The 144,179-nt window shown below is 41.9% G+C and overlaps 1 protein-coding gene and 1 non-coding gene across 12 annotated transcripts; one reads left to right on the forward strand and one right to left on the reverse strand.

Annotated features, from left to right (window-relative positions):
* Positions 1-2,280: 2,280 nt before the first annotated feature.
* LOC144255370 (uncharacterized) lies at positions 2,281-98,711 on the forward strand. Of its 11 annotated transcripts, none has more exons than XM_077799908.1 (8): positions 2,281-2,404; positions 4,632-4,808; positions 9,633-9,732; positions 41,571-41,626; positions 78,346-78,410; positions 87,587-87,638; positions 89,135-89,344; positions 98,004-98,711. In XM_077799908.1, exons 2-7 carry the CDS (start codon positions 4,754-4,756, stop codon positions 89,332-89,334), a joined length of 528 nt encoding a protein of 175 aa, XP_077656034.1. In that variant the 5' UTR covers positions 2,281-2,404; positions 4,632-4,753; the 3' UTR covers positions 89,335-89,344; positions 98,004-98,711. The 11 variants fall into 11 exon arrangements, 8 of the variants coding, with proteins under 8 accessions (XP_077656034.1, XP_077656035.1, XP_077656036.1 ...); XM_077799909.1 differs by lacking the exon at positions 98,004-98,711 and adding an exon at positions 90,423-90,536; XR_013343731.1 differs by lacking the exon at positions 4,632-4,808 and having other exon boundaries at positions 78,351-78,410.
* On the reverse strand, positions 2,745-2,958 carry LOC113179017 (small nucleolar RNA U3). Its single transcript, XR_003300311.2, has one exon. It is a non-coding gene; the product is annotated as a small nucleolar RNA U3 (small nucleolar RNA).
* Positions 98,712-144,179: the final 45,468 nt, after the last annotated feature.

The raw sequence follows: 144,179 nt of genomic DNA on the forward strand, positions 1-144,179 counted from the left end.
GAATGGGGCCTCACTGTGGTTCAGGGGACAGTAAAATGGCTTTATTATAGCTGTCCCTTTCCTTACAGGATTCGATCAGGGCAGGGAATCCTCTTGTCCACTTAGCATTTGAGACATCCTCCCCGAGGGTGCTGCCCAATCAGAAAGAGCCTGGGAGAGCAGCTGACGTGCAAGGAGAAGCTGGATCCTCCGAACCCAGCAATTCCACAGCCACAAATTCTAGCTGCAGCCCTGTTCTCGGTCTGCCCCACCTGCCCGCCTATAATTAAGGTCGTGTCTACAGTCATACAGATTATAAGGAAAGAGGAGAAGAATGTCATCAAGTCATAATTTCCAGAATCAAAGCTCCTTTCATTCCCCATGTTCCCCTCCTTCTCCATTTGGACTTGGCAGCAGGTTTCCTAAAAAGTAGGCCACGGTGTCCTTTCCTACAGCTCATTACAAGTGGGCAAGGAGGGCCTGCTGCGGCTGCCAGGCCTCCGTCCCCGTCCCCTCCACAGTGGAAGGCGGCGCTTCCTGGATGTACACCTCCGGCCAGGAGGCAAACATTTGTCATGGAAGCATTTTTTTGCTTCTTTCTAAACAAGAGGTTATAATAAAATAAAGAATTGTTTGCAAATGTTTGCAGATCCAACCCAATTTTATTCTTAATTGTACAGTGCGTGTGTGCTGATGCAGTTTGGGTGTAGGAAATTGTTGCAGATGTCAAATTGGAAAAAATTCTTTTATTTTGGGGTCTTGGGAGTTTGAACATGGCATTGGAACTGTCAGTCTCAGCCTTTTTGTTACAGAGTTCATGAAAGGAGAATGTTGGAGAGGGGGAGAGAGAGAGAGAGAGAAATACCACTTAAAAGTAGTTGGTGTAGATGGCGATTCCATTGTTAACATTATTTTGATTGAAATTGTCAGAGGCCCAACCTGGCAGTCTGTGAAGGTACAACCGTTTCCTTGGGGGAGGACACTCCAGTCAAGGGAGAGATGGGCAGTGGGTCAAGAAAGTAGTCACTCGGGGGGTCCTGGGGCTGGCCAGACACCTCACTGACCAACGAGGGATTTTGTTGTGTGGTCACTAAACTTGAGATGCATTTTTTTTGGAAATAGTTTGGATAAAGGCTCAGGCTTAAAAGTTATAGAGCAAATTTTAGAGAAATCTGGATGGCGAGTAGATATTACCAGAATTGGGAAAGGTTCATTACTGAATTGTTCAGCCAGCCCCAGAATTGTTGGCCGGCGTCTAGCCATGTCCACTCTGGATGGTTGCTAGAGGTTTCCCAAAGGAGAGAACTCAAGGGTGTCTGCTTTGGAGATAAGCAAGGACCGAAATGGCTCCTGTATTGCATGGCCCAAACCAAGGGTCCCCAAGAGCTGGCCGGCATGCTTCCTGTGTTTTGTGGGGTCCCCAGTCCCACCTGAGGAGAGCTTTCCTGTTGCTGGCTCTTGGACATCATCTCCTTTTCTCCTCCTCCTCCTCCTCCTCCTCTTCCTTCTGCTGACTCTCCTTTGCCTTCTCTTCCTCCTCCTCCTCCTCTCTTCTACTTGTCCTAAAAAAGATACTCACTTTGTGATTAATTCCTGCTAAGCCCTCTTACATGTATCATCTTATTTTATCCCCCCAAAGCCTTCACCCTCACCCTCCCATTTTTGGAGATTAGAGAACCTCAAAGGGACCTGCCAAGGGGACCTAACCAGGGAAAGTACCCAGGGCTCTGAAGCTGAAGCTTTTGCTTCATGACGTCGGTAGCCCTGCCAGCTGTCCTTCCCGCCCCCAGGGCTCTTCCTGTCCTGCTGCCCCACAGCTGTCAGCAGTGGGTTTGGGTCCTGAATGCCTTGGCTGGTCATCAGACACGGAGCTGGCTCACGAGTTCTGTGGGAGAGGAGGTTTATTTATTGATTTTTAAAATTAGGATAAAGTTCTCTTGTGTCCTCTTTATTTCTATCTAAACAGTCCTGTGAAAGGTACAGTTTTGAGCTAATTAGTCCTCTGGTGGGAGCTCCCAAGGAGAATATTCTGGAGCAGCATCTGAGCCTCTGATGATTCCCTGGTCAGCACAGCTGGGCTGTGATGTTAACCAGAACCACCAGAGCTCAGATTCTCCCCACCTAACCCATAGGGGAAGGTTGGGGAGGTGCCTGGGACAGAGCCCACATTTGAGCTGATCTCTTCCAGGCCTTGCTGGGGGGCGGGTAGAGAGTTGCCCTTACATAAGCTTTCTCAGTATCAGGGTGTATTTTAGGCCAGGGGTTGGCAGGCTGAGGATTCTGCCTGCCAGGAAGGAGAAGGGCAGATTGGCTGAGCTAGGTTCTGTAGAGGTCTTATGGCAAGAATGGTCCTACGACCCCAGGTTCTGCATGGGCCCATGGCCTTGCCCCTCTTGCCCAACAGCATGATTTCCAGCCACCCCAGGTAGAGCTAAGTTGCTGCATGATTTTCCTTCATGAGTGGAGAGAACACATGGGTTCTCCTTTATTTTTTCCAGTGCTCTGATTTGCAAGCATTTGAGCCATGTGCTGTGGTACAAATATGTGCATGTGCATGTGCATGTGTCCATCTCTATTTGCTCAGTGGACAGGACGGCAAAGTTTCTTCCCAGAAGTTGGAGTAAAATGGGAAGAAGCTGTAAGACAAAGGGACAGGAAGGATGTGGGGTGGCTTATCAAGATATACATGTAAGAGTTTTGTTATTTATTTTCTTCTTTGTATATTTTGTATTTATGTTTTGATTTTTCCCCCCTTAATAATGGAGACCACTCAGACTGTGTTCTCTCGCTCTTAATCTCTAAAGAGAATTAAGAATGATCATCAATGGCAAAAGGCAGTTGTAGAAATGCAACACCTAGGACCAACTTCATGCTCAGGAGAGAACACTCAAATCCTCCTCGTGGTTTCTGGTACTTGACACGATCAGAGAAACTTCTCTAGTAACATACTGTAGAAAGGACCCCTGAAAATATAGTCTTTGTTGTTTTGATTTTTTTTTTTTAACCACGAATAAGTGATTCTTTTGCCAACACACTAGCACCAAAAAGGTTGACTAATAGTGAAGAAAATGTTGAGATACCAGTTTCCTGACTCTATTCCAAGCGTTTCTCAATCTTAGATGCATATTAGAATTACCCAGAGAGCTTTAAAAATATCGATGAAGGGGCCCCATCCCTAGAGACCCTGTTTCTTTGCCTAGGTTGTAGACCACACATGATATTTAAAAGCTACACAGATGGTGCCAAGGTTCAGCTACGTTTGAGAAATGTTGGTGTATATGACTTGATATTTGGGTGCTGGCAGAAAGATCGAAGGCCAAGTTCAGATGATGCCATCTGTAATTATCACAATAACCTAAATGGCTCATCCTTGAGTACTCTTGTGCCTGGTGCCATGTGAGGTGCTTTGCCTCCATCATCTCATCCAAACCTTAAACAAGGTGTATCTGAATCACCTGAAGGGTTGTTGAAACACAGGCAGCTAGTACCCACCTCCAGAGTTTCAAATGCAGTGGTGTGGTTCACAGTCTCTAAGATGGTCCTCCATAAGTTGGTCCCCTTGTGTAATCCCCTCCCTGTGGGTGTCCACTGGCTTTTTGATGTGTTTCTAAAGAACACAGCAAACAGGATGGGATGTCACTTCAGAAACTAAGATAAAAAAATGCTTGACTTCTCTCCTGGGCCCATTCTCTTGCTCTCCATTGGAACACTTGCCCTGGGAGAAGCCCTTGCTCTGTTCTGAGGCAGCCCCACGGAGAGGCCCACATGGCCAGGAATGGAGGTAAGCCCCTGGCCCCAGGAGTGAGCTTGGTGGCAGACCCATCCCCAGCTGGGTCTTCACAGGAGCCCACAGCCCCTTCTGACAACTTGACTGCAATCTCACCAGACACCCGGGGCCAGAGGCATGGAGATACATGGTGTCTGCATTTCTGACACAGAAACTGCGAGATGTTACCTGTTCCTTGTTTATAGTTGCTTAGATTGGGATTCTTTTGTTACAAAACCATAGATACTACAGTTGATCAGGGGTAGGGCCTGAGAATCTGAATCCTAACAGGCTTCTGGGTGGTGCTCATGAGCCTGCTCAAAACCATGCCTTAGCTCAGCACTAAGAAGCTGAAATCTTGTTACTTTAACAAGTTTTAAGTAACTTTCTCAAGGTCACCTGCAGGAGGGTAGTGCTGGGATTCAAACACAGGCAATCTGGGCCCCAGAGGGCAGGCTCATAACCACGTGGCCCTGCTGCGTCTCCTCACTGTGGCGCGTGTCCCTTGCCTCCTGTGTCAAATTATACTGATTGAATTTGCTGGTGAAGTTGGCCAGGGAGGGATTTTGATCTCAAACTTTATTGGGGGACTATAATTAAAGTGACTTTCCTCCATGAAATAAGTGCTCCCTCCACAGTGGAATGAACCCCAGGGACTGTTTACCTTTGGGTTACTGTGGTTCTGAAACCTCAGCAGGCATCGGGATTACTTGGAAGACTTGTTAAAATGCAGATGGATGGGTCCATCTTCAGTGCTGCCGATGGAGCAGGTCTGGGGTAGAATCTGAGAATTTGTGTTTTTTTATAATTTCCAAGTCAAGGCTCTTGTTTTGGGTCCAGGGACCACACTTAGAGCACTGCTTGTGTGATGCTTACTGTATTTCAGGAGTGCTGTTTTGGGTGAATCCTCCAGAGTTGATTAGTGTGGAGTGAATCACAGGCAAATGGAAGAGACTGGTGCTCTCCCCCAGTGCACATTTCCACCCGCCTGCCTTTCTTCTGGGACATATGGTTGGAGGACCCATGCGGCTGGGCTCTTTCTGCACGTCCCATGCATTCCAGGGTGAGCTCAGATTCCATTCTAATTACGGAGGGCAGAGTGTGGTCACAAGCAGCCCACAGCGCTGCTTTGTGGGAGGTGTTGCTGTTTGGGTTAGGTCTTGAGAAACTGACATGGGCACACTGACAAGCAGCTGCTTGGGCATGTCTAGCCATATTATCTGTTGCTGAGCAGAACAAAGCCGGGGCAGAGACTGGCCAGGTAGAGGTGGTGAATGGCTGCACGTTAAGCCAAGACTCACTTTTCTTTTTTTTTAATAAGAAAGCCAAGCCAAACTATGAGAGGACTGTTTTGCATTTGGAAGGCCAAGCAGAATTTCCCTTGCCAATGGGATATGCATGTATGCTGTTGTTGTTGTTTCTCTTCTCTCCTATTTTCTTCCTCTTTTATTATCCCCTTCACTTAACTGGCAGCTCAGTAGCCAAATCCAGCCAGGGCCAGGATGGGGGCCAGGGTACTGGAAGGTGGTGCCAGAGCCTTGGACACACTGGAGTTTGGAGTAGTTCAAGGCCTGGGGTGAGGAAGATCTCTACCTTCATTTGCACCAGAAATGAATGTGTCCAGAACCTCAGCCCCTGGACTAACCGGGAGCTATCAACAGGTCGTTTGCCCATTTGCAGTATATCCACATCTCCAGGAGACCCACAGTGCATAGTAAGCTCTAAGTGGACAGTTTTGGAATGATCTTTCCCAAATACCTATCTGAACGTCTGTGGCTCTTAACAGACCCTCTGTCATGTGGTTTGGGAGAGAGATTTATTTACAACTTTTCATCCTCTTTGTGCCCTGCTATTCTTCCCAGAAGGCAAAAATAGTTTTCCTGCCTCTTTAATGGTAGAGCTATCATGTGACTTGCTTGAAACTTATAGAGACATTATAAGTTTCTTTCATCTCTCTTATTTTGTCCCTCTACCATGATATCTGGACGTTCCAACCAGATACAGTTTGCACCTTCAGCCCGGTCCCCATAATAAGTAGATCCACGATTCCCTCACAGCTTGGGGCAGAGTCTTGGAGCCACAGGCTACTTGCAGCTGCTGTGAATGACAAATAAAGATTTGTTCTGCCAACTAAGATCTGAGGGTTATTTATTACACAGCAGGCCCTACAAGCTGACTATCAGAGGCAGAGCCAAATCCTTGTCTAAATCTATTCCCTGATTTCCCAAAGAGCAAGTTCTTTGTTTCCTTAATTCAGAAACATTAACCAGAATGACCACTGACAAATGTGACCTAAATATAAAAAAAATAAATATTTAAAGAGAAAATATAGGAGAATATATACAGGATCTAGCAGTAGGAAAAGTTTTCATGAATAAAACAATGTTGATAAACTGAGTCCAGTGAAATTAGAACTTTGGTATAACAAAGGTCATATAAGTACAAAAAGGAGGAGGCTTATTGAGGGTGAAAAGGTTTCTTGTGTTCAGAGCAGCAGAGGATTTTATATAATGAAATCAGAATTCACAATGAGTTCCTGCAAATCAGTAAGAAGAAGACAGATAAGGCAAGAGGAAAAAGGATGAGGCTATTGTCAGAAGTTCATGAAAGAGGTAACAAGAATAGGAAAATAACATGTTTAACATCTCAAGTAAATACATGCATATGCACCAAATGACAACTGTTGGAACTGCAAAATCTAAAAAGTCTTACATACTGAGTATTGGTGAGAATGTTCTCTGGGCCACTGTAAGAATGCCCATGACCCAAATCTTGATCTTGAGGGATTTTCCATCCAGTGGAGAAAGCAGATTTGTGAAGATATGATTGCAAATCTCATGATCATGTAGCAATGGAGCATCTTCAGAGTAAGTGGATCTGAAGAGGAATCTTGACTCACTAAGCCTAAGGAAGTCAAAGAAGGCTTCACAGAGGAGAAACACAAATAGGGTAAAGGTAATTTCAGAAAGAGGGAGACCTGGGCAAAAGCACTGGGGATCAGAATAGATGGGTTAGATTAGGGAAAATGGCATGATATTGAAAAAATGCATAATAATGGCATTGACACAAAATAACTGATCCTATAGCATGGAGAAGTGAGTCAGTAATAGAGAGGACTGGTGGTAAATGTCTTCCATAATTTGGGGCCAAAAGACAAAAGAGATAAACATCCTCTGAGAGAAGATCATAACCAGGGAGGAAATCTAACAATCTGTAACAGACAGTGGGGGAAAAGAGATCAGAATGTGTGCAATAGAAATGAGAATCAAGTGGTTTGATTTAGCCACTCCACACTGTAGACATACCTCAAAATATCATGCTGCACGTTGCAAATATATGCAGTGTTTGCATGACCTTGAATTGCCTCTCCGAGCCTCCTTACGTGGAGATGGGGATCATATGGTCGTTCTTGCAGCAGGCTTGAGAAGGACTGTGGAGAGAGCCTTGGCGATAGGGATCTATCCTTAAGATATCCCAGGCGAGGGAGTTAAGGACACAGGCTACTCCCCTCTCAGGCCTCCTGGAGGATGCTCAAGGATCTTAGTACGGGGACAAAGTTGGAGCTCTATTGACCAGCTCTAGCACCTCCCAGGGGATGGAGCTGACCCCCCATTAAAATAAATTTAAAAAGATAAAATGAAAGAAATATTGAGGTGAAACAATATTAGAAAGCTTCTAATTTGCAAATACCAGAGAACAATAGTAAAAAACAAAAAACAAACAAACAAACAAAAAACCCCATGATACTAAAACCCCAAAACCAACCAACCAACGAAACCAAGGAAAACAACTAAAACTTGGGCATATGTTGCTATTTCAACAAAGATTCAAGACTCTTCTTCTAATTAGTAAATTTATTTTTACTTTTTTGAATTATAAAGTTAATGTATATTTATTCATGAAAATTAGGGAAATGTACAATAAAAATAAATTACATGGTACTGGTAATATTACTAACAAGAAGTAGAAGTACTATTTTTTGCTATGTTCTTTCAGTATTTCTCTATGTTATTTTCCCATATAAAATAGAGATTATATTGTGTGCATGTATATATGTACATACATGTTCAAGGAGGTCTATATGCATGCACATGTGCATATGCAAGTGTATAATGCACATGTAAATATGTACTTGTATAAATAGTTCATTTTTTTACTTCATTTTTAGATGTGTATAGAAAGACAGACCAAAGGAACAGCATAGAAAAATAGGCATTTGAAGACAGAACATCTTTATTTTTGCAAGCTTTATTATGCTATTTTTATTACAACAATCCTCAAAACACACTGCATTTGCAGATTTGATTTCTAATTCAACTTAATCATTATCTGGAGAGGTTTCGTGTATTTCATATTCTCCTATGTTTTTTCCTGAAAGTGTTTACATTCTGCTTTTCATATTTAGGTCACATTTCCAAGTGGCTGTTTTCTTGGTACACATTCTAGAAATGAATCCTGGCTTTCCTCTGCCGTGGTCAGAGAATAGTCTTTAAGAGACTTTTCCCCTTTAGAACGTTTTGAGGTTTTCATCAGACCTAATCATGTAATCATATTTTCATACATGCTCAAGGGCCCTGGAAAAGAAAGCACTTTTTCTGGCTTTATTTTTGAAGTATCCTATTTTTTCTAACAATTGGTATTGTCAGACTCTTTTAATATTTGCAAATCTTATAGTAAAAAAAAAAAAAAAGCAACCACAACAACTCTTGTGATCTCGTGTTTCTTTAATTGTTGGAGGAGATGATCATCTTCACCATTGTTGTTTAGCTATTCTTGCTTTCTCTTCCATAAATCTCTGATTATAGCCATTGCCCATTTTCTATTGGTTTGTCTTTTTTTTTTCTTTTTGCTTCATAGGGATTCGTTATGTTCTGAATTTATATACTTTTCCTATTATATGACTGTAAACATCTGAACCTTCTCTTTTTACTTTTTTGTTTCTTATCTTTTGCCACAAAGAGACTTTTCCTTCCTACAGTTAGGTTTTTAATCCATATAGAATTTGAGCTGTTGTATGGTGTGAAGTAGGGATTCTCTTTGCTCATTTTGTTTATTTTGTCCATTAAATTCTAATGTCCAGTGGCTGCAACATCATGAAGTAAATCCTTTCTTGTCCAATTTTTTTAAAGCCCCCACATATTAGTAGGCCTGTCTTGGAACAGCCATTTTACTCAGATCTGCAGGTGAATTTCTCTTTACTGTATCAATACCACACTGTTTTAGTGACTGTGGCTTTGCAATCAGGTAGATAGTAGGGCAAATCAACTGTCTTCAGTCTTCAAAAATTTGACACTGTGTTCTCTTATAGAAATTTTAAGATTAGCTTGTCAATTACTATGGAAAAACCCTCTTATAAGTTTTACTAGAAATACCTAGAAGTTACTTACTTCCTTATTTATACTGCAGGGGTCTTTTATATAATGGTGGGATATATTTATTGCTGTATACAGAATTCTTTTTGTGCTCTTAGATGCAATTTCATAATTTTTTTTCATAAACTCCTTGCTTTTTGGATTTTCCTTGTTGCATTCATTCTTAAATATCTTATATTTTGTGTGGTTTCCAATTATTTATAGGAATGATATTATTTTTAACATAATCTCTTACACCTAGTGATACTCCTAAACATTTTTAGTAGTTCTAATAATTTTATATATTATCTCATATTTTCAATGTTGCAATTGTGACTAACAGTGATGTCTTTTTTTTTTCTAATCCTTTATATTTCTTCTAACTTGTCTGCACGGACTAGAACCTTCTATATAATGCAGAGTAGGTACAATGATAATGCTATTCCTCTCCTTGTCCTGAATTTTGCTTAAATATTTAAAAAAAATTTAAATTCTTTTTAGATGTTGATGGACCTTTATTTTATTCATTTATTTAGATGTGGTGCTGAGAATTGAACCCAGAGCCTCACACATGCTAGGCAAGTGCTCTACCACTGAGCCACAACTCCAGCCCCTTCTTGTCCTGAATTTAAAAAGGTATTGCAAAACTCTCACCATTCTATATTATGTGTACTGGACCTTTTAGCTCAATGTGCTATATATGCTGTATCAGAAGCTCCCCCTCCCACCCCCAGTTTGCTAAGACCATTGTCTTTTTAAAAATCAAGAAAGATTATTACATTTCATCAAATGCTTTTTTGTTTTTTGGCATCTTTTAAGATGCTCATATGATTTTTTTCTCTTTTAATATGTTAATGAGGTGAATTTCATTAATAGATTTTTCTAATGTTTAATCATGCTGACATCCCTGGCACAAGTCCAACCTGACATTTTATATTCATGCACGCATATACACATTGTTCCATGTGGTTTTTCTAGTTTTCATTAAAAGGCTACTGTATGATCCACTGTTGACATTTTTAGATCTAGAAGTTATTTTGGAAGATAATACGCTAACTGAAATCAACTGGGCACAGAAAGACAAATACTGCATAATCCCACTTATTTGTGGCATCTTAAAAGGTGAACTCAAAGAAGCAGAGAGGACAAGGGTGGTTGCCAGGGCCAGGGCTGGGGAGTGGAAGAACGGAGAGATTTTGTTCAAAGGGTACCGAATTTCAATGATGCAGAATGAATCATTTCTGGAGGTCTCTTGTACAACATGATGAACACGTATGTACTGTATACTTGAAAATTCCTGTGAGTAAAGGCTTAAATGTTCTCACTATAATGATAAGTATGTGAGGTGAGGGATATATTAATTATCCTGACTTAAGCATTTCATAACATAAATATCAAAACATCACATTGTACACTATAAATGTAAACAACTTTTTTTTAAAGATTTTTTTTTTAAAGATAATGCTTGGAAAAATAGAGAAAATATTCTAAAAGTTAGTCTGTTAAGTCTGTCTTTTTCAAATGATTTTTTTCATCCTCAGCTTTTTTAGTTGCAATTTTCTTTCATCTTTTATATGTTTTATCCCCTGAGATAATAAGTCATAACTGGTTCATTTTCCTATCTGTCCTATTTGATGGCCACCCATACTTGTGGTCCTTTCTTTCCGTTTGGTTTGTGGGTTTTGATCGTGAACTCAACTTCGGTCATGATTGATTGTTCTGCCAGCTGCTGGGTCTGTGATGTGGAAGCCTCCTTTCTGAGTCTTCGCGCTGACGTCTGGAGCTTTTCTGGTGCCCCTTCTGAGTCTGAACAGTTCTTTGAGGATATTGACTTTGTGTACGTTGCTAATCCCATCTCTGCCTTTACAGCCTAGTGTTGTATATTCCCATTCTCCTGTGGACAATGACATCTGTATCTGACACTGAAAGCTTCCGGGGCCATTGTGGTGCCAACTCATACATTTCCTTCTTTTATCTTAGAACCCTAGGATTTATTTTCCTTTCTTTCAAGAACGTAAATGCATTAAAAATTACATAATTTATCCAGGATTTCCATCACCACGTGATGGGAGGGAGAACCTTTTTAGAATTCTTAGTTTGTCATTTTTCCAAAAGTTCAGAATCTCTTAGTTTTGTTTTTTAACTTTTATAATTATGTTGTTTATCTCTGCATTTTTTTTCCTGATCTCAAATTATCTTTGTATCTGACTGCAGTAATTTCATAAATATAATGTTCTTTTGATTCTTCTTATAAACAAGAACAACACTTTTTTGGGGGGGGCGGTCTTGTCTTTTGTTTAATTCAGTTCTTCTGAATGTCCATCATTTTAAAAATTGAAGTATCTTTACTTAGATTCATGGTCTTTTTATTCTTTATAAAACACTTCAGCGAGGTGCTTCTCAACCTTGGCAGGCATCTACTGAGTCAGGAAGGAGGTAGAGGAAGAAACATGAGTCTGGCAGTGGTACAGCAGAGGACTTCATTGGTGGGACATGCTAGATTTGTGTCAGAAATTGCTAGATCAGTGTCCTGCTCTCTGGACTCACACGCCAGGCAGGTCCTCTACACCTGCTGGAGGATGGGTCCTGGAGAGGTGGGGGCCACCAAGTGGCACAATGGTGTGATATATTTATTGCTGCTGACCCCTAGTGGTAGGATGGACTCCAAATGGAGTGCATTCTCTGTACTTTGGCTTGCTTTGCTTGCCCATCTCAACCCTAAGAGTGGATGTTTTTGAACATCCTCTATTCTCCTTCTAGCCTTGTATCATTTGATAGAGGAAACCGGAGCCTGCCATCTTTCTTTATCTCCCCTCCCTTCTAGAATATTTCTGGGGTGGATGCAGACTTTGGTTCTCATGGTCTTTGGTGCATTTCAGTGGGAATCTAAGAAGGCAGAGGTTTTATCAGAAGCCTTTATGTATGTTAAATGTTACTAGGTATGTTTTATGGCATGAGGGGAGGGTGTACCATCAGAATTTTTGATGTGAAGGTGAGTGAATTTCCAGTTGAGTCTGACAGCAATTATAGAGATTGTTCTTAATTCCCATGTTTTTTGGCCTTTTAGGTATTAGTAAATCTAAAGCATTCATTCCTTCACATGTCTGCAAAGCATAACTTGATGGGTATAGCAATTTAAAATCTTTACAAATACATTCAGTCAGTACATTCATACTTATTTTCTAGGTAAAATAGTAAATGTTAATATTCTGGGATCAAAATATAAATTTTCACATTGTTTCACTTCTGTTGAAATGAAGAATATTAGACTTTCAAGAGACTGAAGACAATTTCATCCACAGACAGGGATCTTGCATTGATTTTAATTTCTCAATGTATTTTTATTTCTTCTTTTTTCTTAGCATCAACATTTCTGGACCTTTCGCTGCTAGTTGCCCAAAAAGCCATTTGGCCTTTCAGCTCCAATCACAGACCCCAAACTCTCACACTTCCCTTGGGTTGCAACTTGAGCACCTGCAGATGAGGCCAAGTTGAAGCCAGAGTGAAAAAGTTTTTTTCTTTCATCCCTTTTGACAGCATCCCAAGTAACACCCTTGCAAGAGGGGAAATGTCAAATTGAGGTGAACGCCCGGCTCAGGTCTGATCTCTGAGCTATACTCCCTGGTACGAAGAGGGAAACTTGGAAAGGAGGGGTGATAACTCAGCCATTTCTAAAAAAGGAAAATGATAACAACCTCAGGAGGGCCAGCCATGGAAAACAGCCCTCTGGTGCACGGCAAAGCCGTCAATCTGTTTCTGCTTAAGGGGGTGCCGCGGGCCTGGCTCTGCGCTCTGTGCCATGTGCCTGTGAAAGAGAAGGTGGGTGGAAACCGGAGCCTGGGTTCAGTCCTCAGTGTTTACTTAGCAGGAGAGCGGCCTCCCAGAGAAATGGCACAAGGGCCCGGCGCCACACCAGAGAGAGCCCTGTGGGCTGAGGTTCACTCAGTGTGGCCGGGCAGCTCCTCTCTCTGTCCAGGGACTTTGGCTCACTTGGTGACCACGGCAGGACTCCCTGAGACCACCCAGAGTTCCCCAAGCTCACTCTGCCTCACTGTTCCATGCTGCCTATGCACTTTCTGATCGGGCTGCTTCATGAGGCCTGGAGATGGGGATGACCATGCCCATTTTAGACAGGAAGAAAGGTAGGCCCAGTCAGGGAAGGCCTAAGGCACAAAGCTGTGAATCCTGGGTCTAGATTCAAATTCAGGCCTGACTGATGCTAAATAGCATGACCTTGAACAAACACCTAACTCACTCAGATCTTTCCCTTTCTCACAGACATGGGTTATTTTTGCAGCCAAATAGTTTTGTTCATTCATTCATTCATTCAACTAATATCGATTGTGTGTCGTCAGAAAATCTCCCGGGTGCTGCACATGTACTAGCAAACAACCCTGCTTCATGGAAGCTATTTGGTGGAGGGAAGACAGATAACACAATAAAAGTTGTGTGCAGTATTCAGATGGTGGCAAGTGCCAAGTAGGAGGTAGGTAGGGTTGGGGGTAGGCAGAGAATGCTGAGCAGAAGCATGGAAATATTCGTTGGGGGTTTTGTGGGTAAAGTGGCATTTGAGCAAGAAGGCGGGGGGAGTGAGCCACGTGGATAACTAAATGAAAAGTATCCCTGGCAGGGGGAATGTGTGGACATCTCTGGAGCATGAGAGAGTCTGGCATATACAAAGGAAAGCAAGGATCTTCTGTAGCTGCAGTGGATTGAGAGAGACTCTGTCTTGGTTCACTCAGGCTGCGCTAATAAAATAAGTTGGCAGCAGATTCAGGGTATGGCGAGGACGCTCTCTGGGTCATAGATGTGCCTTCTTGCTGTACCCTTTGTGGCAAGAGGGCTGGGGTAGCTCTCTGGGGCCTGTTTTATATGAGAGCTCTGCCATTCTGACCTAATCATTTATCTCCCAGTGGTCCAACCTCCCAACACCATTGCATTGGAGGTGAGGATTTCAACTTATGAAATATTTTTTGGGAGAGGCACAAGATATTCAGACCAGCAGAGGGAAAGTTGAAGCAAATGGCATCATGGTAGGAAGCATGAGAGGTTGTCAGAGCACAGAGATCTGTAGGCCTTTAGAGGAAATGATGTTCCTAAAAGCACATTTTGATGGGCAAAGGGACGCAAAAAGGTGTAATGTGTGTTTGCCTGATGACACGGGTGTGTGTCATCAGGCAAACACACATAACACCTTTCCTGGGATTTTGCTTCTAAACTCAGTCCACCTTATAGATTTCAGGGCCTCCATCTTGGTTATGTAGTCCTTTTGTAGAGTCATGGTTCTTAAAAGAAAAGCCATGGTTCGTGGGTGTCATTCACCACATGGCCAGCACGTGGCTGACTTCGTCATCAACACCTACCTTACATTTCAGCTACTGTAGAGTTTGCAGCTATTGTGGCTGGGCATGAGTTGTTACATTGAGCAGGGGTCTTATGAGCAAGGGACAGGAGTTACAGCTTGAAGCCAAACCAGTGCCAGGGTCAGACCTAGTTCTCTTGGAATGCACACAGAAGTCACTGAGAGACCGCATCTGGGCATGGATTGTGAGCTGCGTATTCCAGTGGTGTCACAGTAATGAGGGGACAGCAAACGTAATCCAGGGGCTGCAGGTGCTTTTATAGGCACTGTAAGACATTGTTATAATGTACCAGGCAGGGATTGAGCTGCTGCTGTTATTGTTGACTCATTAAATCTACTATTCGGAAGTTTTAACGGGTGCTAAAATTTACAATAATCAAAAACAACTATTAGAGAGGGTTGGGAACCTCAATTTGACAACTTAGAGAACTGTACCCGGTGATCATATTGTGAGTGGGTCACTTTTGGCTAACTATGCAGTTTAAACACAAGCCCCGAACAGTTGGATTAGACTCTCGCATTAAGTAGATCATTTCCATATAACTTTAGTTGGACATCCACTTTAAAAATACTTGGTCCTTCATTATTTCATTTTATTGTCAAAAAAAAAGAAAGAAAAAGAAAAAAAAGGAAGGGAATAAAAGAAAAAGTATGGAGAAGGTGGTAATATGGGACTGTCACCTTCATATCCATGACTTACCCAGGTCACACTTCTATTCAGTGACAGCACAAATGGAACATAAGTCCAAAGGATCACTACACCTACTCTTTGCTTCTGTTCTAGATTGACTTGTAAATAGAGAAGGACAGTTGGGGCAAGCCAATTATTTGTTGTCATGTAAGAAAGTAGTGTTCCACAAAAGCAAAAACTTTCCATTTTAGCCCATTATTTTGGGTGATGTGTAAAAAGAGCTCCGTGTCTATGCAGGAGAGACCCCAAGCAGCTCCCAAAATGTATTCCCTTCATGCATATAAGATTCCAACTGATTGTGTAGCCATGTGGTATGATTATCAACACAGTGGTAACTTCTGTGTGCCTTTGTGATTCTGAACTACAAAGGCCTGATCAAGTAGGGGTGGGGTAGGATGGGAATTGTGGGCAACATCAATCCATTATCTAAGTAAGGGTTATTGTTATTTCTGCTTTGTGGCTTAATTCTCCCAGCTGGATTGACCTCTCAGAGGGCCATGTGCACTTTTGCTTTATTTTAGGTATTTCTCCACTTCCTACATTTGTAGAATGGTAGAATGTTCTATATTGGCACTAATATGATAGCCACCAGCCTCATGTGACCTCTGAATATTGGAAATGCGGTTGGCTCATTTTGAAATTTTATTAAATTTTAATTAATTTAAATTTAAGTGCAAACTGTGGCTGGTAGTGACCATGTGGAGAGTGTGGCTCTAGAAATGCTAGGATGCTTATGTCTCATCCTTAGAGCTGCTGGTGGCCATTTCTGTAAAAGAAAGCCTCCTGATCTGGGGTCACACCACTTTCTGGAGCAGCCCACATCCAAGGACAGGTCAGTGCAGTATAGGTCAGTAGTGGTCTGGCCCTCTCAGTCTAATTTTGGAAAGCTCTGATGGGCTGTTGGGCTTCCGAACTCCTTATCGGACAGGTCAGGGCTTCTGTCGTAACTGTATTCCAGTCATCTTCTCCCCTGCCTCCCAGCCATTCTTCCCATAGCCCTTGTAGATGTTGCCCCCAAGAGCCCACCTCAATAAGCCCCTACACATGATTGTCTGTCTCTGAGTTGGTATCTTAGGAGGTTGATCTAGGGCATGTCCCCAGTTCTGCACATCTCAGAAAGAAAGTGTTAACAAGAAGCATTTGTATTGTGATTCTTTTTTTTTTTATAGCTTGCATTTTATGTCTATGGGGACCCATATAACACCAGGAAGAATAAGCAAAGCCATCTGAATAAAGGATAGAATTTTACAAGACGTTCTCTGTCCATGGAGTCACTTTATGAATGACCCTGCAGTCTGAATTTTGTTACCATCACTTTGCCCAAGTCCTGCAAGTCCATTCCTTCATTCACCTTCATTCAATAAACCTTAACTGTGGATCTTTTGTGCTCTAGACTCAGTTTAGAGTCTAGGTGCCTGGAGATGACAAATGCAATCTGGTTCTTATCCTCCATGGCTCATTGCATGCTGGCAAAGTGAGATACTCAGGCGTTAAATATTCCAAACATCCACACTTAAGGTACTATGGGACAGTAAGAAAATGCAGAGAAAGGAGAAACTAATTGTTTTGTGCAGGGGTGCAGAAACCATGCCCTTCAGGCCAGTGTTGTGTGGTACATACATAAGCTAAAAATGTTTTCTAAATTTTGTATTGTTGAAAAGTACTCCAAAATGGAATGACATTCCCTGACACATGAAAATTATATGAAATTAACATCTCAGTGTCCACACATAAATCCTCAGTGGAGCACAGACGTGTCTATTGCTTTACATGTCAGCTGTGGCTGCTGTCACTCTGTCAGAGCAGAGAGGAGTCATTGCCACACAGACAGGTGTGGTCCACAAGGCCTAAAATATTTCCTTGCTGGCCATTTGTGGGAAAACTTGCCCAGCGGTGCCGAGTGCCATTGAGGAGGCCTTCCTATAAGGAGTTGGCTTTGCAGTGGGGCCCAAAGCATGAACAGGAGTTTGCCAGACAGAAAAATATCTAGAAAAGGATTCACCTGTCAGAAGAAATAGCATGTGCCAAGGTATGGATCAAGGTGGGACACTGGAAGGGGACAGTGTGCATAAGCAGTATGAATTTTAGCATGTTTGGGACAGTGAGGGAGTGGCTAGATAAGGTTATCGATATCAGCAGGACCCAAGTAGGAAAGACTTGGTTTTCATATGAAATGATCTGTTCAGTATTCTGAGGAGTCACAGAAGGCTGTCCATGACCAGGGGTGGTCACCTGGTCAGCTTTGAGTCTTAGGAAGCTCCTTCAATAGCCCCCGAGGAGGAAGTCCTGAGGGAGCTGAGGCCAGCACAGGACAGGCCAAGCCCCGTCATGAGGTGGTTGTGGTGGGATTCCAGCTGCTAGGTGAGCTCACAGGAGGGCCAGGAGCTTATAGGAAGTTCCTTCGGACAGACTGGTGGGGGTGAAGCGAGGACTCAGGCCAGGAAGAGGCTGAGAGGGAAAGAGTGAATCAGAGGCGGAGGCTGTGTGTGTGGACAGGAAGCCAGACAGGCTGCAGCAAGAGTAGATGAGGGACATGGGTCAGAGGATGGCTTAGGGTCTTTGGGTGACACCACGGGCTTGGTACGGGATGTGTGCGTGTCGAGGGGAAGTGGCTACACCAGAGGAGTGACCGTGGACACTGCAGACAATGGGGAGTGGGGAAGGCAGAGCTGGGAGGCAGGGCGGGAACAGGATGATAATAATGATAAGAGTAATGATGATAATAGCAATAATAACAGTGTGGGGTCAAAGGGCGCTTTCTCCAAGCTGGAAGACAGGGAGGGGCTGGTGTCCTCTGGCTCTCACCCTGCTGGGCTGTCAGTGGGGGAAAGCCAGCCCTGTTTGGTAGAAGCAGAGGTCAGCGGTTGCCAGAGTGGAAAGGAAGGTGGAGGCTGAGGTGTGGGATCTTTTCCAAACACAGGAACCAAGGTAAATATAGGAAATGGAATCTTTACTGCTATTTGAGCTCAAACAAAAGGACGCTGCAAGGACTCTAGTGAAACTCCAGTGGCCCCTCAGCTCGCCAGGAAGCATGGAGAGGCCTTCCAGCCCTGGGTCTCTCCTCGGAGCCTGGGCCTGAGAAACAGCGGAGATTTGAATGAGGCCTTTGTCCTGAGAGCTCAGAGGGCCCCCTGTGGCACTCCTACCAAATTTGTGCCTCAGTTTGTGGACACAGACCCAGGGAAGATCGTCACCATATTCATGAAGGGGACATGGATGTACAGAGCAATTCTATCAGAATCTCCCCAAAGCTGCAAACATACTTCAGGCCACCAAAATAATTTCTGTATTTTTTGGGGGGTCACTTAGTTAAGAATGTTCAAGGGTGGACAAAAGCCCAGTGTAAAAGGAAGTCTACGCAGGAGCTTGTGTGGGGATCTGAGGCCTCCTTAGCCTTCTGCATGCTGAGAAACGTGATATTCTTCAATGATAATGGGTAACATTATCTAGTTAAGCCTCCTTGGCAATAACTGTCCTTGATAAAAGAACAAATATTAGCACCATAGTAAGGATGGAGAAACTGATACGAAGAGGAAATCAAGATGGCTTGTCCAAGTCTCCAAGTAAGTGGGAAAGCCAGATCCAAGCTGGAGTGTTGGGACTTAGAGTGACCTTGCACTTGAATGTCACTGGAGGAGCTTTGGGTGTTGGAAGAACATCTTTCAGGGGACGTCTCTGGGAACTGGAGTACTTTTCTTTTCTGCCCTTCTCCTGGTTCTTCCCTGTTCATCCTTCATCTCTCTGCCCCAGGGTAGTCTTCCCAGACCACTCAAGCTTTGGCTCAGTGTTCTGTTTGGTTCTTTCTGCACTGATTACAGTTGTACCTGCTCACCCTCCTCCTCTTTATATTTTCAGTTGGATGGAAATTTTGTATAGTCAAGGGCTGAATCTGTATTGCTTATCCCTAGATCCTGATCCATGGTGCATAGTATGAGTGATAGGAAGTACATAGCGCATAGTATGAATGCTGGATATTTTGTTAAATGAATGACCATCTCAGCTCTCCAGAAATGGACCCTGACCAGAAGGCTGTGGCTCTTCAGGAAGGAGAGGTAGACAGAAAGACTTCAGTACACTAGTTTGAAGGGCAGTGGGGGTGGAAATGACAGCTGGACTTGTGAAAGTGGAGAAGAAAACATCCCCCATTTCTATGTGCTTTCTGTAATCACTGTGGAGGAACATAACTAGAGATGAGTTGGCTCAGGCACAAGAGAAACTAATAGCTCTTGCAGCAGTGAGGGACAGAGTGGGGTGGTGGGGGACAAATGCTTGCTGTGCATTAATAGTTGTGACGGACACTAGCTTTTTAGCCTGGTTTTATTTGCTTCTCATAATGATGCTCCAAGGTAAGGGTTTCTATTAGCATTTCCATTTTACAGGTGATGAAACAATGGTTGAACTTTATTCAGATAGATGGTGAAATTGGGATTCTAATCAGAAGCATGATGTTCCATACCTTTTCCTTGGGGATCACAAGTACAGATTATGAGGCTGATTACCTGAGCTTGTGTCCCTGATCCATCAACTTCTAGGTGTGTGATGTTTTGAAAACTGCTTAACTTTTTGTGCATTGAAAAAAATATGATAATATTAGTACCTATGTTATAAAGGTTATAAAGTCTAAATAGGTCAGTACCATTCAGGCAAAGAACCAGAGTAGTGTCCAGAGCTGCTGTATATTATTTTATCATCATCATCGTTTTATTGTTCTCAGTACTTCCTACCTATGCCTTCTTATGTGTGATGGTTAATTTTATGTGTCAAATAGACTTGGGCTAAGGGGTACCCAGAAAGCTGGTAAAACATTATTTTGAGTGTGGCCATAAGGGTTTTTCTGGAAGAGAATAAAGAAGATCATCTCCACCAATGCAGTTGGGCACCACCTGGATATTTTGTTAAATGAATGACCATCTCAGCTCTCCAGAAAAATCTGTTGAGCCCAGAGTGGGGAAAAAAGCAGAAGAAGGGTAAAAATGCTCTTTGCTGGATATGGGAAACCATATTTTCTTGACCTCAGACCATGATACTTTTGGTTCTTGAGACATTGTTCTTGCAGTAGGCTGTACCTCATTGACTCCCCTCGTTCTTAGACCTTCAAGTTTAAGCTGGAACAACCTCAATGGCTTTTAACCAAGCTTTTAACCTATGAGCCTTGGGGGACAATCCAGATCCAAGCCATGACAAATCTTTCGATATCTATATATATCTTATTGATTCGGTCTCTCTGGAGAACCCTGGAGAAAACACTGAGGTTTTGCAGAGACTCTGAGTGAGAGGAAGGGGAACCATCTAGAAGGTATGAGGGAAGTTTCCAAATTAGGGGAGGCTGGAAGCAGCAAGAAATAGATCATATCTGGTTCTTATGATAGTTATCTCTTTCCTATGCTGCTGTTTTCAAAGGCTAAGAGGTTCCATTTCAGGTTTCCTGAGTTTCTGTGCAGTAATTGTGACCTTTCTTTCCTCTCATCTTTCACTTCTGGTGGAGAGGGAAAGTAAGGCGAGGAAGACTTCATCAGGAAATGAGCACATCAAAGTGACACTATTTGGCTACTTGAGATAGCGCGTCAGCAAGATGTTTAGGGATTCCGCTAGGGAAGGAAAGTGAAAGGCCAGGCTTTGGGGGGGGGGGAGGTTGGGGCACTTTCCTTTGATTTTGTCCCAAAGAAGAGTGTCACTTCATTCATTTCTGCCAGCTCTTTCTGTTCTAGTCCTCTGTTGTGACATGCACTGGGGCTGGGGCCCTGCACATTCACGATGGACAGAGTTGAGTCTCCACTAGGCTGCATGGGCTATGATCAAAAGAGTCACCCACAACTCCTTATCTGGTCAAAGAGTGGCTTGTAAGTTTAGTTTTCTCCTGGCTTTCTTAGCTTCACAGTTGGACTTTGCATTTCTCTCATCTTGAGACGTTATCTTAAACCCACCTTTTCTGGAGAACCCAGGTAGGCAAGTGAGGAGATCTCTGGTCTCCCTAACAGTTGGCCTGACCTCTTCCTGAGTCTTCAAGACTCTTGAATCTGAGTTCTACCATTAATGTGTCAGTACAGAAAAGAATGTGTTGGTTTGTTTCAGCAGAAATACACCAAATATGGAAGCACACATCTTCTGGGATTTTGGAGGATTTGCTCTGATCAGTCCAGAAAGTCAGGCAATGAAAACTATGTCTGTTTATAGGTGGCAGTGCCCAGGTGAATCATGCAAAACAGAGAATGGGGTGAAGTTCTGAATTGGGCAGCAAGTCAATAGAAATTCTGAACCTAGACTCTGATCTCTAAAAAATTTCCCCCTCCTTTGATTTTGACACCTTTGTCCCTATTGGTGACAAGAGAAATGAAAATCCTCAGGAAAATAGAAGAAATACAGGCACTCTATTCTAGTATAAATGGTTAATTTTATGAACTTTAAGAGGTTGGTTAAAGATCAGACAGGAAAGAGGATTTATGCTTCATAACTGACCTTTTTTTTAAAAAAAAACACTTTTGAAAAGAATATGTGCTCAGGTCAGAGGAATAAACATTCAATCTCCAGCATCACAAACAACAAATAAAAACAAGTCACAAAACACAAAACAGAAACAAAAAAGAGGAATAACAAGAGATTCTCAGCACTCATTTTGAGTTTGGTGTCTTTATCTGAAAGGTCATTATTTCCTATTGCCTCTTGGTTTTGTTTGGCCAAAAGTAAGTTGATGGTTTAATATGATTTGCAGTCTTTAGAAACTGATTACAAAAAAGAAGGAAGTGGACATTTATTGAATAGTTACTATGTTCCCAGCACGTTCTAGTCTAATAAATATGGATGGATGCTGTTATATTGAGTGAAGAAATGGGATCCAGCCCTGAAACTGTGAACTACACAGTCAGGTTTACTACAACCCTTGATTTTTGCATTCCTAAAATCAGCACTCCATGCAAAATCCTGCAGTCAAACTCATAGGGCTCATAGCCGTAAAGGTGTTAGGGTTACAACACTCAAAACCTTAATTGGCAACCAACAAAAGGAGCCTAATAACAACAGTAGTGTAGTTTTTCAAGTTAAATGGTTAGACATATGCAAACACTACCACAAATATTACAATTTTGCTTTTAAAAAGACCCAAAGGTTGCTGAAGAAAGGGAGCATAGGATTGCAGCTTAGAAGTCATTCGAAAGGAGAGTCATTTGAAATTGCATGGAACCAGGTGCCACCGGATGTGGCTCAGAACACAAGCAGTGAACTAAGGGGCAGGTAGATGTTTGAAGCATGTGTGTGCAGTTTTCTGTATTCATCTAGTGTTTTTGTGTAGAGAAAATTGAATAAAAGCAGACACAGAATTCTCATTACACTCAAATTGTTCCCTAATATATCAATCCCTTTGGAACAAATTCCACTTTCAAAATAAATGTAAGAGCAGCCCTAATTGCACTTGCATTATCTATGCAAAGCCCACGACCACTCAATAGGCCAGCACCATTTTTATTCTCATTATGGATAAATTCTGACTCATGGTTTTATATTTAAATTTTCCACTATCACAGACAGTCAGGAGCAAAGTGTGTATCTCATATAATCTTTTAACTTTAGATACAGTTCATATTGTCACTGGTCCCGGCAAGGGATTAATTCTTTAATTAATCCTTTTTCGTCTCCAGTTCCCAATCTATAGGCAATCATTCAGAGGTGTTCATTATGGAAACTTCATAACAACTCTAAATATTTTTCAATGCTAGGAAGAGCTTTGTGCTCCGGCAGTACATTTGATTCTGTAGATGGGCCCAGAGGACCAAGACCAGAATCCAAGACTTTCTGAAGCAGACCTTCTCTCTGGACTCAGGGGTGAAACTCTTGGAGTCCCCAGACAGGCCACCAAATTATCTGGGCTAGTGGTTCTCCCACTTCAAGGTATGGCGGATTCACCTGCAATGCTTGTTAAAGCACAGACTCCCAGACTTCTTCTACAGAGCTACTCAGTCCGTAGGTCTAATTTGGGGCCTGGAGGTTTGCATTTCTAATAAGCTTCCAGATGATACTGCTGTTCCCTGGGCATCACTTCTTTTCTTCCAACGAAGGTTTACATTTTTATTTATTTTTAAATTTTTTCCCCATCTTTTGTGCATTATAGTTGTACATATTGATGGGATTTGTAGTTATATGTGCACACCACATAACCACATAATTTGGTCAATACATTGCCCTCTCCCTCTCTCCCTCTCTCCTCTATTGTATGGATCTCCCTTCCAATTTTCATGAGACTCCCCTTCCCACACACCTTTCTTTTCCTTTTTCCTCTCTAATTTCCACACGTGAGAGAAAACATATAACCCTTCACCTTCTGAGTTTGGCTTATTTTGCTGAACATCATGATCTCAAGCTTCATCCATTTTCCTGCAAATGACATAATTTCATTTTTCTTTATGGCTGAGTAAAAAAAACTCAGTTGTGTATATATACCAGGTTTTCTTCGTCCACTCATCTGTCGATGGACATCTAGGCTGGTTTCATAGTTTGGTTATTGTGAATTGCGGGCACCGTAATTTGAACAGCACTTTGATTGAGGCAGATTCTACAGAGAGCCATGTAGACAAAGTGTGCATGTGCAATAGTCAAAGATAGTCCAATAAAAGGGCAGCTCAGAGTATTTAAAGGGAATTTTTATTTAGACTCCTTTTTCTTAAGGAATATTAAAAGAAATTAGTTACAAAAGCCAGAGCAAGGTTCTCAAAAGCTTTTAGGTGCCTTTCCAGTTCTCCTGACCCCTGGGATAGAGTGGCTACTTTTCATTCAAGTCCCAAGTCCTTCCCCTTAGCCCGTTAGCCTGCCCTCTTTTTCTTCCTCTTTTTCTTCTTGAGTCCTTTGACTCTGATTCTCTAAATCGTAGGATCTGGGATGTTAAAGGGAAAATTCTCCCAGAAGGTGGAATGGACAAGGCAGATAAATCTCCCGAGTTGATAAATCTTGTCTCTCTCAGACCTATTAATATTTCACATCTAAACTCCAAAGGGAAACCTCGCTGATCCAAAGTGACCTGCTACCACTCAAGAGAATGTTTCTTTTTTAAATAATTTAACTGTTTTATGGTAGAAAAGCAAGGGGAAAGGGTTCCTGACTAGGTCCATTAACCTATAATTTTCCTTACAATGTTACTGAAATTAGAAGTGTGGTTACTTTTTAAAGTACCCAAGACAAAGGTTTTATTTGAGCCTGTTTATACAGTTCTGATTTTTAGTCTTAAACAGAGAGAGAGAAGTATATTAAATTCTTCCATTATAATTGTGCTCCAATCATGTTCTCTTTGTACATTTAGAGTTACTTCCCTTATATAACAGGATACTATGTTGTTTGGAGCATAAATGTTTAGGGCTGCTAAGAGAGATGGATTTGTACTTATCATTCTCATCTATCATTTATATGAGACATCAGTCTATAAATATTATTTTTAAGTTCATAAAAACCTTTTCCCAAAGTGCATCTTAAGCAAAATCCTAATATATAAAACATAAGCTGCCTGGACCTAGAGGAGAGGCCTGCTCCAGCCTTTCTCAACCAGGTTATGCAAAGGAAATAAACCTCACAGATCATGGTTTGAGCAGATATTTTTTAAGGTCTCCTTAGGATGGGCCACAGTGAATACCTTAGGGCCTTAGGCTCTCCTGGAACTTAGGTCAAGAAGGGCCGGCCATTTGGTGGACTGACAGAACACACGGATCTCCAGCAATGTTGCTTTATTTCGACTCCTCCACCTCTGCATAGTGGTCACTCCCAGATGTATGACTTTTTAAAAAAATTTTATTTATTTTTTAGCTGTAAATGAACATAACACAATGCCTTTATTTTTATGTGGTACTGAGGGTGGAAACCCAGGTCCCGCCCATGCTAGGCGAGAGCTCTACCACTGAGCCACAATCCCAGTCCAAATGCATGATATTACGACCTCTACTTTGCTACCAATTAGAGGACTGTTCCATCCAATATAGGTGTAGTGATGACGTGACCTTCAAGTAGAAGTGGATGGGGAGAAAGTCATCAGGTCAGAGAAACTCATGAGGTGAAGCGTGGAGTAATTATGAGGGTGTTTCTCTCATGTTTCATATCTCTTCTCATGTCTTCCCTATTGCTGTCCTTTGATGGGACAGACTAGATGTGTCTTGGTGGGCTCTGTTAAGGCCCGAAGGCATTCACGGGGCCCATCCTAGCACTGACCAGTCCCCCTCTTCCCCATTCCCAACTCCCCCCAACCACCCGAAAAGAGAAAGGAGACACTTAAATGAGCAAATTTATCTCATCAGTTACAAAAGAGGATGAACACAGACTAAGTACTGGCAGGAAAGTAGCTTGTAATATTAATGTTTGTTTATGTTTAAGAAGCACTCTGCCAAGCGTCATTTAAGGTGCTTTGATAGCTCCATCTCATTCCTTATTTAAACCCCTTGTCTTCACATTGTGCTCATGCTGTATGAAGAAACAGGCGTGGTGATCTGGAGCAACTTGCCTGTGTGCCCCTTGCTAACTGAGCACCCTGTGTGAACTTTTCAAGAAGATAAATGGTAACACCAATTTGTGGTTTTCCCAAAAAGGATTGAATAGAAAGAGTTTGCTTCAAAACTATTCCCTTAATGGGAGTGAGGGAAAAGTACTTCAGTGGGAAACTGGGCCTGGGGTGAGACTCAGAGCTAGAGGTTGTCTGTCCAGCATAAGCCTTGGTGTCTGTGCAGCTGGAATTTAGCCCTGGGAGGACGGTGACTCCTCTGGCCTGTTCTGCTGCGTCCTAAGCACCTGGGAGTATTTCTTGGTTAATTAATGAGCAAATAAAGTGAATGTGAGAGTGAGTGGAGTAACTGGTCCGTGACAGGGGCTATCACAGACTCACTGGAGAGACAGATGTGTCAACAAATAATTTGGGGACGATGTGATAAATGATGACACAGATATACCCAAACTCCAAGGAAACACAAGAGAAGGATGAATGAATCCTGCCTGAGAGGACCAGGGAAAGTGTCACAGGTGTTATCACACAGGATCCTCAGCCCATCTCGGAGGTGGTGATGCCCAGAGATGGATGGAACAGTTGGGTGCTCCAACAGGTGCAGCAAGACTAACTTAGAGATGCACCAGGTTGTGAAATGCTCCGGCTCCTGATCTTAGGATCAGGTTTAGTCGTGATACATGTGACACAGGTATGATGCTTGCCTTTGTTACTGGCTAAATAATTGATAGGGCTGAACAGTACATTCATCTTAGATCCTTGGGGTCAGTGGTCTAATGGGTTGCTGTTTTTTTTTGTTGTTGTTGTTGTTTGTTTGTTTTTGCTGATCCTTGAAGGCAGAGTTGTCAAGGATGTTTCAATGAAAGGGGGAATACAGTGGGAGAAAGAGAATGGAGGAAGCCATGCCTGCTTTGTTCAAAAGCATAAGTATTATGCTGTCTTATGTGTATGAGATATGATGTATACATGCACACACATGTACTGAAGTGGACCAAGACACACAAGGCACGTGTTGATCTCCTTACCCAAGGACTTTCTTGGGCTACATACAATCTGAGATTTAAAAAATTCATCCTGTGGGAGTTTTAAAACCAGTGATGGACAAGCATTTTTAGACTGCTGTTTTGGGGTGAATTCTAACAAAGATCATCCACCATACACTGTCCTCATACATACCTTCTAAATTTGGCAAAAATACTTCCAAGAATTTTTATTTTAATGATGCAGTTCAGAGAGATGCTTTCATTTCTTTCTCTAGATTGAACCTTGACATTTATGTGTTATTAGATTTACCTGTATCTCTAGTAAATGTTCTTGCAACAAAAAATTAAAAGAAAATAATTTTTATGCTCAGTATCTATTTTCAACATTCAGGGGAACTTTTTGAGTCCAATAGATTTTGAATCCTTTTGTTGCAAAATTTCACCTTTATTTTTCCGTTAAAATTTTATTTGGCATAAGACTCTGCCTGTCCCATATGGTGATTACATGCATAGTCCCCTTGGTGAGAAGTGATTCTTTTCATTTGAGTTGTTTTCCTGATAATTTATTGTCAGGACATTACTTTGGAGGATGTGTAATTCCTCTGGGGGGTTAAGTGTGGGTGGTGAGGTGTTCAGAAAACTACTACTTGTGGCCCATCCTGAGCTATGATATTCTCTTGCATATTTAGTCTGGCTTTGAGTACATAGTTGATGCTAAACAAATGCTAATTAATAATAACCTAATAAAAATGGATTTAGGGCAAACAAATGCAAAGCATAATGACATCTTAGATTTTTCAAATAACATTCATCACATCTATTTTAGTCCTCTCAAATTCAAGTCAATTTTTCAAATCATTTCTGTAGCAAAGAGGAGGTTAGATTTGGGTTTGTTGTTGTTTTCTTCTAGAATGCTCCGTTCCATAGATGCTTATAGCTCCTTGGCTGAGGTGAGGTGGCCAGGACACTCACTGGGATCTAGTGTACCATCCAAGAAATTGGGTCATTCCAGGAAAAGACAAAGATTTTATTTAATTAATAGCATCATTGAAACCACACCCTCTCCCATTTGTAACCTGGATCTTGGTTAAAATCAGGGTCGATAAGAAGACAGATGTGGTATTGACAACACCTTCTCCTCCAACAACCGCTACTTGCTACTTTTCTATGTAGACCAATTGGAATTGGTCGTCTCATGTTTAGCACCCAATTCCCTTCCAGCCTTTCTTCTTGGTCCTGGACCCTCCCTGTCTTCCAGCCACTGTGTTTCCAGGAGGAACAGACACAGTGTGGCATATACGCACAGTGGAATAGTATTCAACCTTAAAAAAGAAGAGAATCCCATTACAAGTGACAACATGGACAGACTGGCAGGACACTATGCTAAATGAAATACGTTAGGAACAGAAGGACAAATACCACATGATGCCACTTCTATGAAGTTCACAGGATAGTTAAACACATAGAAGCTGGGGAGAATGGTGGTGGGCGTTCATAATTCAATAGGTAGAAAGCTTCTGTTCTGCAGGAGGAGTAAGTTCTAGGAATCTGTTTCACTGCCCTGCCTAGAGGGAATCATGCATTGTGTGCTGAAGTGATAAAAAGTGGGCATACTCCAAACCTCACTCGGTTCTTCTCTGAGCTTCATTTCACTTCTCTGGAAATAGGGATAATGCCAACTTAGTGTCCCTGTGAGAACCAAATGCAATCCTGCTTATTGGATGTCTGGCACATCTCTGGTAGCAAATGAATATCAATTTTGTGTCCACCCGGGAGGTGTGCAGGGCTTGGTGGTGGGCCTTGTTTGTAGAGCCAATCTATGAGTCTGAATTCTGTCTTTGCTACTTGCTGGTTGTAGGGTTTGGAGAAGTTATTTAGTCTTTCTTTCTTGACCTCAGTTTCTCAATCAGCTAAATGGGATCCATAATATGGTCTAATATTCAGGGTTTCTGTGAGAATTGAAGAGGCAGTACATGCAAAGTGCCTCCTAGATATTAGCTGCATTATTATTACTAGTTTCCTAGGAAAACGAGTAGCCCTTTTTCATTATTTCTTAATTCCGTTTTATTATGCTATTATCCTTCCTTCCCAGGTGGGAAAAATGGGTCCCCATTGCTAAAGTTACTGAGGAAAACGCTGATCTCCCAAAATAGCTATTGAGCAGTAATTTTCAAAATACATAGTAAACCCAAGCTGTACATGAAAGGCTGTTAAAGTAGGTCATTGCCATAGGGCTGCTTAGAGAGGGTGCCGCTGGGGTGATTTATGTCTGGGGGGATTATTAATTAAACAAAAGAGGGTCTGTGTTTTTGAAAAATGCCTCTGCCCAGAAGAACCGTGCATGAAGAGACACAAAGGAATAGATGTGATTAAAGAGTGTGTCTCTATCTATCTATATATTCAAAAGATTATGCATTAAACAGGTTTTGTTTCTGTATGTAATGCTTGGGAAGTTTTCACAGATCTCTGTGTGGAGCTTGGACCACTTTGGTAAGTTCACTGCAAAGGAAATGGTTTGTGCATGTGAAATTGATGCATCAGTAAGGAATGGGCTCTTGATCCAAGGGAAGGGCACACTAAGGGTGTCGGTTTGTGGGTGAATATCCGAGTGAGTTCCAGATGTGTGACCACTGGATGTTTTTCCCCAAAGGATTTCTTTCGGGGGATTTTGACAAGAATAGGGACTTAGAGGTGTACCCTTAGGAGAGGAAAGCCTCGTGTAAGAATTCCAAACATAAACAATCGCTCTCGGGGCTTCTCCCTCTATCCCTCTCCTCTTCTTCCTCACATCAGTGAAAACATTCTCAGGTTTTCTTCTTCTTTGGAATTCCCAACCCTCCCACAACATTCTTCTTAATTTTTTTCCTCTATTGAGTGAAAATATCTTTACTGATTTTTTCCTGGTTATTGAAATAAGGCAATTTGTAAAATTATAAATTTTTTTTTGTAAAACATTTATTTCATAATAAGTGTTGAAATAAATTATGAAATAAATGTTTTAAGTTAATTTACTTATTTTAATTAGGTATATATAACAGCAGAATACACTTTGATCCATTGTACAGAATTGCAGTACAAGTTTACATTTCTAGGGTTGTACACGATGTAGCATCACACCCTATGTGCAGTCATACATGTACCTAGGGTAATGATGTCCATCTCATTCCACCATCTTTCCTGCCCCCATGCTCCCTCCCTCCCTCCCTCCCCTTTGCCCAATGTTTCTCCATTTTCCCCATGCATTCCCCCTCCTCATCATAATAAAATTTTATAAAAATGTAAAAAATACAGATATGCAAAAAAGTCATGAGATCTAACAAAAATAAGCACTATCAATATTTTGGGCCATAGCTTTCCAGATTTTTCCTGGGTATGCATTTGTATGCTAGTGTACAAACACGTACCAAGTGTTTTGTAAACTGCTTATATCATTTCATAGTATAGTATTTAATACATCTCCACGTCTGTTTCTTTTTAAACTAGCTTTATTACATATGTCTAAAAAGACGCAGAATATTTCAGATGCAATAATTTATTTATCAGTCCTACAAATAGCCCTCCAAGAATTTTTCCAGGTTTGCTATTATAAACAACTCTGATAGGAAAGTCTGTGTCCATACATCTTTGTATAATTGCCTGGTCATTTCCTTAGAATGAAGTCCTAGAAAGTTAATGGCTGCAGTTAGGTCCTGAGCTAGTCTGGATTCATATTAGTAAATTGCCTTCCAGAAAGTCTGTTTCAGGAAAAAGTCTCACAGTGGTTTGAAGGCGCTTCTCCCCACATCCTCAACAACAGGGGATAACATTGATCATTTTACTCTTTGACAATTTGATGGTCACAAAAAGATGTGCCCTTGTTTAAGTTTGCATTTCTTGTCTATTTGTGAGGTCAAACATTGTGTCTCAACTGTTTATGTTCTTTCTCATGTTATTATGAATTGGAATATTCATATAAAATTGCTTTGTATATCTATTGATAAAGAATATCAGCCACGTTAATGTCATACATAGTAAACATTTCCCAAAGTTTTAATATTTTATCTTTGGTTTCAGTGCCTTTGTTCATATAACATTTTATCCATTTTATGAACAAATTTGATAATTTTTTAATTTTACCAAGAGTGGCCAACCCCACTGCACATGTATAAAATTAAATAGACATAGATCTAATATTTTACACATAGGGCAAATATAAAGTTCATGATCACAAAGAAAGTTGTGAGGAAGAAGTCACTTGACTTCATCAGATGGGAAGATATTGCATGGTTGGGTGACAGGTGTCAATCATCCCTGTAACTTCAGAAAAAGTGCTCTCAACCCCAGCCTGCTCTAGGGAAGTATTGAGGCTGGTGATAAAGAAGAGTCCATGTCCTTTCTGGTGTCTTGGGACATCTTTATCTCCAGAAGCCTGTGTCCAGATGTAGTGAAGAGCCCCCAAAACTTCATCACGTGAGATTTGATTGGAAGAGGCAGAAGGGCTTTTCCAGAAGATGATTCTTTGGGAGCATAATCATTACATCTAAGTTTTTGAAAAATCCTTGTGCGGAACCCAGATTAGATTGCTCCAAAATTTACTCCATGGATACAATCAATGGGTAAAAGATACAAAGAGACTTCTATTTTCAATATGAGGTAGACCTCTATAACAGCCAGAAGTACCCCTGAACTGGGTGGGGTAGTGTCCGTCCTTTGGCATCGGAGGTATTTCAGCAAAGGCTGAAATTGTCTCTAAGGGAATGTGAGACTTTATTATCTTTCATTTAATTAGATGGAAATGTATTTCAATGGGACTCCTTTTCCCCAGTTTACTCCTCTTCAAAGCTACCCTTCTTACAGCTATCAGAGCAATCCATTAAAAAGCAAAACTGTCCCTCCTACTTGTCTTCTTGAAATAACCAAGAGTTTTCCATCAGCTTTAGTCTGAGCATCTTAATCAGGTCTCCCAAGTGCCTTCCTGCTGTCTTCCCTCGCTCCCCCAGTTCACGGTTCAAATTCTTGCAACAACACACCCTCTGTAGCTCCTCCTATCCACCACGCCCTTTCTTTCCCCATACTGTCATTGATGTCCCTTCTTTCTGGAATGCACCGCTCTGCTTCTTTTTCTGGGTAACTTCTCTTTTTCATTTAAGCCTTGACTCAGGTTCCACCTCCCCCCAGAAGTTCTCATTAACCACCTCCCCTTGACTGAATGTGGGTTAATATCAGCATCTTCAGGGTGGGAGGATTTTGAGAAGAACATTCTCTATACCTATCACTTCATCGTACCTAATACAAACAATGGTAAGAGAAAACACCGATTGATTGATGCATCTACTCAATATATACTTATTGAGAACCTGTGAAATGCTCTGTTCTGTATGGAATGCATTTCATATGTTTCACGAGTTTTCCAACAGTCCTATGGGATGTGCATTTTTAATATCCATATTTTATAGGTGAGGAGATAAGAAGATTAGTGAAAAATAAGAAATCTGTCCAATTAGGACCAGCCAGCTAGTAAGTGGAGGATACAGGATTCAAACCCGACTGTGTCTGATTTCCAGGATCCAAGCTCCTTACCACTGCATAGGCTAAAACTCCACAAAGAATTCTTGGCTGAGAGATTGACATAGAAGGTCAATCAGAAAGAATGGTGAATAGCACAGGTTAAAATAGTGACAGAAAAATGTACCTGATGAGTGGATTTTTTTCTTTTATTTATTTTTCTTTTCTTTTCTTTTATTTTTTTGAGAATTCACCATCTCTTGTAACTATGAGGCTCATGAATGAGCCACGGTATCCTGCACAGAAGCCTGGCTCTGCTCCCCTGGGTTTTTTTCTCTGGACACCTTCATGGTTCCTGCTTCTCTCTCCCTCCTTTCTCTCTCTGCCCCCTTCCTTTCATCCTTCTTTCCTTCCCCTCCCTCCCTCCCTCCTTCCTTCCTTCCTTCCTTCCTTCCTTCCTTCCTTCCTTCCTTCCTTCCTTCCTTCCTTCCCTATACTGGGGATCGAACCCAGGACCACTTTACCACTAAGCCACATCCCCAGCCTTTTTTATTTTATTTAAAAAAATTTAAGACAGGGTCTCTCTAAGTGACCCAAGCTGACCTGGAACTTGAATCCTCCTGCTTCAGCATCCCAAGTCACTGGGATCACAGGATCCGTACCACCCTGACTGGCAGGGCTCCTGCTTTTCTATTGATGTAGCTGGTGGCACCCTTTCTTCTGGTTCTTTCCAGAGATACACTTCTTCCTGACTTCATGGGGAGGTCTCTATCTCATTCTGGTCATTCTTCAGCAAACCATTTTCTTTTCCTTTCCCTGTGTGTCATCATCACAGTCCTTTCTTCTGCTGACCATGGCATCCTGACCCTATCTGCAAATCTCCATTCCTGATGTCCCCTCCTTCTTTAGAATCAACCTCCTTCATCAATCTGCCCTGGAAGTTTTGTTAACTTTTTCCCATCAACACAACTTATTTTTCTCCTGGGAAGCTATGGTAGATGCTCGAGGGACTGCAGCCTCTCAGTCATCTTCACATACAATTTACTCATATGCATAAACTTCTCTAGCTCATTCCACTGAATCTGGAATGGAATTCCTACAAATTACTATAGAATGCATATTCAATGCAAGTGAGTATATGTTTTTCTCAGGGACTGTGCCACCCACAGGGACTCTGCCACCAACAACACAGAATTATTGAATGCCCTGTGATTCTTCATATGGCAAATGGATACTTCTGCTCCTACCAACGTATTCATCTCTGTCTATTACTCCACTCTTCTACCCCTAATCTGAAGCAACATAGAATAATGCAAGCTTTGATGCTCAAACACTGTGTGGGTGTATAATTCTAAGAACTATTTGCAAGTCAACACCTGTCAAAATACAAAAATGCACCTGCCCTTTGACCTAGGAATTTACCCCATGGATGTACTTGTATTAGTATACCATGATGCCTGGGTGGTCTGCCATTAGTTTTTAGAAAAATACTAGAGAAAAATCTAAACATTCATTGATATAAGATTGACTCAATTTTTTAAGGTACACCTATGTCATGGGCTATCACAGAGTTGTGAAGGAGGGAATTTGCTCTATATCATGGAAAAGCAACATGAAAAAATATGTAACCATTTATATAAATGAAAAGAATATGAGTATTCATCTTGGAACATTTCTGCAAAGAAGCACATAAAAACTGCTAGATTTGATTATGGCTCGTGAGTTGGGTGTCAGAGAATGGGGAGGAGAGAAACCATTATCTTTTGTATTGTATTCTTTGGAGTTATTTTGATTGTTCACCATGAATATGTATTCCCTTTGTGACTAGATATATTATCACAATAAAGTCCAGGTTTATAATAGCTGTGAGACTCACCACTTTAAGAGAACCCCTGCGAGGAAGGCCATTGGTGTGCTGCCTGCAGCCCTTGACCTTCAGACCCTTCACAGTGCTCATGCGGAGGCCCTGTGCTCCCTGTGCTCCTCCCAGCCAGGGAATGAGTGTGAGAGTGTGGACTCCTTCTTCCCCAACATGGGACTCTCACGAAGAGCCATATTGGCTCTGGAACTCCCTATTGGGCTGGCCAAGACTTTCTCAGAGTGTCAGTCTGAGGCTTCTCCTTCCCTTTCCCCTTTCACAGATGTCAGAACTACACTGCAATATTAAGATTCTATCCAAACTACTCCTTTTGTCTTTCATGAGTATTTCCCTTAATAACTCCATTGCACATACGATTCGGTCTTGATGTCTCCTCTGTAGAACACATGAACTAGCACTGTTGGTACCAAGACTGGTGTGACACAGGGAGAGACACAGTCATTTACTGGCAGTTGTCAAGGAGAATTAACATCTCAAGTGGAGTAAAGGGTGGAGAAGGAGGAAGAAGATGGCCCTATCCCTACAATTTTACTGGCACCAGCCCAGAACCACATTCTTAAGTGTGGACCATTCTTGTTGGTGTGATGAATCAGGCATTTGGAAAATGTGGGGGAACAGTGTCTATGATGACAGAAGGGAGGAAAAGGATTCCAGAAAGTGGAGTTTAAAGGAGAGGAGAAGTGGCCTGAGAATACATGCAGGTTTGTGGATAGTGGTCAGAGAGCTGGAAGGAGAGGAACTGGAAAATCAGAGAAGAAGATGTCTGGTATAGAGGCATATGGGTGGACACAGAATTGAAGATGCTTGTGTCATCTGTCAGGGTTCACATTTCTTAAAACATTCACCATGGAGCAAACCTTGAATCACCAATTAGACAGGATGACTTGGCCAGTTGACATTACCCAGACTTTATCATTGGCCATCCCAGAACTAGACCCACGTGAAATAGGGATGATGGTGGCACAGACGGAGGCTGCAAGTGGGTTTAGTAGCAATGACCTCCCTTTACTAAGGCTGATCCTGCTACTGGCCCCTCTGAATGCCCAGCCTATGGATCTATCCTGGACCAATGGAATATGGCCACCCAGGTGGAGACTGTGATTATTCTCTCTGTAGTTGGATGGTTGGAGTGCGGGAGAAAGGAGTTCTCTAAAAGGAGGAGGGTGGTACCGCCATCCAAGAATAGGAATTGGATAAAATAATACCTACTGTGATGACCTGCCCTGGGTGAGCCAACTCAGTAAGGCTATGAGCACCTACTAAAATAATCACATTCTCTTCTTTTTAAGGAAACATTAACTTTGAAGCATGGTAAAAGATGCCTTGCTCACCTTTGTACTTCTCACAATGATTACCAAAGCACTTAAATTAAAGGAGAAAATAGGAAGAGGGGGAAAAAAAACCAGGAGAGAGATGATGGATTTCTCCATTGTGATAATCACTTTTGTTCTAGCCATTGACTCCTTCTTTATGGGTTTCCTGGTGTACTTTCTTCCCTTGTTCAACCAAGAAAAAGGCAGAAAAATCCTTTTGGCCTGTGCCTCCAGCCTAGGTCCCTGAAGCTGCCTATTTACTGCATCATGGGTAAAATTTGGGTTAAAGATAATTGTAAATATGCTATTGATATTAACTGATGTTTTCCCAACATTGCAATAATGCTTGTTTTGTTTGTTGGAGAGTTTATTACTTTTTGATCGATAGAATGTGAGATTTGTGGGTGAAATTAGCATAGTGAATAACAATTAGGCAAAAAATCAATGGCATTCAGACAAATACGAAACTTGAAAAAGTCCCATAGGCACAGGAGCCACACACACACACACACACACAAACACACACACGTGCATCATGCACACACACACACTTTTAAAACTGAAATGCACGTTATGAAGGGGGTTAGAAGGTGTGTGTAGCTTTTATGAACAAAACCCCCAAACATGTACAAAGAAGCCATCTGCAGATTCTGTATTTAGGAAACTCAGATCTTGTATTCTGAAAACACTGAAACATCAATATCCATTAATTCCATTTGCACTCCTTTTATTTTTAGTTTAATTAAGAGTCACTGAATTCTTCTTCTTCACCAGCTCTCTGTTGGATGCTGGGGGTAAGAAATGAAACAGAACTCTTCACTTCACTTCTGCTTCTTGACTGAATTTCAGTATCATTCTATGGGTGGCCAGAGCAAAACACGTGCATATGGTCACCAAATCACAGCCAATTAAATTAGGAGAGACTCCAGCTGTCACAGGATGTCGTTCATTCCGAATAATAAGACAGAAATCTCTGAGAATACAGTAACTCTTCAAGTCTTTGCTTGAATACTTCTAATGACAGGGAGCTCATTATCTCCTCAGGTAGTCCATCGTATTGTGGCACAACTGTAATGGTTAGAAGGTGCTTTCTAACACTAGAGAAACCTGCTTCTCTGAAACATTTTCATGGGCTCTGGCTGTGCCTCTAGTGTCAAAAATAACAAGGGAAGGACAACAGGACTCTGTAATTCATTTATCACCTTTTAAGGTTATAGACCATTTCATGTGTTTTCTTCCTTAGAAAAAAAGAACAAGACTCATTATGGCAACAGTTTTTGAGCCTCACTATGTGCCAGGCACCAGAATAAGTTCTTTATATATGTATATTATCTTACCCTTACAACAAACTTTCCAAGCAATTTCTATTACTAATCCCATATTACGGATGAGGAAACTGAGAATTAATGAGTTTAATTGATATGTGCCCCAAAATGTTGGGCCTAGGATCCAAACCTAGGAAGTCTAATTCCAGAGTCTGTTTTTAAAAATACTGCTCTCATGAGTTTGTTGCCCTTATCACAGGAAGAAAAGTAGCTCAAATAACTTTTCAGGTTCATTGCCTGCGTTGAAGTACAGGTGTTCCTCTGGCTTTTGGATATGATATGGACAGTCATGAAAGGAACCTCACCAAGCCATTTCCATTTCCTTTCCCTTCTACTCAGTGGACAGAAGCCATGGGGTTTAAAGAACAGGAAGATAAACTCACATTTAATTTTTAGATTTATTTTTTTCAGGAGCTCCAAGAAATTCATGCCATGGTTTACAGCTCTGTCCACCTTGTATCTTGTCAAAGAGATGTCCCTTCAGTGCCATGAGAGTCTTCCATCTGGTGTGTGCCATCTCTGATACCTTGTTGAAAGATGGCAGCCATCTGCCAAGGAGAACCCTCTGATCCACCTTCCTTTCTAAGTGGAGGGTGCCTCCAAGCTTTCTTGAGAAACAACCTGTCATCTGTGAGCTTGTTGAAATCAGTGGCCAGGTTTCTTCTTGTCCCCTGAGACTCTGGCAAATGTGGTTTAGAGAAGTTACTAAGTATATATTTTCCGGGTTAAATACAGTGACGGGAATATGATACAGTTCTGAGTTCTTACATTTTGTGGTGCTTCTAAGAAGTATTTCCCTGAGAATGTTGGTGAGTATATTTACCACATCACTCAGTCTCCCCGTGGACCCTGACATCTGTGCATCGCGGTGTTGGAGCATTCCACGGAGTTTGTTGCCATGTCTGGGAATCCTCACTATATATCATCCTATCTGATAATTCCTTATGGAATATTTCTGTAGCTGAGAATTTCCTTCCCCTGCATGCCTGTTCAGAAATCAATGTTTAGAATAATGGTCCTGCTTGGCTCTGAATTGGGCTGGTTAATAACCATTGCTGAGGAAATCAATCAAATCTATGATATCTTATTACTTACACTAATTTAATCACAGGGAACAGATCGCTGTTCCAGTTCAAAGGGCCAAGAGAGGGTGTGTGCCTCTGTGTGTGTGTGTGTGTGTGTGTGTGTGGAGAGAGAGAGAGAGAGAGAGAGAGAGAGAGAGAGATAGATAGAGATGGGGTAGAGAAAGAAGCGGAGAATACCTTATGGAAAGTGAGACCCTAGGGAGAATGACCTCTTACTAGAAATCTCTATAACACATTATTATAGGCAATATTCAGTTGAACTTTAATTTGTACCTAAAAGCATGCCACTTTTATTTCAATTTCATTCTGAGCATTTTTTTTGTGTGTTTTGAATAATTGTTGAGATCAAAGAAGGCACTTGCTAATTCCCTAATCATACAAATTAACTGAGTTTGATACAATTGCTCACATCTGATTACTGCAGCCAACCCAGATGGCTCAGTCCTAGGCAAACAACTAGATTATAGATGGTCAGGACGGAGGCTGTGAACGTGAGGGATCCATGACAGTTCAGTCTCTCCATGTACCCCACTTTGTGTCAACTTCTTACATTGCCCCCCACCACCTTCCTGTCCACCCTGATCCCAAATGTCTCAGCTTTTGTGAAGTCTTGTCTGAGGTCCCCCCCAATCAAATGACAGCTCTTCCTCCTCCATGCTTCAATTCATTTTGTGTTTCTGGAGAGAGCACTAATCATCTGGTCCAGACCATGTCTCTTTCTTTTGGAAACGCCCCTCTTCTGTTCCTTGGAGGTTCTGGTGGGGTGTTTAACCAAGGACCCTGCTTCTTTGTCCCAGACTGGCCAGTAGAGGTCATCACCCTCTTGGACACAGAGACTGGTCCAGAATGAACCCAGCAGAAACCTTCTTGGGGGAAATCATGTGACGTTTTGGGGGAGGAGTCACTGCTGCAAGTGGCAAAGACCATGAAGTTGCAGTTTTCACCCTGGCCTTGCTCCTGTTTTTGTGTGGCTCCGCCTCAGTCAATTTGTCCTGTTTTATGAAGTGTCTTAGTCCCTGTTCACTGGTTCTAATGCAGGGATGATAGATTTTATCTCAGGGCCCAAGCCTGATTGACTGGCAGTGACTGCTGGAGTGCTGGGTTAGGAACCGATGTCGGGTCAGGCATGGGGTCAGCAGGAAAAGAAATCTGTGATGGATTAGTTATGTCTGACACGGGAACAGCAGTGGTTGTAAACAAGCCAGGTGTTTGCCATTCTTTATCTAGTGACAGATGCTATTTCTTCGAGGTGATTGGTGTGAGTCCTGGCTTTAGGTAGCAGGCTATTTCTATCACTTGTCACATTTGTCACCAGGAAAGCCACAGTGACCACCTCAGGAACTAGGCCAACCAGAATTTTGCCCTTCAGATTGTGAAATTAATTCTTTGGGTCCTCAAAGGCTGAAGTCAGTCATCAGAATAAATGACGTTAAAGTATATAAATCCAAGTGGGGCAGGCACATAAAGAGTGGGAGGAAAGATCAACGAAAGTTGTTCTGATAAATTCCGGGGACATGCAGCATAGGCCGAGAAATCTAGGGTTGTATCAGAGCAGCCTGTGGAGGCCAATTCACTGAAATTAGTTTTCCAGTTCCATTTTCAATGGATCAGTTTGGATGTGTCAAGGTCTGTATAGACATCTGTGGTTAGGAACCACGCATGCTTTCTTGCCATCACCTTTCCAGGGCCTGGTACATGGAAGTGCTCAAAGGTGTTGTTTTGGATGAGGGAAATGAATAAATGAGCAAAGGAAGGTGAACACTCTTTAGCTCATATCAGGAGTCAAAGCTGATAGGATTGATGTGTATGGAATATTGTTTGATGTAGAATTGTACTATGCAGGACAGATACATTCAGGCTTTGATATTCAGGATGCAGAAGCGATGGAAGGAAGAGAAAGGAAGTAGAGAGGACAGGAAGCTTCTCAGATTGATGATGCAAAGCAACTGAACAGATTCACCCAGGAGCTGTTCTGAAGCACCTGTGTTGACCCTGCCCAAAGTACTTCTCAGAATCTATTTTTATTGACAGGTTATTTATCTGTCTTCCTCCTGACTCATCGAGGGAGGCACTGTGCTTATCTTATTAATTACTGCATCCCTAGAACCTAGCATCGTCGCAGTACACAGTAGGTCTGCAGGAAACACTGAGTAATCAGTGGGTTGGCATCACACGTCGATCGACGATGACAAACCCTTTCATCACTATTTAAGATGACACGACATTTCTATTTATTGCTGCAGGGAAACATGTTATCCAAAAGCAACATCCTGACATTTATGGTGGGGGATGAAGGTGCGAGCCTTGTTTCACATCGCTCAGGACTGAGCTTCAATTACTGAAAGACTATATGGAGTTTATGAGGCTTAACCCATAGCTGGTTCCTGCTCATAGTCAAAGGCCAATGAGTGGTCAATAAAAGCTGCAAACAGCTTTCCATTATTCCTGATGGATTTCTCTGTAAGATGACAGGGTGTAACAGTGATCAATAGTGGAACAGCCATTCCTGGGGGCCTCTTGTGCCAGATGTAATATACTGGTAAAAAGGAGGGAAGCATGAGGTATTGTTGGTGCATTGGCCTGCGGTTTTGGGTAAACAGAGGAAAGCTCTTTTTGAAAAAGGGTGGACAATGTTTGAACACTTCCAATAGAACTTGGCACACAGTGGGGGCTCAAAGAATGTGACTGTGAGGATCATCTTGGGAGAGTCGACAGAAGAGCAGCTACTAAGTTGGTTATGGGGAGCATATTGGTGAGGATCGGAGCCCAGGAATCAAATTATTTGTCCCTGTGTCCTCATCCTGCACAAAATGGAAATGAGTAGAAGAGGCATTTTTGACACACTGAATGATGGGGACAGAAATACCTTATGCTTTCTGACCTCATCTGACCCTTGGAGAGTCAGAATTAAGGCCTGTACCAGGGATGCTGCTAACATGAAGGACGAGGATGTGACAGAGCCTGCTGATCTTAGAGGGTACTATTTCTGCCTCCGCATCACCCCATGTACAAATAAGCTGGTTAGTTCATTAGCATATCTGACCTTCTGAAGGCCCTAAGGTTCAGATGTCCTGATTTCAGGGGTGCTGAACCATTGAATCACATCCCCAGACTTTATAAATTTTGTTTTGAGACAGGGTCTCACTAAGTTGCTTAGGGCCTTCTAAGTTGCTGTGGCTGGCTTTGAACTTGTGATCCTCCCCCTTCAGCCTCCTGAGCTGCTGGGATTACAGGCCTGTGCCACTGCATCCAACTTAATATCCAGTGTTTAAGGCTGATGTGGAGCGAGTAAATAATGTTCCATTAACAGATAACGACAGACCTATTCTTGGCAGGTTTAGACCCGTGAGCTGTTAGAATCAGCCAGGAAAGTTGATAAATACAAATATGGGAACTTCACCCTAGAATAAGGTCTCTGTGGGTGGGGGTGGGAACCAGTTTGTGGGGGTGGGAACCAGTTTCTTTCCCCCAAAGCTTATTAGGTCATTGTACTGCACAGATAGGGTTGAAAGGTACTTACTTAAATCAATCAGGTAATAGTAAAATTCATAAAAGACTTATTTTTTCTTGCTTTACTGAGGTATAATTGACAAAGAAAAATTGTTTATTTTATAGTGTCAATGTGATGTTTACATATGTAACACTGTGAAATGATTAGCACAATCAAGCTAATTAACATATCCATAATCTCACATAGTTACTGTTTGTGTGCATGTGTGTGTATGTGGGGGGTGGGGTGAGATCTTCTTTCTTAGCAAATTTCAGGAAAACAATACAATATTATTAACCACAGTCATCATCTTTTGCAATAGATCCTCCAAACTTATTTGTTCCGTGTAACTGGAACTTTGTGCCCTTTGACAGACATCTTTTTATTCTTCCTCTCACAGGCCCTGGCCGCCATACTCTGCTCTACCAGTTTGGCTTTTTCAGAATCTCTACCAAAGTAAGATCATGCGGTGTTTGTCCTTCTGTGCCTTGCTATTTCACTTAGCGTATGTATGATCGGAATTGGACTTGTTTCATCATTTTAAGTATCAGCTGATCTTTAACAGATATTTCCAAGTCAGTGGTTGTTCAGTAAAGGAGAGGATTGTATTGCCATCAGAATCTGGAGTGTGTGTATCTGTGACCTTATGCATGTGGTTGGGACTAAGCCTATAAGAATTGTTAGTTCATTCTCCTTATTTGGCAAACGGGTGCATTGAGACTTGGGAGGAGTAAATAGAGGACTATTAAATAATATGGGAATTGAGCCAATGCCCTTTCCCTGAGGAGTGTTTTTAGGAATAATGAGGGCTGAGCCCTCTGCTAAGGAGGACTTCCATGAAGATGTGATGAGGCTCTCCAGCGCGTGAGCAGAGAGACAAACTGACAGGCTCTCACTGTCTGTTCTCTCTCCTGGTTTTCTTGAGACCTCAGCTCTGAGGCCAGACCCTCTGTGCTGTTGACTGCACCATGCTGCATCTCCTTGTATGAGTGGATGGAGTGACTGTGGGCTGATGCATGAGCATGGAAGGGATTTTGAAGGTTGGGACCAGAGTGTCTGCAGTGGTAGCCCTAGTGGCTTCTAACTTGTGTGCCTTTGGAGGAATCCATTAGCCCCCTAAGGAAGCCAGATGGCATGTGATCAAGATCCTGTTCTGACATCACACCAGCAGGAACAGGTCATGTGGGCTGCGCTGGGAGTGGCAGAATGGAACTCCGGGACTTTCCTTTTCCTCTAGTCTGGGTATAAAATGAGGCTTATGAAGTCATTTGCTAAAAATAATCCTTGGACTTCAAGTTTCCAATTTCGGTTCAGAAAAGTGAGGAATAGGTGCAGATTTCCTCACTTCACAGACCTCTGAGACCCTGGTGCAATAAGAAGCCAGCTTCCCCAGGCCCCCAAGAAGCTTCAACTGCTGAGTGATGCTGATCTTGGATGGAAAGAAACATTGTCTGCTGAGGCTTCCTGGGGAATGGGCCAAAGGTTTTTAACTATGAGAGGTTTCCTGGGGACAAGATTGTAATTACTTATAGAATCTCTGCTTGGCAGAACTGGGCTGGATCCTCGAGTTGTTTTCACTCAATCCTATCATTGTGCACAGGAAATAACAGAGAGGACCAAGTTCTTCTCACTCTGTCCCATTCTGTCCTTTTCTCAGCAAAACTGTCTTCATTCCACTAATGTTCCATGTTCTGTCTGGACTATTAGATCTGATTCATATCCTAAGAACTTCATACCAAGGTAAAACTTAATACATTTAACTATGACATTGAAGGTGGTAGCAATGAAACTATAACATGAAACATGCCAAAATGTTGAAGGTCTATGAAACATATTTATATTTAACCTTATCATTTATCTAAGGTGAGAGTCCCTTATAGAAATCATCATGATCACCACCATTACAATCATCCTGGCCATCTTCATGGAGCATCATCATCATCATCAAAATCAAAGTGGATACCACTGTGTTAGATCAGTGTTTTTCAAAGTGTGGTCCTGCCCCAGTAGCATGAGCATCACTTGATAACTTGTTCGAAATGCAAAATGTTGGTACCCGTCTTAGACCTAATAAATCAGAAACTCTGGAGTCAGACCCAGAAATTTTTATTTTAACAAATCTTTCAGGTGATTCTCATGTATGCTAAGGCTTGAGCATCATTTTGCTAGATTGTGCCAAAGGCTTTTAATGTTTTATCTCATCTCTTCCTCAAAATTACTCTCTGTGATAAGTACTATTATTGTCTTCATTTTGAGAACACGGAGACAGTGAGGTTAAATAACATGCCCAAGGTCACACAGCTTATAAGGGGTATATCTAGATGCTGGAATGTAATATGGTGTTAAACCATATTATATTTTCAACAAAGGCAGCATCGATGTCTCTGCTTATCTGAACAAATTCTCTGAACTATGAAAATAGAATAATAGGAAATCTTTCATAGCCAACCCCTACCTGTATCATGGAACTGGGATTAATATTTATTCAGCTGCATTCCCTATAGTCCATAACTAAAGTGTAGGTCCAGAGGTGGTGGCATGACTTCAAATCCCACCTTGTCTTCCTTCAGAGAAATGCTGAAGATGATCCCTGGGCAGTGTCTGTGCCAGTGAGGCCTGTGGCAGAGAGAGAAGGAGTAGGCAGAGGGAGATGAGGTGGCACCAGCTGCAAAATTCTTGCTGAACAGGGAAAGAGGGACAAAGAAGAAACAGGGCCAAAAGAAAAATAAGTAAGTAAGCAGGGACCTCTATTATAGTAAACAAATACTATAATACCCATTATGGTGATCTGCAAGTGAAACTCAGGGAGCTCTTGGGCCACATGTAATACCACCTAATGGGAGACAAGATCCAGGGTTTGACATGGGTGTTTTTGACTCTAAGACCAGTGCTAATTCTACTGAAGAAAATGCCATGAATGGGGCTTTCTGTCTTGAGGTCATAATGATCTTCAGGGGATTAACAAGCCCACTGAAACCAAATGCAAAGGTGTGGTGTTGTGCTCTGTGTATATGCGTTTACGATACTCCTGCACAAACACACTTGACAGAGGGTCTTCCAGAGAAACAGAGCTAAGAGGCTATGGGCGTGTATCACAAACACAAATGCACAGAGCACGACACCACACCTTTGCATTTGGTTTCAATGGGCTCATTGACATACACCCTTATTATGCTCATGTAATCACGGAGGCTGAGAAGGCTGCCGGTCTGCCTGCCATCTGCCAGCTGGAAACCTAGGAGAGCCCATGGTGTAGCTCCAGTCCGAGTCCAAAGGCCCGGGAACCAGAATTGGTTTGTAAGTTCCAGTTTGAGCGCTGGAGAAGGCTGATGTCCCAGCTCTAAAACAGTCAGGCGAGACAGCGAGTTATCAATGACCCCCTTTTGCTCTGTTCAGGCCTCCCATGGATTGGATGAGGCTCACTCACACTGAGGGCAATCTTCTTTACTCATTCTGCCGATTCCCTGAAAGAGTCTAACCAAGAGCTGCTCACCTCATGCTCTAGTCAAGTTGACATATAGGAATTAATGACTTGCCCATTTCCATTTATTTCCATCATGGGCTCTGTGGCAGATGGCATGTTCCAAAGATGGCTGCCTGTGTGTATGCCACCCCTTGCCCATTTCCTACCCGTCAATGAGGTCCCAGCCCCTAGCCTTTGAGTCCCAGACCCCAGAGATAGTCCTGCAGAGTGAAGCTGTCCTTGCTGTCTCCTATTTGAATTCTGACCCACAGAATCTGAAGGGCACAGTGAATGGTTGTTTTAGGCCCTTAAGTTTGGGGTGATTTGTGGCATAGCTGTGATAACTGGGTTACCACTTCCAATCTTTCTCCTCTGCTATCCAAATAATCTTTACAAAATGCTGTTGTGGCTTTTTCAAGCTGCAAATCAAGATCCTTGTGGATCCCTTTTGGCCATAGGGTAAAGGCTGGTTGCAGAACCCTCTCTGCCTGGTTTCCCAGTCTCAGGATTTGTACTGTGGTTGCCCCTGTACCCTGATATAGGGAGCTATGTCAGGTCCCTGAAGCCATAGCTCCCCAAACCCATGTCTGAGTGTTAGTACATTTGACTATAGAGAGTCTTTCACAGATTCTTAGCAAAAAATGGGAGAAAGTAGGGTTTACATGGTAAGATTTTCCTACAGGTAAATTGATTCTGTTTATGGAACTATCTCTATACCCACCCCTACTTCTTGCTCTCTTTTTCTTTCCTCAAATTTATATCCTTCCTACTTTCTGGTGCTAAAAATGTCCTTTCTTTAATAAAATAACGGAAGTAGCTTGTTTGTTGTTTCTTGCTGTTAAAATCCTTACTAAGCAAAATAAAAAGTTGGTCACTAAATGCTAGTCTCTTAATTTTTTTTAAAATTTTAGTGTTTGAAATAAAAGTTTGAGAACCACTGACCCACATAATAAAGCCCAAACCACTTAGCATGACATTGAATACTTGCTGCTGTATTAATTGAATCCTATGCTAATTGTAAGATAATTAGGACCACCCACCATGTGTTTCAACGCTATGCCCTTCAGGTAAGTTGTGAACTTTGAAGAAAACCGGACACTTGGTGGAGCATTATTTCTTTGGGAAAGTGTTTTAAGAACAAGCCATTGGCTTAGGTGAATTTTTAAAATATAGCCTATTTTGAAGTTAGGCATTGCTTATTGATGAATTTAGCACAAACCATTTACCCAGTCAGACACACATCATGCATGCGCTCAATTCAAATAGCCATGCATTCCCCTACTTATATTAACGTAAAATATGTTAATACCTCATGCTTAACAACATCCACAATGATGTGAAAACACACACACACAGACACACACACACACAGCCACAGCTACAGGCATGCATAGTGGCTGGAAAAATATGGAGCTCAAGCAAGAGATCCGGTGCTGTAATTAAGCAAAAGCACTTCTGGATTCCCCTCCAATCCCAAGGTTCTCCATCAATCTCCGCATGTCTGCTTTTGGGAGCTCTTTTCCCCCATGGTCCTGAGAGTTTAGAAAAAGTCGGCATGGGTGATACTCACATAACTCATCCATGCCGGAACCCTCCCTTCTCCCGGGATTTGCTCTTGCCTAGCCGCCCATCCCAGGGCCAGGGCGAGGCTACCGCTTAGCGCCCTCTGCTGGAGAAAGCATTTGCATCTTTGCTGGACCCGCAGCCACCTGGTATTGCTCCAGTAAATCTGTTGCCTGCCACCTCGCTAGGATAATAGTTCATTTTGGGTTTGTTGACCTCTGTCTTCTTCTAGTTGCTTGGTGTCTGGTGATTCAAAAGAGTGATAAATAAACATAGGATTCGTAATCACAGTGTGCATGATTAGGAACACTTTCTGAACATTTCAATTCAATTTGCATTTAGGTCTGGTTAACCTGAGGGGCAGGCATGTTAATCTTCACACAATACAGATTGATTACTGGCTTCTCAATTTTTTTTCTTCCTCCAGATGACAAGTCCCAGCAGCCTGGAATTTGTCAATTTAGGATCCCACTCAAAGAGCACAGCTAACTGACTTTAGGAAAAATACTTGGAATAAATACATTATTTTTTGCACAGAAAAAGAACATGCAATTACACCCTAAGGAAAGGCACTACTTATAACCTGCTGCCTCCTGAGATACCTTGGTGCTGCTATTGAGTTTATTAAGGAGGGTTAGGAGGTCTTGGTAGCAATGCTGGCCCATCCCTTCTACCCAGCCTTATTGTTCCACAGGATCAGTGGACATTCACCAGTAAAGATGATAAATTAGACAGTCTTTTATCAGTGTGAGGGTGGCACTGGGAAAGTAGGTAGAGATGTTTTGTCTGGGCCCCCTGATCTTTCATCTGTCTTCTTTGTGGTGAGATGCTATTTCTCAAAGTACACAGGGATCCTCTGCTCACCCTTGGAAAACATCTATAAGTCTGGGATGTTTCCGTGACCTTCATAGAAACTTAAGGAATCCTATCTACGAGGGTAGGTTTCTCTGCTCTGCCTCATGCTTAACAATAGAATTGCAAAACCTGGCAGACCTTTGAGGTGTTTATTATATTGTATGTTGCTTGCCTGAGTCAAGGGCAGAAATTAGACTTTAGATACCTCTAATGCCAACTGGTGCATTTTGTAACATATAGCAGGTGCCCAGGAAATTATTACATGAGTGGTAATGACTTTCTTGCAGGTGGTTGACTGTAAGTAGGAGAGGATGTTTTATTCCAAGAAGGGGAACCTGGGTAATTTCTGTAACTTTTGTTTCCTGTTTGCTCCTGCAGGCATGGTACTTACCACCATCAACTGATAGGACAGAGTTTTGATGGTTCTCCCCACCCACTGGAGCCCACATCCCCTCTCACCTCCTTGACTTTCACAAAGTGACATTAACACTATCCTAAGAGTGCTTGCCTTAGTACTTGGTCATTGGGGCCATTCCCCAAGTACAGCACAGGATGGCTCCATCACCAACATTTACCAGTGAGTGAACTCTGGTGGTCACAGTTCCTCCCTTCTCACAATACTTTTGGAGAGGTAATAGTCAAGAAAGATTCCATGCCTAAAGAATCTGCCATCTTCCTCTCTTAAATACTCTCAAATGTTTTCTTGGAATAAGCCAGAGAAGCAGAGCTGGGTACTTGGACATTGTAATGGCACCTTGTAGATTTACCTCCACAGAATGGCCTTTTGATAGTCCATTTTGAGGTTCTGATAAGAAACAGATCTATTAGGTTGTAGTTAAGTCCATTTTAATGATGCTATAAAATGGTGTTTATTATAACATACATTGTATTCTTTATGAAGACTTCTGGGAGAAATTTTTATCTGGTCCTAGTGCCATGAAAGTTTGGCTAATTAGCAGAGAAGAGCTTTTACCTTTATGAGCTACATAAACTTTCATATGTCTAGTTTGTGTGTGTGTGTGTGTGTGTGTGTGTGTGTGTTTATTTCAGAAAATTCCCAAGTGATGCAAAATTTAAAAAAAAAAATTCTTGGAAGAGGAACTACTTTCCCTCCTTGGAGACATATTTTAAATATATGACCTGTGAGGAGACTTTCTCAATGGCTTCTAGGCAGTTAGAAACTTCTGCTTCTGGGCCCCCAGATCACTTTGTTCTTTAGAATTGTGGATTGCACTGTGTTGTGTCCATGGCTGTCAGTCTTACCCACCTGGGAACTCATAACAGACAGACACCTTCTGTGTGGTCCCCCGAACTCAGCACAGAGTTAGAAGAATTGTCACTCTAAAGTTCAGCTTAAGCATCTGATCTTCACTAACCTGTGTTCTCTCAAGTAGACTTTGTCTATGTGTAATTTTATAGCAGTGTGTTGGAAGAGGAGTGGGCGGTTTTGACTAGATGGATTAATCTTTTATTGAAGATCTTGTAATTTGATTTCTTCTTCCTAATGGTGTGCCTGTGTGTGTGTGTGTGTGTGTGTGTGTGTGAGAGAGAGAGAGAGAGAGAGAGAGAGAGAGAGAGAGGATTTGATTTATTAATCAAATGTCTCAGTTGCTGAATGGGACAAAGGATCCAGACAGTGTCTTGACCAGTAAGACAGATTTGACCCACACATTTGCAACGCTTCTGCTTTGAGAACAAGGTGTTCTTTTGTACTCTTTTCTTAATAAATCTGTGACCAGGTCATTTTCAATTTTGGATTTTGGAACAGGTCTATTAGAGATAAAAACTGTACCTCAGAGGTTTGCTTTCTAAAACACAGCTGTTTCAGATTTTTTTTTTCTGATTTGGTTTTAATTCCATCCTTTCTTTAACCACTTCCTTTTTCCCTTCTAGGAGCAATAGAAAGTCCAGACACGTTCTGAGGCTGAGTTTCGTTGACTTTAGCAGAAAGTCAGCAGAAAGCTGTCAGGGTCCCTCCCCTCAGCCTGGTGGGGAAGGGTCAAATTGTATGTGGCTTCCAGTCCTCCTTCTGGACCTCTGATGCTCCCCAAGGAGGGGACCATTACTTCCTGTGGACGTTTAGCTACCACCAGCATCACGGATGGCAGTGAAGCAATGGCAGGACCTCGTGCCTACAGCTCCCCCTTCAGTCATGGTCTGCTTTGGACTACTCGATCCTCAGGGGTTGGAAAAATTGGGGAAGATCTAAGAGGAACATGTGAGATTTCTTGTATTAGAGGAACTCAAGTTAAATTTAATGAGTTGAAACATTTTAGAACAGATAGGCTTTTTTTTTTTTGAGCATCTTAAAAAGAAATAAGCCATCTTGCTGTCTTCTCTTTTAAATGTCTGTTAATTGTTGTGGACTGAAATTTTTTATTTCCCCCAAAATTTATGTTGCAGTCCTAATCCTCAATGTGATGATATTTGAAGATAGGACTTTTAATGGAGCAATTATAGTTACATGAGGTCATAAAGGTGGGTCCCTGATTCAATAGTGTGTGTGTGTGTGTGTGTGTGTGTGTGTGAGCTTTACATCATTGTGACCAAAGTAACTGCTTGCTAAGAAAAGCTTGGAGGAGTAAAATGTTGAGAGCCACAGCCAAAGGGGCCCCAGCAAACTTCCAGCTGCCAGCAAACTTCCAGCTGCCGGCTGATGATTGGCTCACAGCGGCCCCAGCAACATCTAGCTGATTGGCTCCTCCACGGAGCTGCTCATTGGGGGACTTCTTTGGCTCCGCCCACGAAACCCAGCCAATCGGCCTCAAGAGCAGGAGGTTTGTGGGAGGTGGAGAGGCTGGTGTGGGGGAGAGAGGCTTGTGGAAGCCGGTGGTGGCAGTTGGGCTCTGAGGAGCTGTTTTGTTTGGCGTTTGTGGTTCTAAAAATAAAGTTAGTTTCTTTTGACAAGTGGCTCCTGAATTGTGCCCAGCCAGTCTGCTGCAGTAAAAGTTTATTTTGGGCTCAGAGTTCTATAGGTTCAGTTCATGATCAGCCAAATCTCTCTCTCTGGTCCCAAGGTGACATGAAGCATCAAGGCTGATGGGCATGGTAGAGGCTGGCTACTCAGCTCATGGGATCCAGGAAGAAGATAGAGAGAAGGGGCTTCAGAAAAGATGAACCTTTCCAGGGCACAACCCCAGTGGGATATGGTTATAAATGATACCGTATTTTAAATTTGGTTTTCTCATATATTCATTGTCAACATTTAGAAATGCCTGTGTGTGTGTGTGTTGATTCTTTATCTTGTGACTTTAATGAACTCATTTATTTATTAGTTTAGTAATTTTTTATTTATTAGTAAACATTTATTAGTTTTAGCAATGTTTCTTTTGTTGCTATCTTAAGATTTTCTATTTAGACTGTCACGTAATCTGTAAATATAGAATTTTTTTCCTTCCAATCTCTACACTTTACTTATTTCTCATGATTTATAGAAATGGCTAGAATTTCTAGCAAGAGAGACTGATATGCAAAGGACATGCAAAAGGTGGCTTGTGAGTTCGGGTAGCTAAATATTGTTAGTGAGGGCAAAATTCCTTTCTGGAATGTACTTCCAAGCCTATCACACATACTTTAATGTTCTGTTTACTTGATAAGTTGGAGCTTCAGTCAACATTTTAGGGAACTTGCTGTTTATATATCATTTCTTATTATCATTTCTATTACCAGTTTAAAGACATCTATAATGGAATGACAGAAAAACCAGTAGGTATTGGTTATATAGATATTTATTTTAAGTATACTGTACACGAAGCTTCTGTGATCAGAAAAACATGCACCAGCTTTGAAGGAATAGTCTGAGCCCTTTGGTTGAAATGGAAAACACAAAAGTCAAACCTGTTTACTTCCAACAATTGGAAAGAAGTGCAGACTAACCCTGGTATTTTAAAGATTGCAGAAGTATGAAACTTAAATAACAATGAACTCATCTTCCACTCACAATTTCCATGTTGCTGATCTACTGTCATGCAGCCCCTAGTGGATCTTTCTTCACCCTGTTAATTTTATGTGATCATCAGCATGGATTAGCACTTCAGTTCATGCTGCTTCAGGACCTGTCTTCCTTACAATTCTCAAAACCACCTTCTACTTATCCAAGTAGAAGGAAATCCATAATTATGTTTTATAGGTGAGTACCTAATGGAAAAAAACCCAGAACTCCTATAAATTTGGACACCAGCAAATGCATAGTTATATATTATAGATAGGCAATACTTAAAGAAGAAAACAAGACATTTACATGTCCTTGCAGAGATACGGAGATATCAGGTTATTATCCAGATGTGACAATTTTGAGGATAAAGATCCCATAAATCCTACTTTTGACAATTTTCCTATGCCCATTTTCTTTTACTTATTGTCTAAAAAAAAACAGTCTCAAAAGTGGAAAAAAATAATCTCACGTCTCAAGAAATTCATTGTAGATTACTAACATATCAAAGGCAAAGCTATGTCATAAATGCCCCATAGAAATTAAATGCTGTGTCAAGCATGCAGCTCAATGGTATACAATAAAATAATCTTTAAGCATCTCTTAGTCTATTTGTGCTGCTATATCAAAATACCACAGATTGGATAATTTATTTAAAAAGTCGGAGGTTTATTTTGTCACAGTTCTGGAGATTAGGAAATCCAGGATCAGAGGGTTAGGCTGTCTGATGAGGGCTCCTCTCTGCCTCCATGATGATACCTTACTGTTGTTTCCTCCAGAGGGGAGGTATATTGCATCCTCACATAAGCAGAAGGCAGGAGGGCAAACAGAATGTACTCCCTCCGTTAAACTCTTTTAAAAGCACGCCAAATCCCATTAAAAGCAAAGAAATGCTCATGACCTAATCACCTCTTAAATGATCTATCTCTGAATACTACTGCATTGGCAATGCCTACATTTTGGAAGGCATATGTTCAAACATAGCCGAGCATGTTGGAAATCAGACAAACCTTGGTTCACATTCTGACTCCTTTAAGTAAACTTGCATAAGAAAATTTGATGTCTATTTCTTTTATATTATATAAAATAAGGCTAAAGATTCTCGCTTCACAATGTTGTAAAAGACAAATGAAAATAAAGTGTACAGAGAAGATAGTACAATGCCTGGGAGGGTTAAAAATCTAGTACAGATTCCTGAAAATGATAGCACTTGACCTGGTAATCATTTTTGTAAATAAAGTTTTACTGAGATACAGCTGGTACTTTGATACATATTATCTATAGCTGCTTTTATGCTAGACCACAGAGTTGAGCATTAGAGACCACATGGCCTGGGAATCCTAAACCATTTACTGAACAGCTCTTTAAAAAGTTGGCCAGTCTCTGACTTAGTACCTAGTAATTATTTCACAACTGTTTAAGCTACTTTGTAGGCAATAGAAAAATATAAAATAGATTATAATCTTAGTGAAAAAAGTAATACAGATTTGTACACATATTTTTTTTTAGTAAAAACTTTGTTAACATTACAGCTACTTATAGAGACGAACTTCAGAAAAAATAAACCTGATACATTAGATTTGGGGCATTTTAGGAGACTTTCTTCTCCATAATTTCTTGTATTTAACAAAATGTTGTGTGAAAATAATCACCTAAAACTCATGTCACCTCCTAAAGAATTCAGAAATTTATTACGGTTTTGATATGAGGTCCCTGTGTTAACGTAGGAATGTTCAGAAGTGAAATTATTGGATTGTGAGAGCTGTAACCTAGTCAGTCATTCTCATTTGAATGGACTAACTGGGTGGTAACTAACTGGGTGGTGGGCAGGTGTAGCAGGGCTAGAGGAGGTGAGTGACTGGGGTCATGTCCTGGAAAGGCTCATCTTCCCTGGGGCCCTGCCCATCTCTCTCTGCTTCCTGGCTGCCATGAATGAAGCAGCCTCACTCTACCAGACCTTCTCACCATAATGTCCTCTGCTTTATCTTTGGCCCCGAACAATGGAGTTGGCCCACCACAGAGTGGACCTCTGGGACTCTGAGCCAAAAATGATCTTTTTTCCCTTCTAAGAAGTTCTTGTCAGGTGTTTTGGTTGCAGCAACACAAACCCAATTAATGCAGAATTCAAGTTCTTTCTGGGTGTAGTCATGAGTGTCTTTAGGGAAGGATCCTACAGGTACTTAGGAAATCTGCTACCTGTGCAGCTGCTCTCAAAGTTCAGGCATGCACTGATCAAAGAGTAAAACTAAGTCTTTTCTCCTTCTCTTCCTGCCCCTTCAGGCAGAGCCAATTCTGGCTGCAGAATTTAGACTCATTAAAAATACAAAAACAGTATATAATAGTAGGCTTTTTAATAGAGCCATTCTTAGCTGTCTAAAGTGGATCTACATTATCAGTATATAGGGCTGATAATGGTTGGATTCCTGTTGAATTGTATATACCTTAAGTTTCTTCTTTCTCTCTCTCTCCCTCCATGTGCACATGTATATATATATATATATATATATATATATACACACACACACACACACACAGACACCCAAACATACTTACACATATATGCATATATTCATTTTATATATTATATACATTACATATGTGTACAATATTTTGCATTTATAACATACATTGTATGTATACATTTCCCTAAATTTTTAGACATCTAATTACTTTTCCTCTTGATTTTTTTTTAGTGATAGATAGATACAATACCTTTATTTTAATGCTGTACTGAGGATTGAACCAAGTGCGTCATACATGCTCGGCATGTGCTCTACCACTGAACTACACTCATAGCCACCCCCCCCCTTTTGATTTTTAAAATGGTATGTTTTCCATAAAAGTCAAATATCGCCTTGATTCAATGCTAAAGTTATCTCTTAGACCCACTTTATTCTTGTTCTAATTAACATGGTTCTAACTTTAGGCATAATTTTTGGTCTTTTCAGCTCAGCCTTTTCAATTTTCAGCCATTAGAATGTTTTTTATAGAAAATTTTTACCGTATTTCTTCAGATATATTTCATGCCACACTCTCTGTCTCCCATCCCTCTGGGAATCCAATTACACATATGTTGAACTGCTGGATATTGTCCTACAAATCATTGAACCTCTGAGAATAGTTTCCATCTTTTTTTTCTATCTTTTATCAAAATGGATAATTCCTATGAATTTGTCATTAAATTTACAAGTTCTTTTGCTACCTATAATTTTCTGCTCAGCTCATTAAGCTAATTTTTCATTTCAGGTAACTGTTCTTGAATTTTTATTTTTCTCTTTTATTGTTTCCTACCCTTACTTTCATGATGTTACCCACTTAATTCTCTCATTTTCTGTGTGTTCTTGAATATATTTGTAAAAATTGCTCAAATCCTTTTTTTGGTTAACTCTAGCATCTTAATTAAGGTCTTTTTGCATTTCTTATTGTCTAGCTTTCCTGCTTTTTCATATGACCAGTCAATTTTTTATTGTATGTTGGATGCTCTAATGATTCATTGTTTTCCTCTATTTCTGGGAAATAGTTGATAAGTTTAATTAAGTGGGTTCAGAGTAGCTCCTACTGCAGTGTAAGAGTTGGTGTGCTCTCTGTAAAAGTCCCATTAGAAAATATTGTAGATTTGGTGGGCCACATACGGTATCTGCCACATATTCTTATTCGTTTTATTTGGCAACCTTTTAAAAATATAAAAAGCATCCTTAGCTTGTGAGCCAAACAGAAACAAGTCATAGGCCTGTGGTTTTTCTGGTATTTCAGTTAAATATCGAGGGTGTTACTGAAGTGCTTCCATTTGGCTACACTGAGATACCATCTCTGATCACGGGGGGAAACTCTCAGACACTCTTGTCCCTCTGACAACCACTGCCTGCTAGGTCTCATGGAGGCTTTCCCTGTACATGTTCAGCCAAATCCCTAGCCAGGCCTCTACAGCAAATGCCCACATAGACTTCCAGAGCTCCCTTATTTTATTACCATGGATCACACCCTTCTAATAGGTTCAACAACACCGATCTTTGTTGTCCACCTCCCCACGCAGGACACTTCTGCTCCACTTGAATGCTCCACCTCCATGCGACATAGCAGGAAAGTGCACATGACAAGATCAGAGACGGACTTAGAGAGCTCCTCATGTGTTTCTGTTGCCTATCATCCACTGCCTGAAAACATGGCTTCCTATGTATTTCAGTTTTCTAGTTACTAATGGAAAGAGGGAAATGTCTAGTAAATGGCTGGAGATGAAATTCCCATGGTGGCATTGAAAAAAAAAATCTGACTATGTCATTCTCATGCTTCAAGTCATTGAATAACTCCTTATCAAACAAAGGATAAAAATTCTAACTCCTAAACTTTGTGTTTAAGATTCTTCACAATCTGCTGCCTGTTTACCTCTTCCCCTCCATCTTTTGCCCTGAAGCTTGTACTTTGTTTCTACTGGACTTTTAACCAGTGCTCAGACAGCTCTCCTACGTGTCTGTGAACTCGTTCTGGCTGCCGTGTCTTACTGCCCTGTTTTCAGTTCTCTGACTGACAGAATCCTTCTGATTCTTCACTTTGAGGCCACTGCTTCTGAGATTGTTTCCTGAAATCCCATAGGTAAAGTTAGCTGCCAAATCTATATGTGTCTATACCAAGATCTACATCCACTACAATACTTCTCATTTCATGATTTTATTGTTTGCTGCACATATTTCAGACTGTATATTCATGTCTTTCTGGTGGGGAGAGAAACTGAATGCTTTAGCCCAGGTGGAAGACCACAGAATGTGGTGAACAGTGCTCCCCTGGAGCATGGGTGGCTGGGAGCTGATTGCTGCTGGATGGAAATACTGACTCAGCCTTGCCAAATCATTATGTTTTTCAAGAGAAGCTGGGAGTTAGGATTTTTATATGCAATTTCCTATTTTTAAGTGTTCATGTGCATACACACACACACACACACACACACACACTCACTGTGAAGGCCAAACAAAATTTCTGTGGGCTGAATGTATCCCTTGGGCTGAAAGTTTTTAACCTCTGCCCTAGCAAATGGTTTGGAGTCAAACTTCACTGTGATAACTCAGCAGACAGATTATGTTTTTGGATCTGATGCAGTCTTTTGGTTATCAAAAATATTAAACATTCTAAAAACCATTATTAGGGCCTTACACTAAGTCCATGTTGATCAGGGATTTTTATTTGTCTGCATTACATGTAACATGTTAGATCCAGGCCACTAACTACCTGATTGTGAGCTCACGTGATTTTGGAATTTGAAGGGGCCTTTGCAGCCATTATTAGAGTCTATGTGTATATGCCTTTTCTCCATAAAACCTCCTGAGTAAATGGCAATAGCACATCTAATAGAGAAGTACTCAGTACCATGTAAGGTGATTCAGTTCATTACCAAGCACTTCACTTTTCTGAGAGGTTTTCATTATATTAAACAAATTCAATTTCCCTATTGAGTATTCTCATTGACCCTTTGAAATTCTATAGCTGCACCTAATTCCTCTTCTGCATGCTGGTGCTAATTATTTCGATAAAGCTACCTAAACCCATCCTCCCATCCTGAAAGTCTTAGGTATTCCCCGAAAACAGCAATAAGTCCTTCTATTATTTTCCTTTGACATGGTTTCCAGATGCTTTGTCTACCCTAAACCGATCTGCACGTTAGCAATAGCACTTTTGAAATGTGAATAGAGAGGATATCTCATGGAGGGCACAGTCTCAAAATATACTAGCATCAAAAGAGAAGACACCCAGCTGGAGAGAAAGTGAATACAGCCCAAGGTTGAATATATTGCTCTGCTTTCTCATGAAGTGTCTCATAGTGAACAGACCATTCATTTGCCCTTCTGAGATGTTTCACCCTGTTTGTCTTCAGCCTTGTTTCCATTTTGTTCTTTGGCTTATTGACTTAGGTATCCGTGTGTACATTTCTATCATCTTGCTGTATTGTATTAGATGCTATCCATCTTCCCATTTATTTCAGAATTCTTTTTCAATTTTAACTTATTTGTTCTGTTCCTTCATTTGACAAATATGTATCAAATCACCTGATGGTGACGATGCTCCGAAATTAATTCTAGTTATTTATCATATTCACTGCGTGACTTCAAGCTTTATATCACCTATGAATGTAAAGAGCATATATTAATGTGACAAATTGACCAACTAAGATCATATCCTAGGCATAGGAGGATGTTTGATTTGTGTCTATTAATCTAATTCACTACATTAAGATATTTAAAAAGGAGAAACATTACGTATAAAATAAATGAAAAATTATATATTGTAATGAAATAAATGTAGCAATGTGGCTTGATAGAGTAATTTACATTTTCTTTTGGCATTAAGATTTTTAAAAAACATCTTTTAGTTAGTCAGGAAAATAATTCCCTAACCTGATAAATAAAATCTTCTGGAAAATGACAGCAAGTATCACAGTTAATGTAACAAATTACATTATGCACTCCCTGCAAAAACCCCCTTAAAGGAAATCCTCTTTAAGACCAAGGACAAGGCATGGATACCTACCTGTTATTACTTTTGTCCAGCATTATGTTGGAAACTTCAACCAGTACAATAACACAATGTAAAGGAATAAAAGGTATGAGGCTTGAGAACGAATAAAACAAATAAAAAAAAAAGGTCATTCTTTTCAAACAGTATGAATGTTCAAGTAGAAACTCTAAAATAATTTACTTATTACAATTAATAAGAGAGCTCAGTGAATTTGTTGCATATGAAACCAATGTATGAAAAATTTAGGTTTGTATGTATCATGAACAATTAGAAACCATGATATAAAATACATATTATTTATAATAGCAGCAAAATGACAAGTGGTGTAGGAAGACCATGTGCAATATTTTAGAAAAAGAATAATTTATTGAAGGTCATAAAAGTAAATCTGGGAGGGAGATTTATTATGTTCATGGATAATAAGATCCATAGTGTGAAGGTGTCAGTTCCCAAGAACTCCAACCCTGTGGGAAAAGCACTAAGAAGCACAAGCATTGGGCAATGGCTGAGGTCAGCCAAGGGCTGCATCATGGTCTGGGGAAATCAGCAGCTGGGCCCTCCCCCGCTAGGACTCTCTGATGGAGGAGAAGAGGGCCAAAGTGTGGTGGGTGAAGGGTACAGGGTAAAATTCTATGTCCAGTAGGAAAATGAAGAAATTTAAAACAATCGGTTATGTGGAACGTGTAAGCATGATGGAGTGAAAAATAATGGCTACTACTCTGTCACCCCACTGTGCATCGTTGAGGTCCTGATGGGAAACAGATGGCAGAGTCAAATGGAGTAGTAGGGTAGAGTTTAAGGAACGGTTCATAGGAATGTGGGCAGGGCAAGGCGAGCCCAAAGGGGATGGTGAAACAGCTGGGGTGTGGCAGTCAGTGGGGAGGAAGGTGGGGGGAACTTCGATCCCTAGGCTGAAGAGGCTGGGAGAGAGTGCTGCTGGTAGACGTCATCAGGAAAGCCATAGCTGTGGGAAGGACAAGTGACAGTAATTGGTGACTGTAGTTAGAGAAAAGTGGGTGCTAGCAAAGGTCCAGCAGGGAGGATCTGGGGGCGCAAGTAGGGTTATCTCACTCTTCTCCCACCCTCTGGCCACCTCTGCTGCCCTTCCATTGACCAACTCCCACTGTGAGTCAGAAGATAAGAGGTCCCACTGGGGCTGTCCACAAAGGTCAGTACACCGGAACTAAGAGCAGGGTGAAGAATGGCAAATAATGGATTTGGGGGGGCCAAGAAAATGGCCAGCTCATAATAGTAGCTCACCACAAAGTTTTTATGGCAACAAGTCTACTTCCAGACTCCAATCCCTGGTGAGAACCCACATGGATTAGTAGATGACTTTTGTACTTTAACCCAATCAGAACTGCACCAGAACAGAACCTTCTGGAGAAGCGTCTTCTGTGCTGTTTGCTGAACTGGGAAAGCAGGATCTGGCCTGAGAATGAGTCCCGTGGTGAACAGGGGTGAGGACATGAGCATTTGCCTTGTTAGTCTAGCTGAGTGCTTTGAGCAACCAATCAGGATCTTTTGAAATCTCATTGTACTGTACACCCATGTGCCCAGGTAGCTCCCTTGAGCAGGGGGCACTTTCTGGACATGTACTTTACCCTTATCTCACTGTCCTGCCTGCTGCTGAGCTAACCTACTTGGCAAAATGGAGCTTTCTGTTTGAGCAGTCTTTATTTGGATCTCAGCTCTATCATAAAACAAATATTTATTGAATGTCTTCTGTGTGCAGCATTCTCTGTGAGCACAGAGGAATGGTGGCAATCAATGAGACAATCTTACCTTCAAGATCTCCCAGACTGGTAAGAGAGAGAGAAAAAAAAAAAAAAGTTCACAAGAAGCTACAATACAAGGCTGAATTTGTTATCATCTCCCCCACCCCTCCTCTATTTTTCCAAACTTCTCTTTATGGGCAATATGGTTAACCTTAAGGGGACTTGAGTCTTCTTGGGAAAGCTTATCTTAGGGACTATAATTCTAGGAGGCCTAGAACTAGAAGCAAAAAGGGGTTAATAAGAGCATGTTGGTGTTTACTCAGCAACCTGTTCCTTAATGCCATCAAGCTTTTGGATGGAAGGTAGGATTCAGAACGCTGGTTTATTGCTCTGTGTCTCTGCACCGAGCAGCTTCATGCTGTGCCGTTAATAGAACAAGGAACTGAGCATATTTATAAGGTGTGATCACTGTAATCCTCTGCACATCAGCTTAAGGACACCTGAGCAGCAGTAGCAGCAGCTTTTTAAAGAGTGTCCCTATGTGCCTACACTGGGCAGGGTGGGGCAGCCAGGCAGCAGGCCTGAGGCAGGCTCAAGGTGGAGCCTTGGAGAATGGTTTCCATGGATGCCACCCAGACCCCAGCTCCCAGAGGCATACGCAAGCATTTGCATCTGTTTTTCCACTTGGCTTGCTCCTTCAGGCCCAAAACCTGGGTCTGGGGATTCCCATCTGGGCTCTGCCGTTAATGGGTTGTGTGACCTTGGGGCAGTTACTTAACCTTGGGGTCTTGTTTCCTCAGCTGTAAAATGAGGGGGAAGCATTGGGTGGTCCCGCTGGGCCTTCTAGCTTTGCCACTCTGAATTTTGCAAGCACAAAATTGTGTGTCCTCTCTCTACACCTCAATGCCCATGTCTTACAATGGAGAGGACAGTGATCCTCAGGAAAAAATGGGAGGGTGTGGAGAAGGGGTGGAGGCAGGTCTGTGGGAGCTGGAGTCCCACTTCCTGCCTGCACTTGCACCTTGCTTCACTCTGGCAGCTGAAGTCTGCTTGGTGTCAAACATCTGGAAGCAGCAACACAGGATCCCAATACGACCCTGGCCCCAGCAAAGCGCGAGTCTTAGCAGCTGTTCTAAAACCAAGAAGAAAAGTGAAAGAGCAAGGTCTGGTTTGAATCCTGGCACTGGCTGCAAACCTTACTTGATCTGTTTCTGAATCCTTAACTCCTAGCTCACTGGGTCATCCTGAGGATGATATGAGAAGTCAGGCTGTGCATTCAGGCAACCAAAGTTCAAGGCCCTACTCTGAACTCACCATGAACTCAGGGTTGGTTCTTTACCTTCCCTGGGCCTGTGTTTCCCTGCAAGGGTTTTGGGAGAATCAGAGTTTTAACACAGAGTCTAGTGTCCAGCTCCTTGCAAGCATCCTATCAATATCAGAGAGTTCTAGCAGGGTTGGTACAGCCGTCCATTTGGTACTGTTGCTATATTTGGTTATAGTGAACCCCCAGTAGATATTGGTTCTCCCTAACTATCTTTATTCTGTTCTATACTTTTCCAGGTTCATGGAATGTTAGACATCTTGTCCAGTTTCCTATTTGTAACAGAAGGCTGGACCAGATGCGAAGGGAAGTCTTGATATAGAAAAGCATCCCTCCCCCACAAAAAACCCAACAACCTGATTTCTTGAACTATTTGTGAGTCTCCTTTATAAATAACCCATTTCTTGCTTTATCGTTGGACCTTTTTAACTCCTTTTAGTCTCAGTAGGTATTCAAGGAAGTGGGGGCTGAGGTCAAGGAAACTCCTCCATCAGAGCCCATGGCAGACTCCTGAATCCTGGGGTAGAGGGGAGGGAGGTGGATGCCTGCATCCTCTTCTGCCCCACCGAGCAGGTGTGCTGCCACCCTGTCTCTCAGGAAAGACCTGCCAAGTGTCTATTGACACATTGTGTGGAAATAAAAGCAGTGGGCGAGTAGCTGCTGTTTCTAATGGCAGCGTGGGTAGTGGGGGCGGGCCAGCCCCGGCAGAGTGACAGCTGTGGTACCCAACACTGTCAGTGCAGAAGCTGACGGCCTCTGTTCCCCATGCCTGCCCACATTTGTGCACCCTGTCACTGCAGGGTGACAAGCCCAAACACTGGGAGCCTCCCTTTCTTATGCTAATGCTCCGTAATGACAGCTTCCTCAGCCCACCAGGTGTGACAGCCACCACAGGCAGCCCTCCACCCCCATCCTGAGCTTCCCTCCCCCCAAGTCCTGGACCTCATTCAGGACAGGGCGCTCAGGACAGATACCTCTTTGGCCAGCCTTCCAAGGGCTGGGCCTGTGCAGCTTGGACCTCATGCTGCCATCCTTCTCTTCCTGGTCTTCTACCCTCCCCTCTGATTGCTTTGTCTTTACTTTTCCTGGAAAAGGGGATTCAACCCAGGGAATTGAACCACTGAGCCACACCCTCAGCCCTTTATTAAAAATACTTTAGTTTGGGACAGGGCCTCATTAAGTTGCTGAGGCTCTTTTTGAACTGGCGATCCTCCTGCCTCAGCCTCCTAAGCCTGTGATCCCACAGTTCCCCGTCCCTCCCCTTTGATTTCTGACCACAACCATCTTCTTCATCTTCTAAAACACATCATAACCTTCTGTGCCTCTGGCCTTTCCCCGTTGCTGTTCCGTGGGCTGGCCTTCAATCCTTGCCAGTTCCTTCGTTGATTCAGTCTTTGTGTGTGTGTGTGTGTGTGTGTGTGTGTGTGTGTGTGTGTTTATTTTTATATCTTTTTCTCAGTAGTGTTTTTAGATTTATTTATTCATTTGTTCTAATTAGGTCTGTATGACAGCGGAATGCATTTTGATTCACTGTACACAATCGCAGCACAACTCTTTATTTCTCTGGTTGTACACCATGTAGCCTTCCCTGACCACCACAGTCTGGATCATTAGCCCTGTCTTTGCTCTTCGGTTGCTGATTTCTTAGATAACATGGATTTCATTTATTGATTATCTCGTCTGCTCATCTATCCACTGGCTTGTCTATCTTTTCTACTAAAATAAATCACATGAAGGCAGAAACCTGTCTGTTCCCAGCTCCAACCCTAGAGCTTAGTCCCAATGCCTGAGACATAGTAGTTACTCAACCAACGTGAGTTGGGTGGAAAAGTGAATGCTATGCATGCATGAAAAGCAGAGGTGAGGCTCCCCCAGCAGTGAGCCTCAGGTGGGGATCCGTGACCCGCAGGGCACACGCTGCCGTGAAGAGCTACCTGAAGGTTCTGTTGCCCTCCTGTGAGCACAGGTGAACTCGGCCGTCAGCCATGCTTCTTGTGCAACTCTCTGCTCCTTCTGCTTCCCTAACCTTCTCCGTCTGATCCTTTAGCCCTGTTCCCAGCCAGCTCTGGTTAGAGTTAGTTAAATGTTTAACATTTGCTCCCCCAAGCTATTCCAGCCTGAGGCCTGTGGGTAAAAATCGTTTAAAAATCTTGTTTTCTTTCTGAAAACTTGTAAGGATCTCTCTTTACCTTTGAAGTTTGAGAATTTCACAAGATACCCCGAGTACATGTCTTTTTTTATTAGCTCTGCCTGGGGCTCGGTGAACCCTTTCAGTCTGAAGACTAGATCAGCATGGGCTCCGATTCAGTTTTCTTCTATTCTTATTATTCTTTCTCTCCTGGTTTGATTACTTATGAAGACTCTCTATATTTATCCAAAATATCTTATTGGTTCATCCTTGAATTTTTTTTTTTTTTCTTGCTACCAAGGAATGAACCCAGGAGTGCTTGACCACTGAGCTACATCCCTGACTCTTTTTATTTTTTATTTTGAGACAGGTCACACTAAGTTGCCTAGGGCCTAGCTAAGTTGCTGAAGCTGGCTTTGAACTTGAGATCCTAATGCCTCAGCCTGGGATTACAGGCGTGCGCCGCTGTGTCTGGCCCATTTAAGTTCTAAATCGTCTGTATTTATGTTTGCAATGGTTTATAAGATTTTTCTTCTAAGTGGTCTTACTAAACACTAACTCAGGTCTCAGGAGTGGCTTTTTACATTTCTAAATCTTCTACTAAATTTTTATTTCTATTTTTATTAATTTTTTTTTTTTGGTGTGTGTGTACAGTACTGGAGATTGAACCTGGGGAGGCTTTACCACTGAATTACATTTCTCCCTTTTTTATCTTTTGAGACAGGGTCCCACTAAGTTTCCAGGCTGCGCTTGAACTTGGCAATCCTCCTGCCTCAGTCTGCAGGATGGCTGGAGTTTTAAAGTCATATATCACCCTGTCTAGTCTGAATTTTAAAATTCTAAAAAAAAACAGTTCCTCCCCCAAAGACAGTTTTTTTGCTTCAATCACATCTCTTTGAGAGGGAACACTATTTTCCTATCAAAGTTAGTTTTTCTTCCCTTATTCTGACTCTGCCTCAACAGGAGCAGCTGTTCCCAGGCCCCCTCTCATGTTACTGAGTCACTTTAAGAAGGAAGGATGTTTCTTCATCGTCTCGTGGGGATGAATTCACTCTGCATCCATAGAAATGGGAAATCTATGTGCGGTCTGGTTCTGGAAGGTTCGTATTCTGCCTGTCTTAACCCCGTCTTACCTTTTCTCCTCATCCCACTGTCTTTCCCACAGAATCTCAAGCCCCCCGTATGCTCAGGTTCCCTCTCTGAATTCCATACTTTGGCCAGTTCAGTTGTTCTGAGCCAACCTAACAGAAAATATGGAAAGAAAGGTCGAGCAGCCAACCTTCCCAGAATATCCAGTGGAAATATGAAGGGCAGTAAATAGGTAAGTCCTTTGGTCCTTAGTCTGCCCCCTTGGGATCACTGGGAATGCCCATTGAACCCCTTTATTTTCCCAATGGTATGATAGTGTGTTAGTCAGCTTTCTTTTACTATAACAAAGTACCAGAGATAGCAAAGTTATAAAAAGGGGAAGTTTATTTGGGCTCACAGTTTTGGAGGGTGCAGTCCATGACTTAGCCCTATTACTTTGGGCCATGGCAAGTCAGCGCATCATGGAGGGAGCACATGGCAGAGCAGATCCACTCACCACAAGTCAGAAACAAAGCAGAGAGAAAGGGACCAGACTCCCATAGTCCTCACCAAGGGTACCCCCAAATGACCTAAAGAACTTCACAAGGTCTTTGAGAGGTCCAGTTCTGCATATTCTGCCACCTTCTGAAAGTGCCACCCCAGGACCAATCCTTCCACACATGGACCTTTGTGAGGCACTAAGGGTCCAGGCTGTATATTTGATTGTCCCAGTGCCCTCCAGATGAGCTCTGTTCATTCCCACTGTGGCTCTCCGTGCAGACACCTCTCCTGGGTGCTCAAGCTTCACCATGCGCCTCACAGACCTGCAGCTGCTTTCCTGAGACAGTGACTCTTTCCTCCATGTTCAGCTTCCCGCCTGCTCAGAACAAGTCCTTGCTTGTTGTGCGTTGGCAGTCTGGAAGGGACACAGTGCTCAGAGCTGGCTGTGTCTGGGTTCCTGCTGTGAGTGGCCAGCAAACCTGCAGAGGGGTCTGCACAATGGCTCTCCTCCAACAGTTCAGTCTAAAATGTTCTCTCTTCTTCTGGGCTGCTGACTTCAACAATTCTCAAAGCGTGGACGCTCTGGGAAGTCCAAGTGGTCAAAACCTTCTTCCGGATGAGACAAAGGCGTTATTTTACCTGTGGATGTTCTTTCTTTTTCAAGCACAGAGTAGAGTTTGCAAAGGCTATTTTACATGCCCTGGTGTAATGGCAAGGAAGATGTGTGGGTGCACATTTTGATTTTAAAGTTTAATATGATTTGTACCAACAGGCACAACCCACGTGAACGCAGCTCTTTGGAGTAGTGATACTTTTTAAAGAGGCACACAATCATAAACCAAATTCTAACACATGTTGATGTGTTTGTTTGCTCAAGGATTGAATACTCACTGTATACCAGGCCCTTTTTATTGTGGATTGTAGGGAGTGGCAGACCATGAGACAAAGCCTTTGCTTTTATGGACATTCTAGCTGAGGAGGCAGATAATAAATGTTAACAATTAAATATATGATATGATTTTAGGTGGCAATAAGTAACGTGGAGAAAACAAAGCTGAGAAGGGAGCGTAAATGTCCAGGGTTATGATTCTAGCTGGAGGAGCTGGGAAGGTGTCTTAGCAGAAGGCAGATAGGATCAGGAACTTTAATGGGGTTTCATTCTCTGTTCCATTTCCCCCAGGAGGATCAGAATGGTCTCTTAAGACATGAGGGGTTTCTGGTTGGTGTGTAAAAATAGTAGGGCCCTTGTCACTCATGAAAGACATTTACTTCTATAAATAGACTTGTCCCATTCAAAATGTTTATGCAACAATAATAATGATAATTTATTGAATATTTCCTATATGATGTTTACCATGTTCCAGGCACTGTGTAAATTATGTTATATACAATTCTCATTGGACTCTACAATAACACAATGAGCTAAGCACCATTTTTATCCCCATATGGAATCTGAAGTCCATAGAAGCAAAGCCCATCTCCAATGTGATAAGTTAGTAGCAAAATCATGGTTTTCCTGGTTCCAAAAGTCATGCCCTTGACCATGAGGCAATTATGTGAGGCCTGGGGACATATAAATAAATATACATTCCTTGCTTTGTGGAATCTCATTATATTATGGAAATAATAAGTGGATAGGAAATTATTATGCCCTATGGAGAAGGCTGGGATTCGGAAAAGCATAGAATACAGTAAGAGATCAGACATGGGTCATTTAACCTAAATTGGTGGCAATGTATAGCAAGGAAGCTTCTGGGAAGAGGTGACTTTAAACCTCAAATCCAATAGTGTCATGGTAACCAAGGATAAAAGGGAGAGAAGGGTAAAGCATAAGCAAACTGATGCTTGCATACTGTGGAGTGTCCAGAAAACTCCAGGAAGTTCAGTATTGCTGGAGCTTATAGTCTATAAGCAGGAAGCTGTGCACGGAGAGGCCTGGAATCATGGAAAGCACTGCACAATGGTTTTCAAGTTTCTCTGTTTAATATGATTTGTACCAATAGGCACAACCCACATGAACACAGGATTTGTGATTTAAAAAGTAGGAAGCAATGGAGAGCTTTTAGACTGCCAAATATCAAGGTAAGAGTCATTTCAGGTAAAATGCTGGGGTAGCTCTGTTGAGGGTAGGGCTAAAGGGGAAGGACAGAACTGAGGTCAAGAAGGCCGGCTGGGACCTGACTGTAGTGGTCCAGGGAAGAGATGATGGGAATCTCTTGTGAGGTGATGGTGATAAGGTGGAGATGACGAAGGAGCTTGGGAGATGGTGAGGGAATGTCAACAAGGCCTGGGAACTGATGGGGGGGGGAATGCAAAGGAAAATTAGGGTGATTTTTAGAATTTGGCTCAAGGGGTTGGACAAATATTGGTTCCCCTGGCTGACTCAGAGAACTGAGGAGGAGGGGAAACACAGAAGGCAGGTTTGGAGGAGTGTGATGCAGTGGTGCATTTGAGACCTCAGCTGGCACACGTTGGGCACTGTGTCTCACCACAGGATCCCTGCTGGAGATGGGGATCTGGAAATTCTCAAAACCTTATTGAAAGTCAAAGAGTAAGAATGGGTGAGATCATGCAGTGGGCAGCTGGAAGAAAAGTGGGAGAGAAAGAGAATAGAGAGGATTAAAACATCGAAGAATATTCAGGCACTCTACTTAATATTTTATAAAATTAGTTACAGAAATGGTAGCTAACGCTATCTTTCTATCTGGTGGGCTAAGCAGAAAATAGCATGAAAAAGATTGTTTTGAAATAAAGAAAGGAAGCACGTGAGCAGGTCACAACAGTGAGAACCAGTTGGGGGTACCCATGTATCCAGGAAAGATCTCTGAACAAGAAGTGACCCAGAAGCAGATAGGACAAGTTGGGGTTAGGTTGCTGACTGCCATCCCCCACCCACTAGAGCCTTTCTATTTTAAAGAAGAATATTTTATCCTTTCAAATCATGTTAGGTAAACTACCCCGGGGTCTTTAAAGCCATATGGAAGCAAGCTTTGCTCCTGCTCTTACCTAGAGGTCAACCTCACCTTGGCCATAATCCAGTATCCTAGTTTATAAGGTTACAGAGCTTCTGGAAAATCTAGACAAAATGTCAAAGAATAAAATTAATTTTCTCACTAAACCTGTCTTTTTGCTTTATGATTCCCTGGGGAGCTATATGGGCAAAGACTCCTACATGTCTGAAGACAACTATATGTCCACCTTATCCATTAGACAATGTGGCCCTGTTAATATTCATCACAGAACTAGAATACTTAAAGTTTAAAATCTGTATGGAACTCTACCTATAATACCCAAAGCAATTTTTAGCTAACAACGACAATAACAAAGCAAACAAAGCAAGAGGCATTATGTTCCCTGACTTTAAAACATACTATAACCCTGGAATAATCCAATAGCATGATACTGGCATGAAGATTCACACACAGACCAGTAGAACTGATTGGAGAACCTAGTCAACCCTGTATCTCTAGCTAACTGACTTTCCCCTAAGTTGGTAAGAACATCCAATTTCATAAATGGTGCTGGGAAAAGTGGATAGCCATGTGCAGAAGAATGGAACTGGATTCCATTTTTCACTAGTTTGAAAACCCAACTCAAAATGGATTAAGGGGTTAAATGTAAGATACAACAACAACAACAAAACTCTAAACTATTAGACGAAGACAGTAAGTGAAATGCTTCAGGACATTGGAATAGGCAAGGATTTTTTTTTTGGGGGGGGACAATATTCCCAAAGGATAGAAAACAAAAGCAAAAAGTGGTCCAATAAAATTACATCAAACTAAAAAGCTTTTGCACAGGAAAGGAAACAGCAGAGTGAAGATATAGGCTACAGAAGGGGAAACAATATTTTCAAACTATACAATAGACAAGGGGGAAATATTCAGTGTGTATAAGGAACCCTGCAAATTCAGTAGCAAATAAACTCATTTTAAAAAAAATGGGCAACTGACCTAAATAAACATCTTTCTAATGACTGAACATGGCCAACAGATATATGAAAAAATATTCAACATCACTGGTCATCAGGGAAATTCAAAATTACAGCCACCATGAGGTATAGCCAAGGTATAGGCTATTATAAAAAAAAAGAAACAGTGGTAGTGAGAATGTGGAGAAAAGAGAATGCTAACACTGTTGGTAGGAATTTGAACAAATATAGATTTGGAAAACAGTAGGGAGGTTGCTCAAAGAATTAAAAATAGAACTACCGTATAATCCAGCAATCCCACCACTAGGTAGGTATCCAAAAGAAATGAAAGAGGTCGAAAGAAGTGATAGAAGTGACATCTGCACTCTCATGTTTACCTCAGCATTATTCTCCGTAGCCACAAGGTGCAAACAACCTAGGTGTCCATCAGCTGATCAAGGGTTAGGGTACTTGTGGTACGTACATACTGGAATACTCCTCAGCCATATAAACAAGAATGAAATCTTGCCATTAGTGACGACATGGATGAAAATGGAAATCATTATGTTAAATGAAATAAGCTTGGCACAGAAAAGCAAATACCATCTGATCTCACTCCTGTGTAGAATCTAAAAACGTTGATCTCATAGAAGTTGAGAGTAGAATGGTGGTTACCAGAGGCTCAGGAGGGTAGGGGAAAGAGGGTCAGGAAAAGGCTCATCGATGTGCATTGGCATAGAGAAATAAGTAGTTCTGCTGTGACATTGGAGTGGCTATAGATAAAGATAATATGCTGTACATTTCAAAAAGCCAGAAGAAAAGATTTTAAAACATTTTCACCATAAAGAAATGAAAAATGTTTGAGGAGATGAATATGTTTAACCTGATTTAAACATGACACAATACATGCATGTACCACATAACACTCCATAAACATGAAAAACAATTTTTTAAATGTTTTTATGTATCAGTTAAAAACAAATTTAAGTATAAAAAGATGTCTATGTGTCTGGATTTAGTTGTCTTTTTCTTTCCATTGGAAATTTGCTTTAGGTACCGAAAGTTGTGGAATGCACAGTATTCCAAGGAGATAGACTCTTTTTTTGTTGCAATTAGAATCAAGTACTTCTTTGTTACTCAGTAAACTTTTAGTGGCAAAAATAACATTAATATGACAGGTTAGACAGGAGTTTTACTGAAAGATCAGTGACAAGAACTGGCTCCAGAAAGACAAATAATCTTCATCTCACATGGCAACCTAATGACAGATGAGTACAGATGGTGACAACCCTCAACCTGGAATTCTGCTCGAGTCAACCAATCAATCAATCAATCAGCAACTATTTATTGATCTCCAATTTTGGCTAAGAACACAGACCTTAGAATTAAATGCCTGAACTGAAAAATTCAAGTTTTCCATGTAACAGTGACTTATCCTTGGGATAGTTCTTGAAACTCTCTGAGCCCCAGTTTCTTCCTCTAAGGAAAATAATTGCATGTAACTCGTTGGGTTGTTGTGGGAACCAGATGAGTTGCAAAGACTCTGAAAGTAGCAGGTAGTATTTTGTTTCATTGTGTGGTTTCTATGATTGCTGTCATTTCTGGGTGTCCCAGGTTAGTGCATGGGCTTTCTTCTCTTCCAGGCTGGTCTGATGGTATACGATGGGTAAGATGAGCTCCAAAGAATTGTCCATCCCAGGTCCTTATGGTTTTGTGAACTCTCAGAGAAGCACATCAGTCAACCTTGGCATGTGAGGACTCTGCGGTGAAAGGGGAAGAAAAGAACAAGGATTGGAGCCAAAAGGAAAAGGAAGACCGTGGGATGTTAGGAGAGAGAGTGGAGGCCTGGAGAGGAAACTTCCATACTTAGACATTTTAGATGTCTTCTCTGTTCCAGGTATTCTTCTGGGAGCTGGAGATGCCATTGTGGTGGAGAGATAAGAAGTCTGTTATCTGCATGAATTTTGTGTGTGGGATGAAAGGGAGAAGACCATAGAACATGAAAGACAGGGCTTCAGAGAATAATATCTGCTACAGAAAATGTGGCTGGCTGAGTTGGTAGGGATGTGCTGAGGGAAGGTGAGAGGACCAACTTTGAGTTCTGTGGCCAGGAAGGACATTTCTGAGGAATAAAGAGAGGCCTGACTTGTTCTTTGGGAGGATCCTATTAGTCATAGTTCTCTATCGGAACAGAACCAGCAGGCTGATAGATGATTATGAAAAAGGTAAGGAGATTTATTAGATTGGCTTACATGACCAGAAGCTGGATAGTCCCCAAAGGTCCTCTGCAGCTGGAGAGCTGGAGGAACCAGTAGCTGCTCAGTTCAAGAAGCTGGAGCCTAGGAACGAGGAGACCAATGATGCAGCCCCATCCCCAAACTGAAGGCCTGGAAACTCCCTGGAGAGTCACTCGTGAGAGTCCACTTTGGAAGAGGAAAGGGGCTGGTGTCTGATGTCCTCAGGTGATCGCAGCAGCCATCAAGAAGCTGCTCGAGAAGAATCATGCTGCGTCTGATGCTGCTTCCTTTTCTTCCAACTTTTTGTTCTGTCCAGGCCCCACACTGTTGGACTGTGCTGCCCATATTTAGGGAGAGTCTTCCCCTCAGTTTGCCATCCCACATGCCAATCATTCCTGGAGACATCCTCACTGACACACGCAGAATCCTCTTCACCTCAGGCATCTCTTAATCCAATCAGGTTGACAGTTTAGATTGAGAATCCCAGGGGTAGTTCTTACCCAGTATCGAAGTCTTATCCCAGGAGGGAGAGCTAACTGGCCTGTTCTGCTCCCTTTCACTCCTCTTATACAAGCTTTTCTCCTCCCTCTAGGGAATTGATAAACTTCCCTGTGGGTGAATTTGGGAGTAGGACTTGAGATGCACAGGTCAGCCATTTTCCTCTCCTCTGTAGGGCAGAGTGAGGTGCCTGCAAAGAACACATGTTCTACTCTGCTTCTTTATGCTGCAGGTTCATGCTGTAGGTTTTACCAGGGCAGAAACCCATTTTGGGGGTAGTGGTTCAGCACATTTTTTAGAATTTTGTGGCTAAATATTAGGAGATAATTTTTCATATTTCATATCCTAGCCCTCCTGCCCGAAGACAGTGATTCTCAGAATGTGGTCAGTAGACTGGCGGCATCAACATCTTTCAAGCCCTTGTTAGAAATGCAGGGTCTTTAAGCCCGTCCAGACCCTCTGGATCACAGGTTCTAGGGAAATCCACATTTTAACTATTGTTTCAGGTGATTCTGATGTGTGCTGTTCACGTTTGGTATCACTGCTCAAGTACAATTTCACTTTACTTACTAGATGCACGGACACTGCCCACCCCCAACTGTGTCAGTCAAAATGTCTGCATACATTGCCAGGTATCTTCTTGGATCCAAGAGTCATCACCGATTGAGGACCATTTGTCTATCTGCTTTTGTTGAGAGTATAACTTGTTGTTTGTTCTTGGTGGCCATGAAGTAAATTGTCCTCTTTATAGAAAGAGCAATATGCACTTCATAGATTGTCGGAGTATTAGATGTAAACATCTAAAAAAGTTCTTAGAGCAGCATGTACTTATTATACTTGACCCATGAGTTAGGTTTCTTCTTCTTCTTCTTCTTCTTCTTCTTCTTCTTCTTCTTCTTCTTCTTCTTCTTCTTCTTCTTCTTCTTCTTCGTATCATTATTATTATTATCATTGAATAATATATAGACCATGAAAGATCTATATAAGCTTATAGGTTAGTATTATCATTGCTTCAATTATTATTGTTCTTTTTATCTTATGAAATACCTAAATATAAAAATTATTATGTTTTGTTCATTTCATGAAGGACCTAAAATTGCCTCTGTTATATGTGAGTCACTCCCAAATCTTCTCCCTATTGGGAGAAAGTATCATGAAATCCTTTCTTTTCTTAATTTTAAATTTTTCAAAAATTTTCATTCTTTAAAAACCCACACAGCTGTTAGTATCCCAACATGGGTCATTCCAAAATTGCAATTGCAAAACCCTCCCTCATTGCTTTTGCCTTACCACATTACCACATATTCCTTCGGAGAAGAAAAATGCTGCAAATCTGTTACGGGAGCACTCAGCCACCTTTCCCCCTGTCCTTGAGGACTGTTCAGACACCTGTGGATGCTTCTTTCCTCTGCCCTCCGGGGCTTGCAATTTACTAGCATAACCTGCTTTTCTGTCCTTCCTCCTCCCACCCCGTAGACATTGTGCTCCACCTCTGCATAGAGATTCTTGTAAAATAAACTCCTCATCGTGTGCCAGGATGGACAGCTGCTGCCCAGGTCCTTAATTCTGGGACAGCAGACATCTGAGTAACGAGAGGGAAAGTCAGTAAACCACCCTGGTGTTTCGCTGATGTTTCACCATGCAGGAAAAGTTGTGCAACATCTGGATGACAACCTAGAATTCTGGCTTCCTATGGGGCTGCTTGGGTATTGTGTAGACACAGACTTTATCTTAACGTGGTCATAATTTATGAGTTCAGAATTTCAAATTCAATCCAAATCCTTGGAGCCTGAATCTGTTCACCCTTGGCAAAACGTGAGTATGTGTCTTTAAAGCAATAAGACTTGGAAAGTTTATTAAAAGAAAAAAAAATCTCAAAAGGCATTTTTGACATCAAATAACTCTCAAAACCCAATGTTTTTGTGATTTAAATGAATCAGAAACATATGGATTAAATTTTCTTTAAATTGCTCTCAAGATTAAAAATCAAGGGGAAAAAGTGCCCAGGGCCAAATGTATTTCGGGGGTTTTCCAGGACAAAGTATGGTTGGAACTCAGTTGGAGACATGAGTAGCACCCACACTGCTGCTGGGGTCCTCGCTCCTCAGATCGGTGGAAGGATCAGAGTTTTAGACCCAGAGCATTGATTCTCACTCTGCCAAGCAACCACACAGACCACCAAGCACAAATCATCCTAAGAAACATCCACCATTAAAATTTCTGCTAATTTGCAGCTAGCCTTTCAAAACAAACAACTTACTTCAAAGTCAAGCTAAAGATGTCTCATTTTAGAGTTTCCCTGCAAGGTCTGAAAGTGATTAAAAGAGAAATTACATCTGAAAAGGGAGCTGCTTCAAGCATTATTTAAAAGTGGGCAGAGTTGGGCCTTCTCACAGCCAAGCCACCTCCAGCAGCAACCCTGAGCTGGGCTTGCCATCCTTGGGCTCAAATATCAACCCAAATTCTGCTCTGAGAAACTAAAATAAGCCAGGGAAAACCAACCTGGAGGACACGTGCATAAATTTGGGAGCTTGGTTCTTTATGAGTGGGGTGGGGTGTCTTTCCTTGCTTTCTGCTATTCTCAATGCTTTCTACTTTTGCCAACCAGAGCACAATCAATTGGATCTTATTGATGATCAAAATACATCTTAAAATAGAAAACATATGTTTTATTGACTCCTTATTGACTCCTTATTAGTTTTGGGGGGTGTTTTTTTTTTTTTTTGGTCAAATTATTTGAGTTTCTATTTCTGCTTCTTCACATTAAAATAATAGAGTTCTTTTCCTAAGTTCACCATTATTTACTTTGACCAAACCCTGGAGGCAAAGAGATATTTAGAAGAAAGAATTTTAGCAGAACCTTGTTTGCTTTTCCCAATTGGAGCTCATGCAGAAATTTCCACACCATCTCTCTTCTACCTCCTCCAAAGTTTTAATTTCATGGCCTATATTTAGGGTTTTTCTGGTAGTGAGGGGTTGTTATTCATTATCCCCTTTTATCAAGCTTCACGTCAGATCTCTGAGACCGTTGTACATTTTGGAAAGCCATTTACTCATTCAACAAATATTGGTGAAGCTCATACTATGTTCCAGGTATATATTTGCTGAAGATAGATCTGTACACAGAGCGGTTCAGAGTAGATGAGTACATAAATGGATACAAAAGATAATTGGAGACAGTGACAAGCTTTACGGAGAATATGAAACATGTCGATGTGATGAGAATAGCAGTGAGTGCCTTGGAGTGTGTGTGGAGAGAGAGTGACAGCTACCGAGACACACGGAGATAGACAGAGAGCCTGGGAGGGAGCTTGAGATGGCATGGTCTCTGAGAAGGAAGAGGTCTCTAGAAGGTTATAGGTGACTCGAGCTCTGTATAGGGAGAAGCAGTGTGGCTTGTTAAAGGCAGAGGAAGAGTGCTTCTGGTGAAGGGGACATCAAGGGGACATCAAGGGCAAATACCTTGAGGTGGGATCTACCTTGGTTCATTGAAAAAGCAGAAAGAGGACCATGCGCCTGGAGTCTATGGTAAGAATGAGTCACAGCATGAAATGAGGTAGAGAGGTAAGCAGGTGCCCAGCAGACAACCCCTTGCAAGCCACAGTGAAGATATGCAATTTTTAAAAGTTTTTTTTTTTAATTTGTTTTTTAGTTGTAGATGGATGCAATACCTTTATTTTGTTTATTTATTTTTATGTGGCGCTGAGGATCAAACCCAGTGCCTCACATATGCGAGGTAAGTGTTGAGGCACAACCCCAGCCCCAAGCTTTGCAATTTCTTGTAGGATGGAAAAGTTTTCATTGTAAGCCAGTAGAGTCTGTTTGGATTTTCAGAAACTGTTTCAATTCTAATTTGTTGAATGGACTCCAAGGAGCCTGAGTTTCAAACAAAAGAGACCTGTGGGCTCCGTGTATGCCCATTCTCAGTCCTCCTTTGGCTGAGATGTTTTGAACACCACGGATCCTTTTTTTGTCTCTGCTCAACAGAAACTGAGTTCTGTTGGCCAGCATCTAACGGGGTGGAAGCCGCTTTCCAAAACTTCCCTCATCTGCTGGGCATGAGGATAATGGCATTTTACTTATTCATGATTGCTAGGATTTTGTGTTAAATAGACAAGTCTTGAAACATACCTTTGGTTGAGCCAACCCAGAGTTTGTTCCAAATGCAATAAAATAACCTTAAAAATCTTGCCAGAGTTGAATTCTGATGCTGCGAGGCACTGCTCAATCTTTGAAATGGGTACAACAATAGTATTTGTGATGCATCAAATAGGATTGTGATGCCTCAAAGTCAGTGTTGCTTGAAAAGTCCTTGACATGGTCCCTGGCCCATCATGAAGGGGGTCATTATGTATTAGCCACTATTTTTACCAATGAAAGATTAAAGTAATCTTTACGGTGTAGTCTCCACTGTAGTGTGTGGGGACCAATAACAGTTGTGACTGCCACTGCAAGAATCTTACATTATTGAATAGAGTTATGTGTTACAAGTTTAATATTTCATGACCAAATATTTTACCAAGAATACAAAGGCAATATTAGTAAGAGAAATGCTGCAAATATGGGACATTGTATATATCCCAGGATCCTTTCCTAACAAGGTAGTCTTTGGTTATCCCTAGCTATCTCCCTCTGACAACACCTCTTGGAGTCCATTGTACTTATTCCCCTTTAGATTTAGAGTTCATAAGTTTTAATAACATTGAGAGGATAAACATGCTCATATGTCCACTTAAGAACTATAAAAAACATTTAACAGAATTTGCATTATTAAAATTGATTCTTTTTTGGTGGTGGGATCTTTTGACACTGTTTGAATCAATTACAGTGAACATCATCACCTGTTGCTCTTTTGGGCTTTGTATTAGTTTTTCAGAGCTGATGTAACAAATTGCTCCAAAATTAGCAGCTTAAAACAGCAGACATTTATCCTCTCAAAGTTCTGGAGGCCAGAAGTCTGAATTTTCAGCAGGACTATGCATCCTCAGGAGGCTCTAAGGTAGAGCAATTCTTTGCCTCTTCTGGCTTGGTGGCTGCCCACATTCCTTGGCTAATGGCTGCATCACTTCAATCTCTGCTTTGTCTAAGATCACTTTAGATCTTCTCTTCCTTATGTGTCTATCTCCCTCTGTCTCACATGAAAATAAGTGTGATAGAAATTGAGACCCACCAGGAAATCCAGGATCATCTCATCTCAAAACTTTTGATTTAATTACACCAGTCAAAACTTTACCATAAAGGGTAACATTCATATGTCCCAAGGGTTAGGATATGGATGTGTCTTTGGCAGCCATTATCAGCTCACCATAATCTTATAAGGAAAACATGTAAGAAAATTCTTTAAATATGTTTTGAAAAATGCAAGCCAAAATCAATATGATATTTAATAGTAACATTTTTATTTATGTGAGGCACTCATATAAAAAAAAGGAGGTACAGAGTCAATAAGTATTTCTTTCACTTGACAAATTCTGGACAAGGAAATATGATAGAAAATAAACTATTGGATAGAAGGAGATATGACTTTTTTCCTAGGAATAAAACAACTGGAAAGTATTTATCTTCAATATAAAAATAACTAAACACAAACTTTATTGAAGAAAGCCAATAGCTTTTCTACATCTCCTCAAAAACTAGCTGTCAGTAAGCCTAACACTAAATGATATTCTAATAATAAGAGTGGCATGCATGTCCACAACCAGCGCCCACTACAAATGTTAATTTGACATTTTATCGGGCATTCTGTTTTTCATAGTAATAACAAGTCAGGAAAATCTAGAAATGCAGATGACTTATTAAAGTCACAGGAGTGATCACGGATTTTTAGCTGCCCTTCCACATGGATGTTTCCAGAGGAAGGGTCAGCATTAAGAACAGGGCAAAGATCCACCCAAGTGAACTGAGGGAGGCTGACTCCAAGCAGCTATTACGAGGCCATCTATTGATTGACCTATTCTAACCTGGAGGTGCCAATGACAGGACAGTCTAATAGCGTAAACATCTCCTTCCTCTCCTCTTTCAACCCCAAGGATTATATCTTTCCCTCAGAGGAACCTCCAGCTGGGGATTTTTAACCAGCTTTGTTGGGCAAAAGAGACTTTTTGGTGGGAACACATCCCTGATCCTTATCTCGTGCTCTGCAATGAGCAAAACAGGCCTAGTCTCCTCTGTCTTCTTCAAATGTAACACTGTAGCCTTCAACTTCTTGAGGGTGCCCATTGAGAGCCTTTTAATCCAATCTCTCTGGATCTGCCTCCATCTTGCTTGTGTCCCAGGCTTTCTATGTGTTCTTGTAGGGATGAGTGGGGAATGGCATAAAGGAGGAATTTGTTCTTGATTGGCTTCTAATTCCTATGGCCAGGGACTGTCATGTGTAAGTTGTCCTGCTCAGGAAGGCCCTTCGTGGTGATGTGCATGGATTATGGACAAGACAGCATCAACCCTTAGGGTTTAAGAGAAGAAGACTGACAAGTAGCCTATGAAGGTCATGGGTCTTGAGGAGCACATTGCCATGACAGTATTGTTGACCCTAATTTTACTATCTTTTTTTTTATTTACCAAGATAACATTTATGTATAGTGACTTATGTAGATTTTAGGTATATAATTCACTAAGAACCAATTGACACATGATATAGGTATTATTATATATGCATGTAGCTGCCATTCCTATCAAGATGAAGCATATTTCTATGAGTAAGGCTACACCCCCCAATGTTTTTCACCCTTTTTGAGGCCACCTCTACTTATACTCCACCCAATAGACACCCACTCCTCTGATCCCTATTAACATAGATCAGCATGTTTTTTCTTGAACTTTATGCAAATGGAATTGTATGGAAGGTACTTTTGATATCAGCCTTCCTTTGTTAAAAACAATAATTTTGAGAGTCATATATATATCCATTCTACATTTTGATTTAACAGCCCAGTAAAGATAAATAGGAAAGGTAAATGAAGAATAAAATTTGAGCTCATTGGGCTATTGGAAGACAAAGCATCTTACCAAATTTGGCAAACACCCATGTGAAAATTCAGAAACACTTGCTTGATGGTGTGAATGATTTCCATTTCACCTCTTTGAATAAGAACTTGTACAGCCCCAGTATCCAGAGTTCAGTGCTTGGTCTACAATGCTATGGCTTAAGGCATATTTTAAAAGCTGCATGGGTTCTTCTAAGTCATGTCACTAGCGTGAGAGCCATTGTCCTATGATAAATGTTAGCTAGACAATGGGCATGCACTGTTCATTCATCAGGTTACTGCCACTCTCTCCTCCTTATTCTTTTTCATGGGTGCTAGAGACCAAACCCATGGCTTTACAAAAGGCAAGCACTCTACTATTAAGCTAAACCCCAAGCCCTTCCCACTACTTTTGACATGAGAATCATATTATAATTTTAATATTTATAAATTGTATTTTCATGTAATATATCTTTTAAATGTGAGCTCAGAATTCTTTTTATTTCTTTTCTGAAGCGCAGGAAGAAAAATGGGCTGTGTTGATCACTCGACCGAGGACCATTTCTAAAAGCATGCTGAAGGTAATTTTCATTACATTAGTCATAATAAGAGAAGCTTTGCTATGATAACAAATTAATTTTTAAGTTAATAAAAATGTATTTCTTGGTCAGGTTACATGTTCAATATAGACTCATGAATCACTCAGATTCCTGGTATTTTCTAATATCTGGAATGCCTGGCCCCTTAAGTCACAAAGAAAGGTATAAAAGGATAAAACATCTGTAATTTCAAGGACTGGGAGTGGTTTATAATGGCTCTCAAACTTGGTTGGGCCTTAAAAATCATTATCAGGGAAGCTTTTAAAAATGTTGAAGGCCAAGTTATACTGCATATCAATTAAGTTAGAATTTCTAAGGCTAAGACCCATGCATACATCAGTATGTTGTGAACTCTCCTAGATTATTCCAATGCATAGTTAAATTTAAGACTCACTGGCTAATATCACTTCTGCTCATGCTTCATTGGCTATACTTAATCACATGGGCCTGACCCAACACTGAGGGAGCCTGGGAAATGTAGTTTCCTCTGTTTCCAAGAAGAGGGCCTTGAAAGAGGAGTTAGGAAACATCTATCTTTCCATGCCACTTCAGAAAGTTCCTTCCCCCTCCATATACATCTCAACCCCCTCTATTACTTGAAACCTGCTTCGGCAGTAATGGTGGACTCGGAAGAAAAACAGATTATATTTACATTTCAGAAATATTTGCTTTACATCTGGTCACATTGGCATTTGAATCAGGAAAGAATTCTAATCTTTGTTCTAAGAACATTGGTCACCAAGTGAAGAGTCTTAGCTAAGGGACCAATATGACCAGATGTAATCATTTTAAGCTGGCTCAGCTATGATGTGGAGCAAGTGTGGATGGAATCAGGCCGTCAAGGAGGAGGTCTCTAACGTCGTCCAGGATGGGATGATCAAGGCTGGATTAAAGGGTCACAATGGAGATGTGTCAGAGAGGAAAGTAGAAGACGAAAACACTGAGGTTGTAGATCCTAATTATGAATTGCACACGACTTGTGCTACACAACCCTGAGTGGCATCAGGATTCACATGTTTCTGGCACAATCAACCAGATACAGATTGGTGGAGTCATGGAAGAAACACAGAGCCAAGCACAAATGAGGGTGCAGTGGAGAAATGAAGACAATGTGCATTTCTACCACTTCCAGGAAATACGTCTCAGAATAGTGGGGTGAAGAGAGATCTGGGGGAACTGATCTGTCAGTCACTGACAATGAAATATTTGTTCCCACTTGAGTATTGTTCCTTATGTGCTTCTTAGATTGCCACTCAGTGGGGAGAAAGTGGTAGGGCACTGATGCTTCATACTGAGCTGGTCCACCCTTCGTCTGCATGTCTGCTTGGCTTAAAATCCACACCATGTCAAACATCCAGTAGAGAAATGAAAACTTCAGTATACTCAATAGAAGAGAGATTAAGAACTAACGTGTACCCTTGACTGAGCTCACTTTATTCCAGCTAAGATGTTGCAGCTCAGAATAATTCACTTGTCAACTCTTGCTTTCCATTATGTTTCAAGGAAATGTACCATGTGAGTCAAAATGTTGAATGGAAACTTGGAAATATTGACCCTAGGGAAGGCTACTTATTTATTTAAACCTCCCCTTACATACACACCCTGACCCTGCCACTAGATTAAATGCACTGAGTCCTTCTTCTCAATGGTCACTAAATAATTGTGTATGTAGTAGGAATTCAATAATTAATTTTGATGAATGGAGAATGATACGTGACACACACATCAGAGACAACCTTTGAGTTCTCTCTGGTCTGGTTGTTTCTTGGGGGTCCCTGAGTGGCCTGTGGACAGGTCAATGCAAGATGTCCTTACCCTGGTTCAATCCATTCCTAATCTCCTCAAGGGCAACTTTTCTCTATTCTAATAACTTAAAAAATTAAGGTACAATTAATGCATCATAAGATTTAACTTTTAAAAGTATATAATTCAGTGGTTTTAGTATGTTCACAAGGTTATGCAACCACTAATTTCAGAACACTACAATCACTCCAAGAAGAACCTCAAATCCATTAAGAGTTATTCCTGATTCCCATTTACCACAAAGTGGAAATCATGATTCAACTTATGTCTCCATGGACATGCCTCTTCTGAACATTTCATATAAATGGAATCATACAATAGTTACCTTTATTCCTGGATTTTTTCTCTTAACATAATGTTGTCAAAGCTCATCTATCAGTATTTCATTCTGTTTTATGGTTGAATAATGTTCTAGTGTATGGACATACCACACTTTGTTTATCCATCAGTTGATGGATCTTTGGTTGTTTCCATATTTGGCTGTTATTAATAATACAGTGCTGTTCTAGTAGGCTTAGAGTAGTTAGGAAGAGTGAATCCATACCCTTTGTTCACAGAAATCACATAGGATGGTTGGGTAACCAAATAGTTAAGTCCGATACAGTGAGTTACCATTACTTTTGGTTTCCTTTATAATCCTATGAACGGATTGCTTCTAGTTATAAAGGCCTATCAATCCAACACAACCTCACTTAAAATATTTTTTAAATCAACTCATAATTAAAGGAAAACTAGAACAAATTCAATCAGATTGTGGTTCATTTTGTGGATGGCTGCAAATATAATTTCTGAGTTTCCAGGTTTCCCACAGTAGGGACAGGTGGGTAGCAAACAGTTCAACTCCAGTCATATGATTTGTTCTTTTTTCAGCAGGATACAGGAAGAAGGAACAGAAAATTATTGATGGCAACTAGTGACTTAAAATTCAATTTACTTTCTGGTTTCTATTGGATCCCAATCTGATGATACAAATATTTCCCAATCCTGAGCTGAAAATTTTTCATGTGGATCTTTCTTGACCACAAATTGTTAATGTTCAAGTCTTTTCCAATCGTGGGTGCATCTTCCCTTTGCCAGTCCAACTTAATGTTTCACCTCTTTTCCTCTGTCCTCTGCCAAAATGGAAAGGTGTGTTTCTACAATCGGTGGAGTGTTCTGTGAGGTTTGTTCTCATTCTCTTTCTAAGGCTGCAGCCTCTAGAGAGGCAGGCCCTGTTGGCCATGTGTAGAGACTGGTGAGTGGACGTCAGGTTGAATATTTGGAGCCCAAAGTGTAAAGTTTCTGAGCATGTATCACTTTTGCACATTCCCTGTCTGAGGGTGCAAAATTGCACAAGCAAACCGAGCTGCCCACAACTGGCTAATTGCATAGGCAATCATTGCCCCAGCTCCTTCCAAATGAGCAGGGAGCAGCTAATTGTGCTCACAATTGGCTGATTGAGCTCACAGTCAGTAAATTGCTGCTGCAACTGTTTGTGCATACAATTTTGCACCTGGGAGTAATCGTGGGCGATGGGGTCTAACACACTTTGAAAGAACATTAAACAGTACAACATCTGAGAAATCCAATACCGTCCAGCCTGCTTAGGGAATTTGAGCTGGGTAGGGGAGACATACATTTTCAACTGAATTTTGGGGAAAGCCATGCTCTAGGGTCCGTGTTACAGCGTGTAGCTCTGGCTATACCACATCATATATCTTTTACCTCACCCAGGAGGCCAACTGGTCAACCTGCAAAACATCTCCGTAGAAGAATGAGAACAGAAAATAGAATTCGAAGGAAGAGTAAGGTGTTGAGCTTAGAATTTGTGTTCTTCCACTTCCTTGCTGGTTAACCTCGGCGAGATCTTTCTAATCTGTGAAATGGTGATGTTGAAAAATGCACAGGTTGCTGTAGAGGATTAAATGAGCAAATGTAAAATGTGGGCAAGTAGTATCTACTCAATGAATGTTTCATATACATATATTTCAAACTCACAGTGTCCGTCAACATTTGGTCATAACTTCACATTCTATGGAGTACCTTATACTCTGATTCTTAAGATGATTATTGTTATTGGTGTCAGCATCAAAAATGATTTTCGTTTTCTCCTTATCGCTGACATGACTGTAGCCAAGTTGCTTAATTTGTTCAAAGTACAGTTTAGCAATCTACAAAAATGGGGGTAAAAATGTTATCTACTTCACAGGGCTGTTGGGCAGATTAAATAAGGCAATGCATGGAACAGGCTAGCATTTGGTCAGCACCATGAATGCCATCTTTTGTTGTCTTCTTTGCTACTAATGTTGTTATAAAGATCCTTAAGAACAGTGGTGACCTAGAACGTGGGGTCCTGTAGGCTTTGAGACAGAGTATGTGACTGGCCACCGTGCACTGCCCTGACGGAACAGATCCCTTTGGACAGAATGGAGGTGTGTGAGCTCCAGGGCCTATTGTCATGTTGGGGCCTTCTAGAGGAAAGACACAGGCCCTGCTCCTCATGTTCACTTTACCCTGGCTCATTTCTTGGTCCCTGTTAGAAACAATTTTATAGGGTTCTTACTCTCAGCACGAAAAAAGAGATAAGGACAAGCTTTGGCAGGATCCGGAAATTAATCCAGGGGAGGCAGACATTGTGTCTCTAAATGTAATTGAATCTTCCTGGAGTCTGGTGGGGGGCGGGGGACGGAGCACAGACCTTCTGACTTTCAAGTCTGTGGGGAGGTGTGGGGGTGGGGGCTGCCCTGGGCTCAGCGGGCTCCTGAAGCGCTTCTTTCACCAGTGGACACAGCCCCCTTCCCTTTCCTCTTGAGGACTGTCGCTGCTCATCCTGCCAGTGACTGTTTCTGACTGCTGAGTGGCAGCCCAGGGTGCACTGTCCAGGAGTACCAGCACACAGGGCTCCTCTGGGTGGAGTGTGTTACCGCTGATCTCCGCAGCAGAGACACAGCAGGGCAGAGGGCGAGGGTTCCACAGTCCCAGAGTTTGCATGGCCACGGCTGGCTCTCCTTCTCCTGTGTGTGAATTTTCTGGGGGCTCTTTTAATTAAACACTACAGACGAGGTGATCGAAGCAACAGAAATGCATCCTGCCCAGTTCTGGAGGTTGGAAGTCTAAGATCAAGGTCCTGTCCAGGTTGGTTTCTCCTGGGGCCTCTTTCCCAGGCTTGCAGATGGCTGCTTCCTCTCTGAATTCTCATGTGGTCTTTCCTGTTGTCTCGCCATGAGTCCAAGTTTCATCTTCTTATCAGGGCACTAGCTGTTGGTCCTGAAGGCCTCACTTTAACTTAATCATCTCTTTAAAAACTTTGTCTTCAAATATGGGTACATTCCCAGAGATACTGGGGGTGAGGGCTTCAACATGTGAATTTTAAGGAAATACCATTCTGCCCCCAATACATGGAATCTCAGAATTCCCAGTAAGAGTTCTCTCCTTGTGAATAAACCCAGATAGAGCCCAGCTTGCCCACTGATTAGTTCTATGGTGTTAGGTGAGGCATGTAACTAAGTTCATAATTGAGGTGGCCACACATCTTGACAGCCAAGGACTGTTCTGATTGTGTTTCTTGCCCAGTTTTATTCTTAAATGTATACTGATTTGGTTGATCCATTTAAGAATAAAACATATCAGGACTGGTCAGATGGAAGAGATGGGTAGGGTAAGACATGGATACAGGAACTCAGAGCTTTTTGATGTGTTCACCGACTGGGAACTGAACTGTATCATTCAGAGTTCTTTTTACAGAGTTTTCATAATAGGAAATGATTGGCCTGGAGATTATTAACTCAGAGGTCTGGGAGTAGAGCTGAAAGTTCAAATCCTCTAGGGTTGTTCTTATTTCCCAACTTCAATTCTCTTGGGAAAGCAGGGTAATTTTTCATAAGGAACACTTTGCCCAGCTCAGTCTAGAGATGATGCTGGGGTGGGTCAGCTAGCTTGGCCTAGTGGTCAGCCCAGACCTAACAGTGCCACATAAAATTAGCATCTAAAGGCCTCCAGTTTGGATTAGAGCCAAGTTAATGAATCCCTTCCACCTTAGAAAATTGTTCACCTTCATCACCAAAAGCTGATGGTGAACTTGGATGAATTAAGGCTCGTTGGCTGTAAGGAACAGAGGTAGCCTCAGGATTAAGTGGAATTAAGCAGATACAGAGCCTAGTTCTAACTGTAGTTCATAGATTTAAAGGAAAAAAATGAGCCACTATATTTCAGAAAGGAAAGGGACAATTTAAAAGATGGCCACTATCATCTTTCACTTGGAGATTTTTGTACGTTGTCCTTTTGGGGGAAGGGTAATTAAAAACATATAAACAGAAATAATAAATCAAGAATTATTTTTCTGTCCAGTCAGAATTAATGAGTTACCATTCATTTTGCTTTATTGCTTCTGCTGATCTTTTTTGTTGTTGTTGTTTCCTTATTAGTTTTGTTCTCCATGATTGTTTGGTTTTGCTAATCAAGTGGTACAGAACCAACATAACTTCTTCTCAGCTTCAAGTCTCATCTGTCTGTCTCCTCACAGTCCAGAGGTGAACACCACTTTGAACTTGTACATGCTTCCAGAGTCTCTGCTTTATGTGCATCTTTATAAGCAATGTGGTGGATTACCTCTGTCTTGACCCAGATGTCAGCATGATTCTTACCCCAGGAGCTGAATTGCTGGGGAAGACCGATGTGTACTTGTGTCACATGCCTGCCAACAAGGCCTCATCATGACTTCAGTTTTATCTTAATGACTCCTTTCTCCATTAAAACAATTAAAAATATATTTTATGATTAGAGTGGTATAAGAAAGTTCAAATAGGATCCAGGCTGGGTTACCCATGATCTGATTTTCACAGAAATTAGAACACGTCCCTGAGCCCCTAAAAGGTTTGTTGGCCTCAGGTATAGCGCCTACTGTGGTTAGAAGTTGGACATGCCTATTCTTGGGATCATTCAGGGAAGGGCAAGGCCCACAATTGTCATTCCCAATGGAATCACTGACATTGTGACACTTCCCTGACACTGTGACACTGAACCGATAATAACAGTAGATTTCTACTGCAGGCCTTCCGGAGTTGCTTAGTGGCCAGAGGACAAGGTCCATATGCAGATACAGCCCTGCTGTGCCACTGGCCCAAGCCTTTCCTTTGAAGTGTCTCTGTGTCTGTGCATCAAGCAGCCTCTAGCCTGGACCAAGCTCCTGCAGAGGATCCTCTTCAACTCTGGGACTCCCAATCATCTCTGGTCACATGACCTTGCTCTATGGATTCATCGTTGGGGCTCCTGTTGCAAAATCCCCTCCTTTTTGATCCCTTTGTGAATCTCTTCACTTGTTCATTTAAGAAGCAAACAAGAACTACGAACTGTTTTCCAGCATCCCGTTGCTTCTTTTAGTGCTCAGAACTAGAGGAGGCCCAGCCGGTACCCTGAAGCCTATCAGAGTCTCAAGAGGAAACAGACAACTTATTGATGTGCAAGCAGTACAGTGTGCTGTGGACTGGGGTGCTAGGAACAGCTGGGAGGACATCCTTGCTTCTTCCTGTCACAAGGAAGGAGTTCTCCATCCTCCCACTCCTTCGGCCAGTGTGGGACTTGGCCTATATCTCTTGACTTCATATCTTGTCAGTTCTATGATGCACATATTTTAAAAACCTTTGAACATATCTGAAAAGAAGCTGTAATTGATTGCCTCTTGCAAACACTGTTGGCCCAGTGCAGTTGTGACACAGTTGTCACATACATGGACTTGGTCTGAAAATTTTTTATTGATACTTTCTGATAAGACCAAGAGGATGCCTGCAAGAGACTTTCAGAGTGAGGGGTCAATGACATGGAAGAGTACCCCAGAGACTGTAGCTTTTAACCAGTGGTATTGCATATAATTTTTATGGCTGCCAAGAGTGATGAAAATAAATCTAAAAGAGCTGTTTAATAATTAGAAAATAAAATTTCTACGGTATAAGGAAATGCCATGACATGATTTAACATATAGCATTTTTTTTCTTAGTGTATAAAATAACGATGCCTTTAATCAATGATGACTCAAATTTGATTAAACAAATTGTATCTATAAGCCTCCCAGAGGCTCTATGGGTACAGAAACCACCATATTTCAACACCTAGCACAGTGTGGGCCTGTAAGAGATGCTCAATACATATGTGTTGATTGTCTGACATTATTAGTTAAAATGATATTTATACAGAATAAGAGGCAGGATAACAATCCATGGTTAATAATCCTAGAATGTTTTCCTATTTTTCATGCTATTACTTTAATGCAAATATCATATGACATTTTTCTATAGAGCAGGGATTGATACCTTCCTTTCAGTTAAGGATAAGATAGTAAATATTTAGGCTTTGCAGGCTTTACACTTTCTCTCACCACTATTCAATAATCACTTTAGCACAAAGCAGCGACAGACTCTAAGCAAACGAATGAATGTGGCTCTCTATGTTCCAACAAAACTTTACTCACAAAAACAGGCAGAGGCAGGATTTGACCCATGCTCCAGAGTGCACCATCTTTTTCAAAGCAGTGGTTTCCAAACTTGAATGTGTTTAATAATGATCTGGTGAACTTGTTATATTTCAGATTCTGGAGCCCACTTCCAGATACCTCTAATAGAGATAGTGTGCTAATTGGTGAGAAACACTTGTATAAAGTCTTAAAGAACTAGTTATTCTTGGAAAACATCTGCAGTTCTTCTAGAATATGAGATCAGAGCCTAAACCAACAGTGTTTAGACTTTCTCAATGTCTTATCTACTATTTCCCCTTTATTTGTATGGAGCCTGGGGACAGCCATATATTGCCAAGACTTAAATGGGAGGGCTAGACAGTTTTCTTTAAGAACACAGATGTTCCACAGTACATCTAGAATAAAGAGTAAAGGTCCAAAATCAAAATTATACCCCTTCAATTTTACAATCAACAGGAGATTCCTCTCACTAATGGGCAACAGGACCCCCAGTAGCCATGACTGCTCATGGGTTGGGATTGTGCCTGGAGAAGAAATCATTTTGGGCCAATCCTTGTCTACTGGTGCCAGAGTCTGATGTGGCTGCCATATGTATACAGCTTCACAGACCCACATCTGGCAAATCGTGGGTTCAAAGAAACTATTGAGGTGTCTCCTCTATACGGGGTAGCTGGCTTTCTTTTTCTTTTCTTTCTTTTTTTTGAGAATGAAGTTCTTTTACATTTGTTTATTTGTCTAAGAGACAAGTACATTGTTTTGGATCTTGGTGTGAGATTTTAATCTGGTTGATTGTCTTTAAATCTCTCTTTCCTGGGATATAAACTTCTTCAGTACTACATGTGGTCAGGATGATGCAGGAAGTGAGAGATCATTTGATGATACAATAATAACATTTGTCTGCTGGGCACAGGGTGAAGACCTTCCATATGTTGACTCATTGGACTCCGTCATCAACTTTCAAGGTAGATTTTACAGTTACCCGCATTTTTTGCAGAGGAAGATGAGAGGCTTTATGAATTTAAGTAACTGCCCAAGGTTACTGGCTAGTAAGCATTGGAGCCATGCCTTAAGTCCAGGCACAATGACTCTATCCTGAACTCTGCCTCTGTGAGACATCTCAGGATTAAAATCCATGATCAGTTGGATAAGGTTTTCACTGATACCTCACATCAAACTGACATTTATTCCCTTAGACGATCCTGCTGGGAATTTTGTAAATTCCTTTTGGAGAATCAACAGTCTGGACTGAAGGTGGGAATAGGATTGGAAAAGACTGGTTCTAGTAGAACTAAGCTCCAGTTCGAAGGAGTTGTTAGGGATGCTCCTGTGCTGAAGAGACCCTCCCTTTACGCACAGGGCATTATGCACAGCCCTGTGCATCCATCACATGCCACAGAATCCTTCCCTTGAACATATCCACAGCTCCCACACTGCTATTCTGTTCCATCATTCTTGCCCTGTTAAAACTCTCACCATACTTAAATCTAATTCTCTACTTTCTCTGCCCTGGTGCCCAAGTTGGCTGGAGGAAAACACAACCATATTGACAGGTTTTACCTTACAGTTGAGACCACTGGCATCATGTGGGTCCTTAGTTCTACCTGGAAATTTTACTGTTTTCACTAGTTAATCCACTCTCCCATCCCCAGGACAGCTGTTCTAGCTCTCTTCCTTTCCCCTCACGTGTCAGGCGTCTACTTCCCATCCTCACGCTTGCTGAGAAAACTGAAGCAATAAAGAAAGCATTTCCATGTTTTCCTGCTACCACATCACTCACTTACCTGCATCTTAGCTTCCCTGCTGGTACCACACGAGAGTTCTTCATGATACTGTGGCAGGTCAATCTCTCCCCAATTCATGCCTTGGATCCCATCTCACTTTCCATGCTCAAGGGCAACCTTCCCAGTCATTGGACTCTCTATTTCCTACATCATCAACTTTCCCTTTGCTACTAGGTTCCATTTCCACCAGCACATTGCCACATCTCCAACCCTAAGAAAACCTGATTTCGAACCCACATTATCTTCCAGCCACTATTCCCTCTCTCTGCCTCACATTTAAAGAAAATAAAAACAAAAAAAAATGCTTAAAATAATTTTCTATACTCATGGTCTTCAATTCCTATCCTTCCCTTCTTTCCCCTGTTGAATTAATCCCATGGCCCTTCTTCCCTACCACTCTAGGGAAACAGCTCTTGCTAGGTCTTCTGATCTTTACATTATTAAATCTAATGAACAATTCTTCTCAGTTCTCCCATTTCTCCACTGGTCATAGCCCTTGGCTTCTTTCATTCCTCCTTAAACTCAGCTTGAGGACTCCACACTTGGCAGGTTTTACTCCTCTCTCACTGTCAAGTCTAACATTTTTGCTGAAATTCTCTTCTTGTTTAGCTTTGAGTTGTTAGAGCACTCCAGGGCTTCACCTGCAAACATCTTCTCTTTCTTCTGTCCAACCCTAGGTGATCCCAGGGTGAGGGAAATGATCTTTGCCATGAAAGATATCTGGACCTGCTACTCTCCAGGACTCCTGACTGTGGAACTCCCCAGGATGCTTCCTGAAGTCCAAGTTCCTGGCCCACATTCTCTATTTACTGAGTCAGAAGCTACCGGGACAGTGGCCATGGACTTATCTGTAATAAGTGCTGCAAGTGATTCCTAGCCTTAGGAATGTGAGTAAAACACTGGTTTCCACTGATCTGGACTTACTCACTAACAGGGGTTGGGAATGTGCCCTATTTGCTCCGAAGAACATAGTCATTAGGATGAAAGTGAAAAAAATATCTTGATTCTGATAGCAAGGAAGAAGGGTGGAATGGTTAGTGGACACACAGCAGACAGTGTTTCTAAAGGCAGGGAGTGCGTGGCCATCACATGTACTAGAATGGGAAAGAGAAACCTGGATATCAGGTGCTGTCACAGATGTGGAACAACTGGAGCTCTCAGACATCACTGGGACAATACCAACTGGTATAGTGACAAGAGTCAGTTTCTTAAAAATTTATATACCTTCTATGATATCTGGGAATCCCACCACTAAGTATTTAACCAAGAGTAAACACAAAAACCTATATGTGAGTACCTAGTAGGTTTACTAATAATCATAATGAATTAAAAACAACCCACTTGTCCTTCGACTGGGAAAAGAATGAACAAGCTGTGTTTATCTAAACAATGAATTACTATTTATTAATAAAAAGAGATGGCCAACTGATATCCACAGTGACAAAGATGAATCTCAGATGGATTATGATAAGTCAAAGAAACCAGACTCAAAAGGTGGTGCTCTGTATGGTTCCATTCATATGGTGGTCTGGAAAAGTCAAAATTATGGGAACAAAACAGGCCAGTTTTGCTCATCAGGAGCTTGGAGAAGAGTTGATTATAAAGAGGCATGAGGAATATGGACATCATGACCTTGAGTACATGTACGACTGCACATATGGTGTGATGCTATGTTGTGTACAACCAGAGAGATGAAAAGTTGTGCTGCAATTGTGTACAATGACTCAAAATGCATTCTGCTCATATATCCCTAATTAACATAAATTGATTAATTAAAAACATTTTTAAAAGGAAGCATGAGGAAATTTGAATGGGAGGTGGTTAATGGAGTTGTTGAATATATTGATTATGGTGCTGGTTATACAATTATGTTTTTTTGTCAAATGTTATAAAACCATACACTAAAATAGGTGTTTTCTGTATATAAATTATACCTTATTAAATTTGACTACAATTAAGTTTCAGACAGCAACTGGGATACAAGATGAAGGACCACGTCCTAAACCGTCATCTGAAGGTTGTGTGTTGAGAAGCACCTGGGTGTACTCTGGAGAATGCACAAGGACACCTCCTGTTGTGTAGAGGGTCCTGACACACTCTCTACTCACACTTCATCCTGTGTCATAGAGTCTCAGGCCTGTGAAGTCCTGACGTCACGTGTGGTTGGTTGGAGCTTAGTCAGGGCTGATTCAGGAAATGGAAAGGGCTGAGTCTACTGATGGGGGATGACAAAAAGCCCAGATAAAGCAGTTTGGGGCAAGAACTTGCTCAGATGACAGGTTCTGAGCAAAAGCCTAAGTAGCCCAGTCTCCCTCATATGAGATCCCAGCAACTGCTCTAGGATAAGGAACAGGATTGCTTCAGGGATTCATGTAAAGAAGTGATTTAAGCAGGAGCTCTTCCTGTTGGGGCAATATTTCTACAGGCCAACCAAGCATGACCATTTCTAAATAGGAAATGCCTTCTGATAATAAAGCATCTTCTATACACGCCATTCAGGGAACGTGCTTCATCTTTGTCAGTTAAGTGCCCCCATTTTCCCTTCCCCAGTAACTGACAAGGATCTATTTTCTCTGTATTCTGCTTTTGGAGGCTGAGCGTGGTATTAGTGGGATTTGATGTTGGCATCCCCATGATTCAGGCTCCTGATTACGTTCCCATTACTGCAGGGCCTCAGGCAAAACCTCTAACCTCTGTTTCCCCCAGATGCAAAGTAAGGAGAAGGGTCTTTACTTATTTATGACGGGCTCTGTTACTTGTATGAGAGATGTTCCAACGTAAGTATTATTACAAGGTCCAATTTACTGTCCAGAAGAAAGCAATCCTGATAGAAATCTTTCATTTAATTAAAATTGATTTTAAAATTGCCTGATCAATAGTGAGTTAAAAATTCATCCCGGCTCAGTGGGAGGGGAGAGGCCTCAGAGTAGTTCTAAGTAGAGTGGTTTTGGCTCAGGACTTGGGCTGGACATTGCTGGCCCTGCTGGCTGGCCACAGTTTCATGGTTTACCTTTTGCTCCAGATGGCCAAGCTCTCCCTGAAAGAGGGAAGACACGCAGAAGAATCAACTCTAATTTATTGTATTTTTGAAAGAAGAGTCTTAAAGATGCAACTGGCCTGGCTAGTTAAGCTTGAGCCATTTAATTTACCAGGAACCAATAAAAGCATTTCCTTACTCACTTTGAGGGAATAGATGACACATTTCCTAGAAAGCTACCTCCCTAGGTAACTGGAAGGCCTTTTCCATGTGTGCAGTAACTGGCTGCAGAGACTCTCCTTGTCTTCCTAACCTCCCAGAGTTCCCACTCTCACATGCAATCATTTGCTAAATTTGGTCGGTTGAGCCTCTGCATCTTGGGCTCCTTTCCATCCCTCTGCTCCTGTTGTGGGTCAAGCTATATCTCTTAACTGGGGTATTTAATAGACATCTTGCTGGGTTGCTTGGTTTTAGCTACCTCCCTGTTTAATCCATTTCCCATGCTCCTACCTGAGAGATCTCCTTATATTGTAGGTCAGGGTAGGTTGTTGTTAAAAAAATCTTTGATGGTCCAACAAATCTGTGAAAAAAAGTGTTCAACATCTTTAGCAACTGGGCAAATACAAATCAAAACTACATAGATTTCCTCTCATATCACTCAGAATGGCAGTCATCAAGAATACAAATAATAATAAATGCTGGAGAGGATGTGGAGGAAAGGGAACACTTTTACACTGTTGATGGAATTGTCAATTAGTACAACAATTATGGAAATCAGTATGGAGATTCCTTAAAAGACTAGGCATGGAATCACCATATGACCCAGATATATCACTCCTCAGTATTTATCCTAAAGAATTCAAGTCAGCATACTACAGTCATGCATGCATACCTACATTTATAGTGGCATGATTTACAGTAGCCGGACTATGGAACCAGCCTAGGTGTCCATTAATGGATAAAGAAAATGCCGCACACATACACACACACACACGTACACACACACACACACACACACACACACACACACACACAGGTTTTATTCACCCACAAAGAATAATGAAATTATGTCATTTGCAGGAAAATGAATGAAACTAGAGATCATTTAGTTAAGTGAAAAAAAGCCTTTCTCAGAAGGTCAAAGGCCATATATTTTCTTTCATATGATGAAGCTAGAGAGGAAAAAGGAAGAGAAAGGCAGGTGGTGGGGGGAAATCTCATGAAAATCCAAGGAAGATCAGTAGAGGAAAGGAGCCAGGGGGTGGAAGGTGGGGAGGAAGGGGGCAAGTGCTGGGGAGTGATATTGGCCCAATTATATTGTTATGTCGTGTGCATGAACAAATACATAGCTGCAAATCCCACCATTATGTACAATTATAATGTACAAATAAAAAACGTGGGGAAAAATATATAATGTTAAGAGAAAAGATAAAAACAAAAACAAAAACAAAAGATCTTTACTAGCACCCATTTTAATTCAGAATGCCCTTAGTGGGCATCAATCAGACTCCTCCACAACAAGTAACATCCACTATGTGTCTCCCAAAAGGTGGCGACCCTCTTCCCTCCTTCAGTACTGTGCTGCTCAACAGTCTGAGAACACCCAGGGCCCTTCCGGGCTGTGGGTATGTTCACACTGTTTCCCCTGATTGCAACTTGCCTGATTCCTATGACACACATTCATGTGGCCTACGCTATGTGCCCAGCCCCCTGAAAGCCAAAGTCCCTGCTCTCCTAGAGCTGACATTCCAATGCAGAAGCAAGCTATTAAAATCGCCAACAGTTCAGGAAATGAGGAAGTACAGATTGTGGTATGGGTTATGAAATAAATCAGTGGGGCCTCTAGTGAAGATGATGTAGGCGGAGAGTTGGGGGATCCAACCAAGGAGTCAGGGTGGTCCTTCAGAGTGAAGGCTATTTAGACCAAGGCATAAGGGGTGGCATGTGAGGTGTGTGTGGGAAGCACCAGACAGAGGGGACAGTGGTTCTAAGAAGCCAAAGTGGGAGAGACTTTGGCACAGTCTAGGACAGCCAGCACACATGCAAAACATTTTTGGGAAAAATAATAAGAGATGAAGGTGGAATGTGAGTGCCAGATCATGTGTGGCTTTGTGGTCATATAAGGAGTCTGAATTGTATCCCAAGCATACTAGTTTCTTAGGGATGTCATAACAAAGCACTATATAACAGGTGCTCAAAACCCAGAAATTTATTATCTCATGGTCTGAAGGATAGAAACCCCAAATCAAGGTGTTGCAGGGCCAAACAGGCTCCAAAGCCCCTGGGAAGAATCTTCCCCTTTCCTCTTGTGGCTCTGGAGTTCCTACAGCTCTTGATTTATCATAGCACACCTCGGTCCCTGCCTCTGTCTCCCCATTCTGTGCCTGTGTCCAAATTTCCCTGTTCTTAGAAGGACACCAGTCAGGCTGGACGAAGGCCCGCTCTAGTCACCTCATCTCAACTTGATCTCACCTCATCATCAAAAACCCTGTTTCTAAAGGCGATGATGTCACATTCACAGGTTGAGAGTTAACACTTCAGCATATCTTTTGTGGGAGGTGGGGCTTGATTCAACTTACAACGCCAAGTGCTATGGAAGCTTTTGGAGGATTTAAGGAGCTGGGCAATGTTGGTTATCTTACAACCTCTTTGGCTCTGGTGGAAAAATGGAGTAAAGTGAGCAGAGGAACCTGGTGACCACTCTTCCAGGTGTGAGATGACGGTGGACGCTGAGCTGGAAATAAGCAGATGCAGACAGATGGGTCTTGGCATGGAACACACAGGGCTGGCCAGCCACACTCTGAAGGTAATTTATAGTTTGCACCTTCCACGATACCTTGCAAGTCATTCCTTTTCCTTTTCCTCCCAGACCCCTTGGCTTAGGCCTTTGCTTAGCCTGTGTCTGGCTTTACCCTGTTTTAGAATTACACGTGGCACAGAACCATTAGGATTGGAGACACACACTTTGCAGGAAAGCTATTGGATAAAATGAGAAAGTGGAAAGGGCTTGCACACACACAGCTATGGTGAAGAGGGATGAAAGAAAAGACTTTAGAGAATCCATGGAGAGGGACTTCTTGTTGGAGGCCCATGGAATCATTCTTAAACACTATGGAGAGAGGAAAAGGAAGCTGCAGGTTAAAGAAGCAAAGGAGCTGGAGTCCCCTAGAAATCAGGGCATAAGACTGGTGATTTAGAGCTCGGGGGCACAGTGCTACCCCGAGCGGGCAGAGAGAAGCCTCCCATCAAAATGCACAAGTTGAAACCTGATCTCCAATATGATGGTGTTGGGAGGTACAGCCTTCAGGGCGGTTGATAAGTCATGAAGGTTTAGCCCTCATCAATGGGAATACTGACTGTATAAAAGAAATCCCTGAGAGCTCGTTTGACCCTTCTACCCTGTGAGGACACAGTGAGAGAGGTCATCCATGACACAGAAGGTGGGCCTTCACCAAATGTGGTATCTGCTGGTGCTTTATCTTGGACCACTCATTCTCCAGAACTATGAGAAATAGTTCTAAACCTTCCAGCTCTGATGCTTTGTTTTAGTAACCCAAATGGCCTAAGACAGTACCCCTCTTGCTTATAGTATAGCTGCCTGTAGGATGTCGAAGACTTCACAGAGGCTTTGGTATCCCAAGTGTTCATGGCCCTAGGGTCATCAGGAGAAGGCAAATGCATAACAGATCCCAGCATTCTTAGAGTAAACAGAGTGGTTGGGTTAAGATAGGAACCTAATGCTCAATCATGAAATCCTGATTGCAATCAGAATAGAACAACGGGAAGACTGTGAGATTATGCAAAAGCCTCATAGATGCCCAGAGAAAATCTGGGAGAGGCTAAGGGATGTTTGCCATTTTCCATGAACCTTCTCCTGTAGTGGGAGAATTTCTTGCTGTACGAGACTGGGGAGAAGGCATAGCTTGACTCTGACCTAGAGCTCTACAGGGAAAATATCCATTGTGTATGCATCTTGTGAGCTTAGAAAATGGGTGTGTGACTGAAGCCCAGCCAATCAGAAACACTTCTCTAAAACTTTGAATTGGAAGGTGCAGAAGAAATGACAGTGGACAAACTGCTTTAGGCTCTGTGGATGTTTGGATGTGGAATAAGATACAAAGTCTATTGGCATTTTCTGGTTTGTAGGCTTGAGGATGGAACCAAACAGTATAGGAAAATCAGAGTGTGTGGTTGCAAGTTCTTGCTCCAGCGTTGACCAGCAATGTGACACTGGGCACATCATCTAGGATTTCTGATCCTCTCCATGAATGGATAATACGATTGAGTTTACATAGACACAAAGTGTGGCAGTAAAAATCCAAACTTGCATCTGTTTGATTTATTATTCATTCATAGAAACATATTTATTGAGCAGATTATTGGCCAGATATGGGGGATGTTTACTGTTTTTGAGCCACCAGGGAACAGAGAGCTTCAATAAACAATGACGAGTGTGGTTAGTGTTATAGAGAGGAAGAGGGTTTATTGGAAGCATATAGAAGGGAGAAAAGTAAATGGGAATTAAAACAGTATATTAATATTATAGTATAAGATCTACTATTATGTCTATTTTATCTAACTTATAGGAACATTTTATGCACAAAGCTGTTATTTACAAAATTATTCATAATAGCAGGAAGTTGGACATAACTTAAGTGCCCAACCATAGGGGAGTAGTTAAATAAGTTATGTTGAATTGTTGTGGCACATAAATAAAGTCATTTAAATTAATGCTTATTATGCTTATGATATTACAGGGAAAAAATGTATAGTAAATGTGTAGAAAAGAGTATGAGGTAGTTTTTTTACAGGAAGATCGCACATCTATTGGGAAGGATGATAAAGAAGAGCTTAGGTCATTTCTGAGTGATCACAGAAATTGTGGATAATTATTTTTCCTTATTTCTAAAATTTCCTTACATTTTTTAAAAATTCTCTAGCAAGCCAAAGAAAATTTGAAAATAGAGCTTCATAAAGTAGTCATAAATTAGTTTTTATACACTTGCTCTGACATGTTAAGAATTTACACAGCACTCAGGAGTACAGAAGGAAATCATGAGGCATATCCATGATTTACCTAGTAGTATCCTGTAGTCTGGAATAAATATCTGGCACAATAGAAAATAAGATGATGGTGAAGTCGATAATTTAGGAAATTCATTGAGTGTTTGCGTAATAAAAACTTGCCTTAAATGAGCACTCACTCCACCCCAGATCTGTTCTATTTTACAAGTCATTTCCTTGTTGATGGAGACAGATATTACCCCACTATACAGATGAGGTAATTGAGGTGGAAAGAGGTGAATAACTTTTCCAAGTTCACATCACCACCACCACTATTACTATTGCTAAGGGACAGTGTAGGATCCAAACCCATGCTGGCTTCATATCAGAGCTCCTACTCTTCATCATTGCATTGCAATGTCTAGGAACTTTCTAGAGAAGATAAAAGTTGTAATTGGCCTTCAAGGATTGTAGGATTTACAGACACACTATTGGAGCTACAGCAGAGGATGAAACATGGGGCACACGTGAGCAGGTCATTTCTGGATATGTATTGGGTTCTTCCCTGAGCTAGACATGGGGAGCATGCTCACTGGGGACCTCCATTCAGTGAATGTTACTGAGCTCCTCCTACATACCACACACCATGTGTAAGAAGAGTCGTGGCCCCTGCTTTTGACACTAAAGATTAAACTAAGAAATCTGTAAAGGAAAGAAAGTCCCAGTTGGGAGAAGTGAAATATCCATAAAAGTGTCAATAGCATACACTTGTGTAAAGTGACAAACAGCAGAAAGAGGCTAGGAGCTGGCTCTGGGGTCCATGGTGAAGGCTGATGTTCAACTTGGCTGAGGACATATGGGCTCCCTTCACATGCAACTCCCAGAATAGAGCACAATATTGTTAATAGGAACTGGATCTTGAAACTTATTCTATCAGGCAGTTTGCTATGCTTGTCTGAGCCCCTATTTGCTTGTCTTTAAAATGAGGATCGTTCCATATTGTGGTGCCATTACATGAACAAAAGGGGATAAGGCACATAAAGGCAACTTCTGCCCCACCAGGACAAGCTTTGCCACCTCACTTCTTAAAAGCCCTGTGGGAAGTAGGATGGGATTTTATGGTGGCTCTGTGTTCCTCTGTACGTGATAAGGCACATCTGGATAAGGAATATTAATGGAAGTTGTTGTAGGCGAATTGCATCAGATCCAACAACTGAATGAGGGACTTTATCATTTTGTTAGCATGCTCTGGTGTTTGGGGGAAGCTACCATCCCAGCCATGCTGAAGGGTGCCTTCCAAGGCCAAGGTGCTCTATTCAACACAGAATATGGGGAACTGTTCTGGACTGCCTAGCATGCTTGTTCCTTCAGACTAGAGACTCCATCTCTCTGGCCATAGCCATGGAGACAGATATTACCCCACTATACAGATGAGGTAATTGATGGAGACAGATATGAAGTCATACAAATGAATCCTTGGAAAGGCCCTTGATCCTAGCAAGTTCAAGTTCTTCCATAAGTTGATGTTGGGAAACAGATGATTCTCTTTTTTTTTTTTTTTCCAGAGAGGCATGGAAAAATTCATTTGCAATGGAAGAGCATGAGAATAACACATGGAGGAAAGCAGAGTGGAAAGGGTGACGATGTAGTCACCACATTGTTCAAATATCCTGAAGCAGCTGTGCCTGAACTTCTGGAGTTTATTTCTTCTCCCTCTCTCCATCGCAGTCCCTTAGCGTACTTAAAACTTAACTTTTTCCATTAAGTAAGTTTGAGTGACGATTCTAAGAACTCTGACCGATAGAGTTTGTACACAAAACCGTCAGGACTTCCAAAGTTTGCACTCACCTAAGTAACCGTGGATGAGCTCCATCTCTACCCTCCTCACCTCAGGATAAGGGCTTTAAGGTGTATGCCTGATGATGAGGAACATCCACCGGGGAGGTCTTGATCATCTTCCATATGGTCTTTGCAAATGAAGGCACACAGGTAACCACCAACTCATAAAAGTTCCTGTCACCAGAGTCACACTCCTTGCCTCTGCATAACCTGAGCAGGGAGGAAACAGGCACTTCAACCCTGAGCACCATCTGCTTTTCAGAGACATTGGAATCCTGGTTCACCTTGGAAAAATGTAAAGCCTGACAAAGCAGGTATCTAACTGACTGTCCATAAAGCCTGATCACAAAGCAAACAAACGGAACCATCTTCCACAGAAGAATGATGGGAAGGAAATGAAGCAAAGCGATTTTCTATGGTTGTTGTGACTGGGAATTTTTTTCTCCACCTCTTGCAGTGTTTTGTATTTTCCAAATTTTAAGGTGAAACTGCATTACGTTTGTGATGTGAAAAAATCATCACATGTGTAAAATGTTTATTTGTATTTTTAATTGACACATAATCATGCATATTTAAGGATATGGTGTGATATTTCAATGCGTGTATTCAAAGTTCAGTTCTCAGATCAGAGCATTTGACACAATCATCACCCCGTACATTTAACATTTCTTTGTGTTGGGAACATTCAAACCCCCCTGTAGTAGCTATTTTGAAATACACAATTACTTGTCGTCAACCAGTTACCCCACTGTGCTGCAGAACATTACAGGTTATTTCTCTCATCTGACCACATCCTATATCCATTAACCATGTTCTCACCATCCCTGCTTCTCCCGCTTTCCAGCCTTTAGTAACCACTATTCTTTTCTCTACTTCAATAAAATTAACCTTTTTTTTTTTAGCTTCAACATATGAGAGAGGACATCTGGTAGTTTTCTTTTTGTGCCCCATTTATTTCATATTTATATTTACATTGATTATTTTTTTCATTCTCAAACTTGATTTTGGGGGGAATGCTGCAAATTCTTTGACCTATATCCTGAAGCTGTGTTCACCTGTCACCAGTAGAGGGACTTCAGGGGCAATGACACAAGCTGCCAAGTGAGTTCATAAAATCCTACATGTGAAAATGTTTTTGCACTACGAATTCCACTCATGCAGGTGTAGGGGGTTGTTGGATCTCCCCCTGTGCCATCTTACCTGTTCTCCTGTAGGGAGTTGGGTTTTGGCTAGTCTCTGTTCTCATGTGCTTTTTCAGATTTCTCTCATAGGAAAATAGAAGGTCTGTAAGGAAGGGCCCCAGAGATGGAAGATGTTGTCAGAGGTCAGCAAAGTAACTGAGATGACTCAGCCTCTGATAACACGTCTTTGATTTGCCCACTTTTACCCGAGGGATGGCCCTGGGACAGCAGTCCTGGTTCCAGGAATCCTCTGGAACTGGGGCAGACTCACTCAGAGCCCTGAAACCTCAGCCCAGGCCTCTCCTCCTCATCCTACCACATAATTCCTCATGGTGGGAAAGCAGGTTGTGTTTATTTAGATAAAGATATATTACTATAATAGAATTACTAATTACGTCCAACAACTTTTTCCTTAAACACAACATTCCATGGTTGGGGCTGGAAACCATTAGGGCGAAGAGGAGGAGGAGGGCGGAGGAGAGGGAAGGAGTGTTGTTCTTTCCCCCTGATTTATGATGGCGTGATAATCTTGGCCTGCTCACAAGTTGCTCTTTCCCGTGGATAACAGGATTCTGCTTTGCCAGCTCTAATTTGAAGCAAATTTCGCTCTAACCCATCTCCTCCTCCACATTAATGTTTATTAAAAGTCAACCACAGCACTTACACATGCCTCCAACCCCACGGCCTCCACCCCCAGGGCCAACTCTAGGTGACCGGGAGGGAGGTGGGAACTCCTACCTCTGCTTTGCTTTCACAAAGTGTGCACAAAATGGGAGGGTGGGAAGGAACTCTCTGGCTCCCTCGTGAAGTTTGCTGACAGTGCTGACCTTCGGAGTTGTTGGTATTCTGAATGTCACGTAAGGACACAGCAATACCAAGAGTCCTCCGTCTGAAATCCTTTGGGGGAATATGAGAAGAGGCTATTTACTGTGCACCTCATGTAAGAAGCATTGGAAAAAACCAAACCAAAACAAAATCCATGAACTTTTCTCTTTATCCTATGCCCACGTCGTTCCTTAACTTTCTCCACTGGGAACGTCCCCTGGCCAACTTTCTCTACCCTCTTTCGATGGGGGTTTCCCCATATGAATCAAAGTTGATTTAGAGAGGATCCCAGGAAGCACTGATAGGGAGATTGGGAAGTGAGAAGGAAAAGGAAGTCAATAGAAGATTCACTCATGAGCCAGTTTTTGCTGTTAGCAACTTGGGATCATTCACACTAGAAATCTCTGAGAAGTTGCCTAGTTCATGCCTTCAGAGCACCCAGAATTGCGGACTCTGGGGTACTCATCTAATTCACAGATATTCCGTCCATCTCTGGATGAGAGCTCCTCGTAGAGTATTAGTGCCTTGGTACCTCTGGCTTGTCCTGTACATGTAAAAAATGGAATATATGTACTTTTCCTTGTTCTTCCCAGCAAGCAAAACAAAATTATATAAAAAACAATATAAAAATATTCTGCAAAGAGAAGAAAGTAGATTGTCAAGGACTTTGGGGCTTTCTGAATGACATGTTGGTGACCTCCTTTGAATTCTCATTCTGCCTCATTTACCCTCAACATGGCACAGGAGAAGTTGGCAACCTGAAAATGCCAACAAACACAGATTTTTTTTTTCAAAAAACCCAAATGCCAAGAGTATAGATATGTTAGAAATAGCTGACAAAGAATTTTAAAGGATAGATGGTGGAAACATGCTTTCCACCAGCAAATGTAAACATGCTTAAATAAAAGGAAAATATAGAAAGCCTTGGAAAAGAAATTTACAGTGAAGAAATAAAAGATCTAAAAAACAGCCACATGGAATTTTATAAAACCATAAAATACAAGACCAAAACAAAAATCCCACTGTACCGGTTCAACAATAAATTTAAAGAAACAGAGAAAATAATCATTTCCCATAATGGAGGGAAAATATTAAAATGACCAGTGCTGCAGATACCTTGAGATTGTAACACAAAGCCTGGAACTTGGATAAAAAATGGCAGAAAGCTTATCAAACTTACCAGGCAATAAAAACTTAAGAAACTGACAGAATATCACTAAGTCAAGCTCAAAGAAATCCATGTCCATATACATTAAAATTTAATTTCTAAAAACTAAAGACAAGGAAAAAAGTCTTAAAAGCAACCAGAGGGTGGGGGAAAGTAAAGAAAAATAACACTTAACCTCCTATAGACAATTTGAAGGGTCATCATCGATTTTGCAATGGAAGCCATGGAGGCCAGAAGAAAGTGGAAGAGTATTTTTTAACTGCTGAAATAAAAGAACTGTCAACTCAAAATCTGATATCTGATAAAAAATAAATTTTCAGGAATGAAGGAAAAAATTAAAGACATTCTCAGATGGAAGCAAAATAAAATAATATGTCATCAGTAGACCTAATCTAAAAGAAAGCAAAGGGACTTTGTCTAAGCAAAAAATCCAAACTTCAGGTTGGGCGCAGTGGCACTTGCCTATAATCCCAGTGGCTTGGGAGGCTGAGGCAGGAGGATCTCAAGTTCAAAGCCAGCTTCAACAAAAACAAGGTGCTAAGCAACTCAGGGAGACCCTGTCTCTAAATAAAATACTAAATAAGGCTGGGGATGTGGCTCAGTGGTACACACCCCATAAAAAATGTTCAAAGTTCAGTAAAAAAAGACTTGGGGAAAAAGTAAAAATGATGAATTTTTTCCTTCTCATCTTTAGTTTCCTATATTATATTTGATGATTGAGCAAAGAGTATAATAATGTGCTTATCATATACAAAGAGGAAATTTTTCAAACAATCAACATAAATGGAAAAGGGTCAGAACAAGGAAAAGGTTATTAAAAGACTAAGATTGAGCTACAAAACAAGACTCATCTATATGCTCCTGTAAGAAATTCACTTCAAATACAATGAAATATGTAGGTTGAAAATGGCAATATAAAAAGCTATGTATATGCCATTCAAATAGTACCCCCAAAAGAAAAAGCTATAATTTTATTAGCAAAAAGAAAATAGAGAATACTATCAGATGGAAAGGAATATTACATAATGATAAAAGGATCAACCCTTCTGAAAGACATAGGAAATCCTAATACATATGTAATAAATACTGGAATTGTAAGTCAGGTATCAACTGATTAATCTCCCTCTCTAATTGTTGAGAGTTGAACAACTAGAAGTAAAATCAGCAAGATCATAGAACCCAACTACACTAATAATCAAATTGACATTTATAAAATGTTCTACCCAGTAAGAGCAGAAAATACATTTTTAAAAAAATGTATAAAATGGAATATATATCAAGATAGACCATATCCTGGGCTATAGACAAGACTCAGCGAATTTAAAACAATGGAAATTATATAGAGTGTTTTCTGACTACAGTGTAATCAACAAAAAAGAAAATATAGAGATAATAAGAAAAATTTTCAACTATCTCAAAACTAAATAGCACACTTCTAAATGACCTGTTTCAAAGAAGTCTTGAGGAGAATTTAAAAATACATTAAGATAAATTTAAATAAAAATGTAGTCTTTAAAAATTAAGAAGCTATTTTCCTTTAGGAAAAAATAGACCAGACAAATTATTAATATCACGAATGAAACAGAATATTTGTATGGATGTTACAGATATAAGGATAATAATGGAATATAATAAAGGGCATGACAAACAAATTTGAGAACATAGATGGAACAGATTGTTTGTCATAAAGTACACACTATTGCAACTCATCTAATAGGAATTAAATAATTTGAGTAGCCCTAAATAACCATTAAACAATTGAACATGGCTTGGGGTATATTTTAGTGACAGATCATTTGCCTAGCATGTGTGAGACCCTAGGTTTGATCTCCAGGACCTCAAAGAAAACTGAATTCATAAATAAAACTGACAAAAAAAATATTTGGGTCCAGATGATTTCACTAGAGAATTTCACCAAATGTTTAAGCAGGAACTAATGTCAATTCCATGCAACAATTTTCATAAAACTGAAGCAGACAATTCTAAATTTTAAGAAGTCAATATTGCCCCAATATTAAAATTAAACAGTAACAATACAAAAAAATAAAACAATTGATAAAAATTTCTTGTAAGACTCTGAAACTCTCAACGCATAAAAATGATTGATGTTTGAAGAGATTGAAAAGCTTATTACCATGATTTGATCATAGTCAAAAATTCTTAAAATATTTTCATTAACATTCAACTATTAATTAATACAAAACATGAGCAGGTTACATCAAGGATGTAATGACTAGTTCAATATTCAAAAATTAATCAATATGATTCACTATTTTAGCAAACAAAAGATGAAAGATCTTGTGATCCTATTAATAGATGAAGAAAAGGTATTTGATAAAATTTAATAACAATGTATGATTCAAATGCTCATAAAATTAGGAATAAATAGAACTTCACCAACTTGGAAAAGAACATATAAAAATATTCTGCAGTTAACATTATATTAGTGGTGAAAGACACAAAAATTTCCCTGTAAGAGTGGAAATGAGACAATCTGTTATCACCACTGTTGTTTAATATGGTAATGAATGGTGAAGCCAGATCAATAAGTCAAGGAAGAGAAGTAAAGAGCACACAGATTGAAAAAAAGAAAGAAATTGCCTCTGTTTGTAGATGATATGACAATCAACAAAGAAAATCCCAAGGAATGTACCAAAAAATTCTTAACAAGTTAAGCAAGTTAACCAAAGTTTTAGGGTATAAACAATACACGAAAGTCAATTCTATGTGTAGATACTGAGGATGCACACATGGAAGCCAACATTTTAAACAACATTTAAAGTCATTCAAACAAGTTGAACTACCAAGGTGTAAACCTAACAAAACATGTATAGAACTTGTATGTTGAAATGCAAACAATGTTGATGTAAGAAATCAAGGAAGACAGAAATAAACGGAAAGCCAGATCATGTTCATGTATGAAACACTTGACATAATCAAGAAATCTATCCTCCCTGAATTAGTTTACGGTTTTAACACAATTCCTGCCAAACTTATAGCAAGATTTTTGTAGACAGGGATAAGATTATTCTGAATATGTAAGAAAACTAGGACAACTATTTTGATAAAGAAGAATAACATGGAGGACCAAGACTTATGAAACTAAAGTAGTTAAGACTCTAGGGCACTGATATATAGAGAGAGACAGACAGAAGTGGAACAGAAAAGAGAAGCCAGAAAAAGTTCCACACCTACACAGACTACTGATTTTTTATAACTTTTTAAAAATTTGTTATGTTAGTTATTCAAAATATTAGGGTTCATTTTGACATAATTATATAAGCTTGGAATATAATTTGCTCTAATTCAGTTCCCAGTACTCCCCCTTCCATGGCTTACTCCCTCCCCCTCTACTGATCTTTCTACTCTACTCTTTCTACTCTGATCTACTCAATCCCCTTCCTCTACTACTCTCATTTCCTTTCTATTTTCATGGAAACCTCTTCCTTCCTTTTTTCCTTCCTTCCTTCCTTCCTTCCTTCCTTCCTTCCTTCCTTCCTTCCTTCCTTCCTTCCTTCTCTCTCTCTCTCTCTCTCTCTCTCTCTCTCTCTCTCTCTCTCTCTCTCTGTTTTGGCCTAGCTTCTACATATCAGAGAAAGCATTTGACCTTTGACTTTCTGGGTCTGGCTTATTTTACTTATTGTGATGTTCTCCAATTCCATCTGGATATTTAGTATCTCTTTAATGGCTGTCATCACTTTAACAACCACACCCTCCTTCACCCCAGTTCTACTCACGCTTTTCTCACGCTTTTCTGGCCAAACTGCAAGATTTTCAAATCTTTCTGTGCTGCTTTCTCTTCTGATTATTACAGTAAACTTAGCTAAAACCTGAAGCAAACGCCTCAAGCTGCACTGTCTTGAAATTTCCTCAACCAGATTAGTTATCCCACCTTTTAATTCAGGCTCAAAGACTCAGGACAGGGGCAAAATGTAGTAAACTTATTTGTCAGGATGTAACGTGAATGGGCTCTAGTCCAGTTTCCAATAGAGTCCTTCTTCTCCTCTGAAACCTCATGATCCCAGTGTTTACTGTCCTCAGTCCTATCAGTATTCTGATCTTCTGAGCTCCCATGCATAGCTTGCTCACTAAGCTATGCATATAACATCTCTAAATTTTTCAAAAATTTTCCTCCCTCAAACCAGCTTGAAAGTCTTCTGACCACATAGTCAAGTTACGTCGCAGCAGCAAGCCCACTTCTGGTACTATTTGTACTTTCAGCTTTTTCATCACTGTGACCAAAAGACCTGACAAGAACAAGTTAACAGAGAAAATGTTTATTTTGACTCGTATTTTCAGAAGTTTGTCCACGGTCATCTGACTCGATTACTTTGGGCCAAGGCGAGGCAGAACATCATGGCAGAAGGGGAGGTTGTAGAAAAGCAGCTCAGGACATGGCAACCAGAAAACAGACTTCCTTCCTCCAGCCGTGCCCTTCCTGCCTGCGGTTCCCACTCAGTTAATCCATATCAACAGAATAAACAACTGATTAGTTTACAATGGCCAAAAATCGAATCATATAACCTCTGAATGTTCTCATGTTGTCTCACATAAGAATAATACAAAGATTTACAAAGAATAATCCTTTGAAAACCTGCCCATTTCCCCCCAGTGGTAACATTTGTAAAACTATAATATTATTTCATTATATATTGAAATTGATGAAAATCTATCATTCTTATTCATATTTATCTAGTTTGACTTATATTTATTAGTAATAGGTATATGTGTTTGTGTGTATAGGTGTATTTTTCTGTGCAGTGTCCAACCTGTGTAAGGCCACAGGACCACCTTATTATCAAGACATTAAACTATTCCAACACTGCAAGAACTCCCTGGATTGTCCTTTCATGACCTTACCCATATCCTTCCTGTTTCCTTGAAACTCCCTCCTTCCCATTATTATTTCTGGGAAATCTCTAGTTTGTGCTCTGTTTTATAACATTAAAAAAGTATAAAACATAAAAAATATTCTATACATTGAATTAAACTGTAACTAACCTTTTTGTTATTTTTCACTTAGTGGACTTCCTGGAGTTGATTCCTGTAGCAATAGTTCATTTCTTGTTTATTGCGAAGCAGTATCATTTAATGAATGTATCAGATATTTAACTCTCAACTGCTGAAGAACATTTGGGATGATTTCAGAGTATGGCTATTAAACTTTAATCTGCCATGAGCATTCATGTATAGGGTTTTGTGTTTATCCAATTTTTTGCTTGACCCTAGATCCAGCTATACTTGAAGCCATCTACACTCTCTTAAACTGCTTTGGTGCTGGGGGTTCATATTAATTGTTTTACATTATAAAAATTTCTAACACATTAGATATTAGTAGAGAGTCACTGCATATTTCTCTTCCCTGAAAAATACAAATTATTTTTTCAAAAACAGGTAATATTTTTACCTATGGATTTCAAAGAAGAGTTTTGCAACATAAACCTGTTACAACAGGAGAGGGAGGGTACTATTATATTTTGTGGTACATTCTGTACTTAGCTTTGTAAGATATGTGGCACAAAGAAATTACTTTCTAACTACCAGTTTTTGGGCTGAATTCTCTGAGCATTCTCCGAGGTCTGTTATGGCCAGGAGGGTCCAGGAAGCTTGAGGTGGCTTTACAGTGGCTTCTAGACTAAGGGTTGGCTCATGGCCCTAGGGCTGTGTACCGTACTGGTCTTGGAGAGTGGGTTCAAGGTGTTGGCAGCAATATCAGGGGGTCTTAGATCAACACTAGTTTCCTATGGATTGCTATGTGAGATGACGGTATTGATGGCCATCATTGAACTCATTATTTTATAATTCATTATTATAATTGGTACCATGGATTGAACCCAGGCACACATAACCACTGAGCCACATCCCCAGCCCTTTTTAAAATATTTTACTTTGAGACAAGGTCTCACTAAGTTGCTGAGGTTGGCTGTGAACTTGCAATCCTTCTGCCTCAGCCTCCCTAGCTTTGGGGATTACAGGTGAGTGTCACCATATCCAGCTGAATTTGAATTTATCATTATTAAGAGCTGACTTCATTCAGGTAGAGACAAACTGGTACCTGAATTTCAATTCCTCTGGAGGAAAGACAACACATTTTGGGGAAGCTCAGACTAATGGAAAGCAAATTTTCATTCAACTTCAAGGGAAGTCACTCTGGAGACCATAGTATCAATATATAACTCAAAGACCAAATAGAAAATAAATCTCAACATTTAATGCAAGTTGGTAAAAATAGATAGAATGAATACATCGAAATGAAAACTTGTGCATCAAAAGACACAGTCAATGGAGTGAAAAGGTTACCATGGAACAGGTGACAGGGTTAGAAAATTATATCTGATAAAAAGCTAATATCCAGAATATAGAGAGAAGTCTTACAACTCCACAACAAAAGCCTGACGAAAAATGGATTTAAATAGATAGTTATGTAAAGAGGATGTACAAATGACTGATAAGGCCATGAAGAAATGTGAACATCATTAATCATTAAGGAAATGCAAACAAAACCTCAATAAGGTACCCTTTACACCCAATAGGATGGCTATTACCAAAACAGTAACAAAATTGCAATTATTGGCTAGCATATGGAAAAATGGGAACCCTGTGCACTATTAATGCCAATGATACATGTTAAGAGGTTTTATAAACTATTACAAAAAAATTTACCATGTGGTCTAGCAATTCTACTTCTGAATATGTGATCAGAAGAATTTAAAGCAGGGACTTGGACTCATATTTGCACCTTTATGTTCATAGAAATATTATTGATAATAACCAAAAGATGCAAACAACCCAAGTTTGTCAGATGAATGGATAAACAAGAGGTATATTCATATAATGGAACAGTATTCAGCTCTGAAAAGGAAGGGAATTCTGACACGTTATAAAGTGAATGAACCTTTAATAAGACATTAGGCTGAGTAAAATAAGCCAGTCACAGAAGGATGAATACATATGATTCCACTTAAACAGAGTACACAGAGCAGTCAATTTCATAAAGACAGAAAAAAAGAACATTCATTGTCAGGGGCTGGGGAGAAGAAGGGAAATTATTCTTCCATGGGTCCAGAATTCAATTTGGGAAAATAAAAAGTTTCTGTGCATGGATGATGATAATGATTGTGCCACAATGTGAATAAACCATACACTTCAAAATGGCTTGAATGATTAACTTTTATGTTGTTTGTATTCTACTACCATCCAATGGATAAAAACACAACTTGATGTTTCTAGAAGTATCTAGTTGTTATGAGATAAATCAGAGTTCATCCCAAATCAAACAGGTGACACAGAGACATCCTTTGAAATCCACCAGGAAAAAGGAGAACAGCTTCAGGCAGCTTTCAAAGATCCTTTGAAGACACATTCCAACCTTCAGGGAAGGCTAAAGTGACTTTCACAAGAAACAGAAGGAGTAGAAGGGAGAGTGAGGAAAACATTAAACAGAAGAGAAGAATATTAGAAAGGGTTCAAGAAAGGCCAAGTGTGGGGGTGGATACCTAGGGGAGGTAAGTAAATTAAGTGATTAGACTGTCACCCCTGGAAGAAACATCATGGATGGAAGGTGCCGGAAAGATGAGTCCAAAGAAATTCTGAATATAACAGTTGATGTGGCTGAGTTAAAACTCTGAAGAATGAAGGCATGAAATATTGAAGAAGATTAATTAATTTGCGCACCTACAAATTATATGAAAAGTTTCCAAACTGGCAAAGCTTTACAGTGGTCAGGAGAAAGGGAGGAGAGAGAAAGGACAGACAGAGAAAGACAGGACAGCACTCCAGTGGAAACGTGAAGCGCTCTCAGAATTGCATCAAGGAGGGAAAGAAGAATTCTCACCCCATAGCTGATTTAGAAAGAATCTACCCTGCAAAGATAGAAAAGAATCCTCCAAAAGCTGATGACGAGATCAGCTGTGCATGAGATGAGCTGGACACATGTAAAATGGACCCAGAGTTCTTTCAGAAGCATTTGAAAGAACCCACTGGTTATTACCGAAGTCAGCCAGCTTATTTCCCACGAGAGAAAAGCTCATGAGAATGAGTTCAGAGCTCTTTTGGCAGAGAGAGAGAGAGAGAGAGAGAGAGAGAGAGAGAGAGAGAGAGAGAGAGAGAATGAATATGAATATGAAGGTTCCTGAGGTTGTGAGTGGGGAATCTGGCAGAGGTCCATGAGAACACCAGGGGATTCTCTGTATGACCAGATCTCTGAGAAAGGAAGTCTGCCAGGCTGGGATGGGTGGGGATCCAGGATCCAGTGCCTGGTGTGGGGCAGATGCCATCCTGATGCTTCTGGAACCAGCCTTGGCTCAAGACCTTCTTTGGGTCCAGCTGCTACCAAAACAGAGTGCAGCCGGCTCAGATTCCAGTTCTCTAACCTGCCTGCCCCCTTGTGCAATGGAAGATGTCCCGGAGTGATTCCAAGAGGTAGGTCTGAAGAATTCTCTGTCCTACCCCCTATTCTGGAAAGTTCCCAAAAATCTCTACCTAACAGTCTTCCACAACTGAGGGACTCCCTTGGCCTGGTACATCCTCCATTGGCTACCAGAAAGGTTTCTGCCCCAGACGTGGTCCACACAGCCTGAACACAAAAGTGAGTTACCTCCAAGTTGGCCTTATATTCTGGTGATTGGGATATTGATGATCCAGAACCATTCCTATGTGTATTTTCCTAGCAAATAAAATAATTTTCATTTTCTCATTTTAGTTTTATTGTTATTAAGTGCTTATTCAAGGACTCAAATGGAAACCAAGCAGGGCTATAATTCTAAGGTGATGCCTTGTAGCTGTGCATTGTTTAAATGTGGCTCTAAAAAAATTAGTTGCTTTCATTTTACTCTCTTTGAGGTAGTTTTATTATCATAACTTTGTTGTTTATGGATCTACTAAAATAATTCAGAAGCATGGCAAGAATTTCATCTTTCATCTATGGCAAATTTAATTTTTTTTCTTGTAATTGTATTGCTAGTATGTGTAGCTCAAATGGAGAGTTGCCAAGATTATGACTTATAGGGTGGTGTTTCAGAAACATATGTAGTACACACATGAGGCTTGAGATTGGAAGGGACCTTGGGTCCAAACTAGCCACCTTGACCCTCTCCCTGTGTCTCCTCCATGCTCAGGATTTCCTATCGATGTCCAGTGATAGCTGGAGCTGATGTGTATAAACAGGTTAGAACTCTTCCTTCCTCTAAAGAAAAGGCTCCTGGTCCAGGAGGTACAAGACCCTCACTGAGACCCAGCCTTGCCATAGTTTGACCTTGGGAATCTGACCTCTCTGAATCTTACTTCCCCTTACCACTGCCTTCTGGTAGAGCCGACAGTAGACTTCAGCAAGGTCACAGGCATCCAGCTTCCTCAATCTAGAACTTGTGGTAGGAAGCATGCCCAGAACTTGGAGAGTCTACGAGTTCATTTATCATCCTTCCTTCTCTCCCCATACCGCTTTCTTCTTTTCTCTTGTCCAACAACACAAATGAAGCGGAACAAATCCAGCTTCATCCCTGAGGATGTCTGGTCGTCTTCTCTGTGTATATGTGGGTCAAACATACTGTGATCTTGGGAGGCCAATACTCAAGGCCTGGAACCTGAAGCCTGAATTCCAACAGTGCCTGGTGCCAGCTTCCTGCCCAAATCTAACAGCTTCTAAAGACATTGGTCCAAATTCCCATGATCTCTCCTGAAACTCTATAATAACTTCCTGCACCAAGTCCTTGTTGGTCTCACCTTCAGAACAGTGAAGTCAGAGTGAACTTCTAAATACAGAAAGGAGATCACAAGTCCCTGCAGTTCAACGCTTTCCAAGTCTCCAAATCACATGAACACGGTCAGCTTCCAACTAAAGGCTCACATGGATATACATATACAGTTTTTGCTCATCTTTGCCTGTGCCCCTCCAAGATAGCAACTGAAGTTCCTTCTACTCCAAAAACATGTCGAGTCCACACCTGTCTTGGGCCTTTGCTCTATTTCCTTTGCCTACAATGCTGTCCACCCAGCTTGTGTGTGGCTATCTTCTCCTCATTGACCACCCAGCTTCTATTGGTATTCCCTGCCCTCCCTCTGTTCTCTGGCCTTATTCATGGCTTTAGAGCATTCATCTTCTCTGAAATCATAGCATTCCCACATTTTTCTAGTTTATATCATTTATAGCATTCCTTTATGGCAACCCCCTAGGATGAGCATTGTTTATTTTAGAAGAAAGATAAAATTCTTACTGTGTTTCTGGATCGTTTTAGTGGACTTAATAACAAGACAAATCACCAATCATTGTTTGTACTACCTTTTGGAATGTCAGGAACAGTGAGTTTATTCTAATCACCACCAACCCTTCCCTCCCATCTTGCATGTAACAATAGCTCAGTATGGATTTAGGGGATGGAGGGTGAAATGCAAGCAATGGTCTCCTGAGATCTCAAGCCTGTCCAAACGTCAGAGTATAACTGTCCTGGGCTTCCCAAGGCAGGATTTGCACACCCAAGGGCACTTGCTTGGTACCTCATGTGGATCCTCAGTATTGTGCATTTCCTGAGGACACTTGATTTGTTCTAGAGAGGGCCCTGCCCTTGGGTGGGGTTTCACATTGGCTCCTGTTCAGACATTCCATGCTGGTAAGTCCTACGTCTCCACAAGAGACTTAATCAAGTCATGCAGAAGGTTGGGGAAGCCCAAAATATTGGGACAAGTGGGAGGTGAGGAAAGAGGCATGGTGGTGGGGGGTGCCTCTGACCTTCTCTGTCATAGTATTCAGCTGCAAAGGTCTGTGTGCTTATGTTCAAATGGAAAAACCACTGGACCTCAGGGAATGTTCTTTTTTTTTTTTGGCTTGGAGAGAGAATTCAGGAAGATACAAGGACTTACAACCAACTCTTACAGGGGTGCAGCCACCAATGCTTGTAGGACACTCGCTCACAAATCAGTGCCATATGAGCACCATCTTCTAGTTGTGGTTACTGGCAAGGCTACCCTCCAAGCTAGGGATTGCCCTCAGAGATGAGGAAACTGACAAGCTTCTGGTCACACACTAGGCAGGGGTGACAGAGAGCTCAGCCTCTGGCCCAGAGTGCCTGCTGCTCTGCTGGGGTGCTTTGTACATGTCACCCAGAGCTTCCGCCTCTTGACTTCTCATCTGTAAAGTCGGGGAGGGTTGGTGTACAAGTTAAAGTAAATAAATCCACGTAAAGCATGGCCTGCACAGTAGCCCTTTGTGTGAGTTATCATTTTTATTATACTAGAAGTGGCATACCTGGCATTGGATCTGAGACCTCTGTCCCTAAATCCCTTCACTTTTTACTCTTGAAAAAAAGTTTTTTATTTAACTGTGTTTTATTTGTTGATAGCTTTCCATTTTCCCCTTGAGTTTGTGTTTTACAGTCTGCTTCTGAGGAAATCCTAATTAAGGGACTATCCGTCTTCTCTGAGTTAAATCAGTGGAAGAACACACTTTCCCAAATGCAGCAGCTATGAAGGGTAGATGGTTTTGGAACTTCTCACAAGCTCTGGTTAATTGCAGTAACAATATTTAAGTTCCTGTTTCCATTGAGGCTGGTTCTTCTCGGAGAAATGGGATTCAAGTCCACAAACACTTCTCCTCCTCATTAAGACACCTACCACTAAAAACATCTGGTCAATTAAATTTAAAACATTCATCAAACCAGTTGTTGGCTTTATATGGTCACCCATCTGGATACATGAAATTTTAATTAACTGTTTCAAAATCATGCGGAATCTGCTCCAATGCCATTCTTCGAATAGAAGGTAAATATCTTTACTTTCTATGCCAAATTCAGTGGGGTGTTATCATTATATCAATTCACTATTACTAAATTCTAGGGTTAGATAGAGGGATCATCCTTCTTGGATTTTCTGCATAAGTCATGATTTTTTTTTTAAAAAAAACAATTCCATTATTTTGCTGGTCGGTTGATGGGTCCCAGTGTTATGTGGAGAATATTGTCCATATTTTCATGGAGTTCTAAATAGAATGCAATAATCCTTCATTGGAATTTTGGATCCTATTCCATTTCCTCTGGACTATCTAACCTGACAACTTTCCCCCTAGATTCCCCTTTGATAAAATGGAGGATTCAATTTTGCATGGGGAAGGCATTGTGTCTAAACCTACAATGTTATACGCGAGCACACGTGTTTACACGCATGTGTGAGGCACATGTGCACACTCTCATGATGAATCTTGTTTGCCAATCCTTGATTTAGATGGATGATGAAAGTAGCTTGGATTAGGATTCTAGCAGTGGACGTACAGAGAAGTAGGCAGATGAGAGAGACGGCCAGGAGGGAACCCGACAGTGTTCACTGATGCATAGTCTAAGGGGGTGGTGAATTCTGAAGGAGTATTTCCCCCGCCACTAAAAGCAATGCTGGGAAAAGTCTTTTGCTCAACTTTTCAAATTCCAGTAGAGCAATCCAGCTTTTCTTGACATTTCCTCTCTATTTTTCACTAAGAGCTCAGACAAGGACCATTTAAATCTCCCTTGATTCATCTTGCTTCCTTGACCCTTCAAAAATCTTTATCGTGGCGCAAGAAATCTCTGGCACAAGGTCATGTAATGCTTTAAAAAAAAATCTCCCCGAACTCAAATACAAAACAAAAACAAAAACAAAAACCATCTTTGGACATCTGCTCTGATGCAGCAGCCAAGAGTCGGGTCCGCGTGGTGCCAGGGTGGCAGCCGAGGCTGCATATTGCAGTCAGAGTGTGCGTAGTGCCAGCGCTAATGATCCGGGCTTCCTGTGGAGGGCCGCTCTGCCAGCCTTCTAATTAGGATCTGCTCCGAGTGGCCTGGGCGGGGGCAGTTGGGCCTTTCCTCCTGCCCTCTTGCCCTCAGTTGTGGGCCTCCCACACAGCAATTTAGCATCGTGAGCATTTTTTATCGTGGGCCATGTAAAACAAAGAGGAAAGAAAAACAGCCTTATCCAGAGGTGCTGGATGAAGAAGAGCAGCCAAAACCAATGGCATCGCCTAAGGAAGGGTGCAGATCTCATTTAACACCTCATCTGTCAGGAGCCAGCCCAAGGCCTGGCCCAGAGCAGGGCCTAGTCATCCAGCTGCTGCTGTGGGAGGCCCAGCCGGGCCCTTACTGGGTCCTCTGTTCTTCAACAGCAAAAGGTGACACTAACAGGCTGCTGATCAGGCTGGACTGCAGCACTCACTGTCGGCCAGCTGCGGCATGCTAGGGAATATGATGCACTTCTGGGAGCCAAAACCCACCATGGGAGAAGTTTGGAATTTCACAGATTGCCTATGCACGCATTGGCTCTGGTTTAGGTCCTTTGTGGAAAAAAATAGAGGGGTGTTACATGAAGGAGGTTTCAAAAGAGGGTAGGTAGAAGCAGCCTTGGGCCAAAGCACAGAAGTCTTCAATCATGGAACCAAGGTTGGAAGCTGAATGATGGCAGGAATTGTGCTTACCTTGCTTACTGTGATTGCCCAGAGCTTAGCATATGGTTCACCACATAATAGGTGTTCAATAAATGAGTGAATCAATGAAGAGTGTGTTATTGTAAGTGTCTACCTTCTAGGGATAAGCAAGCAAGTGGGTATCAGGAGCATAGCACTGAGCCTGCATACTATCACTACCACTGATACAACTAAAATCAAGCACTAGATAGAGCAGGGTTTGGCAAACATTTCCTGTAAAAAGCTAGATATTTTAGACTGCAGGCTACCCAGCCACTATTCAAATAATGGACTCTACTGTTCTAGTGCAAAAGCTACCTTGGATAACATATAACTAAGGGGATATTGCAGTGTTGCAATAACACTTTATTTATGAAAACAGACTGTAAACTGGTTTTGGCCTGTGGAGCCCCATGCCCTAGGAGTGGTGGGGGGTAGCAATTAAGGAACCTGTTCTCCTTAAAGAGAGTATAAATACAAATATGTCTAGATTCTTGGGAATTTCTTGTGCACCCATGAAAAGCAACTCCAGATCCTTTGAACAAGGTAAATTCAAATAGAATTAGCATAGTCCCTCACCTGAGGGCATTAGGACAGGAAGGATACACAGGGCATCTCCTAGCCTCCTCCCCACAGCTCCTGATTACCTGGATATTTCTCCCAGATACAGAATCTGCACATGGCCTTCACTCATCCACATGGGTGTCTGTGAGTGAGGTGCATTCCTCTTCATGTGTCCAGACAGCAGAGGAGAATTAGAAGCCTGTATTTATCCTTGAATCCCTGCCTTGTATATTCCTATCCTTGGTAGTGCTGAAGGCTCCAGCACACTCTTGTTTTTACTAGAAAGTTGGGAAACAGTGAAATAAGATTAGACCTTTGTGCCCCTACTAAACAAATCCTTCAGGTCTCCTATCTACTAGATGCTGGGTGCAATGGCTACTGGTGGGTCTGGAGGAGATCTTCTCCCAGACCTGGAAGAGCTCTTGGTCTAGCTGGGAAGACAGGCATGGCAAGGGATTCAATTTTAACACCATGCTTCAAATAAAGCAGGAGATGTCACTCATATTCACAGGGCACGACGTAGCCATCTAGACTTGGGTGACATTGTGTAGAGGGCTGTTTCTCAGAAAGTGACGTTTAAGCTCTGTGGTCACTGCACTAAAACACACATGGTGCCTTTGGCATTTATTTATTTGTTCTCTGAAGGAAGGATGTACCCTGGATAAAATGATGAGAGAACAGTTTTCCTTGGTGCTCCCACAGGGACTTTTAAAGATAAAGGAGAAAATGGCAGAACAATTTCTTTTCTCTGGATTCCCATCCTTGGTGTGTCTCTAGGTGTGCAATGGCGTGGAGAAGCTGCAAGGGTGAATCACTGAGGAGAAAGAGACTTTCTTTTGGCTTCGTGACTCTTCTGTTGGTTTGTAAGTGGATTCTTCCATGGTAGGAAAGAACTTCAGCCATGAAGCAAAATAGGAAAAAAAAAAAAAGTAAGCTACAATCTTACACGGAGCTTAAATGCTCTGTGGAAATGCTCCCAGGTGGGGGAAGAAAGATCTTGTGACTGAAGGTTTTTATTTAGAACATTTGCCCTTTTACCACCAGAGATGAGTTTAAGGTTTTGCAGGGTATTGGCTCTGACTTTCCTGGGCTCTACCTTTGGGCCATCTTTAACTCACCTTTATTGATGTCGTGATATCCCAATGTGACCTTGCCACTCCTTGGTTTAACACCATCAGCCCTCAGACAGACCTATTGTCCACAGGATAAATCTTCATCTAAGGCTCCCTTATCTGCTTTCCCTGCAGCTCTAGCCACACCAAACTAACAATAACAAGCATCCTGCTGGGAACTCTACCATGGGTCACATTTCTCTCTTCCTCTCTGGGCTATTTGCTTATGTGAGGTATTTGGTCTCCGCCATAATCCTAGGAAGCTCAATTATCTTAATTTCATATAGGGTGATGCTGCCTTTTCTCTATAAATACAGAGAAAATGGCCCAAGGATGAGCAAGTCCTCATAGAATTTAACCAAAGCTCTGCATGAATGTGACGTCTATGCTTTATCTACATTATTTTTCTGCCTAGAACATTCCTCATTCTATTTTTTCCCCTAGAAAAACCAAGCCCCTTTAGGATTTACTTCAAACATTTCCTCAACTCTGAATTTCTCCCCATCTTCCTGGCTGAGTTCCAGTATCATATATTTTTTTCTTCTTCTTCTTTTTTGTAATTATAACAACACTAGGATCTTTATGTGACTCTTATTTCTTTGCTTTTTAGTTTCCCATGGTAGACTGTGAGCATGCTGAAGATTACTTAGGTATTTGATCTATCTTTATATTCCCGGGGCCTAGAATAGAGATAGAGCCTTGAGTAGATACCAAGTGACTACATGACTACAAAAGAATATTTTAGGATGTGTATATTTGGACAATATTTTTTCAAATGGAAAAATTAATAGCCTTTAAAACCGTCTGCTCACAGGGACGAGATGCTGAATGAAATACACAGGAATATTCTTTTCTTGTTCTGCAATCTGAGTGGCAGTAAAGTGATGGGCTGGCTGGTTGGGGCTGGTTGTGCCGTCCAGCATCTCAGAAATCTCTGAAGTCCATCCTAAATGTTTAAATGAAGTAAAGTGGTTTGCTTTATAAGTAATAGAAGTCAATTGTGTTTGCAGCGTCTAATGCAGGAGCGGCATTAGATGGTTGAGATGGGGCCAGCGCCAAGAACTGCTGAGTGGGCAGGAGGCCTGATTTCCAGCCTCCCTCTGCATCCATTTGTGATAATCCAGGTCTGGCTTTCAACCAGTCACCCTCCTAACAAGACTTGCACAAGACAGCCTTTGCCCCCAGCACAGACCGATCCTGAATCAAGAGTTCACTTACACAGATTTTAAAAAACCACCCCCACATGTACACATACTCACATTCTTTCTAAATATGCTTTTTATCTTCATTGTTACCAACACTTTCCTATCAGGCTGGCAAACATTCAGGCAGAAACTGAAATATTTAGATGCACTAGGTACCTACCTTAACTCCCTTGCAAAATGGACTTTCAGCTGAAAGGCAGAAGGAAAGATATTTTGCTCTGATGCTGTGACTCCAAGTCATTGAGGGCAGCTTGTCTTTAAGCTTCAGGAGAGAGCATGAGTCGCAGGCAAAGATTGAAAGGACACGTATTCCTTCCACATTTCACAAGGGAGCTGGTATCTCCCATCAGGAGACTTATAGGCTAACAATAAAAACAAGTCAACAACAACAACAAGGAAGAATATTTATCGTCCACCACAGTGTTCTAAGCACTTACAGCATTTTGTAATCTAACCATCACAATCATCTGAGCATGTAAGTCCTTTCATTGTTCCCCATTTCACTGATTAAGAAGCTGAGGCTTACAGGGGATCCCCATTGGCTCAAGATCATACTGTTAGGAAGCAGCCCAGCCTAAAACTGGGTTCTTCTCTATCTTCCCCAGATCCTGTGTTCTTATATACTATGTCTTACAGACTAGAGAAGCCACCTCAGGTCTATTTGAATGAGATCCTGAAGAGTCAACTTATTCCATGCACACAGTATGCCTGGGGAGTCAAGTCGGCCCCCTAAAGCCCTAGGAGTTACGTGTGGAGGAAGTAAGCCATGGTGTGTCCTGGCGTTGGTGCCTTCGATTTGCCTCCTGGCTTACCTTTTTACAATCTTGTGCTGGGAACCAGTGGAAGCCACATGATGAGTAGGAATGGAAAGAATTGTTTCCCCAGAAAATGCCAGAGGCACAGGGGATGCTGGCGATGCTACTGCGGGACTCTCCCGAAAGATAATGGTAGACATTTGCTGCACTTTTTAAGCTCCAGCTCTTCTGGGATCTGCCTCATAGAGACAGGGGTGATGATGTTACCCTGCTCGGTGGGCATGCTGTTTTGATGGAAGCATCGTGGCTCAGTAGGAAACTGCAGAAGACAGTAAATCGATTATGTGGGATGGAGGGAGGGCGAGGACTAGAGCCAGGATGGATACATTGGAAGATACTAGTAACGGATGGTGTCCTTTAATTAGCACATGGTAAATACTTTCTCCCGGGGTCCCCAAAATGCTTTGGAGGAAGGTCTTCGTTCCAGAATACTTGGGTTTTTCTATTAGGTTATACTATTCATGCAAAGTTTTCCAAAGTACGACTCTTATGGTAGAAGGTAAAATGGGTCAGAAATTCTTTTTTTACTCTCCTAAGCCCTTGTGCTGGGAAGTTGCTTTAGGTCCGTTGAGAAGGTAAATTTTATTTCTTCGTCTTTTTAATCTGGGTGTGACTTTATTCAGCCCTGCCGCAGTCCAGCTGCAGCAAAATAACCTGGGGGTGACGAGCAACTTGTGTACATTGATACAGCAGGAGTGGGAGCCATTTATTGTAGGACAAGAGGGGTATATATACATTACACACAGCTTATCTTAATTAACATAAACTAGATACAGCAGTCAACCAATAAGGAATCTCCACACTTAATGGCTCACTGGCATTACTTCACAAACCACTCCCTCTGGCAAAATGCCAGGTGCCATCTTGACTTGTTTACAGACCCTAACACAGCCCATTAGGACTTAGTAAACCTGAGACTCTAGCAGAAACATTGGGGTCCCCAGAACACCAATGTCCTTCATGATGTTAGTTGCTCTGGGCGTTGTTTAAGACCAAGCTCTCACACTCAGGTTCCTCAACTAAAACTTACCTGCATGTAACAGATGCAGGAGGACTAAAGATAACACAAGGTTTTGGCCTAGCAAGTGTTGGGATTTAAACTCTTGGACTTGGAAATCCAAGACCATCATGTGTGAGAAGAATGAGAAGGCATGGAGCAGAAATCTGACCATAGCTTAGACTTATGAATATGGCCATCCTAGATCACCAGTTCCTGGTCTATCCCAAGCTGAGCCTAGACCAGAAGTATGACACGATCCAACCAGAGTCATTTATAAAATGGCCATTTGAAGCCAGTGAATTTGGGAATGGTTCGTTACCCATAGAAGCTAACCAATATGTTTCTCATAACAACTGTGTGAAATCAAGGAAGGCAAGTATTATGAGCTCATTATTCAGATGAGGAAATTAAGTATCTGAGAGGATTAAATGACTTTTCCAAGGTGCCAGAGTCAGTTAATGGCAGAATAATGACTAGAACCCAGGGCACTTCACAAATGATCTTCTAACCCAAGCAGTTACTTTGAATGAATCATTCTAACTACTTTCCAGACAACAATTATGAAATGAAATAGTTCCTTATTTATCTCTTGAACAGTTTCAAGATAAAAAGTGGTTAAAAAAAATCAAATACCAAAGACAGGCTTGCCCAACTTCCTTCCCCACATCATGGTTAGGCATTCATCTTCAAACCTGGTTATCCTCTGGTGATGTGTTTTTTGTGTGAATTACTCTGAATTCCTTGCAAATAGAGGAAAGTAGCCCATGCTACTTTAAAACATGCTCTGAGTCATCATTGTCCCCTCCTTCTAGATAAACCAATATAAATATCCCCTACCCATCATTCCCAATTTCATAACTAGGGTGATTACAGGATTTATATCATAAAAAGTATCATAAAGTATGATAAAAATGTCAGAAATATCTAAACAAACTGGGCATATGATCATCTTATCCCTAATTAGTAAGAAGAGAACACTTTACAGGTTGCAAAAGCTTTTTAGGTTATTTATGTCGTTTTACAAAAGTTTCTATATGGTAGTTAGTCTTGACAATATCATTTCACTGAAGGAAACTTGGATTTTCAAAGGAGTGGGTGAATTTTCTAAGGTGTGTGCCAGTAAGTAGGCATTCAATAAATGTTTGTTGAATTAGATGACTGTGTAGCTCCGTGGATGGACGGATGAATGTGTTCACAGGAATAAATATGAGAAAACACAGCAAAAAAACCTAACCACGTTAAATTACATGGTGTTCCCAAATAAGTGTAAATAGAACAGGGTAAAATAAATGGATGATTCTCAAACTGGGCTCCCCAGAACACCAAAGCCCTCTTGGATGTTAGAAGACCATTTCTGGGACCATTTCTCAAAGCCCGAGTCTTATCTTCATGTTGTCACCTAAAAGCCTGGGAAAAACTTTCATTGTCATGTAACAATGAAACAGAAGACTACAGGTAATGCAAATAATGTGTTCAGAAGAGTGAGTGACATCCTGAATAATAAGAAAAGTAATAGCAGATATGTACTGTTCATTTCTTATGTTCCAGGCAATAAGCAAATGCAGTGCATGGGTGAACTTTATTTGGTCTCCCCCATGACACTCTAAATCAGATATCCTTTCTTCTCCCCATATCATGGATGAAGAAATCGGGGCCTAGAAAGAAAAATGTTTTGCCCAAGGTCACGTGCCCACCAGTGGAAAACTGATCCAGAGCCTGTGCCATTAATTCTGGTGCTACCTTGTCTCCTGCCCAATGAATGGCAATTGTCCCTCGCTGTATTATTATTATTATTATTATTATTATTATTATTTAAAGGAAACAATCCTCACTCTTTTGCAGCACTTTTAACTTGAGTGCATCTCAACTCTTTTTCCTTAACAAAATCAAGACTAAATTACATTTGAAAAGCCTAAAATGTAAAACAAAGTAAAAGCAGAATTACCCTGATTGAACTAGCATTGAAGCCCTAGAGCCCTCCCTTCCTGGGACAACTGCGTAAAACCTTTTGCCCTCTGTCGAGCACAGTTGGAAAATATTGTTCTGAAACCCAGCTGAGTGGATTTGCTGGCTGGCACATCTAGGCTTGCTGTCTCCAGGGACCCTAGCCTGTTGGTTCCTTACAGGATCTGAATGCCTGTTTATGCTCAGATGAAGAGGCCCGGGATGATGGTGCTGGGTAGGACAGGACAGAAGGAGGCCATCAACTTTCTGACCCTTTGTAGGTAAAGCCCATGCAACAGCCTAGGCCACAGTGGGTGCCCTGGGAATCTGTAAGAAAGATTTCCAAAAAAAGCCAGTTCTCACGAAGCTACAACTTCTGAAGATAGTGCTGGCTCAGTGGCAATGAGGGATGACCTCCTCTTCCCTTCTCCTCCCCCACTCTACTCCAATTAAGTCATTTTCCTTCCTCTCCACCTGTACCTGGGGTTCTCTCCAGGCTGCAGGCAAATGGTGCATTAATCACACAAGGATCAGCCGGTGCACTGGGATAGTGAGGAGCTGCTGATTTATGAACCAGCCCAAAGTGTGGGGAGGCTGGGAGTGGGCGAGGCAGGCCCAGCTCAGGGAGCATATGGGGACCCCTGCTCTAGGACCAGACCCATATGCTCCGCTGCAGGTCCATATGCTGTGTGGGCTGGTCCCCCCTTTACCAGGGTGGAGGCTGCCTGTCTGCTATAACGTACAGGGAACTGGATCTGCCACATGGCCTCCTGGCATCCAAACACACCCTCTCCAACAGCCTGAGACCTCAGGGCTGAGGTCTTGCTGCTCTTCTTATAGACAAGAAGAGGGCCACACTTACGACCTTGTCAATATGAATTATTGGTATCGTTTATTTTGCATCCGTTCACCGCAAACAGGAGAGAGGGAACTTTTCTTTTTCCTACCTGCTAGAAGAGGAAAATGACACATAATACTAGGATCATCAACACTGTTAACAGTAATAATAATAAGCCACAACTATTGGATGTGCATCGGGTGCCAAGCTTTCTCTAACCTCTTTTTTACGTGCATTAACCAAAGACTTAGTGAAGTATTTGCTCAAAGTCATAGACGAAGCATTCAAATGAGGAGTTGAACTCTGACCTGTGTTTGCTGACTCCCTTTGAATTACCATTGCCATTCATTCACTCCATAAGCATTTATTGAGCTTTTATTTTACTTCAAACCCTCTACAAGGTACGTCAGATACAGCTGAGAAGAAAGCAGACGTGGTACTGTCTCGGATGTGCTGAAGGCACATTTTAGTGGACCAAGAGAGACATCCGCAAAATTTTTTTTTTTTTAAAGAAAATTAGTGAACAAGAAAGCTTTTGGCTAAAAGAAAGCTTTTTTTTTTTTTTTGCAGTAACATAAATGAAGGATATAAACAAAGGATTTGGATACAAATAACAGGGTTATCTACGTCATCAAGGGATTTCTTGGCCCTTAGGACAAGAGAAACGTGATGTAAAAGCAAAGAGCTCCTGGCTCAGAGGTCTAGGTGTGCATGGGCTGGGGTGGGGGTGGAGAAGCCCTGTGTATGTGAGGGACAAATCCAGGAAGGGTAGGGCCAGCTGGGGGTGGCAGAGAGCAGTAACGATGGGGTGAGAGGGAGGGTTTGACAGGTCATGAAGGGCTTATGGAGCATGCTTGGCTATGTGGGCTCAGGTTTGAGCATCTTAACAACACTCTCTAACAGCTAATATTGGAGAATAGCAGCTTAGCCTGCTCCGGAATAACGTGACACCACAGCGACCTTTCCTAGCAGCAGGAGCTGACTTATGGAGTAAGGAGGTGACCCTGTCTAGTTTGCACACACCTCCCCACCATGGAACCTAGCGCCCAGCGGTGAAGCAGACCTACAGGATTCATGGGAAGTGGGTGTACCCTTAAATTTAAAAACCACTGTTGACTCTTTAAGACCATGTTTGCTTTTTAGTAAGCTCTCAAATGATATCATTACTCCACCCCATTAAGTTTTACTACACGATTTTAGCATTATAATTTTTCCTGTGTGCTGTGTGTGTTGTTTTTTGTTTTTCCTCTCTCTCTCTCCTTCCAAGACATCAAAAGATTTGGAATATTTTATTGTTTTCTTTTATTATTATTTTAGACTTTTCCAACTTTCCATTTCAGCAGGCCTGACCTCAGGGGTAAGATCTAGTAGGCTGCAAAGATTAGATTTTATTTAACAAACATTTATAGAGAGATGGTTCTGGGCTCAGTGCAGATCTAAATGCATTATGAGAATAAACTCATTTCGTCACATAACAAGCCTTTCACATCGCCATGGCCATTATCATTCCCAATTCATAGTTGAAGTATAATAGCTGAAGTTCATCTTACCAGTAAGTGGCACGGCCCAGTTTGGGGCCCGTGGAAGTCCATTCCCAGTGTGGGTGCTAGATGCCATTCCAATCTAATGGACATTTCCTGGATACAGGCACCTCCACGGGCCATGACTGTTCATCCTGTTACACCCAGAGATTAGTCTTTTCCTTCGCCCACATAGGAGGATCTGACTAGGTCTCTAGGGATCCTCTTGCAAGCAAGGCAGGGTTTGGAACTTGCCTCTCAGTGTCAGGATATAGGACAAAGGCAAAGGTCTAGAAGAAGTATGTCAGGGATTGGGAGGTTGCTGAGAGGGCTGGACTCCAGCAGCAACAGGAGAGGGCTGAAGCTATGCAAGAATCAGAGGGACATTTTAAAAGTCACTGCAGAAAAGGATGCATACTTTGGATATGAAGTTTGAGATGTAGAAGAACAAAAGTTTCCTTGGTGACTGTCCTGCCTCCATGACTGGGTAGCACTGCCCCCTCCCAGCCTCATGAGCCATTAGTGCTACAGTTGTTGGAACAGCATGCAACTAAGCACAGTGTGGTTTTATTTCCATTTTCGGCCCCTTCTGCTGCATCTCTTGGGGCTCCCTTCCTCCTTTCCTCTTTCTCTCCCTTCCTGCTTACTTCGTCCTTTCCTTCCTCGCCAGACCCGTCTCTGGAGTCCCCACACTGTGCCACGTTTTGTCCATGACCTCTGGCTTTCAGCAGCTTACAATCTTGACATCACCCAGGAGAAATTTAAAACCTACATAGACCTGGAGTAACAGGGGGTTGGGGGGTGGGACATTCACCATGACACCTGGGCCCAGACCCTCACTCAGCCAAGCTGGGGTTTCGTCATGCCCGTGACTTGAGGATCTGATTTGCTGCACATGGTGTCTCCCTGGGGGTCTTGCTCACTCTTTTTCTGAAGACTTGCTCAGACCCAAGTTGAGAAACCCTCTTCATAGTTTACCAACGCCTCCTTGAGTATTTGATGGTGAGTATAGCTGGACCTTGTTTCATGGGGGTCCGCAAACTTCAGACCATAAAGGACAGGATATCAAATATGTTAGTCTTTGCGGGTCATTGAGTCTCTGTCACAACTGCTCCACTTTGCTATTGTGCTGTGGAAGTAGCTTTGTACCACATGTAAACAAATACGTGATGCTTTCCTGCAGACTTTATTCACAGGAGTGCCTGGCAGGTGGAGTTGGTCTGCAGCTCAAAGTTTGCTGAAACCTATAGGAAGATTTTGATTCCGTCCCGGTGGATTTTCTGATTGAACAAAGAGGCTCACCGAAGGACTGCAGATTGGCATCATGAGGTCTTTTCCAGTGTTGTGATCATGTGATAGGGGATGTTTTTTGCTCTGACCAAAATTGGAGCACAGTTGCCCTCATCTTCATGGGCACCCCTCTGCCAAGGGAGCCAAGTAAGTGTGATATTTAGAAAGGAGTTTGGAACAATAATGTGTTGGTTATGTCTGTTATGCACAATCAAGTTTCCAACACGGGTGGGGTTTTGTGGATCTTGCCTGGGTAAATCTAGGGTGATGAGATGCTACGTGATCTCTTTTTGCCTGTTCATGAGGAAAGGGAAAGAGAGGGAAACAGGAGCATCCTGAGAACCAGGGAGAATAAGGAGACGGGGGGTTATCCTAAGAGCAGGAGGGAGATTCCTAGGTCTCTCTTGGGAACATACACAGCACTGAGGGAGTGCATCCCTTGAGGTCATTCACTGAGGTTGGCCTGTGCTAATCCAGATGCTTTCATACAATGCCTGCTTATGCCCTGAAACACTCATGTATTCCTGGGTATCTCTAGTTGTTTCAGTCAGCGTTTCATTTCTGTGACGGAAATACCTGACAAGAACAATGCAAAAGTTTATTTGGTCTTGTGGCTTCAGAGGTTCAGTCCATAGTGGGCCGACTCCACAGCTCTGGGTCCCAGATGAAGCAGAACCACATGGTGGAAGGGTGGGGCAAATGGAAGCACCCCAGGACGTGACAGCCAAGAATTAGAGAGAAAGAGAGCAGACCGTGCTCTGCTCACCAAGGACAAAATATAAATCCAAAGGAACATCCCCAGGAACTCATCTCCTCCAGCCACAACCTACCTGCCTGTGGTTACCAACCAGCTAATCCCCATCAGTGGATTAATCCATTTCACCTCTGAAAAAGTTTGCAGTGTCTGACACATGAACTTTTGGGGGACACCTCATTTCTAAACCATAACAGTAGCTCCCCTGTTTATCGGTCATCCCATGAGGTTGAGTTCACCCTCTGTGAAGAGACCCTTTAATACTTTCTGTGTCCTCTTTCTCTAATGTGCTCTCCTACAGCCACCACCTGTGGCTGTTTCTCAGGGGACCCCCAGGGAGACTGAAGCCTCTGCACCCACTATCCTGAATAGGAGAGGCCTTGGTATTTACACCCATTTATAATCGGAGGGGTGCAGGAGTGTGGGCTGACATATACCAGGACTGGCTTTTACTCCAGTTCCCTGTGGGACCAGGTTGCAGGACTTAAATTTGCACCCTTGCCTGGCTTTCTCCCCCTCCATCTCCCCCCGCCCCCGCCCGGGACCACTTTCTTCATCAGTCACCGTGTGCAATTCTTCATCTCAGGGGACAGTCTTCTGAAGAGGAGAGTGGGCTCGACTAGCCTGTCTATGTCTCCTGGGTCACATACTCAGTGCTTAGCATGATATCAGTAACACAAAAGGGTTCATGAGTTGTAGACACATCTTTATGTTTCAAAACCACTCCTGAGTCTAAAATCATGTTTGCTTTTTATAGTAAGCTCTAAAGTGATACCATTGGGTTAGGAGAACCTGTTCCAAGATGCATTCTCTGAAGGAAAAATGTAAAGAGCCATAAGGAGAGACAGAAGCCAGGCAGATACCTGGGCCCAAATAAATAAAGAAGAAACTGGTCTGTTAGGGGGAAAAATAATTCAATTTATTTAAAATAAAATTAAAATTGCAATTTTATTAAATTAAATCGAAATTCATAAAATTGAATTAAAATTGTTAAAATTGTAACTCCCCTGCCATTTCTCTCCATGCAATGGATTTATTGACTTTGTAAAATAAGAAAGAGTGAGAGGATGCTCTTCAGTTGCCTGAAGACTCGCTTCGACTTCAGCCCACTGTCTCCTTTAGCCTAAGGGCTCAGAGGTGGCGAGCAAATGGTACCACTCACACCATTACTGCTTTGCTATCTAGTGTCACATACTAATGAATGCTGCATCATCCTCGCTGACCTAGTCTGTTTCATATTATTATAACAGAATATTTGATGTTCAGTTATGTCTAACACAAAGATTTATTTGTCTCATGGTGGCTGGAGAGTCCCCAAAGCATGGTGGAGCATCTGGCTAGGGCCCCTTGGCTACATCCCAACATGGTGGAGAAGTGGGAAGGAGAAGCTGAAAAGGCAGCACGTATGTGCACGTGAGACCAGGCAGGTGGGTGGCATTGCCTCATAGCAACCTGATTTCCGGACAACTCATCCAGCTCCCTGAGACCTAACCTGCATTCATCCTAGTAGGCATCGGTCCCTTCCTAGAGTGGTGTCCTCTGGCTCAAAGCACCTTGTCAGAGCTCCACCACCTTTCAGCACCGCTGCATCAGGGACTGAGTCTCCATGTGAGATTGGGTGTGGACGAACCTCAGCACCCCCATGACCTCTTTTTGGTGTTTTCTCTTCTGTTTACTATCAGTCTGTCAGCCTACTCAGACGGGAAAAGAGGGTGTGGTCTCTAATCTAAAAAAATCACTTAGGGAAATACCTTTCATTATGGAAAGAAATGGAGAAATATGGATAAACATGTATTCTTAGTTTTTAATTTAAAAAAAAAATTTTTAGTTGTCAATGTACCTTTATTTTATTGATATGCCGTGCTGAGAATGTAACCCAGTGCCTCACACATGCCAGGCAAGTGCTCTACCACTGAGCCCCAGCCCCAGCCCATATTCTTGGTTTTAACATTGGTTTCTTTTATTGCTATGTAGCATGTGTCTCCTGGGGTCTATGATATTTATTTATAATTACATATATTCAAGATGTACCACATAATGTTTTGATAGATAGAGATCTACAGAAATGATTACGATAGTCAAGCAAATGAACATATCCACACCTCCATCACCTCACGTAGTTTCTCTTGGTCTGTGCGGTGAGAGCATGGGAAGCTACTCTCAGGACATTTTTGGTATTAAGTACATTATTAACTATACTCTTCTTGCTGCACAGTAGACTTCCAAGCCTCCGTCACCTACTTCGTCACCTAACTGCACATTTGTACTCTTTGACCCATATCTCCCCAGTTCCTTTCCCTGATAAACTACCATTTTATATATTTAACGTTTTCAAGGTTCCACACAAGTGAGACCATGCGGTTTTTGTCTTTCTATATCTGACGTATTTAGCCTAATGTCCTCTGGCTTCATCCGTGTCCATCCCTTTACATGTTCATCCATCACAGAAATGGCAATATCGTTTTCTTAAAATAATAGGCTGAATAAGATCCATCATATTTAAATCACATTTTCTTTATTCACCCACCAAAGGACACCAATGCTTCTGTATCTTAGCTAATATGAATCATACTGCAATAAACATAAGATCACAGATCATCTCTATGAGGTGCTGATTTAATTTCCTTTATGTATATGCCCACCACAGAGATTCTGGGTCATGTGGTTGTTTTATTTTATTTTATTTTTTTTTGTGGCCATGGGGATTGAACTCAGGGGCCCTCTATCACTGAGTTATATCCCCAATCCTTTTTAATGTTTTGATAGATGGTCTTGCTAGTCTGCAGAGGCTGGCCTTGAACTTGTGATCCTCCTGCCTCAGCCTCCCAAGTGCTGGGATTACAATCTCTGCCATCATGTTTATTTTTAATTTTTAAAGGAACTTCTTATCGTTTCTCATAATGGCTTTCTTACTTAGGGTCCCACAATAGTGTGAAGTGTTCACTCTTCTCCTTGCCAGTGTGACTTAGCTCTTATCTTCTTCAAAACAGCCATCTTAGCAAGTCTGAGGTGACATCTCATTTTGTTTTGCATATCCCTGAAAATTAGTGATGCTGAGTATCTCTTCACATAACTTTGGCTATTTTTATGTTGGCTATTTTGGGCTATTTTTTTACCTTTTTGGTAAAAAAAAAAATCTACCTAGGTCCTTCACTCATATTCTCATTAATTATTTTTTTGCAGTTGAGCTGTGTATTAGTTGGATCAATGATACTTGTGTGTATAAAGGGTTCTATGATGCTTCTATAACTGATGAAACTTAAAAGAGAATTTCTGGAAACATCTTTGGGTGGAACTTCATCCTCCAATACTTCTTATCTAAAGATGTCACTGTGCAGGGGTTGGCCATCCCTGTGCTGTGCAGGAGCTGGGTTGTACCAGCTCACAAGAGCCTATGGTTAACTTTTCAGGAATCGCGTCAATGGTCCACATCACATTGGTAAGCTTAAGTAGCCAGGCTGAGAATATTTACACCACAGAAACTGGCAAATGGTACCAATCAACACATAGCTTCCCCACAGATAGTTTAACACAGAAAGAGCCCTGGCAGTAAGTGGGTGAGCCCAGCCCCTGCCGCATGCCCTCTGCTAGCACCTGGCTGGGTGAACAGCGGGGTGTGCAGGGAGGTGGGGGTTGCTGCAGAGGGCTCCATTCTCTCTCTCCACCCTGACCTGCAAAACATTCCCAGAGCCTTTTCTTCCCGTGACCAGGCCTGTTCTTGCCTTAAAGAAAAGAAGTATCCGGTCATCTTTCTGCGTTTGGAAATACGTATTTTATGAGATAAATACAACAATATTTGTAGCTGGTGTTTTCCCCTCCCAGAATATTTGAATATTTTGAAGTTGGGTCTTACTGTTTTGCTGAGACGGAGAGTCAGCTGGACGGCTGGCCCCGTGTGAATGGAGGACCCACGATGGGCAGGCTTGGTGACACGGTCTCTGCCGGAGCCTGGACCTCATTCTTTGATGAGGATTGCAGGGGAGGTTTTGAACCAGGACGTAAAGAGTGTGCTCATGAAATCACGCAAAGCCAGCCACACAGTTTTCATATTCATTCATCAGTAGGCATCAAGTTTATATCGTGGGGAAAACTGGGATGTCAACAACTAATGACAAAAAAAAAAAGTTTGGCCAATTCCGTGGCCCTGTGTCACATGCTTGTTGTCTGATGCATTTGGATTTGACTCTGCAGTTCTCCGGCTGTAACCTCTGACAAGCCATTCAGCTTCAGTTTTGTCACCGACTGGATGGCCATGATGGCACTCCCTTTCCAGAGAGAGAACAGGAGTTTCCTGGGCCGAGAAGTGGGATGAAGTCATCCAGGGCAAGGGAGCGGCTTAGGCAAACGTGTAGAGGAATAAGATGTGACACAAACTTTGGAATCAGGCAGGAGTTTGGAGACAGAATGGCTGATAGGATTTTTCTTTTTCTTAAGAAAAATGAATTTCACACACTGAGCAGAGCTGAGTGCCAGTTTCTAGAACATAAAACGCTAGCTCTCATCCAGTCTGGCTTTAGCCCTTTGTAGAAGGGTGGTCTGCCTCCATCATTTGCAGAATCACTCTGTTTCCACTCTTTCAGGGTCTAGGCACAGAAACAGGAAACTCCAAGAGGACTCTCTGTCCTTCTTTCTCCTGGGCGACTCAGCCTGTCCTCCAGGGCCAGCCTCCGCAGGAAGTGAACACAGTGATGGGAGACCACGGACCTGCAGCTAGAGGCAGGAGCCCTGGAGGGGACTGGATTATTGGGGGGGGGGGCTTTCCTAAGATCAGGGACTGATTCTGAATCTGGAAATCTGGGCTTCTGCATTTGTAAAAAGGCTACCAAGGGAAGAGTCCGATACGCCCCTACCCCAAGTCCCTTCTCCCATCCACTGAGCCACGCAGGGAAAACCCACGCTGTAGTATTGGGGGACATTGTCTTGAAGGGGCAAAGCCTGTGACTCTTCTTTGACTTGCTATTCATTATTCTTAACACGATCCATTCTCTCAAATGGAATATTTTCCCCTGGAAATAAAAACATAGAAGAGGGACTCAAAATAAGTGTTTTTTTTTTTCCCTCCCTTAAAAGTGCTCCACTTTGGGCTGAGCTCTTTCATCTTTTTAAAGTTCTTTATTCGCTGTGCAACAGCATTATAATGACAATAACAAAAACCCCAAATAAAGCTGTTTTCATTTTTCATATTTACTCCAGACCCTGCCCACATGCAGACATAATTTTTACAGTTTTGCTCTTGGTGTACACATAATTCTGCATTCTGCTTTGTTCATTTAACATTCTATCATAAACAAATGTTGAGTTTCTTTGTCATATTCCTAATTAACATTTTTATTGGCTACATACTATTCCCTCAAGTTGATATAATTTTATTTACTTAGCCATTTCTCTGTGACAGGGTATTTATGCTATTCAGAATTGCTTTTAATAAAAGGCATTAAACTAACACAGAAATAAACATCATCAGACACAGTGCTTTGACCATTTTTTTGTTTTGTTTTCCAATAATTATGTTATTTGAATGAATTTCTCTAACTTTGCAAAATGATCTACAAATGTTTCTGGGTCCGTGTTTATAATGCAACCAGAAATGTTTACCAGCTTGATCAGATTTTTGAAAATATTTTTATATACTTTTTTTTTTTTTACTTTTATTTTTTGTTCAGAGTGCTGGATCAGTGCCCGTCATAAGAGATGCTATTGCTAATTATGATGGATCTAGGAAGAAGCCCCAAAGAGTACCAGGAACATTCTGGGCCAGAGGGGGCGGCACTCTTTGTACACTTCTGTTTAATGTTCATGACAGGCTCCAGTGAAGTTCTGGGAAAATCCAGGAGGCCATGAGCGTCCACTCCTGAAGACGCAGCATGGAGCTGGATGTGGGGTTCTCAGTGACCCGAGCCAGGCTCCCCCCACTGCTCCACCGCAGGGCACCCTTTCCCTGGTACCAGATGCAGCGCAGAGGAGGTGAGGGGAGTGGCATCCCAGAACTGAAAAGAGGCGGACCACCCCACGGAGGGAGTTCCAGGCCAGCACCTGGGGTCCCACGATGGAACCAGAAAGGAGCAGATGACAACCACAGCCATGTGGGTCCTCCAGCTGGTCTGGCTTCTCTGCACGCTGGTCCTCCAGTGCTGAGCAGAACAAGGATTCCTTCAAGTCCAACAAGATTAGGAAGGAGCTGCTCATCTTCTGCTCACCTCTGGTCTCAACTACGGTAATCCCATGGGGACATGAAGGCACCAGGAGAGGCTGTGCAGTTGGAGCTCATCTGATCTTCTCTGCCTTCCTTGCACCTGGGCCTCCTTCACTATGAACACGCCCACGTTTCTCTACCCTACAAGACAGGGTGGGGGGGAAAGCCTACGTCTGCATCTGTGCTTCCCTGACTTTAGCCTCAAAATGTCCGCATTAAGATCATTTTTGTTTTCGATTTGTGTTCCATGAGATGCTGCGCAAAAATAAACAATTAAAATGCCATTTGACAGAGAGATGGCTAATTAGAGAGTAGATAAAGTGTGCAAATTCTCTCTTAGAGCAATGTGTGTGGACTGTCTTTCCCTTCATTCCCCTCTCTCTCTTGTTAGAAAGGTCTCATGGGCTGTTTTCTCTCTTCCCTCTCTGACCCTAAAGCAGCTGTCCACCCAGCAGTGTCCACCCAGCAGAACAGAGCCACCAGAATGCCATGACAGTGGACAGCAGCATGTCCTGCTTAGCAAGTCCATGCTGCCCCGTAAGCAGAAGTGCTGCTCAAACTCAACTGACATTTATCTTTCCAAATTCTTTTTTCAGCCAATAAGACCTATTCCCTCCTGCTCTTTTAAATTTACCAAAATTAGCTAAATGAAATTTTTTCTTTTTCTTTTTTTTTTAATTGGTACATCTCAATTATACAGAATGGTGGGATTCATTGCATCATATTCACACATGAATGAAAACACAAGTTGATCAATTCTGGTCCCTGCCATTCCCCAATTTAGAAAATAGTAATTTATTCATACCTGTGCATAATCATAGAAAAATTCCAGGATTGAACATTATCCAAAATTTTGGTTCAAGAACAATTTTATTTTTTTTCCTTTTGTAAGTTTGTATTTGGAATACAAGTTGTAAATACGGTACAGAGGGTCACCATGGATCCTTCACCCAGGCTCTATACGTGTTAATATCTTTTATGACCATAATATATAATACTTGTCATGTTGTAGGTACATAACATGGTATTATACCAATATTAACTTTCTGGTTTGGATGGTTGTATTATTTTTGAATTTTCTGAAGTTCTTCTCTGTTCCTGGATCTTGTCAGGGATACGACACCGTATTTAGTTCATTGTTTCCTTGGTCTCTTTCAGTCTGCAAGGACTCCTTAGTCTTTCCTCGTCCTTTTTTGACCTTGACACATTCAAAGAGTATTGATTAGTTATTTTACTGAATACCTGAATTGTCTGAGTCTCTCCCTCAGGATTGGATTGGGGTTAGACATTTTTGGCATAAACAGCACTGAATTGAAGTGATGTTCATTTTTCGTATCAGCAGGTAGATGACATTGAACTTCTCAGTTTTCTCTTTTTCTTTCCTCTCTCCTTAGTTGTTTCTTGAGAATGGAATGGCAGGCTTTTTCACTTTTTAATTTTTTTTTCAGTACTGGGGATCGAACCCAGAGGTTCTCTACCACGGAGTCACCTTCCCAGGGCCTCTTATATTGAAACAGGGTCTCACTAAATTGCCCACAGTGGCCCCGAACTTGAAATCCTCCTGCCTCCTCAGTGTCCCCAGTCACACCACCACACCCAGTCGGTATGTGACACTAATAAATGCTGTCACTGGTGATGTTGACTTTAATCACTTTGTGATGACTACCAGATTTCTTCTTCTTATTTTTCTTTTTATAGTTATTAGATATCTTGGGGAGGAAAAAAAAACATTTAATTTATTTTTGAATTAAGATCAACATCTTCCCTTTTCCTCTTTTTCCTTGTTCCGTTGGTGGCCTGAAAATCTATAGGTGAGGAAAAAAAAATAGCTACTATTGGGGACATTTTGTGAGGACACAGGTCATAGAGAATATGTGAACACAGGGGCAAGGGCACCCCAGGGCACAGCTTGAGGAGATCTTGGAAGAAACATAGGAACGAGGTAGAAAAACTTTCTTTCCACAGAACTTTTTCACCTCTAAGCATTAATTTCCTTGAGCATAAAATAGAGACGCTAATGTCCCTTACAGGGCTGCAGCGAAGGGTGCCATCAAACACTTCCTGGACGCTCCCCAGCACAGAACCCGGCACAGAGTCATTCTGGGTCCGGGTCACTCTCCTCATTTTAGGAAGGCGTGTGCTCAGACACAGAGCCACTCTGCTTCTGCTGTGCACGGGAATCCTTTGCTTCTGCCGGCCTCTTGCCAGTTGGTAGGACCCAAAATGCGCTCTGCACAGAGAGAGGTAGTTGTCTGGCTCTGTGGCACGCAGCCCTGACTCGCTCTTGTTTTAAATTCACATTGGTGAAAAATGGGCTTGCATCCCACTGTGAATTTAAACACTTACAAACCAGGAATAAACGGATCGCATGGCTCATTTATCTTGCAGCCATTAATTAATGGTGGTTAATTGTAGTTATGAGCTGTTGAATTGCAGGCTCTTGGACCCATACATCTCCTTTAATGTATTCAGAATACCATGGAGGCACAGAGTTGGATACTGAGTGACTCGTCCCAGCAAGCAGAGGCTCCCAACCCTGTTCCTTTGTCATTTCAGAGAGGGCTCATTACTGCAGCACCCTCAGAGGCTGGCCCAGCATGGGGGGGTCTGCTGGCCCACAATGCACTGCTTCCTGGGCCACTCCCCTGAATGTTTATTGTCCCCTACCTTCCAGGAAGGATCTGCCCAGCCAAACTCTTTATATAATCTTACAATGAGAAATCAATTAATTTGTAACAGAGTAAAGAATTTTAGTAAAAATGTCAGCTTGACAAAAAAAAAAGATTGTGACATGTGGAATTAGGGTCTTTGATAAAAATGGAAACTATGCTTTTGGAAAAAGTTGTTGTCTGAGGAGGAGGAGGCTGAGGGTGTGGAGGAAAAAGTAAGACAAGCTGAATTTGCATGCTACAGAAGAGAAGAGTCCTCAATACCACCTCTTGGACTTCTTCAGGTAAACTTCTAGAGACCTCTCTGGTATCATTAGTTATCACTGGGTTAAGTAAAGAGGTAGAATTCTCAGACAAACCCAAGAATTCCACCCCTTAGAGTGTGGGCCCTGTATAGTACTCTCCATGTGAGTGTGATGGGCCTGACCTCATCAGGTGAGCCCCTTTTGAAAGGGGATAGAGGGCAGAGACAAAGTCAGAGAGATTTGAAGCTGCAACAAATACTCCTCTTCTTGGCCTCAAAGAAGCAAGCGACTGACTGAAGGGAGCCATGTGACAAGAGCCTATGGGTGACCTCAAGAAACTGACATGGTCTCTAGCTGTCAATTGGCAAGAAGATATTGACCTCAGTCTGATGAACACATGGAAGGGGACTCTGTCAATGACTCAAGGAGGCTTAGAAGGGAACTTCCCCTAAGAGGCCTCCAGAGGAGGACACTGCTGTCCGGCACCTTGACTTCCATTCTGCGAGCTCCTGAGACAGGATTCAGCTGATGTGACCTGGGCTTCTTATGAGAGCTATGAGGTGGTCAATCTGTGGGGTTCTAAGTCTCTGATAGTTCATCTGGGAACATGTATTTTGCACATGGTCATAAAACACTATGAGAAATGAACAACACACCTCCTCATCTCACCTGGATCATGAGCGCAACCTGCATTATTTTCCTCCTTTATTCCTTCCTCCTTCATAGCCCAGGGTGCGTGTGTGTGTCGATGGGTTCATTTTCTTGGAGATCTTGAATCATGTCATCCTATTCCTTAGAACAGTCAGGAGCTCCTCGTAGCCTACAGTACAAGGGGTACACAATTCCTAAGTGCCTTCTGAACATCATTTCATGCCACATCTGTCCACCTATCCTGTATTCCAGTCCAAAGAAACTGCTTGTCACCCCTTCCACGAGTCCTGTCCACATCGCCATTGCTCCAGCTGCTCCCTCTGCTGAGGGCATCGATGGCCAATGTCTCGTGCTCACCTTCCCATCTTCAAGCCAGGATCCTGCAGACCTGTCCGCACGCATCTCTCTTCCTGGAACCTCCCAGTGCCACGTTACTCCCCCATTATCCCTATTTTTTTTTAATTGACTTCAAAGCATTTTCTTTTATCCAAAAGTCATCTCACTAAGGGGAGGGCGGCAGGTTCATTTCCTGCTCCTCTTAAAGGTGAACAAGCTCCTTGTCTTATTTTCTGTTCTATTGATTGTATCTGTCTTTATATAGTCTTACAATGAAAAATCAATTAATTTGTAACAGAATAAAGAATTTTGGTGAATATGTCAGCTTGACAGAAAAAAAAGATTGTGACATGTGGAATTAGGGTCTTTGATAAAAATGGGAATAATGCTTTTGGAAAAAGTTTCCATGTGTTGTCTGGGGAGGAGGAGGCCGAGGGTGTGGAGAAAAACTAAGACAAGCAGAATTTGCATGCTAAGAGGCCTCAAGACCACTTCTTGGACTTCAAAAAATTTCTTTCCTCAAAAAATTGTTCAATGGATGTATGCAAACACATGTCCCATGGCCAGCCTCCTTGGGAGTCCTTCCCTGAGCGCATCAAGAATCCTGCTGTTCTTTTCTTCCCAAGCTTTGTTTGCACTCCCCAAAACTTGACTCATGAGAGTGATTCCTTATAAAACATTTGATAATTGAATGGCGATGCTCATAATATAATTAATGTCTTTGATGCATATTTCCTGCAATATGCATCCAGGTGTCTGTTGAGGTGGACGTCTCATGCTGCCTAGCACACTCCTTCCTACGTGGGGATTTCACACCCTTGGCTGATGGAAGGTTGGGCCATGTGGCTTCTAGCTGAGCTCTTCTTGAGGAATTTTCCTTTGGCCAAAGGAAGCTGCCCCACTCTAGGTTACGGTCCCTCTTTAGAGAGGGCATATTGCATGCGATGACTGGCCAAAGTGGTGGCGTGAAGACCTTGCCTAAGTAGAAAAGAACTCTTTCAGTTCATCTCAGTTCCAGAGTTTCCTGGAGGGATCGACTGAAGCCTTTGTTGTAATGGTATCATGGTCTACCTTTGTCTTCTGCCAAGCGCTGCTTCTTAAATTCTCCCCGCAATACACGCTCCCAAGAACTCCGCAATGTCCTGCCTGCCCGTCGCCATCCTGGAGTGTACTTCTTGGAGAACTCCACCTGTGACGGTGAGGACCAGAAACGGCCAAGGATGCAGACTCTGAAATGGGACTTTGGTGCTGAATTACCCATCTGCTAGCTGGTGACATGCGCTCCATCGGTGACAGTAGGCGGAGAGCTGACTGTCCCCTGAAGGATGTGGTGGAGAAGCTGCTGAAAGGGACCAGTGGAGAGCCAAAATAGATGCTGGAGGAAGACAGCCCGCTGCCGAGTGGAATGCCTCTGGGTTGTTACGGCGTTGGGGGATGTAATAATTATAAGGAAAATGGAACGGATTGATATTTCTGGGGCAACAGTGCATTAGAAACAGACAGGGATCCCCAGGAAGATCAGTTGCCAGCCTAATACATAGATGTGGAAGTTGGAGGGCCTTCCCGGCAACGCATGAAGGAAGTCTCATCTCCTGCAGCTGGAGGGCAGAAAAGACTAAAAATCAAGCTGGAACACAATTACAAGGATTGTAGATCTTCAAAGAAAATTGAATTATCCATCCTCATATATCTGTGATGGGAAGTCTGGGCCTTTGTCAGAAAGAACTGGGATCCCGAGGTTTGGAATAAGAACAGCTGGGTTGATGGATTTGAAAATCTGGAAACTCCAAGCCCACCAGATCCCTGCGGGCTCATAGCAGTGGACTGGGCCACTCCTCCCCATTGAAGCTCAGTGTTTCCCTGCACTTGCCAGTGATGAGAGGCCTCTGTGCCTGGCAATGTCACATACACCACCTGCATATCTAGCCCCAGTTCTCCTTCTTGCCATCAGATTAATTGCAGTGCTTATACAGCATAACTGGAGAAGAGAGTTCTGCATCTTCTAAGAGAGCATGCACCAGCGTGGCTGCAGGACCCAGCTAATGTGTGTTTCCAAAATCTCAGGGGCTATGCACAGGATGGATCCTAAGAATGTTGGAAACACAGTGGAATATGAGAGTCTCACTAAGGTAGGCGCACCCTCCCATAAAAGAGCTTTGAACATCTTCCCAAGGACCCCAGAGGAGGTACGGACATACTTCTGGATGGTTTGAGAAATCTGGAGAGTCATAGCCCATATTAAGTGAATTAGAAATAAGAGGATTTCCATGGCAAGTATTGAAAGCAGACATCAAAGGCTCAGGGCAGAGGTTATGCAGGAGGGAATACATTTAAATAAGGCTGGGAAACCCTTGGACTCATTATGCTTTATAGGAGGACTCAAAGGGCACCCTGTTTACCAAAACAATCATGGATGTGCTATTGAGAAGACCTGGCATTGTTGAATCAAGGATGAGTGCAATTATCACAAAAAGTGGTAGTAGTAGACGGGCAATCCGAGGAGTCTAATCTGCAGAGAGTTGTGAGATGTTCATAGGACCCAGTGACCCTAGGGACAAGATTGATGGGCAGCCAACAAATACACTCAAAAGCTGTCAAGAGTGGATGAGCAAACAGATTGAGGGCAACCTTCCTCATTGCAAACTATGATCACTTGCCTGGTTTCAGCAGGTGAACCAGCTTTAGAAACTAAACCCAATGGCTGAAGCCAGGTCTTCAGGTGCAAGTTCCCTGCAGCCCGAGAGCAAACGTCCATAGTGAGGATCATACTGGTGCTTCCTCCGCGGCAGTGATGGAGATTCCCTTGGGTTATTGTGCATTAACTATGAAAGGGGAAATCCACAGACATTTCCAAGATACTTGAACACCAGGTGCAAGTTGGAATGGACACCAGAGCCCCAGAGATTTATTATGGGACACATGGGAATCAGGAAATAATGGAATCCTGGCCTGAGTTCAGCTCCCATAGTGACCACATACCTAGACAGGGGTCATTCCTGAGGTCCCTGTATGCACAGTAAAGTGGACACACCTGGTAGGTCAGTGGATATTTCTTAGCTTCTGAGAAGCTCTTAAACCCCAGGTCGCCTGGTAAAGACAGTAAATAAAGGAACAGATTGCATACAGTGGCTTATGCTAATGCCTCTCTCTTCTTGGTGTCCCCTGAGGCTCTGAACCTGAGTGTCATGAGCCCTCCAGCAAGGCAGACAGACCGAGGTGCTGAAGAGCTCCCTGGACCAGCCAGGTTTCCGTGCTTTGGGTTGAATGGATCACATTTTTCATTTCTTCAAGAAACAGTACATGTGATGGAACTGAGGTTGCCCCATGATTGACTCCACCAGCTTGAAGAACGCTCGTCTTAGGTGGGATGTGGGGACTGGCCCACCCGAGTTCCTGGTGAGAAGCTGCATCAGGAATCGGGAGGTGACTGGTCAGACTCCATCTACAAGGACCTGCAGGCAGTCAGGCAGGCATCAATGTTCTCTGTTATCTCTCTTTTTGGACAATCAACATATCTGTTTACACTACTTACACAAAACTACAGACACAGTGATGTTACTCTTAACAAGTCATTATTTAACTTGACTTTTAAAAAGTCATTCTTAGATTTGTGTTTGTTTTACTTGCTGCTGTAGACGTTTATTTTTAATTTGTGCAAAACAAAAGTTATTTTATGTGATCTCAGATTTGTTTCTGGAAATTCCCCCCCTGGCCCTTGTAAATTAACGACCTTTAGTTTAGATTATAATGTACTCTTATCATAGAACTAGGTGTTTTACATGCTATTTCCCCCTTACTTCTCCCTCCCAGATTTGTGAGTGAAGAATCACAGCTATTTTATCATTAAAGAAACCAAAGCTCAGAGACAGTAGGGATTTGCATGGAATCATACAGCATTTAGTGTTTGGTCTAGAACTCAAAGCCATGTTCTTCTCATTCCAGGTTCATTGAATGCCTACCACCTGTCTTGCATATCTCAAATTATTCTACACTTTGCAGATTCCAAGGACAAAGACTACAACTTAAATATCTTGGACATCCTGCTCCCTCCATCCCTATGAGAATATATGTACTCATATATTCAATAGAGGTTTGTGGAGTGAATGCTTGAGTAGGGATTAATTATGCTATAAATACCAGAGTGAGGGAGCAATGAACTTCAGCAGAGCTTTGTAACTGAAATGAGATATAGGCAAAGCTATCAAAGAAGAAGAGAATAAAGCAAATCTGAACTGCCTGGAGCATAGAAGGAATCAAGTAAAATACCAGCCAGGAACAATAGTGCACACCTGTAATCCCAGTGACTTGGGAGGCTGAGGCTGGAGGATCACAAGTTCAAGGCCAGCCTCAACAATTTAGTGAGACCTTCAACAACTTAGCAAGAACCTGTTTCAAAAAAAAAAAGAGCTAGGGATGTGGCTCAGTGGTAAACACCCAAGTTCAACCCCCAGTACCAAAACAAAAGACAACAAAAGACCAAGTTTCCAGGCAGGGAAGATTTAGATTTTATCCCAAGGGCAACGGAGCATTGCCAAGGAATTTTACACATTGAAAGGTCCTATGGAGCCAGGTGTGGTGGTGCACACCTGTAATCATAGTGGTTCAGGAGCTGAGGCAGGAGGATTGTGAGTTCAAAACCGGCCTCAGCAATGGCAAGGCCCTAAGCCACTTAATGAGATTCTGTCTCTAAATAAAATACAAAATAGGGCTAGGGATGTGGCTCAGTGGTCAAGTGCCCCTGAGTTCAATCCCTGGTAGACACTCCCCACCAAAAAAAAAAAAAAAAAAAGAAAGGACCTATGCAAATATATGTTTTGGTTAAATCATCTGACTTCCATGTGGGTAAGAGATTAGGTTGGGGTAGCTGCTTTGTACTTGGTCCCTATTTCCTACTGGTATATGCCCTCAGGAAATGAATGCACTTGTGTAAATGTGTTCACAGTAACACCTTCCATCAGAACAGCCCCAGACTGAAAATGACCCAATGTCCATCCTCAGTAGGATGAGCTGTGGTACTTTCAGACAATATAATGCTACCCAGTAACAAGAACGGGGAACCATGCTGCAGCATGTCACATGGGCAGATCACTAGACATGATGCCGACAACCGAAGTCACCCACCAAAGAGGATGGGATTTCATTTATGTTTAATCCAGAAAGATGCAAAACCGGTGCATGGAGTTTAGACTACCTGTGCCCTTTGGGGTGGATGATGGCTGGGAAAGGGCCCAGGAGGGTCTTTGGTGTTGCTTATGTCCATCTTGGTCTTTGGGCTGCTTCCAAGGGTGTAAGAATGTGTAACACTTCATGGAGATGTGAGCTGGAGTTATGTGCAGTACGTTCCCATGTTGAACATACTGCGGAGACACTTATTCCTTTAGAATTCCCTCTGTATTTACTGTCGGGTACTGTGGCTTTGGAGAAAACATAGGACTATATTGGTAACCAAAAACCATATAGAATTTTCCTGGGTTTGTTCTTAATCTATGTGTGGTGCTGCTCAGATTAAAAGCAAATTTAGCATTTAGCAAAACTGAATCAGAACACTAAATATATCCGCCAGCTTTTGCTACTTCCTCAGCAAAGCTCTCTGCAATTTGTGTGAGCGTGTGTGTGTGTGTGTGTGTGTGTGTGTGTGTGTGTGTATACACTGCAGCTCTGCGCCTGGCCATCTCCTTTGAGGTTCTCAGAGGCCAGGGCATCTTGGCCGCTGGGCCTGCCATAGACAATAGCCTAGTGCCTGAGCTTCTAGGTGGTGTGAGGGATGCCAAAATCCCAGATGACAATTAAGTCCCTGGTGTCTGATCCAGGCCCTGCTGGCGCTTCCCACTTGATTCCCGGTGGGGTTTTCGCAGCTCAGTCTGCAAAAGCACCCAGCTCCCCAGAGGAGGGGCCGCATCTTGCTGCGAGGGAGTCTAATTGTTCCTAGATTGAGTATTTCCCTGGGCTGGCAGTCCCAGCCGGTGTTCCCTGAATTAACATGCTCACTGAAGGATTGAAGATGGTGATTAGGCCCGACAGCATCCGTTTCAGTGGGACAGTCGCAGTGCCACTGCGCTGCACGGGACAGCGAGGAGATTTATTTGTGTGGAATGGAGACATATGGCCAGAATCATCCGCTCCCTTTCCTCTGTAATTAAAACATCTGGAACACCAAAGGCTGGGAAATGAGAAGACAACACTGAACATCGCTTCCTGACCAACTCCGAGGAGCCCGGCCGTGGGGCTGGGGCAGCGGGCACGGACCACCTGGCCTGGGCTGGTCCAGGAAGGACGACAGCTGAGGCCGTCCACTTGGAAACGTGATCTTGGAAGTCTTGGGTTCGGTGCTTTATTTTACTTTTGCATGCAAGCACACATAATGCTTTTTTTCCTAAAGATATTTCTGGTTTTACAAAAAAGAAAAAAAAAGGCTAAATAGGGACCCATGTTGGGCCTGGTATAGGCTATTCTATTCTATTATTATTATTATTATTTTATACCATGAGTTTTATCGGAGCCATTGTGGGAGAGCCTTTGATTTTCTTTGGCTCTTTGTAGCCAGAACTTCCTTCCTCTAATGTCTGTTTTTCTAAAGGATCCAATCAACCCAGGTTCAGGCCCCACAGCAAATATATTAAGCATGAAGAATTGAAGCCTGAGGGTGTCCCCCACGTGGCTTACCATATTGAGGGGTGACAGTGGAGGGAGAACATTCTTAGGAAGACTCTTCACACTGGAGCCAGTTCTTCCTCTGGGGATGTGTCCCTCACTCTCCCGCCTCCCCACCTGTTGGCTGGCTCATTGTTCCCTCCCCACCCTCCATTCATTCAAGGGATAAGTTCACAGAAATAGTCCAACATCGGGGCGGGGTTGTGGCTCAGTGTTAAGAGGCGCTTGCCTAGCATGTGTGGGGCACTGGGTTTAATCCTCAGCACCTCATAAATAAGTAAAATAAAGGTATTGTGTCCACCTACAACTAAAGATTAAAAAAAAAAAGGAAAGAAAGAAACAGTCCAACATGGCACTTGCTAAGCATGTGACAGGCAGAGAACATTAACTTCTGCTTTTCCATCTGGACCCCTGAATCAAATGAGACCTGCCACCTGAGTCTTCCTTCCACACACTGTATGGGAGCCAGGTACATCAGCAGGAAAGGAAAGAGGCTTGCATTGACTGAGCACCTACTATGGGCCTAGCACTTTTCATATTTAATTTCCTTTTAATCGCCCCAGCAACTCTAGGCGGACATCATCCTGTCCGTTTTACAGGCGGGTAACTGAGATCTCGAAGTGAGAAAACAGTCAGTTTGGCATTAGGATACCCTAGTGGCTAAATCAGAGGCACATGTTTCTCTCACACATTTTCTCAATAGTGAGTGTGTTTTTTCACTATTCGTTCTGCATGATGCACAGCCTTTCTACCAGCCCTGTAACAGGGTGGCACCCTCCTGCTGCCTTTCCTACTTACCTATCTCTGGTACCACCTCAGTTTCTTCCCTAAAGAGCTCGTTACCGGCACTCTGCTTAGCTTGTTTGAGCCTCCCTTCTGCTGCCTGAGAGTCTTTCCTCTCTGTCTTAGATGCTACTAAGTGGGGAGTGGATTGGAGTCCCAGGCTGTGTACACTTAACCTCCTTTTTACCAATGCCAAACGCTGGACCTGACCCAATATTTCCACATCTGCAAAATGGAGCTGATTCTAGGTGCTGCTTCCTTCGGGTGGTTGTTGGGTTGGAAGGGATAGCGAAAGTAAAACATCTGCAGCAGTACCTCACCTTCTGCCAGAATCCAGTGCATGTTCGCTTTCTCCCTCATCGCAAGTAAGGTGCACCCATCCCAGTGGGAAGAGAAATGAAGCTAAAAAGATTGGATGACTTGTTCAATAACATGCAGCTAGAAGGCGGCAGAGCTGGGATCTGAACCCAGCGGCAAGACTATCACGTACCTGGTTGATAATTGGCTGCTTTGTGGATTCTTCCCCCCATTCCAAGCCTCTCGCCCTCTATGCAATTATTTATTCCACCTAAATTGTGGGGTCATATTGTTCCAGAGAGAAAATAAAATGGAAACAGTGATCAGGACATGGTCTCTGTCTATATGAGGACCATTGCCTCCTGCCTGCTTGAAACAAATCCTACTTATAAATGCCTTTGAGAAGCAAGCTCTAGACCAGGGACATTTATCTGGTTCATAAATCCA

This window comes from Urocitellus parryii, chromosome 6, assembly GCF_045843805.1.
Source record: "Urocitellus parryii isolate mUroPar1 chromosome 6, mUroPar1.hap1, whole genome shotgun sequence".
Lineage (NCBI taxonomy): Eukaryota > Metazoa > Chordata > Mammalia > Rodentia > Sciuridae > Urocitellus > Urocitellus parryii.

Bases quoted from the DNA above. Each gene is read 5' to 3' on its own strand.
- LOC144255370 (XM_077799908.1), top strand. From the start codon at position 4,754: ATGGTTGGAGGACCCATGCGGCTGGGCTCTTTCTGCACGTCCCATGCA. The intron at 4,809-9,632 runs GTGAGCTCAGAT...TCATTTATTTAG, and splicing joins CACGTCCCATGCATTCCAGG to ATGTGGTGCTGAGAATTGAA. The intron at 78,411-87,586 runs GTAATTTTCATT...TGCTGGGCACAG, and splicing joins TTTCTAAAAGCATGCTGAAG to GGTGAAGACCTTCCATATGT.